This window comes from Schistocerca cancellata, chromosome 2 (genome assembly GCF_023864275.1).
Source record: "Schistocerca cancellata isolate TAMUIC-IGC-003103 chromosome 2, iqSchCanc2.1, whole genome shotgun sequence".
Classification (NCBI taxonomy): Eukaryota; Metazoa; Arthropoda; class Insecta; order Orthoptera; family Acrididae; genus Schistocerca; species Schistocerca cancellata.
In genome coordinates this window covers 1,048,959,836-1,049,087,241 of record NC_064627.1, presented here as the reverse complement: position 1 = coordinate 1,049,087,241, position 127,406 = coordinate 1,048,959,836, and the positions used below count along the sequence as shown (strand labels likewise).

Here is a 127,406-nt window from a genome sequence, read left to right as displayed (position 1 = left end):
GCAGTCTGAGAGAGAGCAGGCAGTTATTTACAGCTCTTGCGGGAGTAAGTTGTCTTTCCTACTGCTCTTGTTTTGTAGTGCTGCAAACGTATTGTGTATTTCTTATTACACATCTGATATTAATATCTACTATGCCGGCTACTATTGCTAAGAAGGAATGCAGGTAATATTCACAAAACCATTTGAAACATGGTTTTGTGGTACCGATTGCTATCTGCTTCTTATATGAAAATACGTACAGCAATGATGCTGTGAAGGCGGCGAAAATGAAAGACCACATAGAAAGGATCCATTAGATAAGGAAAATAAAGAGTTTGAGTACGTCAGGATACTAAAACAGTAACTGAGATTTCGGCCAAATTTGAACACATGTTTGACGTCATGTGTTAGTGTTGATAGATGAAAAAAAATGGTTCAAATGGCCCTGAGCACTATGGGACTCAACATCTGAGGTCATCAGTCCCCTATAACTTAGAACCAGTTAAACCTAACTAACCTAAGGACATCGCACACATCCATGTCCGAGGCAGGATTCGAACCTGCGACCGTAGCAGTCACGCGGTTCCGGACTGCAGTGCCTAGAACAGCACGGCCACCGCGGCCGGCTTGATAGATGAGGAGGACTTAAGATATTCTACACATCTCTCTTACAATAGCAAAGAAAGGCAAACCATGTAGTACCGGTGAAAAGATTGTAAAACCAACTATAATAGATGTAACTGAAAATGTTATGAAGAAAGACTCAGTTAGTTTCAAAATGCATACCACTATGTGCAAATACTGTGCAGCGACTTACTGAGAAATGATCGATGGCATGGAAAAAAACTTTGACCTCTGAGCTCCAGCGTTGTAAACTTGCTATTCAACTTGACGAATCAAGTTTCGATCATTCAAATCTTCTTATGGCTTATGTTAGCTATCATAGCCCATCTCTAAATGGCACTGTTGATGATTTTCTATGTGCTAAATACTCGTATATGGAAACTGTTTCAAAAGATGAGACCATTTTTTTATGTCTGCAAGATTATTTGAACAAGCACGTCGTTAATATTACCGCAGCAGCTACTGACTGTGCACCTGCTCTCGTAGGCCGTTACAGAGGAATTTTCGTGTTTCTGAAGGAAAAGGTTCCTAGAGTAGGTACAGTTCACTCTGTCCGAGATAGGCAGCATCTTGTAGTCAAAAAACTGAGTGGCGAACTTCATGATACTCTAAAAACGTACATCAGGTCAATAAATAAAATTAAAGCTCATCCTTTCAGTTCCCGGCTGTTTGCGAAGTTATCTGAAAAAAACGATAAAACTTTCACGATGAGATAAGCTGATTGTCGAGAGGTAATAGTTTGCAGAGGCTTGTTGACGTGTACGACTCAGCTGAAGGTTTCCTTGGGAATGTATATCCACCACGTGTGGCGAGTTAAAACATTGCAAGAACTATCAACTCTATTTGGCAGGTCTTTATCCCTTTGCAAGCGTTTGCAAGGAAAAAAAGTCATATTATTCACGCCTGAACACTCATAATGGCCATTCAAGTAAAAATGGAGCCACTTAAATCTTCGATGACACTATTCACTTTCAAAAATGTTTCAGACTCGCGAGTAGTAAAAGAAAATGAAAAGCTTTCCGACCATGTTTTGCAGACATACATTTAGCATGTTAATAAACTAAACGAAAAGGCTCATTTCAAAGTCTTGGAGGGAATATGCATGTCTCAGAAAGGTTTACTATTCTACTTGATTTAAAAATAGGTAAGGAAGGTAGTGAGCCTAGCTTAGAAGATGAACTGGCTGAAATGTGTGTATATCTCGAAGCTAAGGAGTTGTTTGAAAATGAAAACATACGTAATACGTATTATGATGCCTACGATTTAAGAACTATAAGCAATTTCCATCCATCCACAGTTCTGTTACGTTTCAGGATTATAACAACAGCGTAAAATATCTCCTTTTTCTATTAATGTTATTGGGTGGATTTTATAAGGTATACAGGGTGAGACACTAACTATTGCCACGTAGAATAACTCCGAAAGTATAATAGCAGCTGAAAAGTTTGTAGGACAAATGTTGTATGTGACAACGGGGGCCATAATATGACGATGGTTTTTGTTGTTAGGTGGGGTTGCGTCAGAGATATGAAGGTCAACTTTGTTTTTTTAAATGGGATGCTGTAGTTTGGTACTTATTTTCTGATAGCGGCTGTAGAGGTGAATCCAATGATGTGTAACCGTAAGGTCTTTAAAGGACAACGAAGGTCACAAAGGTGGCATGAACGTTCATTTACAGACGGTGTTCGAAGTGATGACCATTGGTATCAATGCAGTGCTGCAATCCTCTTATCATGGATTGATTGGTATTCCTTATCACTTTGGCACTAATAGAAGCACATGCTATGACAATTCTCTCTCGTATATCGTGCAAATAGTAAATATTCGCTGAATACAGCGTATCCATCTAACGTGCCATTGACATTTGCCATTTAAACACCATTCGACGATTTCGCAATACAACACTAATAGGAACGGTAAGATTAGTACCGTCGAATCAAGCGAATGTGATTGATGTATTCCTTCGAGGAACAAGTCTATATGCTTCTTATTTACGGTGAATGCCAACAAAATTCAGTGACAGCAAGAGACTTATACGCTGAAAGCTTACTGACACTACAGCCGTACATTTAAATATGTGTACGATAAATTGAGAACAACTGAATCTTTAACGCATCGGAAACATATCCAGAAAAGGAAAGTTACTAACGAGGAAACGGAAATTGGTACCCTTGCCACTGTGGTTCGAGATCCTTGTGTTTCTCGTAGTTCTCGTCAAATCGCAAGGGAATCTGGCACGAGCCAGAGTAGAGTTGTTCGTGTTCTGCATCGCCATAAATATCATCCTTACCATGTCAGTCTCCACCAAGAATTAACTAGTACGGATTGTACGCGTCGCACTGAATTCTGCCGATGGCTTCAACTTCAGATTCAGAGGCATGTCACATTTATTAATTTTGTTTTACTTACTAACTCGGCTACATTCACTAACAATGGAAATGTTAATTTACATAACATGCAATAATGGGCAGCTGAAAATCCATGTTGGCTGCGGCAAGTTGCACACCAAAAATCGTGGCGGTACACGTATGACGTGGGATTCTGGAGGACAGAACCATAGGCCCTTATTTCATCCAAGGAAATCTTAATGGTAAGAAGTACATCACATTCCTGCAAGAAACATTAGGTGTGTTATTGGAAGAAATACCTTTAGGAACAAGGAACAGAATGTGGTATCAAAAGAATGACTCTGAGCACTATGCGACTTAACTTCTGAGGTCATCAGTCGCGTAGAACGTAGCACGAATTAAACCTAACTAATCTAAGGACATCACACACATCCATGCCCAAGGAAGGATTCGAACCTGCGACCGTAGCGGTCGCTCGACTCCAGACTGTAACGCCTAGAACCGCACGGCCACTCCGGCCGGCTGGTATCAATACGATGGGTGTCTGGTACATTTTTCGCTGATGGCTATAAACGAGTTGCAGAGACAATTCTCAAATCGTTGGATTGGACGCGGAGGAGATGTGTCGTGGCCGGCTCGATCGCCAGACTTGACGCCTCCGGATTTTTTCTTGTGGGGATTAGTAAATGACATTCTTTACAAAAATGTTCCAACTACACCTGAAGATATGCGAAGAGAATTGTCATAGCATGTGCTTCGATAAGTGCCGAAGTGATAAGGAATACCACTCAATCCATGATAAGAAGATTGTAGCACTGCATTGATACCAATTGTCATCACTTCGCACACCTTCCGTAAATGGACGTTCTTGCCACCTTTGTGACTTTCGTTGACCTTCAAAGACCTTAAGACCATACTGTTACACATCACTGGATTCGTCTCGACAGCCGCTATCGGATCAGAAAAAAGTACCAAACTATAGCATCCCATCTAAAAAAAATTTTTTGAAAAGTTGAGTTTCATATCTCTGAAGTGACCCCACCTAGCAACAAAAAACCAACGTTATATTATGGCCCCCGTTGTCCCATGTAAGTTTTTGCCCAACAAAATTTTCAGCTCCTATCATACTTTCGGAGTTATTCTTGGTGACTCAGCATGTAGAAACTGTAAATTCCTTTGTTGGGTTGCTATTCAGATCTCAATGCTTAACATCAGAAATGCAAGCAATGATTTAATGTTTTTGTTAAATACTTAATCTTGGGGTCGATAAGAAGGCGAATATCCTATGAAAGGGTCGACGGGATAAACGGTTTGGGAATCGTTGATCTACATTTATAACGGAAGACGGTGAAGAGACAAGTAAGACATCTTAAATTGAACGTCTAGAGGCTACTGTGAATAATGAAAAGTAAGTTAGACCCAATAAGTACGTTCGCGGAGGCACGAACAATATTTCAGTACCAACTGCTAAACTTTGTGGACTACTGCAACGTGAGTACATTCTTCACGAATAATATTGTTAGTAAACAGCGGTGAGAACGCTTTACCTCGACCTGCGCTCTGCTAGCATCGGCAGTTATCACGGTACAAGCGTTCGTCGATAAAGACCAGCGATAAACGCTCTTGTCCTTGTGCCTTTCGTGACGTACGTATCTTACGGTTTCTTTCTTCGATACTTCCACCGCTTCCTTTCAACGAAATGGTGATTAATCCCGCCACCATTCTGGAACAGGAATCACAAATCACTAACTACTTTAATCCTTTCCGTCCAAACAGGACTCGAATCCTTGCGGAAATACTTTTATTAACTTTTCCTTTGCGTTAACTCATACTACGCAGTCATTTCGTGAAATATGCCCGTATTGTAGGCCCCGCTACAGTACTTGTTCAAATATTTGCGCATATTAAAGCTCATATCAAGTGCGATAAACCTGTAAGACTGCCGTGTTCTCCCGCGCATTCTCACGTACGTGTATCGTCAACGTTTTTTTCTAAATTTTCGCGTAATATATGTACATTATGTGCCCCAAGATAACCGTTGGAGATTTAGGTATTGTCTAATAATGCTTTTTTGAATTTATCGTGCAGTTTTGCTTTTTGTACCGGTCTTCCACCATGGAATGATAGCAACAGCAGAAAATGGCAGTCGACAACGGCCAATTGCACTCGCGTACTCAAAACACGTGACGTCACGCCACTGTGCGGAAGTGGAATTTTGCTGTAGTCAGTAGCGAACCAGGACCTGAACCGGACATTCAATAAAACTACGATCCCCCTCGAAAAAATCCTCCGCAGATGGGTGGCAGAGGGGGGGCGGGGGGGGGTGACGTCGGGTTTTAAGGTGAAATCCATTCGACCATGGCATTATAGCCTGGAACATTTTATTAACTATGACATTTCCGGCAGTGAAAGATTACATCGTACCATCCGCAGTTATTTTCACCACATGGTAAATCACAATTAAAGTTTAAACCAAAGTCTTGTTGAACTGAAATTACACATTCACTCTTAGGGAGCTGCGAAACACAAAGCACTCTCTGGAGTTGCCGTTTTGCATATGTGGCTCTGCAAGTGGGAAAACTGCAAAGCAGTACCTGCGCATGTGCTTATCAAAAACTGGTTGAGTTACTCATTACTTGTGAACTTGACTCAACATTTTACAACGTTTACAGCTGATACAACTGAAATTTTAAACGGACATTCTTTTATGGCTATACCGGAAGCGTGCTAGTGCTGTCGCTACCATAGCGTGCATCTTCTTAAAGTGCAAACGCATTCTTATCGCATATTTACTAAACGTACCTGATTTCAAAGTAATAAAGACCAAAACACGAGGCAACCAAGATGGGGGCTGACTAGCGTGCCACTTTTCCGAAGCATCGTAATCAACCGAGCGTGCCTAGAGCTGCTTCAAAGTGGGTCTCCGGACCGCATGGTGATACAGTGTCGTGGTTATTCTGGAAAAAAAAGTTCTGTACTGCTGCCGTCTACAGGGGACAGCGCTGTCCTTCCTGCGGTGATTCAGTTAGAGAGGCGGGAGAGATCCCTGGCGTTCTACAGGGTGTTACAAAAAGGTACGGCCAAACTTTCAGGAAACATTCCTCACACACAAAGAAAGAAAATATGTTATGTGGACATGTGTCCGGAAACGCTTACTTTCCACGTTAGAGCTCATTCTATTACTTCTCTTCAAATCACATTCATCATGGAATGGAAACACACAGCAACAGAACGTACCAGCGTGACTTTAAACACTTTGTTACAGGAAATGTTCAAAATGTCCTCCGTTAGCGAGGATACATGCATCCACCCTCCGTCGCATGGAATCCCTGATGCGCTGATGCAGCCCTGGAGAATGGTGTATTGTATCAGAGCCGTCCACAATACGAGCACGAAGAGTCTCTACATTTGATACCAGGGTTGCGTAGACAAGAGCTTTCAAATGCCCCCATAAATGAAAGACAAGAGGGTTGAGGTCAGGAGAGCGTGGAGGCCATGGAATTGGTCCGCCTCTACCAATCCATCGATCACCGAATCTGTTGTTGAGAAGCGTACGAACACTTCCACTAAAATGTGCAGGAGCTCCATCGTGCATGAACCACATGTTGTGTCGTACATGAGGCACATGTTCTAGCAGCACAAATAGAGTATCCTGTATGAAATCATGATAACGTGCTCCATTGAGCGTAGGTGGAAGAACATGGGGCCCAATCAAGACATCACCACATTGCCTGCCCAAACGTTCACAGAAAATCTGTGTTGATGACGTGATTGCACAATTGCGTGCGGATTCTCGTCAGCCCACACATGTTGATTGTGAAAATTTACAATTTGATCACGTTGGAATGAAGCCTCAGCCGTAAAGACGACATTTGCACTGAAATGACGATTGACACATTGTCGGATGAACCATTCGCAGAAGTGTACCCGTGGAGGCCAATCAGCTGCTGATAGTGCCTACACACGCTGTGCATGGTATGGAAACAACTGGTTCTCCCGTAGCACTCTCCATACAGTGACGTGGTCAACGTTACCTTGTACAGCAGCAACTTCTCTGACGCTGACATTAGGGTTATCGTCAACTGCACGAAGAATTGCCTCGTCCATTGCAGGTGTCCTCGTCGCTCTAGGTCTTCCCCAGTCGCGAGTCATAGGCTGGAATGTTCCGTGCTCCCTAAGACACCGATCAATTGCTTCGAACGTCTTCCTGTCGGAACACCTTCGTTCTGGAAATCTGTCTCGATACAAACGTACCGCGCCACGGCTATTGCCACTTGCTAATCCATACATCAAATGGGCATCTCCAACTCCTCATTTGTAAACATTGCACTGACTGCAAAACCACGTTCGTGATGAACACTAACCTGTTGATGCTACGTACTGATGTGCTTGATGCTAGTACTGTAGAGCAATGAGTCGCATGTCAACACAAACACCGAATTCAACACTATCTTCCTTCAATTGGGCCAACTGGCGGTGAATCGTGGAAGTACAGTACATACTGACGAAACTGAAATGAGTTCTAACATGGAAATTAAGCGTTTCCGGAGACATGTCCACATAACATCTTTTCTTTATTTGTGTGTGAGTAACGTTTCCTGAAAGTTTGGCCGTACATTGTTGTAACACCCTGCATATTGTTCATTCTGAGGAGGAGCCAAACCAGCAGCTTTGCGATACACGTCTCCCTCCGCAGAAGACCATCTGCGCACCAAGTATGAACTTGACTGTTCAACTTCTAATGCCACAGGCCTGCATTGCTTAAATCTCCTTTAAAATAGATATGTTCAAAAGCAGTAAAATAACCAAGCACTTAATAACGGTTAGTCACTTTGAAAACCAATGTTATCATACAATGACCTGCGTATAACCTAGATACCAAGACATCAAACATTGACTGGATTAGGTATTACTTCGTCTCCCACTGATATAGAATTAACTACCCACTTTAATCGTGAACGTCAGTAACTGTAATCAGTGCAAATGAGTAGTACTAGTAATAGTGAATATTTTTACAAAACAGTAAACAGCTGTGCTATTGCCAAAACCACAGATTACTGAAACATTACGAAATCAAATGTTCTCTGAGTTCACACATTGACAAGTTCATCATGTGGAAGTACACAGGGTGAATCATCTAAAACTTGTACTGCAAATGTTATGAAAAAGTAAAGTGCTATTGATGTACGGTTTTCACATAATGTATTGGCAGTCAGGGGCTCGTATTGTTAGCCAATAAGCAGATTTTAATAATACTCAGAAAGTGTTTCTTTCATGCAAACATACACTTTTATAAATGCAACAATGCCTATTGACGTTAACGAACTAAAAGTGAGGTAAATTAGTATGTCAAAAGTGTTTGTTGCAGGAGTCTAGTGCGAGTCGTTTACGAGATATCGTATTGTCCAAAGGCTCCATACCAACACTTGTTTTTGCCACTAAACCTGCATAGTTTCTAGGTACGACGTTGTTAAGTTTACTTAAGCGTGCTTGTGTGTCCCATGGGTGCACTGAGACGTGCTAGTTAGTTAGTGCGTTACAGTCCAAGCAGTAGGGTATCAATGGACGATGGGATTTATCAGTGGAGAAAAAGCCGACATATTCATGTTATATAGAGAGTGTAGGAAGAATGCGGTTCGTTCTTCTATGGTGTATGCGGTAACATATCCTAACAGACGTCAACCATCTCGGCAATTACTTATCAGTCTCTTCAACCAGTTACATGAAAGTTGCAGGGTAGCACCTAGACAATGTCAAACAATGAAACAAGTGACGACAGAAGAGGGGAAAATTAATGTTCGTGGCGGTGTTGCAGTTGATCCGTACGTTGCTTCCCATGCAATCGCACGAGGTACTGGCATGAGTCTGGCAAGTGTCCATAAGCATTCTCCATCACTATCACATCTCTCTCCATCCAGAGCTGCATGGAAACGATTCTGAAAATCGTCTTAACTTCTGTACGTGAGTATTAAGACACGATACTCCAGATGCATCGTGTATCTTGTTTAGTGTTGAAGCCACATTTACCAGTCATGCCAGGTAAACCGCCGAAACATGCATTAACGCTCTGTTGACAACCCCGTTGGCTTTACCAGCGCCCGTGGCGTGTAAATGCATGGCTTGTGATAGTCAACCGTAGGCCCGTTTTTCATACACGGCGGACTTAACCTGCACAACTATCGCAGCCTCCTAACAGACCATCTTCCACGGATGCTAGAAGAGTTCCTCTGCAGACTAGGAGAAATGCACGAAGTACTACAGTATGTCTTCACAAAGTGTTTCCAAGTCGTTGGATTGGATGCAGAAGATCTGTACACTGACCGGTCCGTTCCCCGGATTTGACGCCTGTAGACGTTTTGTGAGGGGAAAGCTGAAAGATGGTTCTACAAGGACTTTTCAACTACACCCGATGATATCCAGCATGTATCCCTGCAGCCTTGTCGGACATCTCCGCTGAAATGCTAGCACGTGTGCAGCAGTCGTTCCATACCAGACTGGAAGCGTGTATTGCCGCTGCCGGTGGTGGTTTCGAGCACAATCTGTGATTGTCAGTTTTCTTGTTACTGGTAAGAATCGAAATAATTAGTTTATGTACTTCTGTTGTTCTTCAGTGAGTGCTACCACAGGTATTTAACACGTGCAGGTGTGGAACTTTTTCAAAACACGATAGCTAGGAAATGACTCGCGCTAGAATCATGCAACAAAGGCCACTGACATTCAAATTTACCCTACTTTCAGTTTTTTAATGTCAGTAGTCTTTGTACCATTTAAAAATTATGTGTTTGCACAAAAAATACCTGTCTAAGTATTATTACAATCTATTGATTGGCTACCAATTCATTCTTTGAAAATCGCACATCAATAGCACTTTCCATTTCTGCAATATTTGTGGCGCAAGTTTTAGGTGATTCACTCTGTATATGAAAGCTAAGTAAAAGTTTCTTGCATCTGAAATAAGTGACACATCAGCAAAAGATAATTTATATCTCAAAAGAAAATTCTGTACATTCAGAAGTGTATCTTCTTTCCAATCATGTTATATGGAGAGTGTAGGAAGAATGCAGTTGTTCTTCTATAGTGTATGCGGCAAGATTACCCAACAGACGTCAACCATCTCGGCAATTACTCATCAGCCTCTTCAACCAGTTACATGAAAGTGACAGTGTAACACCTAGACAATGTCTTGGCTGACGAAATTAACGTCTGAATAATTTGAAAAGCGAGTGTCTGAAGTGTAACTGTATTCCAGCAGCACTCACATGATCGAATACTCCACATTCACATCTGCGATGTCCTGATTAGTTTAACTTTAAACTCTCTGGCACCTTCCAACACTATTCACCGTTATTATACGAAGGTTACAAAGTATCTGTGTTGGGGACACATTTCTCTCTCTCTCTGTCTCTCTCTCTTTCACTCTTTTACTTTCATTATTTCCCACACTTTCCAACTGTACAGATAGTTCGTGCCAATAAAAGAATATAAAGTCTAAATTCAAGGACATATAGCTATTTTTATTTAACTTTATGATACAGTTTTACAGAGCGATCACAGAGAACATACAAAACGTAAAACGATACTGGATCCTTTTTATTAATCAACAGTCTGTTAATAATTGCATCACGCATACCATTAGTTTCGTACTGTTGAGGATACTTTGCTTACCAACTAGTTCATTTCCTTGAACCTGTCGTCTTGATCGTATTTTTATCTTCATATTGTTGATCTCCAATGACAATTCATTGATTCCTGGGCATCAAAATCATTTCAGGTTCATCTTTCGCACCAAGAAAGAACCACTTTCTTCGTGCCATATGTTCATCACGCACACGTCTGCTGCACGGCAAAATTTCCAAATTATCTGTTTCGATATGCGTGCTGCCCATTCTTCACCATTGAAATCGTACTGCATAAGCTTTTGCTTCAGTACGTTTTATAAGGTCAAAACATTTCAGTTCATTCGCTTTCTGCACTCGTAAAACTAACATTGCCACAGCAACAATTATAAAGTATAGAAAGGAAATACTTCAATTTCTGAGTCGTATTTAGATCCTCAGCATCAGAAAATACTGTAGTTCTCGTAGACAGAGGATACCTACGGTCTATGGTAGTTCCATCTATCCATAGGGCATGCAAGTATCGGAATTTCATGATAGCTATAGTAATACTTTTAACTGCAGGAAGGTGGCTCTGCATGCACCCACAGTCGTGTAAGGCATTATTTTAACAAACAGATCCAGCACACAATTACGGTCGCTACAGCTCTCATTAAAATGTCTGAAATCATGTTACTAAACTAAGTCTTCCTTTTCTATGTCCTGTCATCTTGGGACTATTTTATTAGCTGGCTTTCAGAAAGCTGAAATCATGCGGACCTTCTCCTCTGGTGGATATTTATTTTCGAAACATGTTGATTCGTTCTGAACCACTGGAAAATTGTTTTTAGGCTTAAATTTGTCTACCAAATTCATCTGATCATCAATTAGACGCACAGTAAACCCGTGATACTAGCCACTGATACGTTGTCTAACTTACAGTGCAAATCTGTACTTGGATTTCAAATTAATCAAATTTTTTTCATCTCTTTCTTTCTATGACTGAACAAAATGATTGTTGGGACCACTCAACGTAGGTGCATACGTATGCTAGAAAGTCTGCTATTTACGAGTTGTATTTGGAGAGGCGGAAAACGGAGAAACTCATCTGCATAAATCAGGGACACTGCTGAAACGAACTCGTTTGTGGGTGGAAGGAAGGGACTATTTTCGGCAAAGAACTGAAAAATCCTTAGTTTTCTGTTGATGTGACTAATTTACAGGTGTACCTGTGAGGTGGCAAAGGTGTTACCGAGACTCAGAAAAGTTTTAGCAACTAGTTAAGGTAAGAAGTCGGGAACTGTTGGGCATTAATCAAATGGTGCTACTCTGAATTTAAATTTAATAGAATCACTTCACTCTTAATTTGTACTGATGTGTCCTCATTAACAGTTAGACTTTTCTTTCTTTAAAGTATCATCAGGCATTTTTTGTTGTCGGTACACGACAGTGCGGTCTTCAACATTTGTGTGCTGCAGATGGAAGTGAACCGAAGAGTTGTTCACTTGATTCGATTCACTGTTGTGCACTTTCCGGCGTTGATATCCCTATAGTTCGGCAGTCCTCTGAATAGATACTGGGTCTTCGGGAAACGACCACTCGGGAGGACCTGCTGAGTCGCAGCTAGTAAATCACCCTAGTCTCACGCCGTCAGCTTTTTGTATCGAAGCTGGCGACCCAATTACACTCCTGGAAATGGAAAAAAGAACACATTGACACCGGTGTGTCAGACCCACCATACTTGCTCCGGACACTGCGAGAGGGCTGTACAAGCAATGATCACACGCACGGCACAGCGGACACACCAGGAACCGCGGTGTTGGCCGTCGAATGGCGCTAGCTGCGCAGCATTTGTGCACCGCCGCCGTCAGTGTCAGCCAGTTTGCCGTGGCATACGGAGCTCCATCGCAGTCTTTAACACTGGTAGCATGCCGCGACAGCGTGGACGTCAACCGTATGTGCAGTTGACGGACTTTGAGCGAGGGCGTATAGTGGGCATGCGGGAGGCCGGGTGGACGTACCGCCGAATTGCTCAACACGTGGGGCGTGAGGTCTCCACAGTACATCGATGTTGTCGCCAGTGGTCGGCGGAAGGTGCACGTGCCCGTCGACCTGGGACCGGACCGCAGCGACGCACGGATGCACGCCAAGACCGTAGGATCCTACGCAGTGCCGTAGGGGACCGCACCGCCACTTCCCAGCAAATTAGGGACACTGTTGCTCCTGGGGTATCGGCGAGGACCATTCGCAACCGTCTCCATGAAGCTGGGCTACGGTCCCGCACACAGTTAGGCCGTCTTCCGCTCACGCCCCAACATCGTGCAGCCCGCCTCCAGTGGTGTCGCGACAGGCGTGAATGGAGGGACGAATGGAGACGTGTCGTCTTCAGCGATGAGAGTCGCTTCTGCCTCGGTGCCAATGATGGTCGTATGCGTGTTTGGCGCCGTGCAGGTGAGCGCCACAATCAGGACTGCATACGACCGAGGCACACAGGGCCAACACCCGGCATCATGGTGTGGGGAGCGATCTCCTACACTGGCCGTACACCACTGGTGATCGTCGAGGGGACACTGAATAGTGCACGGTACATCCAAACCGTCATCAAACCCATCGTTCTACCATTCCTAGACCGGCAAGGGAACTTGCTGTTCCAACAGGACAATGCACGTCCGCATGTATCCCGTGCCACCCAACGTGCTCTAGAAGGTGTAAGTCAACTACCCTGGCCAGCAGGATCTCCGGATCTGTCCTCCATTGAGCATGTTTGGGAGTGGATGAAGCGTCGTCTCACGCGGTCTGCACGTCCAGCACGAACGCTGGTCCAACTGAGGCGCCAGGTGGAAATGGCATGGCAAGCCGTTCCACAGGACTACATCCAGCATCTCTATGATCGTCTCCATGGGAGAATAGCAGCCTGCATTGCTGCGAAAGGTGGATATACACTGTACTAGTGGCGACATTGTGCATGCTCTGTTGCCTGTGTCTATGTGCCTGTGGTTCTGTCAGTGTGATCATGTGATGTATCTGACCCTAGGAATGTGTCAATAAAGTTTCCCCTTCCTGGGACAATGAATTCACGGTGTTCTTATTTCAATTTCCAGGAGTGTATTTACAGTTATCTGTGTTGGGAAGGTTAGTATTAAAGGCAGCCGAAAGCGATCAACTTTCCTTAGGTAACTAAGTAAAGGGGTAGTAAGTGTGAGTTTTGGTAATAAGAAAAACTTTAAGGCAGAAAGAAAGTCAGCATCGGTCATATCATCTTCTTTTTTTTTCTTTTCAGATCTAGATTTCAACAAACAGTGCAGTTATAATCAGTGCTATGAATATAAAATAATACAGGAATCAGACATTGAAAAAGCACACTAACCAGAATCATTTCATAGTAGTACAAAGCGCCAATTGCATCATTACATTAGGCTATGGGCAGCCATGGAGACGCAGCATAGTTATGACGACACATGTTACAATATCTAACTTTGGCATGTGCAAGCATCAGTCAAACAAAGTGGGTATAAAATTTATACGTACAGATAAAATGAATTCATATAACAACTACAGTATGTTACAAATCTAGCTTATATGCCTTCCGACATATTTGTAATTTACTATAATTATTATATGAATTCATGTCCTTTGTACGTACAAATTTTTACCCACTTTTACACATGGGCAATGGAAATAGATGGCGTTGACATCCAACATGGCGCAAACCAAGGTTAACTGTATAGGTCTGTAAATAGGATCATCAGTTTGACTGAAGTTTGTACATGCCACAGTTATAACATGTTTCGTTCTAACTATTCCCTGTCTGCATGACTTCCTATAAAGATATGCGATGATGCAATTGGCGTTTTGTACAACAGTTACATGGTTCTCTGTTAGAGTGCTGTTTCAATGTCTCATTCCTGTGTTATTTTGTATTTATAGCACCGATTATAGCTGCACTGATGGTTGAAATCTTGATCTGCAATAAAATTCAGAAGATATTACGACCGATTCTGACCTTCTTTCTGTCCTGAATTACGTCACGGTCATTGGACACAGTTGTTCCGAAGGAATGAAACCTGATAAGAAAAATTTATATTGTGTTCTAGCTGATAAAAAGTTTTATGTTTAATGAATAAAAAGTCGGGAGGAATGAATGACAACACAGACGTCCAAATAACGAAGCAAAAGGCTGGGAAAATAAAGGAAACTAATGCTGGAACGAAAGTATATAATTATGCGAAATCGTTGTGTGCACTGCTAGAACTCGTCTGGAAAGCAGAAGACAAGCAGACAACGACGCCATTGGAGGGCTGTGGCCAAACCACAAATCGTAACAAATGTTTAGGATTTATCTGGGAGAAGGAAGCACAGCATAATCAATATCCACAGTATTCCAACTAGGGATAGAAAAAAACCTAACAGTTAAAAAAACCGGTGCCAGTATTTTTGTCCTGTACAACGGGTATTTTTCGGTATTTGTTTGATCTCGGTTATAGCAAGTTCTTTTAATTTTTTACTGATAACCGGGTAAAAATCCGGCATATCAATTTGCCATAGCAGGAGTATTAATATTTTCGGTTTTTAAATAAAACAGTTTTGAAAAACGAGTAAAGTTTATTCGTAAAATTACCATTGCTTCTAAATATGGTGTTATTATAGAAAGTGGTCAGAACTATTTTAATTACAACGCTTACAGTTAGACGTAGGCCATTGTAGACCGGGAGTCCCCCATTCGGGGAAATTCGGCAGCCGAGGGCAAGTACTTATTGCATTCGACGCCACATTGGGCGACTTGCACGCCGGAGATGGTGACGACAACACAACACCCAGACCCTGAGCGGAGAAAATCTCCTGTCCCAGCCGGGAATCGAACCTGGGCCCCTTGTCGTGGCATTCCGCCGCGCTGACCACTCAGCTAACAGGGGCGGACAGAGGTTGGCAATAAAGACGTGACATATGAGTCGGGACAGCATTGCAGAGAGAATAACGGACGTGTTACCGTGTGTATGGCATGACCTAATGATGGTATGCGTGTGCAAGACTTGGTCCCATCTGCCCTATACGGTAGTTGTATCGCAGAATCTTCAGGTTTGTTTCCATCATAAACAGTAGTGCTCCACGACCCTACTGATGAGACCCAAGATCGAAGGAACATGGGTCGTAATTTTTTTTTAATCTGTTAATAGCACATCGATTGAACTGAAGATAGCTCCACAGTAGCTGAAATCTATCTGCAGTAAAGAGATTAAAAATATGCGACCGATTCTACCCTTCCACCGATCTTGAATCGTGTGGCAGAGTGGTGCCATCTCTAGTTTGCGAGTATTTTGCGAAGCACGGTAGCAATGAAGTACAATGTTCCATTTTCTTAAAAGTTAAGAAACGGAAGAAGGCAGAACAGACTCGCAACACCATATGCAGTGTGTGTGTGTGTGTGTGTGTGTGTGTGTTGGGGCTTATGGGCGCTCAACATCGAGGTCACCAGCGCCCTGACACACATTAAAGGGAATGAATGTTGACAGACGCAAAGAAAGCAGGAAAAGAAGGAAAATGCGACATAAGAAAGTAGAACGTAAGGAAAGGGAAAACGTAGCAACAAGAATGCCACAGTAAATTGTCATTGGCTGGCCACTTACATAAAATATGGGCGAGCTTGTCACACAGTGAGCAAATTAAGATCCTCTCCCTAAAATCTTTGTAAAAGCATTTCACATGGCACAGAACTTCAAAACTTTAACCACATTCGTCCGAGTGTTGCCTAAAAGAGAGATGGCAGGTCCGCTGCCATGTCAGCCGCAGCCCGCAGGTCGGAAAATAAAACGCAATCCAATAAAACGTGGCGTACAGTGACCTGGACGCCACTAGCAGAGAAAAGGAGAAAACATCCACAATGTTCATTGGAAGAAAAGGTTTTGGAAAATCTCGTCGTCAGTTTTGTAAAGGCCTAGTCGCTACTGCTGTTGAGGACGAGTTGCCACAGTAATTACGGTAGGCCGAGTTTGTGAGCTCGTGAAACGGCTTCTGGTGCAGCGCACACGCTAAGACAATTTCTCCCTGCCACTATTAAACAGCTATGCCCAGGGTCAGGTAACAGAATCGGAGAACGAAGGTTCTACAACACTCTAACAAATTAATAACAAGGTCACACAATTGAGTTAAAAGTTTTACTTATCTTTGTGTCTGGACGAATGATAAATCTGCAACACTGCTTGTAATATAACACAAAAAGCCCATCAATGGCTAAGTACAAATAATCGTAGGTAAACTTCACAGTACACAGCAAACGCAATTTACAGCAACTGTCTGTTCTCTTCTAAGAGTTCACCAAACGACGTTCCCTGTCTAAGTCAGCCCTGGACGATGATGTATAACCAAGTGGGCGAGAAATGCTCTTCTGTCTTCCGAGTAGGCTTCTTGTCCGTTGTCGACCGGTCGTTGGCGGATTGTAGTCGGCCGACAATTGCCCGAGGCGAGGTCAATATCTTCATCAACAGCGCCGCCCGTGGCATCGGTGGAACTCACGCAAGTGGCGAGTCTCTATGCATTGGCAGCAGCTCGCATCTTTGCGCCTGTGGTGCTTTTGCCCTGGCTGTGTCTTGTTCGAACGACACAGTAGAAGGCAAATTCGGTTGATAGACATATAACTTTATTAATGTGCTACAAACTTGGAATTATAATTGAACCCTCAATTTTGTGGTTGGCCGGCCGGAGTGGCCGAGCGGTTAAAGGTGCTACAGTCTGGAACCGCACGACCGCTACGGTCGCAGGTTCGAATCCTGCCTCGGGCATGGATGTATGTGATGTCCTTAGGTTAGTTAAGTTTAAGTAGTTCTAAGTTCTAGGGGACTTATGACCACAGCAGTTGAGTCCCATAGTGCTCAGAGCCATTTGAACCAATTTTTTTTTTCTTTTTTTTTTTTCTTTTTTTTTTGTGGTTGCTTCAGGGAAAAAACTGATACCATCCAACAGTGACGACCCAGGGAAGGCATCAATTTGCGACCTTCCACTCTCCTGTTGCCGCGCCGGTTTCCTTCGCCATCTCTGCTGGAGACGACAAGAGCGATTACTTCCGCAGCCTCAATGCCATATCGACCGTGTTCCCCTGCTGCTTACGTCAAGAAAGGAAGAATGAATTGACTGTTGGTGTTAATAACGATCATCCTCCTTTACCTCCTCTGCATTAGTGTAGATGACGTGTCACTGAGCACATTTGTTCTGTGCATGCAGTACACGTGAGGCGCCTAGTTGTTTCCACTGCACTGTGTGGAATACGAAGGTTCTGTTGTAGTTCACTATAGTCTTCAAGTTGATGTCCCCAGCGCAGAAAACAGCACGCGTGTCGTAGATTCTGTATCTTGAGGCTGAAACTGACTTTTAGCGAGGTTCTGTTCTGAAATAATGTACCACTTCTTTGCGATGCCACTCGCGTATTTTAATATAGCCACACGAGAAGACTACATGATCTTAATACAACACCTTCTGATACAGCAAAGTACATGATCAAACACAATGTTTACGAAAAAGTATCTTTACACTATTTGTGGCACGTGTCTGTGCCTCATGACTACCGGAGTGAATCTCTTGATGCTGAATACTGGCAAACACATCATGCGACAGACAACATGTCTGTTCTTCTCGACTGCCTAATCCAGAGTGACTAACAGGAACTTAAATAAAAAATTGGAAATACGTCCTACGACAGACAACATGTCTGTTCTTCTCGACTGCCTAATCCAGAGTGACGAACAGCCCGAAACACTTCGCGCGTCATACCAGAAAAGGCGTGACCCGAACGCTTCCGAAGTGCATCGTTTGCAGTTTCGTCAGTCTTTTGTTTTTTATTCAAATTGTTTTTAATAATTCTAAAATGACTGATTGGTAGTCAGCTGTTGAGAGATATTTATATTAAAAAGTGAAGTCATTCCAATGATTAGTTTAACTCATAATAATAACTATACTTTAACGTTTTGACGCCCTTGTTCCGAACACAGCAGCCAATCACAGAGCAGTAGCATTATACAGGCGGTCTTTCTCACGAGAATGGTACTGAATCTAACATCTGCCACAGGTACCTCACACCACATTTCGTCATTTATATGCTTCTTGCGTCTCCACTGCTCTGGGAACAGCTTCTTGGAGCCTAATATGATGGCTGACTAAGCCAGAAATAATACATGCTCCACCTTCATCAGAATTTTTCAATCTTTGTTCGAAGGATACATTCATAATTGGAAGTAATAGCAAGAAAAAGTCGAAAATCAGTTATTTGAGAAAACCGTAATTTTGAGCGGCTTTAACCGTCAGGTTAAATTGGACGCGAGAAGAAACGGTGTAACCGAAAACCGGTTGTTTCAACATAAGCGCCATCCCTAGTTCCAGCTCTGTTGTTTGAGATCAGTTCCAACAACTGCGGCACGTTTACTCTCGTAAGATATTCGATGTTCAGTTATCTGTACAGGGAAAAGATTGCACGTCTCTTCCGGCAGTTACTGGGTCGCTGCACCTCAGTCGTTGTGTTAACAGGCGGCGCGGTTGCCCAACACCGGCGGAGTGACGCGGTCGTTGCCGCGCGGGACATCCCGGCGTTTCGGCTGCGACTGCGCCAGGCGGCGCGGCCGGCGGTCACAGCACATACGCCGAGCCTTCAGTAGCGTGGCAGCCGCGATGGCAGTGCAGCTGTGGTGCTTGCTGTTCGGCGTGCTCGTCGCTCTTCCAGAGCGACTGAATGGTTCGCACCTCGACGACCTCGTGGTCGAAACGGATCTGGGCAGGCTGCGTGGCTCCATCATAAAGTCGCGCAGCGGCCGGGACATTTACTCTTTCAGAGGTGTGCGTTTCGCCAAGCCTCCCGTGGGCGAGTTGCGTTTCAAGGTAAGGTATATGGCCTTGGTTACTTTTTCTTGGAGAGTTCGTCTGTTATAGACAGGATTCATCTCTTTAATTTTGCTGTTGTCTCAATGTAGACTGTGTCAATGTTTTCTGTGGTCAGATGACTTTCGTCATATAAAAAGTGCTATTTGTCGACACATACATTATCTATACAGGGTGGTCCATTGATAGTGACAGGACCAAATACCTCACGAAATAAGCCTCAAACGAAAAAACTACAAAGAACGAAACTCGTCTAACTTGAAGGGGGAAACCAGATGGCGCTATGGTTGGCCCACTAGATGGCACTGCCATAGGTCAAACGGATATCAACTGCGTTTTTTAAAATAGGAACCCCCATTTTTATTACATATTCGTGTAGTACGTAAAGGAATATGAATGTTTTAGTTGGACCACTTTTTTCGCTTTGTGATAGATGGCGCTGGAATAGTCACAAACGTATTACTGCGTGGCATCACGTAACATTCCGCCAGTGCGCACGGTATTTGCTTCGTGATACATTACCCGTGTTGAAATGGACCGTTTACCAACTGCGGAAAAGCTCGATATCGTGTTGATGTATGGCTATTGTGATCAAAATGCCCAACGGGCGTGTGCTGTGTATGCTGCTCGGTATCCTGGACGACATCATCCAAGTGTCCGGACCGTTCGCCGGATAGTTACGTTATTTCAGGAAACAGGAAGTGTTCAGCCACATGTGAAACGTCAACCACGACCTGCAACAAATGATGATGCCCAAGTAGGTGTTTTAGCTGCTGTTGCGGCTAATCCGCACATCAGCTGCAGACAAATTGCGAGAGAATCGGGAATCTCAAAAACGACGGTTTTGAGAATGCTACATCAACATCGAGTGCACCCGTACCATATTTCTATGCACCAGGAATTGCATGGCGACGATTTTGAACATCGTGTACAGTTCTGCCGCTGGGCACAAGAGAAATTACGGAACGATGACAGATTTTTTGCACGCCTTGTATTTAACGACGAAGCGTCATTCACCAACAGCGGTAGCATAAACCGGCATAATATGCTCAATTGGGCAACGGAAAATCCACGATGGCTGCGACAAGTGAAACATCAGCGACCTTGGCGGGTTAATGTATGGTGCGTCATTATGGGAGGAAGGATAATTGGCCCCCATTTTATCGAAGGCTATCTAAATGGTGCAATGTATGCTGATTTCCTACGTAATGTTCTACCGATGTTACTACAAGATGTTTCACTGCATGACAGAATGGCGATGTACTTCCAACATGATGGATATCCGGCACATAGCTCGGGTGCGGTTGAAGCGGTATTGAATAGCACAGGGCTTCCCAATGTGTGGTCCGCGAACCCCTTAGGGGTCCGCCGGCTCTTTCTAGGGGGTCCGCGGCCACCCTTCACCAAATAGTGTAAAATAATGAGTACAATTATTGAATAAAAATGTGAAAATCAAATTCGTCACTTTTTTTCGTGTGAAAAACATGTGTACTTTTACTTCAGGTCGCATTCCCAAGCAGCCTTTGCGGTTCCTAAGTGAGAACACATACACAGTTTCGTGCCGGAGAATGCGGCTTCTCTGATCGTCTGTTTCGCAACAATACGGGCGTCGTTTGTGCGCTGGCTCACGGCGGCAGATGCGCTGATACCTTTTACGCATGTGCGGAGCGAGCTTTGTCGACCAATCACAGCGCTCGCTGGCACGTATGCGGCCTCAGGCATCATTAAATGTTAAACTTGCTTTGTCAGTACACTACCTGTTTCATAAGTCAATCTTTGAAAGTTGTTTTCATTCATCTCTAAACCAAAGACTATTGATACTTTGGGGGGAGGGGGGGTCATTGGGAACATGGAACTTGCATTAAGAAGCTTTCAGTACCCATGGGTTTCGCTCTGAAATTTAAAGTTATTGTGCTCTTGACTGACTAGGGGTCCGCCATTAATTTTCGACTGAAGGAGAGGTCCACCAGCTGAAAAGGTTGGGATGCCCTGGAATAGCATATTTCATGACAGGTGGATTGGTTGTCGAAGCACCATACCATGTTCAAACGCACCTATTTTCTGTATTTTAATTTAAAGAACCTACGTGTTACCAACTGTTCGTCTAACATTGTGAGCCATATGTTAGTGACTATTACAGCGCCATCTATCGCAAAGCGAAAAATCTGGTCCCACTAAAACATTCATATTTCTTTACGTACTACACGAATATGTAATAAAAAATGGGGGTTCCTATTTAAAAAAAACGCAGTTGATATCCGATTGACCTATGGCAGCGCCATCTAGCGGGCCAACCATAGCGCCATCTGGTTTCCCCCTTCAAGCTGGACAAGTTTCGTTCTTTGTAATTTTTTCGTTTGACGTTTATTTCGTGAGATATTTCGCCCGTTCATGATCAATTTAGTAGTTGCAAACCAGCGTGAAGTGCATGGCAGAAGGTATTTTGCAGTGTACAAACAATCTGACGTACTCTAGACAACGTTGAGTGCAATCTCAAAGGCTGAATCTACCACCACCAAAAACACTACAACGCTATGCTCTAAACGTAGAATAACGAGAACAGATTATTCAATGTGAAGTCAACAGTATATATCAATAGAGAAATTCTGATTAAGAAAAATAAAACGAAACTACCGAACTTTCACCTACAGTCTCCTGTATATTTGCATATTAGGTGCAAGAATTCTGCAAACCATTGTGAAGTGCGTGGCCGAGAGAATTTTGCAGTGTACATGTCATGGGTCTTTCTACTCCAATGATGTATGAAGCGCCGGAATAAAGACTACTTAAAGCGTCTGTACGCGCTGTAATTACTCTAACCTTGCCTTCACTGTTCATACGGGCCGGCCGAGGTGGCCGACCGGTTCTAGGCGCTACAGTCTGGAACCGCGCGACCGCTACGGTCGCAGGTTCGAATCCTGCCTCGGGCATGGATGTGTGTGATGTCCTTAGGTTAGTTAGGTTTAAGTAGTTCTAAGCTCCAGGGGACTGATGACCTCAGAAGTTAAGTCCCATAGTGCTCAGAGCCATTTGAACCATTTGTCCATACGGTTGAGGTGCGTAGTGCGCTGAGGTATAGTTGTAGATTCTTCAAAAAAAGTCTGATTCTACAAGCTTTGTAAACAATAGGCCTATTTCGCGAGATAGTTTGGGGTGTATCTACAAGCACCCGCCAGTTGTGTTTTTCACCCGCTTTTCCCCACGAGTCAGACGCACCTGTTCATGATGCTCTTCTTTGAATACCTTCAGTATCCACTGTTAGTACCATTTAGTTCGGGTCCCATACACTTTAGCGATATTGTAATGTAGGACAACAAGTGTTTTGCGAACAGTCTCACTTGTTACCTGAATGCGTTTCTCCCGCATCCTGCCACCGAACACTGTCTGATACCTATTTTACATACAACTATTCGTATGTGATCACTCTATTTCATAGCCACACGAATTGCTACACCAAGGTATGTGTGAGTTGACTGACTTTCATTGTTTTTCATTAAATGCATTTTAATCATTAGCTATTTATTTATCCCATTTGTCATTTGCCGGCGTCAGTTATTAACCATCATCCAGGATGTCTATAAACAGCAACATTTAAAAAGTTACGAAAGTTCAGTGTATACAAAAATAGCAAAACTCTACAAATGTATAGGTACAAAATTCCATTTCTATACTTGTAGGGTACAATAGATTAGTTGAAAATATCCCTTATTCCTTTGGAGCTGAACAATACCGAAGATATCCAGTGAAATTATACAAACACCTGACATAATTTGTTGACATGTGAAACAAACAGACAGACAGACAGTCAGACAAAGTGAAACTTTAGAGTAACATTATTGCTTTTATTACGTAACTTGTTATGCACCCTGAACCAGGTGACCACATTTGTTGTTGTAAACATATCTAGTTTCACCAGTATGCGGTTCCACTTTTATCTTGTGCCTGTTTTTACTGTAACTTTCAGTATTAATGTTTTTCTCTTTTTGCTTACGTTCGGCCAATAATGTTGGTAAAGATGTTCTGTTCCTGCACTATACCACTGTGCTACCTATGCAGTACAAATTTACTGTCTTTGAAATTACGTGAATGCTGAGGGATTCTTCCAGTAATTGTTCGTCTTGTTTTTTCTTGATGTCTATTTGACATGAGATATGACTGTCAGTATTCTAAGACAAATTGTCAGGTGTTTCTACAATTTCATTAGATATTTTCGATATTGTTCAGCTTCAGAGGAATGTGGGATGCTTTTAACAACTCTGTTGTACCCTGTAAGTATACAAATGGAATTTTGCACTCATATATTTGTTGAGTTTTGCTGTTTTTGTATGCACTGTACTTTCATATTTTTTTTAATGTTGACAGACATCCTGGATGATGGTTAATATCTAAAACTGGTAGACGACTAATGGGACAAATAAACAGCTGATGGTTGAAATGCATTTTAGATACTTTACGACTGTTGAACCTCACCTTATGGAAAGGTTTTAACTGTGAATCGTTAATATCTTACTGTGGATAGGCCTAATACTTTTCTGCATTTTGTGAAGTGCATAATTTTACAGTTTCCACATATCATCCTACGCTAAATGCAGAACAAGAGTAAAGCAATGTCAGAATGCAGTAAATGTCCCGGGTTTTCTGCAGACGAAGTTCTGCTGCGGTGTGGACAAGAGGTACATCACAGTGTAAGAATTAAATGGCGCGGGAACTGGAAACGCACTCCAACGTTGAACTACGCGGGGCAGTACGAAATTTGAGGCCAAAACGGCGTAATTGCACACTGAGATTCTGGCGGTATATGGCTCAAACGCAATGTCGCTTCTAGCGGTAGTGAAATGTTGCCAACAACTTGACCAAGGCCACTCAGACGTGGTTGATGCTGGTCGGCAAGTCCACACCTTGAACCACACAACTTTCGTCTTTTCGGCAGGCTGAAAGAACATCTGGGAAGAAAGGAATTTTCCGACGACGAGGATATTCACACAGCGTTTGTCGAACGGATCCGTGACCAACGAGCGAATTTCCATTGGTGCGGAGTTGAATTATTAGCAGGACGTTCCGTGTGTTGTTTACAGAGACTTGGCGACTATGGTGAAAAACTTCATGTACCTGTGTCAGTATGAACTGTAGTGCAGCTTTCAATAAAAGTCACTCGGCCTGCCATATAGTGTGTAACTTACTTTTTGAAGTCGCTTCATATTTCTGTATATTTAAAGCAAGTTGCCTATTGTGCACCGTTTTCAAATCTTAATATGGATATTTGAGCTGTTTCTTTTTCACGTAGTGCTTCAGGACAAACAAATGCGCCATCTGTCAACAGTCTGGGGTTACTGTTAATGTTGTCTACCAGATCACTAATATACACTACTGGCCATTAAAATTGCTACACCAAGAAGAAATGCATATGATAAACGGGTATTCATTGGACAAATATATTATACTAGAGCTGATATGTGATTACATTTTCAAGCAATTTGGGTGCATAGATCCTGAGAAATCAGTACCCAGAACAACCACCTCTGGCCGTAATAACGGCCTTGATACGCCTGGGCATTAAGTCAAACAGAGCTTGGATGGCGTGTACAGGTACAGCTGCCCACGCAGCTTCAACATGATACCACAGTTCATCAAGAGTAGTGACTGGCGTATTGTGACGAGCAAGTTGCTCTGCCACCATTGACCAGACGTTTCCAGTTGGTGAGAGATCTGGAGAATGTGCTAGCCAGGGCAGCAGTCGAACATTTTCTGTATCCAGAAAGGCCCGTACAGGACCTGCAACATGCGGTCGTGTATTATCCTGCTGAAATGTAGGGTTTCGCAGGAATCGAATGAAGGGTAGAACCACGGGTCGTAACACATCTGAAATGTAACATCCACTGTTCAAAGTGCCGTCAATGCGAACAAGAGGTGACCGAGACGTGTAGCCAATGGCACCCCATACCATCACGCCGGGTAATACGCCAGTATGGTGATGACGAATACACGCTTCCAATGTGCGCTCGCCGCGATGTCGCCAAACACGGATGCGACCATCATGATGCTGTAAACAGAACCTGGATTCATCCGAGAAATTGACGTTTTGCCATTCGTGCACCCAGGTTCGTCGTTGAGTACACCATCGCAAGCGCTCCTGTCTGTGATGCAGCGTCAAGGGTAATCGCAGCCATGGTCTCCAAGCTGATAGTCCACGCTGCTGCAAACGTCATCGAACTGTTCGTGTAGATGGTTGTTGTCTTGCAAACGTCCCCATCTGTTGACTCAGGGATCGAGACGTGGCTGCACGATCCGTTACAGCCATGCGGATAAGATGCCTGCCATCTCGACTGCTAGTGATAAGAGGCTGTTGGGATCCAGCACTGCGTTCCGTATTTCCATCCTGAACCCACCGATTCCATATTCTGCTAACAGTCATTGGATCTCGACCAACGCGAGCAGCAATGTCGCGATACGGTAAACCGCAATCGCGATAGGCTACATCCGACCTTTATCAAAGTCGTAAACGTGATGGTACGCATTTCTCCTCCTTACAAGAGGCATCACAACAACGTTTCACCAGGAAACGCCGGTCAACTGCTGTTTGTGTATGTGAAACAGGTTGGAAACTTTCCTCATGTCAGCACGTTTTAGGTGTCGCCACCGGCGCCAACCTTGTATGAATGCTCTGAAAAGCTAATCATTTGCAGATCACAGCATCTTCTTCCTGTCGGTTAAATTTATCATCTGTAGCACGTCATCTTCGTGGTGTAGCAATTTTAATGGCCAGTAGTGTACATTCTCAGCAAAGGTCCCTACAGTTTTCCCTCTGGGACTCCCGAAATCGATGGCTTTCCATCCAGAAAAAACAAGTTGCATCCTCCCTATCAAGAAATACGCAAATTCAGTCACAAATTTTAATGCATGCCCCACATGATCGTTCTTTTGTTAATGCGCGTTGATTTGGTTCCGAGTCGAATGTTTTTAAAAAGTCAAGAAATACTGTATCCATCTGAAGAAAAAGCTACGATGCCGATACTTAACCTTAAAAGCTGATTCTAGTTTTGCTTAAGTTCTTGGCTGATATCGAAAGTCGACAACGTATGCTAACGGGGTGACGATCGACCCTGAGATAGCCAGTTGGTGCCATTATCGCAGAAAAAATTTGTCAGCTATATAGTAGGATTTGACCAAAAGAGAGGACACGAAGGCGGTGGCATATTGTTCCCCGCCATCAAATTGTAAGCCAGTGTCCTGGGTTAAATTCCAAAGTATGTGCGCTGCGTTGAATCCATCCATCAGTGCCGACCTTGCGCTCGTCAACCTCCTTGCTGCTACTCGATACGAGTTGAACGTAGACAGCGTGGTAACACCCCATTGCAGCCTCCTCTTTCATCATTACCATCGCACCCACAATACACTACACTGCTCCTGCTCTCTAATCGCCAGTTCTAAGTAAGCACAATGAGAGGCAAAAAGAGTGCCAGGCCCGAATACTTTAGAGTCCAAGAACAATGCAGTGAGCCTGCCCAAGTCCACAAGTGCCAGTGTTCAGAGCCATTGTCAGGTAGAAGCAACATAATAGCTAGGATACAGTATATGTCGATTGTCGATATTCATTGCTACACTATGTGATCAAAAGTATCCGGACACCCCCAAAAACATAAGTTTCTCATATTAGGTGAATTGTGCTGCCACCAACTGACAGGTAATCCATATCAGCGACCTTTGTAATCATTAGACATCGCGAGAGAGCAGAATGGGGCGCTCTGCGCAACTCATGGACTTCGCACGTGGGCAGGTGATTGGGTGTCAGTTACGTCATACATCTGTACGTGAGGTTTCCACACTTTTAAGCATCCCTGGGTCCACTGTTTCTGATATGAAAGTGAAGTGGAAACGTGAAGGGACACGTACAGCACAAAAGCGTACAAGCCGACGTCGTCTGCTGACCGACTGAGACCGCCGACAGTTGAAGAGGGTCGTAATGTGTAAGGCACACATCTATGCAGACCATCACACAGGAATTCCAAACTGCATCAGGATCCACTGCAAGTACTATGACAGGCGGGAGATGAGAAAACTTGGCTTTCATGGTCGAGCGGCTGCTCATAAGCCACACATCACTCCGGTAAATGCCAAAAGACGCCTCGCTTGGTGTAAGGAGCGTAAAATTTGGACGACTGAACGGTGGAAAAACGTTGTGTGGAGTGACGAATCACGGTACGCAATGTGGCGCTCCGATGGCAGTGTGTGGGTATGCCGAATGCCCGGTGAACGTCATCCGCCAGCGTGTGTAGTGCCAACAGTAAAATTCGGAGGCGGTGGTGCTTTGGTGTTGTCGTGTTTTTCATGGAGAGGGCTTGCACCCTTTTTTGTTTTGCGTGGCACTATCACAGCACAGGCCTACAGTGATGTTTTAACCACCTTCTTGCTTCCCAGTATTGACGAGCAATTCGGGGTTGGTGTTTGAATCTTTCAACACGATCGAGTACCTGTTCATAACGCACGGCCTGTGGCAGAGCTGTTACACGACAGTAGCATCCCTGTAATGGACTGCCCTGCACAGCGTCCTTACCGGAATCTTATACAGCACCTTTGGGATGTTTTGGAACGCCAAATTCGTGCTAGGCCTCACCGACCGACAACATTACCACTCCTCAGTGCAGCACCGTGAAGAATGGGCTGCCGTCCCCCAAGAAACCTTCCAGCACCTGATTGAACGGAAGCCTGCGAGAGTGGAAGCTGTCATCTAGCCTAAGGGTGGGCCAACACCATACTGAATCCCAGAATTACCGATGGAGGGCGCCCCGAACTTGCAAGTCATTTTCAGCTAGGTCTCTGGATACTTTTGATCACATGGTGTGTTTAACTCATCGTATCATTTCTTTCGAAAATCATTATTCGAGCCCGTAAACACAGTTGAAATATAAGAACTCAACGTCGGTAGAATTACTACAACGAAGAGCGTTTTACATCTGCTTCGATGGCTGATTGGATAGGCTGACGGTTTACGAACGTAAAGGACGAGCGTTCGAATCTAGCTACAGTCAACTGTCATTTTCTGTTGATTTAGACCTATGCAGCTAATTCGCTACAAATTGTGCAACTGTAGGTAGCTTCATGCAACACTATGAGCAGTGGCCTTTTACGAATTGTCCGTCTCCAACTGCCCACTACATGCAGTTCCCTTCGCTGTGTTCAGCCGGAAGCCGGTTAAGATGAACCAGGATTCCATTTTTAATGGTATTGAAACCGATTGTCGTATCAGAAATACACTGTCACTTACAAGATATCAAAAACATAACAATACTCCAAATTGATGCTTCAGCCTTCACACCTTTTGGGTCAAACTGAATCAGGTGCTGTGGTAGGTCCACAACCGATTATATTGAGATAGGGAACCAATGCTCAGAAATGCAAATTTTTTGTGTTGTGGACATACACAGCGTACACTGCATAACAACAACGTACCTCACAGGCCTTGTTAAAAGTGACGACCATCAGTCTCAACACGTGCATGGCAATGGTACATCAAGTTCTGCCACACTCTCTCGAAGACCATAGTGTCTGTTGTACCAGGAGACAGGCAGATTTGATCCTAACAAGCAGCTCTTCATCCATTTCTATGGGTATTTCATACGCCAACGTCCTACATAAACCTAGAGGAAAAATTCCGGAGGTATGAGATTCGGCGATCGCGCTGGCCATGGACAGGACCTCCTGTTCCAATCCAATGATGAGAGTACGGGTTGTTCAGCCGCTCATGGACAATTAACATCCAAGTGGACTAGTGCGCTGTCGTAGTGGAACGACGTCCTCTCACGGACTAAAAAGTGGTGCAGTCTCAAAGAACTGTGGCAGCACAACTCACAGAAACATCAGGTAAAGAGGAATAGTCAAACGAAGTGGTAGCAAATAAGGTCCTATTAGGTGATCATATACACTCCTGGAAGTTGAAATAAGAACACCGTGAATTCATTGTCCCAGGAAGGGGAAACTTTATTGACACATTCCTGGGGTCAGATACATCACATGATCACACTGACAGAACCACAGGCACATAGACACAGGCAACAGAGCATGCACAATGTCGCCACTAGTACAGTGTATATCCACCTTTCGCAGCAATGCAGGCTGCTATTCTCCCATGGAGACGATCGTAGAGATGCTGGATGTAGTCCTGTGGAACGGCTTGCCATGCCATTTCCACCTGGCGCCTCAGTTGGACCAGCGTTCGTGCTGGACGTGCAGACCGCGTGAGACGACGCTTCATCCAGTCCCAAACATGCTCAATGGGGGACAGATCCGGAGATCTTGCTGGCCAGGGTAGTTGACTTACACCTTCTAGAGCACGTTGGGTGGCACGGGATACATGCGGACGTGCATTGTCCTGTTGGAACAGCAAGTTCCCTTGCCGGTCTAGGAATGGTAGAACGATGGGTTCGATGACGGTTTGGATGTACCGTGCACTATTCAGTGTTCCCTCGACGATCACCAGTGGTGTACGGCCAGTGTAGGAGATCGCTCCCTACACCATGATGCCGGGTGTTGGCCCTGTGTGCCTCGGTCGTATGCAGTCCTGATTGTGGCGCTCACCTGCACGGCGCCAAACACGCATACGACCATCATTGGCACCAAGGCAGAAGCGACTCTTATCGCTGAAGACGACACGTCTCCATTCGTCCCTCCATTCACGCCTGTCGCGACACCACTGGAGGCGGGCTGCACGATGTTGGGGCGTGAGCGGAAGACGGCCTAACGGTGTGCGGGACTGTAGCCCAGCTTCATGGAGACGGTTGCGAATGGTCCTGGCCGATACCCCAGGAGCAACAGTGTCCCTAATTTGCTGGGAAGTGGCGGTGCGGTCCCCTACGGCACTGCGTAGGATCCTACGGTCTTGGCGTGCGTCGCTGCGGTCCGGTCCCAGGTCGACGGGCACGTGCACCTTCCGCCGACCACTGGCGACAACATCGATGTACTGTGGAGACCTCACGCCCCACGTGTTGAGCAATTCGGCAGTACGTCCACCCGGCCTCCCGCATGCCCACTATACGCCCTCGCTCAAAGTCCGTCAACTGCACATACGGTTCACGTCCACGCTGTCGCGGCATGCTACCAGTGTTAAAGACTGCGATGGAGCTACGTATGCCACGGCAAACTGGCTGACACTGACGGCGGCGGTGCACAAATGCTGCGCAGCTAGCGCCATTCGACGGCCAACTCCGTGGTTCCTGGTGTGTCCGCTGTGCCGTGCGTGTGATCATTGCTTGTACAGCCCTCTCGCAGTGTCCGGAGCAAGTATGGTGGGTCTGACACACCGGTGTCAATGTGTTCTTTTTTCCATTTCCAGGAGTGTACAATGCCCGCCCATATGCTGACAGACAGTCGTTGCTGGCGGCCACCGAAATGGGTGTGCTAGGAATTCTCAAAAAAATGGTTCAAATGGCTGTGACTTAACATCTGTAGTCATCAGTCCCCTAGAACTTAGAATTACTTAAACCTAACTAACCTAAGGACATCACACACATCCATGCCCGAGGCAGGATTCGAACCTGCGACCGTAGCAGTCGCGCGGTTCCGGACTGAGCGCCTGAGGAATTCTCCTCACCCCATACATGCGCCGTTGCAATACAGGCATTGAGACTGCCGCTCGTCGCTTCCAACAATGACTATGAGCTACGTTGTTGTTACGTGGTCTACGCTGTATGTCCATAACACACTAACTAAGCATTTTCGACCATTGGTTCCTTATCTGAATATAGACGGCTGCGGACCTACTGTCACCTGTTTAATTTGACCCAAAAGGTTTGACACGCCCTGTATAAGCTCTATAGTTTCTAACGAAGTAGGAAGGATATAAAATGTAAACTGGCAATGCCAAGAAAAGCATTTCTGAAGAGGAGAAACTTATGAACATCAAATACAGATTCAAGTGTTAACGGACCTTTTATAAAGGTATTTGTCTGTAGTGTAACCTTGTATGGAAGCGAAAGATGGGCGATAAATAGTCCAGACCAGAAGAGAACAGGAACTTTTGAAATGTGGGGCTACAGAACAATGATGAAGATTAGATGGATGGATCATGTAATTAATGAGGAGGTACTGAATACAACTGGAGAAAAATAAATTTGTGGCACAACTTGACTAAAATAATTGATCAGTTGATCGGACACATTCTGAGACATTAGGTATCACCAATTTAGTATTGGGAGGGGAGTCTGGGGGATAAAGATTGCAGGAGGAGACCAAGAGACGAGTACAGTAAGCAGGTTCGAATAGAGTCTGTTGAAGGAGTTATTCGTAGATGGAAAAACTTGCACGCAGCAGCATGGAGAGCTGCATCAAACCAGTCTTCGGACTGAAGAGCACAATACAACAAGAATGGCATCGGCTAATAGCGTGCTCCACAAATACGTACTGAATATGGTGTGGCCACTATGCAGCTAACGCCCCCTCTGTGGCATCAATCAAGTCTTGGTGAGAGCATGTAGTTAGGTACAACCTTCAGAAAAGCAGATGGTTCATCGTCTCTTCTTCACCACATTCGCATAATGCAGAATCACTGGCAAATCCCCACTTTCTGACGTCGACTTTCGTTCTCCCACTCCAAGACGCCGTCTGTCCTGGAAGGCGGCTGGGTCTGGAATGTCATCTCATGACTGAGGGCAGTACACGATCCCTTGTATACAGTTTGGACAGTGCACGTGGGTACAGCAACAAATCGGGAAACTTCATTCACGGTGCGGTCATAGGCATGTCGAAAGACTATAGTTCATTTCTGGCAATCCGTCGCGTCATATCGTCCACCCATCTTACTGCTTTGGTTCCACACAAGTCGCATGGCACACATGTGGCACTTCATGCCACGACATACGTCAGTAGTAGAGGGTCACGTGACCGCCTGGTACTTAGTTCTGCAGCATCTTCAGTGCTCCAAGGTGACCTCTGCGCCCTTCAATAGTGGTAATTGATAAAAGAGGCCGTCAAATAAAAAGGAAACAGCGTGGTAGAGGCTTTAAACTCAACTAAATTCTTAGGGGTTACAATTACCAATAACATAGTTGGAACGATCGCATAAATAATGTTGTAGGGAAATCAAGCCAAGGACTGCGATTTTTTAGCAGAACATTTAGACAAGAAGAGAATGGGGGCTTTCGAAATGTGGTGCTACATAAGAATGCTGAAGATTAGATGGATGGATCACGTAACTAATGAGGGGGTACTGAACAGAATTGGGGAGAAGAGGAATTTGTGGCACAACTTGACTAAAAGAAGGGATCGGTTGGTAGGACACATACTGCGGCATCGAGGGATCACCAATTTAGAATTGGAGGGTGAAAATCGCAGAGGGAGACCAAGAGATGAATGCACTAAGCAGATTCAGATTCAGAAGGTTGTAGGTTGCAGCAGGTACTTCGAGATGAAGAAGTTTGCACAGGATAGGGTAGCATGGAGAGCTGCATCACACCAGTCTCAGGACTGAAGACCGCAACAGCAACATTTAGAAAATGTAGCAGGTCTACTAAAGAGATTGCTTACACTCCGCTTGTCCGCCGTCTTCTGGAGTATTGCTGTGTGGTGTGCGATCCGCATCAGGTAGGATTGACGGAGGACATCGAAAAAGTTCAGATAAGGGCAGCTCGTTTTGTATTATCGCGAAACAGGAGACAGAGTGTGACGGATATCATTAAAGAATTTGGGTTACAGTCATTAAAACAAAGGCGTTTTTCGTTGCAGCAGGTCCTTATCATGAAATTTCAATCACCAACTTTATCCTCAGAGTGTGAAAATATTTTGATGGCGCCCACCTACATAGGTAGAAACGATCATCACAATGAAATAAGAGAAATCAGAGCACCTTCATAAAGATATAAGCGTTCGTTTTTCCCTCGCACCTTTTGAGAGTGGAACGGTAGAGAAGTAGCTTAAAGGTGGTCCGACGACCCATGTGCCAGGCACCTAACTGTGAACTACAGAGTAATCATTTGGGCGTAGATATAGATGTTTATTGTTTCGACAGCACTGGCCACAGCTGTTAAAACATTTGTCCCACTGTGCGACAATACGCTCAATGGCTTCATGGAAAAATATTCATGGTTGCCAGGCGTGCACGTTTTCGTCCGAAGCGAATCGACAGCCACAAATATGATTCTTCGTGGCACCTAAAATATGGAAAGCGTATGGGGAGAGATCGCGACTGCATGGAGACAGTGTAAGGATTTTCCAGAGAAATTTCTGCAGCGTAATAGAAACAACATGTGGGCTCGCCAATTTTGCTTCGGACTAAGAGGTGTACCTCTGGGTACAATCATGGTTACGTAGGCAACCGGGCACATTTTTCCGTGGAGGCATTGACCGTCTTGTCTCACAGTGGGATAAATTTAGTAACATATATGGTCATTACTTTCTAAATAATGAAAAGTTTACTTATTTTTTTTCACCTCTCTCTTTTTCATTTCACTGACATACTTTTCTGTCCAATGAGCTTACTTGCTCCAATTGGAATAGACGAGAATAACATACGTATAGCAGAGCTGCTCTATGTAAAATGCTGTGTACGATGAAACTTTCTGGCAGATTCAAACTGCGAGGCGGGCCGAGACTCGAACTCGGAACCTTTGCCTTTCGCGGGCAAGTGTTCTACCAACTGAGCTACCCAAGCACGAGTCACGCCCCGTCCTCACAGCTTTACTTCTGCCAGTATCTCGCCTCCTACCTTCCATACTTTTCAGAAGCTCTCCTGTGAACCTTGCAAAACAAGCACTCCTGAAATAAAGGGTATTGCGGAGACATGGGTTAGCCACAGCCTGGGGGATGTTTCCAGAATGAGATTTTTCACTCTGCAGCGGAGTGTGCGCTGATATGAAACTTCCTGGCAGATTACAACAGTGTGTTTGGTTAGCTCAGTTGGTCGCCGGCACGGTTGCTCAGCGTCTTCGGTCAGAGGGCTAGCTGCCATCTGTAATAAAAAAAAAACTGAATCAATGCAACACTGAACTTGAACGGGTGTCCTGGGACATTCGCACCGAACAAATGCAACGAACAAAACCGAACAAAATGAGAACAATTTTTTTAAAAAAAAGTTGGTAGAGCACTTGCCCGCGAAAGACAAAGGTCCCGAGTTCGAGTCTCTCAATTTTAATCTGCCAGGAAGTTTCATATCAGCGCACACTCCGCTGCATAGTGAAAATCTCATTCTGCTGTGTATGATGTTTGGCCGCTTCAGACATGTTTCTTGTGTCTTATATCAGTTTCGTACCCTACATACACTGCCTAGCAAAAAGAGTGAAGCACTCCGTAGACATGGTCGGATATCAGTGTAACTAACCATCGGCGGGTATGTAAATGACTAGAGCTGCAGTTTTCTGCGACAGGCAGTGCCGCCAAGGCCAGCCATCAGTGGCAGGGTCAGTGGCAGGCCACTGCCTCCACAGCGCACCAAACAAAAACACACGACTTCGCGCCGCGTTGGACAAGTTCCCAGTGCTTAACGGAGATCTTATTAGTCTACCGCAGTATCATTGCACCTGGGAATGAGCGCGTTTCGGTCGGGTTATCGTCAGGTTTTATCGTGAGTTTTCACGAAAACACACTGAACCACTTGATAGTACATGCACAACTGTCTTGAAATCATTCACAGTGCGATACGTTTTCCTCAACCACCATTGTACCTGTTTTGCTGTAGCGTGACCGCGGGTTTCTGATAACGGCCACGGGAGGCCAAGTGCAATTTATCGTAGTCGGATAATAGTTTACAGTACGCTGCAGATGCTCTTTTTTCGTCGTAATATCTGTATCCTAGCACACCTGTTGGCGTACATAGTCCCTAAATCGTTACTGCACTCCACTGGACAAAATGTGAGGTGAATGTCCTCATAAAAGATGGCAACCAGCGGAAGATAATCAGTCATCATCACTGCCCATCTGGACCACGCCATCCAATTAAATACCCGAGAACATTTCAAAATCGGCATACTCTGGGAAAGCCAACAATCATGCACACATTTTCATAGTTCTCGTTCGAAATGGCTTCATAATATAAGTTAAGTTGTTTGTAAAACTTGTATATGTACTTATCACACTACTTGCCTACAAACAGGCACTAATGACGACTCGCATAGAACAAGAAGTACAGGTTGGATACACTTGAACTTTCGCTACTTCAGCCAGTGTAGACGGAAAACTACACACATCAAAAAAAGTTTTGCATCACCTCGGTTCCGAGAGTTCCGGACCTGTACAGAAAATTGGAACAGAGATCAACATAAACATCATTTCTGCCCTTTCTATTGCTCATGAAAACCACACATTGCATGTTGTATCACGATACAGCAAGACCTTCAGAGGTGGTGGTCCAGATTGCTGCACACACCGGCACCTCTAATACCCAGTAGCGCGTCCTCTTGCATTGATGCATGCCTGTATTCGTCGTGGCATACTATCCACAAGTTCATCAAAGCACTGTTGGTCCAGTTTGTCACACCCCTCAACGGCAATTCGGCGTAGATCCCTCAGAGTGGTTGGTGGGTCACGTCGTCCTTAAACAGCCCTTTTCAATCTATCCCAGACATGTTTGATAGGGTTCATGTCTGGAGAACATGCTGGCCACTCTAGTCGAGCGATGTCGTTCTCCTGAAGGAAGTCATTCACAAGACGTGCACGATGGGGGCGAAGACGAATGCCTCGCCAATATGCTGCCGATATGGTTGCACTATCGGTCGGAGGATGGCATTCACGTATCGTACTGCGGTTACGGAGCCTTCCATGACCACCAGCGGCGTACGTCGGCCCCACATAATGCCACCCCAAAACAGCAGGAAACCTCCACCTTGCTGCACTCGCTGGACAGTGTGTCTAAGGCGCTCAGCCAAACCGGGTTCCCTCCAAACACGTCTCCGACGATTGTCTGGTTGCAGGTGTATGCGACACTCATCGGTGAAGAGAACGTGTGGGCAATCCTGAGCGGTCCATTCGGCGTGTTGTTGGGCCCATCTGTACCTCGCTGCATGGTGTCATGGTTGCAAAGATGGACCTCGCCATGCACGTCGCTAGTAGGTTGCGCATAATGCAGCCTGCTGCGCACAGTTCGAGTGATAACACGACGTCCCGCGGCTGCATGAAAAGCACTATTCAACGTGGTGTCGTTGCTGTCAGGGTTCCTCCGAATCATAATCCGTAGGTAGCGGCCATCCACTGCAGTAGTAGTCCTTGGGCGGCCTGAGCAAGGCATGTCATCGACAGTTCCTGTCTCTCTGTATCTCCTCCATGTCCGAACAACATCCCTTTGTTTCACTCCGAGACGCCTGGACACTTCTCTTGTTGAGAGCTCTTCCTGGCACAAATTAACAATGCGGACGCGATCGAACCGCGGTATTGACCGTCCAGGCATGCATTAACTATAGACAGTATGAGCCGTGTACCTCCTTCCTGGTGGAATGACTGGAACTGATAGGCTATCGGAAGCTCTCCGTCAAATAGGCGCTGCTCATGCATGGTCGTTTACATCTTTGGGCGCGGTTAGTGACACCTCTGAACAGTCAAAGGGACTGTGTCTGAGATACAATATCCACAGTCAGCGTCTGTCTTCAGGAGTTCTGTGAACTGAGGTGATGCAAAACTTTTTTTGATGTGTGTATTTACCGTTTGAGTACCCAACTGCGGATTATGCGTTGCAGGATTTATTAACACTGACACGGCGATGTAAGGTTAAAAACACAAGCATCACTGTGCATTTCTGCTGTAAACAGTGAACATTGGTCTGGACAAGGTGTGCAAGCCTTTATTTGCAAAGATATTTTATGTAAACAATTGCAACAATGCTGCTGCTGCCTGCATCTCGTGGTCGTGCGGTAGCGTTCTCGCTTCCCACGCCCGGGTTCCCGGGTTCGATTCCCGGCGGGTTCAGGGATTTTCTCTGCCTCGTGATGGCTGGGTGTTGTGTTCTGTCCTTAGGTTAGTTAGGTTTAAGTAGTTCTAAGATCTAGGGGACTGATGACCGTAGATGTTAAGTCCCGTAGTGCTCAGAGCCATTTGAACCATTTGAATGCTGCTGCTCTTCGCAAGTGTCGACGCATTAAGGAAATTCGGAGAGGTCCTCATTCCGCACCGAATTTGAGGAATATGATTCGGATGTTCGAATTAACAGGTGATATAGGAACTGTTCCTAGGAGAGGCCGACGGCCAAATGCGCCTCAAATTGTTGAAGAAGTAACTGCCATTGCTGAGAATTCCGGACGCAATGTGCGATCTTGTGGCAGCTCACGAGCTGTCTCACGACAGCTGAACATTCTGGCTCACCGTTGTTTCGGGTAGTAGTAGAGCAGTCTTTTGTGTCCTTCCAGGTGTCGTGGATACAGAAGGTTGTCAGTGTGGTGTCACCGCCAGACACCACACTTGCTAGGTGGCAGCCTTTAAATCGGCCGCGGTCCGTTAGTATACGTCGGACCCGCTTGTCGCCACTATCAGTGATTGCAGACCGAGCGCTGCCACACGGCAGGTCTAGAGAGACTTCCTAGCACTCGCCCCAGTTGTACAGCCGACTTTGCTAGCGATGGTTCACTGACAAAATACGCTCTCATTTGCCGAGACGATAGTTAGCATAGCCTTCAGCTACGTCATTTGCTACGACCTAGCCATTACCAGTTACTATTGATACTGAATCATGTACCGTCAAGAGCGACGTTCACCATTAATGGATTAAAGTTAAGTATTCCACCAGCTACGTCCGTTTTTTCTAAATTCTAATTTCCTTGTCCTGTTCCACACCTCACGCCAGCCTGCGTGAGCTAAAACGCGTGCCTTTCGGCTTCCTCTAGTAACACGGTGTTGGCTCTCCTGCCAACCACAACAGTCAGATCGAGGAATGTTTGCAACCTAAAGCGTAAACGTGGTAGGCAGTTAACAAATGTTACCCTCTGATGTGGGAATTAAAATGTTTCTTTCAATGGTTTATTCGCTATTTCTCTCCTGCCTGACCTTACAAATGTTTCCGCCAAGTTTCATTGTTCTAGGTTCACTCGTTTTTCACGGGGGCTTTCCAAAGTCAAGAAAGTTTAATTATAACCACTCTGTACACCACACTCTCCCTATTGGTCCTCGAGTAATGTAACCGACTACAGTTCATGAAGTAGCATGTTTTTTAAGTCCTAATAAATATTCACGTCTTCCGCGACTGCAACATCACGCTGACTCTATAGCCTTACATAATTGCTAAAATGTTGTTGGTGCAGTGTTTTGTGCACGAACTGACCTCTCGATTGTGTCCAGTAATTGTGCGATGGGACTCATGGCGGCCGATCTGGGTGGCCGAATCATTCGCTCGAACTGTCCAGAATGTTCTTCACACAAATCGCGAACAGTGGCCCAGTGAGGTGGCGTATTGTCGTCCATAAAAATTTCGTCGTTGTTTGCGAGCATGAGGTCATGAATGGCTGCAAATAGTCTCCAAATAGCCGAAAATAACCATTTGCGGACAATGGCCGGTTCTGTTGGATCAGAGGACCCAGTCAATTCCATGTACACAGAGCTCGGCACTATGGAGCCACCACAGGCTTGCACAGTGGCCGGTTGACAGCTTGGCTCCACGGCTTCGTGGGGTCTGTGCCACACTCGAACGCTGTCGTCAGTGCTTACGAACTGAAACGGGATCTCATCTCTCCAGGCCACATTTCCCGGTCGTCTAGGGTGCAATCGACGTGGTCACGAGCCCAGGAGAGTCGTTGCAGGGCATGTCGTGCTGTTAAAAAAGGCATTTGCGCCGGTCGTTTTCTGCGACAGCCAATTAACGCTAAATTTCGCCGCACTGTCCTAAAGCATACGTTCGCCGTACGTCTCACGTTGCGATTACATCACGCAGTGTTGCTTGCTCTTAACACTGACAACTCTACGCAAATGCCGCTGCTCTCGGTCGTTAAGTGATGATCGTCGGCCACTGCATTGTCTGTAGTGAGAGGTAATGCCTGAAGTTTGGTATTCTCGACACACTCTTGACACTGTGTATCTCTGAATACTGAATTCCCTAATGATTCTGAAATGGAATTTCCCATGCGTCTAGCTCCAACTACCATCCCGCGTTCAAAAACTGTCAGTTCCCGCCGTGCAGACATAATCTCTTCGGAAACCTTTTCACAAGAATTTCCTGAGTACAAATGACAGCTCCGCCAAAGCACTGCCCTTTTGTTCTTTGTGTACGCGATACTACCGCCAATCTGTATATGCGCATATCGCTATACCGTGCCTTTTGTCAACTCTGTATAGTTTCGTGTAAAAACTTTGTATCTCTATGTTATTCTGACTTGTAGTTTGTTACTCCAATTTTGGCGTAGATTAGAGCACCACTACATACATTGGTGACTCAAAACATCACCACCACACGCAGGCGCGGCTCGTGGTTTCTATACTGGGGAAGGCTGCGGCATTTATCAATCGGAGCGAATATAGACCTCTGGTTACGTTACAGATTAGTCTGACATAAACAACTAAGAATTCAGGGGGAGGGGGTGGGCAGATCGCTCTCTACCCAAACTGCGTTTGTATCCTTGCCTAGATTTGCACTGTTTCTGTTCTTGATTGATCGTTAGATCGGGTCTGGGTGCACCAAGTTCTTTCACTTGCATCCTATGGCCGTGTTCCAAGTTTTTACCTATTAAATTGCACACTGAATTCATATTGCGCTGGTTTCACACTCGCGGTATGTCGCAGATATTCACAAGCAAGTAAAACTCACTAAAATCTTGCAAAATACACTCCGAAAAAGAAACTTGCTAATATCACACGATATCAACAAAAGCAGTCAGCATCAGCAAGCAAGGAAAGTAAAGTCACGGGACAAATTTCGCGCGCTTTGTCTTCTAATCACTTATGAAACTCTCGCTAGATGGCAGTACTGTTGTTACGGTTAGAGAGCCTGTAGTTACGGTAGTCTAGTGCACTCTGGCGGGATATTTGCAAACTTATTCTAAATGTGGATTAACTAGCCAATGGTAGAAACAAAACAACTATGTAAAACATTATCAAAACAATAATATTAAACGTCGATTAATGACGCATCGAAGCGTAGTAGAGATGTGCAGAGACAGAGATTGGATAGCGAAGTTTCGGCCACTCTGCATTCCTTCATTACGTAGATAGTGGAACGTGAAAAACGTGTGGTGGTTGGTATGACACCCTTAGGCTGCAAGCTCTGAGCCTTCGGGTCGCCCATAAAGAGCGGTACTATGCAGAAGCCACGCCCCCAAACCGCTACTACATGCAGCTTACGGACGTTCCAAGGCGCAGCCTAAACACTACTATGCGTTCGGAAAACATCTATCGATACAAACGGTTCCAAAAACATTGACCGTCGTTATTTTAATCGGAATGGGAAATGTGCGAAATTCGTCCTGATAATTTAAATTTTGTAATATGTTCTTGCGAAATTTACTTTAATATATATTTTGGGGCGGCTCCGCCTCAGAGCCTTTAATTACGAGCCGCGCCTGACCACACGCTTAATAGTGTGCTGGTCCAACTTTGGAAGGCAAAACAGCAGCGATTCTGTTGGTACGGATTCGACAAGCCCTTGCTAGATTTCCTGAGTTAGGTCTCTGCTGTATCCTTAGTGGATAAGCAGAGCAAAAGTGTGGGTTCAATTCGAGGAAGTTTGCCAGGATGTGAGGATATGCAACACAAAGCAAACAATTAGTAATAACTTGTATTAAGAGAAATAAACAGATGACATAACTTCTGATATGTTGAGCGAAGCAAAGTACAGGATACAATGTTCATAAATAATTGGTTCTTCTCCGCTGGCTAGCTGATGTACGTCTGCTGTATGGCTCGTCGCCTTCTCAGCAGTAAGACTCGGTGCTCTTCTTCTATTGGCTGCCGCGTGGCGGGGCTCCCTCGTGGCGGGCCGCAGCAACTTTGCTGACAACCTGCGTTTCGTCTCGTGGCAGGCGCAGTGTCGCAGCTATCGATACTGCAGTCTCACTGCATCTATGTTTTCAGCTACATGAATACTCTGCAAATCACTCTTAAGCACCTGGCAGACGATTCACCGAACCACCTTTGCAATAATTCTGTGCTATTCCTATATCGAACAGCGCGTGGATAAAACGGAAACCTATATCTTTCTATGCGAGCTCTGATTTCCCTTATTTTATTACGATGATCGTTTCCCCCTGTGTAGATCGGGGTCAACAAAATACACTACTTGCCATTAAACTTGCTACACCACGAATATAGCGTGCAACAGACGTGAAATTTGACCGACAGGAAAAACATGCTGTGATATGCAAACGATTAGCTCTTCAGAGCATTCACACAAGGCTGGCGCCAGTGGCGACGCCTACAACGTGCTGAGATGAGGAAAGTTTCCAACCGATTTCTCATACACAAACAGCAGTTGACCGGCTTTGCCTTGTGAAACGTTGTTATGATGCCTCGTGTAAGGAGGAGAAATGCGTACCATCACGTTTCCGACTTTGATACAGGTCGGATTCTAGCCTATCGTTATTGCCGTTTATCGTATCGCCACATTGCTGCTCGCGTTGGTCGAGATCCAATGACTGTTAGCAGAATATGAAATCGGTGGGTTCAGGAGGGTAATACGGACCGCCGTGTTGGATCCCAACGGCCTCGTGTCACTAGCAGTCGAGATGACAGGCATCTTATCCGCATGGCTGTAACGGATCGTGCAGCCACGTCTCGATCCCTGAGTCAACAGACAACAGACAACAACCATCTCGCGAACAGTTCGACGATGTTTGCAGCAGCATGGACCATCAGCTCGGAGACCATGGCTACTGTTACCCTTGACGCTGCATCACAGACAGGAGCGCCTGCGATGGTGTACTCAACGACGAACCTGGGTGCACGAATGGCAAAACGTCAATTTTTCGGATGAATCCAGGTTCTGTTTACAGCATCATGATGGTCGCATCCGTGTTTGGCGACATCGCGGTGAACGCACATTGGAAGCGTGTATTCGTCATCACCATACTGGCGTATCACCCGGCGTCATGGTATGGGGTGCCATTGGCTACACGTGTCGGTCACCTCTTGTTCGCATTGATGGCATTTTGAACAGTGGACGTTACATTTCAGATGTGTTACGACCCGTGGCTCTACCCTTCATTCGATCCCTGCGAAACCATACATTTCAGCAGGATAATGCACGACCGCATGTTGCAGGTCTTGCACGGGCCTTTCTGGGCACAGAAAATGTCCTACTGCTGCCCTGGCCAGCACATTCTCCAGATCTCTCACCAACTGAAAACGTCTGGTCAATGGTGGCCGAGCAACTGACTCGTCACGATACGCCAGCCACTACTCTTGATGAACTGTGGTATCGTGTTGAAGCTGCATGGGCAGCTGTACCTGTACACGCCATCCAAACTCTGTTTGACTAAATGCCCAGGCGTATCAAGGCCGTTATTACGGCCAGAGGTGGTTGTTCTGGGTACTGATTTCTCAGGATCTATGCACCCAAATTGCGTGAAAACGTAATCACATGTCAGCTCTAGTATAATATATTTGTCCAATGAATACTCGTTTATCATCTGCATTTCTTCTTGGTGTAGCAATTTTAATGGCCAGTAGTGTATTTTCCCATTCGGAGGAGAAACTTGGCGATTGAAATTTGCTGAGAAGATTCCGCCGCAACGAAAAAAGCCTTTTATTTTCATGATGTCAACCCCAAATCCTGTATCATGTCAGTGACACTCTCTCCCCTATTTCTCGATAATACAAAACTTGCTGCGCTTCTTTGAACCTTCTCGATGTCTATGCAATTCTGCTGGAAGATACCACCACCACTGGGGATGACAGGAAGCAAGCAGAGATGCAGGTGGTCCGAAATAACGTTCGCGATTATTATTGCCTTCGATTACTATCACAGGCCCCGTCGAAGGCCGGCTGAACGTCAAGAACAGGGCAGTGCTGGTCCCACCGGCTTGCGTCTGTGGGGTGGTGTATGTTGCTAGAAGCCGCTCGTCTGGGTGACGGGGTGTGCAGACACGACAATCGACGCAGTTGAACAGGAAAAGCTATTCATCCAACCAGGCGACACATTTAAATTGATCCTCAGTCCAGATTCGATATCCCCGTGCACACAGAAACCGTAATTGGTTGGTTGGTTGATGTGTGGGAGGGTTTTAAAAAGGTTCAAATGACTCTGAGCGCTATGGGACCTAACTTCTGAGGTCATCAGTCCCCTAGACCTTAGAACTACTTAAACCTAACTAACCTAAGGACATCACACACATCCATGACCGAGGCAGGATTCGAACCTGCGACCGTAGCGGTCGCGCGGTTCCAGACTGTAGGGCCTAGGACCGCTCGGCCACACTGACCGGCTGTGTGGGAGGGTCCATCGAATTAGGGGAAGGAAGTCGGCCGTGTCCTTTCAAAGGAACCATCCCGGCATTTGCCTGAAGCGATTTAGAGAAATCACAGAAAACCTAAACCAGGATGGCCGGACGCCGCTTTGAACCGTCGTCCTCCCGAATGCGAGTCCAGTGTGCTAACCATTGTGGCATCTCGCTCGGTGCAATCTTAATTCACGATATCGTTGAGTTCGACATGGGAACACGTTGGGGACGTCTGTTGCGTGGCGCCACGTTCAACAGCGTGCGCTGAACGGCGCGCTGTGGAACACTCGTGCCTATACCAGCAGTGTGCTCTGTCGCCATATCTTACACAGATCACCCCCAATCCTAGTTTACAGAGCGGGCAAGTGCCGGACCTCCGTGTTCTGTGATTAGTAGAGCTTGAGTTTTTATGTAATTACATGTCATTCTTCTTGGCTCTTATGCACGTGAAAATTGTACACTCCTTTTGCTCCGGACACTGCGAGAGGGCTGTACAAGCAATGATCACACGCACGGCACAGCGGACACACCAGGAACCGCGGTGTTGGCCGTCGAATGGCGCTAGCTGCGCAGCATTTGTGCACCGCCGCCGTCAGTGTCAGCCAGTTTGCCGTGGCATACGGAGCTCCATCGCAGTCTTTAACACTTGTAGCATGCCGCGACAGCGTGGACGTGAACCGTATGTGCAGTTGACGGACTTTGAGCGAGGGCGTATAGTGGGCATGCGGGAGGCCGGGTGGACGTACCGCCGAATTGCTCAACACGTGGGGCGTGAGGTCTCCACAGTACATCGATGTTGTCGCCAGTGGTCGGCGGAAGGTTCATGTGCCCGTCGACCTGGGACCGGACCGCAGCGACGCACGGATGCACGCCAAGACCGTAGGATCCTACACAGTGCCGTATGGGACCGCACCGCCACTTCCCAGCAAATTAGGGACACTGTTGCTCCTGGGGTATCGGCGAGGACCATTCGCAACCGTCTCCATGAAGCTGGGCTACGGTCCCGCACACCGTTAGGCCGTCTTCCGCTCACGCCCCAACATCGTGCAGCCCGCCTCCAGTGGTGTCGCGACAGGCGTGAATGGAGGGACGAATGGAGACGTGTCGTCTTCAGCGATGAGAGTCGCTTCTGCCTTGGTGCCAATGATGGTCGTATGCGTGTTTGGCGCCGTGCAGGTGAGCGCCACAATCAGGACTGCATACGACCGAGGCACACAGGGCCAACACCCGGCATCATGGTGTGGGGAGCGATCTCCTACACTGGCCGTACACCACTGGTGATCGTCGAGGGGACACTGAATAGTGCACGGTACATCCAAACCGTCATCGAACCCATCGTTCTACCATTCCTAGACCGGCAAGGGAACTTGCTGTTCCAACAGGACAATGCACGTCCGCATGTATCCCGTGCCACCCAACGTGCTCTAGAAGGTGTAAGTCAACTACCCAGGCCAGCAAGATCTCCGGATCTGTCCCCCATTGAGCATGTTTGGGACTGGATGAAGCGTCGTCTCACGCGGTCTGCACGTCCAGCACGAACGCTGGTCCAACTGAGGCGCCAGGTGGAAATGGCATGGCAAGCCGTTCCACAGGACTACATCCAGCATCTCTACGATCGTCTCCATGGGAGAATAGCAGCCTGCATTGCTGCGAAAGGTGGATATACACTGTACTAGTGCCGACTTTGTGCATGCTCTGTTGCCTGTGTCTATGTGCCTGTGGTTCTGTCAGTGTGATCATGTGATGTATCTGACCCCAGGAATGTGTCAATAAAGTTTCCCCTTCCTGGGACAATGAATTCACGGTGTTCTTATTTCAATTTCCAGGAGTGTATATGTTCATGAATTATGTTGCCAGCGTTGTATACGAGGTCTGTTCAAAAAATTCCGGAACATTCGTAATGGCCGCGCGGGGTACTTAGCGTAAATTAGTTTAAGTTAGTTAAATAGTGTGTAAGCTTAGCGACCGATGACCTCAGCAGTTTGGTCCCATAAGACCTTACCACAAATATCCAAAAAACATTCGTAATTTCACGCCGACGGTGTGTTGGAGCGAAATGAAGTTGGCAGCCCAGCATACGCCGGTGTTTAATGTGTAACTTCCTAAAGTTTCATTGTTGTATGTGATGATAGACCTTCTATATTCATCGATATGATGGTCAACTGTGGTTCTGAAAAGGACCAAGATGATGTTTCTGGTGCGAAAGGATCAGCCGCCAGAGAAACCTGACGCCCAGGGTACGCCCGATTGCAAGTCTTATCTTGGTCGGAAATCATTGCAATCTTCGTGGAAGCTCCTTTCATGCTGAATGTGCTTCTCCAGTCTGGTACAGGTCATCTCACGCCAGGCAAGCAGACATTGCTCTCAACGAAACCTGCAGGTTGATCACAGGTTGCTCAAGACCTACCCCAACTGATAAGCTCTACTGCCTGGCTGGAATAGCGCCACCATGGGTACGCAGAACAGTGGCTGGCAACAAGGAGAGACTGAAAGTGGAACAGGACAGTGCTCATCCACTGCACGGACATAATCCACCACAGCAACGGCTGAGATCGCGAAAGAGCTTCCTGAGAACATCCGAGAAGCTCACCATTTCACCAGAGAAGGCAAGGCTGGAGTTATGGAAGAAATCGACGCGTCACCTGCAGACGCCAGAAGCTGAAGAACTACCACCTGGACACAACGAGAGCTGGCCGGTGTGGAAATCTTTAAACAGATTACTATCAGGAGTTGGACGATCCAGAGACAACCTGAAGAGATGGGGCTTTATAACAGAAGATACGTCCTGTGATTGTGGACAAGAACAAACCACAAGCCACATGCTCCAGTGCCTTTTGTGCCCTACATCCTGCACGAAGATTGATCTCCTGCAAGCCACTCCAAGCGCCTTGGGGGTTGCAAAGTACTGGGCACATGTAATATAAATACAATTTGTGTATATATATATATATATATATATATATATATATATATATATATATATATATATATATATATGTGTGTGTGTGTGTGTGTGTGTGTGTGTGTGTGTGTGTGTGTGGCTACTGTAAATTTGTATGTTTCTGACTCGAGAATAATAATTGTTGTATGTCTGTTATTGTTCAGTGCTGTATTGAGTAGAACGTTGTGTTTCACAGTTTGCGGATTTCGAGATGGCTGAGTTAGAGTAGCAACACGTCTGGATTAATTTTTTTTTTTTGTGAAATTCAAGAAAACCTTTGCAGAGACATACCAAATGTTTCAAGGAGTCTACGGTGATGAGTGCTTAAACTGTACTTGGTGTTACGAACGGTTCACACGGTTTAAAAATGGCAGGACGCCCTTCGACGTCTACCGACGACGCTCATGTCAGGAAAGTGAATTAAATTGTTCGTGCTAATCGAAGACTGACTGTCAGAGAGGTTGCAGAAGAATGCAACGTTTCAGTTGATCATGACGCAACATTTTGGAATGCATCCTGTTGCCACCAAGTTCGCCCCGCGGCTCATGAGTCAAGATCAGAAAGATCTTCGCCTCGCAACCTATGAAGAGCTTTCGGATCGCGCAAATGAGAACCAGATGTTTCTTCAGACAATCACAGCTGATGATGAGACCGAGGTCCAATCTTCGCATTGGGTCGGGAGAGGTCAGTCAAATGTCAAAGCCACGCTGAAAGTGCTCTTAGACTTTGAAGAAATCATGCCACAGGGACAAACTGTTAACCGCTGGTACTATCGGGACGTGTTGCGACGCCTGCGAGGAAATGTGAGAAAGAAACGACCTGAAACGATAACGCACGCGCACATTCATCCTTGTTGGTACGTGACTATTGTACAAAAAACGAAATCATCTTCCGTACTCTCCAGACCTGGCACTTGCGAACTTTTTTTAAAGTTGAAAACCCTCTTTGAAGGACGAAGATTTGCAAAGATAGGCGAGATAAAAGAAAATTCACAGACGGCCCTTCGCGCGATCCAGCAAGAGGCGTACCAAGACGGCTTCCGGAAGTGGCGTTGTGAGCTATGTATCAATAGTGGAGGAGAGTATTTCGAAGAAGACCACGCACAATAAGAGAAACAAAAATTTTGTGGACGAAGTTCCGGTATGTTTCGAACAGGCCTCGTATTTCATTTTATCGTTACATATTCACTATATGTTTTTACATATTTGAAGTTTATGCTGCATAAAATTACGTGTTATTGTTATATTACATTTCTTCGTATTTTCCTACAGCCTACACCCTCAGTAAGCCACTCTCTCGGAAAAATTTCCGAGGACAGGAAGTGAATAATCTCCAATAATTACGTTTTGTTGCAATAAAACGTGGTTAGTGCATCTCGAGTTGGAGTAAGAAGGCTGTGCTCCTACCTAATTTTTTAAGATTCAGAATTTCAGCTCTCGAAAGCAAAGCAGGTACAACAAAGTAGCATTTGCAGCACTACGTGTAGTAAATAGGTTCGTGTACTTCGATGTTGGGAGTGGAGCAAACAGAAGGTCAATGACCCGAAATTTTCCGCCTACTAGAGAACTATAGGGAGATTATGCGCCAAAAAAAGTGTGTAAAGGGTTCAGGATTATTGGTCTTGATCATGCCCCCTGCTGCATCAGAATTATCATCTAAGTTAAGATCTTGGGTTACGATGGACAACGCTTTCACTACTGATGAACAGGTTGTTAAAGTTTGAACGTGCAAAAAGCAAATCGGGTACTCTATGAAGTCCCAACTAGCACCGCGTATCTGTTTCACCCGCACACAAAGAACAAAGCAGTGCTTCGTATAAGCAGCAAATTTGACTGACGCAAATATGCAAAAGACTCCAAACTCCGCAAATGAATTTTTCTATGACATGAGCTTCACTTGTAATTGTGGATGTGCCCTGACTTAACAACAATGCCCTCTCACATCAAAAGTTTCGACCCACAAATCAAATTTAGTAATGCGATCTGGCAGCAAAGAAATCCTAGAAAGTTGCTTAGGCAGTGAACGCTTACTTCATTAGCAGAACGATTCACAGAAGCGCATAGAAGAGCAAAATTAAATTTAAGTGAACGTGAGCAATCAAATATCTCACCACGCATAAAAGTGTTTAAGCGACGTGGCTTACAACCACTTGCAGTTCAAGTGAACCCGTGGGCCCAATTTGTTACAATAACACTCAAATATAAACCATCGAAAAAAACACTTTCTGCAGAACAAAGCATTGTGTCAGTACCAAAATATACCATTTTGGGAGAACAGAATGCAAAGAAATGTGAAGTATTGAAGTATGCTATTCACAGTGATTGCTGTTAGTTTTGATGTTACTTGCAGCGACAAGCTATCAGATGTTACCAATAGCCGGCCGGTGTGGCCTTGCGGTTCTAGCGCTTCAGTTTGGAACCGCGTGACCGCTACGGTCGCAGGTTCGAATCCTGCCTCGGGCATGGATGTGTGTGATGTCCTTAGGTTAGTTAGGTTTAATTAGTTCTAAGTTCTAGGCGACTGATGACCTCAGCAGTTAAGTCGCATAGTGCTCAGAGCCATTTGAACCATTTTTTTTGTTACCAATAACTGCTGAAGGCAAATTGTACGTTTCACACTGTTTGATTGTATAGTGACTACGGAGTAAAAGTTAGCCTAATTTGTTTAAAGAGGAAGATGAGTGCCAAGGAAAATTGAATGTAATGAATATTTGAATGTAAAGTCATATAAATGACCTTAGAAAACTACTGCTAAATGCAGGGCCGTTTTAAGGACAAAGTGACACAAAGCCACCGCTTGGGGCGCCATGCTGAGGGGGATCCCAGAGGTGCCACGATGGTAAGATTAGTGCATAGAACGTATCGCAATTAGTAGCGGTCGCTTGATGAGACACACTGAGAATGGCGCCCAAGTGCAAGATTTTTATACTGTGCGAATCACAATTAGTTGCGAAAACTGACGCGGGTGACTATGTCTAAGGGAAAAGGGAGAGGGATATGGCGCTAAATTATTAGTCGATTGTGTGGAAAAAGGTTCTCGAACCGGTCCTGGGTAACACATGTACTACAGGTGTCCGAGCATCACGTGACACACAGAGTTCCAATACGCAACAAAATCAAACAAACCAAGCTCAATACAAGGCGCAAGGCTTCTACAAATGGAAATGAAATGAGCGTGTGGCATTGTTGGCCGGGAGGCCACATCCGGGGACGTTCGGCCGCCAAGTGCAAGTCTTGTTTCATTCGACGCCACACTGGGCGACCTGCACGCCGGTGATGAGGATGAAATGATGATGAAGACAACACAACACCCGGACACAAGCGTAGAAAATCTCCAACGTGGCCGGGAATCGAACCCGGGCCCCCTTGAATGGGAGGCGAGCACGTTACCACCCAGCTAAGCAGGCGGACGCTTCTAGAAAGATTCATTGACAGGGTGGGGACGAAATTTCCGAGATAATCTCTAGTTTTAATAGGGGAGGAACAAAACGCTTTCACTGAACCTAAAAGCGAAAACACTGTTCTGTACATTCATAGCAACTTCGGCTTCCTTCCTGGAAGAATTTACGATTAAAATCTATGGGGTTGCCTTTGCAGAAATCATTATAAATGCTTCAGTACCGTATGCCAAATGCAAGCCGACTGATGTTAAAGATGATATGGAGCAGAGGTAAATGACTAGAGATAGGTTGTTCGCGAACTAACGGATCCAAAGGAACGGTTCACCAAGGTCAACGGAAGGAGCGAGGAACGAATCATAGTTCACTTCGGTGGCGGCTTTCTACTTGTAGTTCCTGGGAACGGGAAACGATCGGTCTCGTTCACGCAACGGCACATCGGCAGGTCTCGTTCCAGCCTCGGTCCCGTTCCCGTCTGTTTCGGTCTTGGTCTCCCTCGGCCGGACTCGGCCTTCTTCACGTGGCCACTCGTCGCAGTTCCACTGCCGACTGCTCCTAGTTCAGTATCGAGTTGTTTGTTTCGTTCGCTGCGCAAGCCCATTTCAGATCTGTTTCAAACCTATTTTGAACTCTGGACGTCTGGTTCTTTTCCTATTCTATTCAGCGTCCACGAACGATAATTAAAATGTATTTTATAATTACGTAAATTACATAAAATGTACGTGCTATGTAATAATACATCTTTTCAGGTAACAAAAGGGCATATCAGCTTACTTCACTATATTAATAAACAGCAGAAGACATAAAAAGGCAAGTTGTTTTGTTATCACAAATGCAAAGGAAGTCGGTCTGGCACTCACGAGTGGCTATTTTCCGCCTTTTTTTTTATCCAAGGTAAAACAGCATGTTCATTGTTACGGAAGGCAGACCAACTTACAACCGAATGAAGCCCGCGCTCCATAATCAAATGTATGGTGTCACATTTTGTTTAAAAAAAATACGGTAACTTCTATAATATTATTTCATTGGTACAGGGTGGCGCACGAAAAATCGGTCCCGAGTACTAGACTGCTCATTATCGCCCACCGATCGTCATTTATTGTTTCGAAGTTGTTGCTTGCATTAGCTTATTTGTTATTTCTTTACTGCCTAATATTACATGTTTATCTATTCTACTCGTAGCGGTCAACAAATCGTGCGTAATTGGCAAGCAGTCTGTTACTCGGGGCCGGTTTTTCGTGCGCCACCTTATATTATTCCACTGCAATCAGCCACATAACACAACAGTGGCTAAACGAGAGGTTTTGCAGAATCACGAATATTAGTTTACAAGTGTGTGAGAATTCTGTAATGAATAAAAACTCTGTACTCCAGAGGAGAGACAAGTGCCCCCTCTTGGCGCCTTCCATCTTCAGTCACCTATGCTACAAATTTTCAGTTTTTCATAAGAATCATATAGCCTACCATGCACATATGAACGGTGAACAACGAGTAAACATGAACGGTTTCCAAAAAAGTTTTTGGAAAATCCACCGGCAAAAGTCAGAAATTAAAATCAATTGTTTAAAAAAAGAGAGCACAAGAAAAGAACGTGCTTTGTCCACTTTGTGAAATCGAATTTCGTAGGTACTAATGGATAAAATCAATGAACACTAAAGTCATTTGTAAGGACATATTATATACGTTAAATTTAATATAAATTCATACCTTAAATGTTCAAATTGTAGTTTTATTGGAAAGTAATGACATGCGTTACAAGGAAAAAACGTGTTACTTGTATATAGCGGAAGAGCATATTTGCAAGTAAAAATGAATTTTCTGTTAAACGTTAGGTGTCAAGTATTTCGCAATGAATAACAATGTTTGAAACAATAAAGATACTTCTTGTTAAACAATTTTTCTTTGCCCTTTTAACAACATGTGTTAAATTGGTAATAAGAATAAAATATATCACTTAATGCCAGCACACACTTTTCAGCCAAGGCCTTAGTGTAAAAGGTTTGTGTAAAATACTCTAGCTTCTTGTTCACAATACTCTTTCAAAACCTGGAGGTCTTGATACTTTCGATATTGCCTGAGGACCTGCAAAGGCATTATTATTTTTATTATTAGCATTATACAAAATTATTTTAAAGTCATATTATATTTTTATATTTTACCACTGTACGCACAAGATGGGTATTCTCCAGACAGTTATTCTAGAAGTCGCTGTGAAGCTCTCACCACCAACAAAATCCAAGCTCTGTTTTAAGTTTCTCGATGTTGAATGAAACGGGTATGTTTTTTTGTGTTGACTATCTCTCTGACGGGCCTTGTTAGCTATGGGCATTTCCTGAAATATTTCTTCCCCATAAATGACACCTAGTTTTGTGTCCTATCTTGACTGACCACCACAACATCAAAAAGCCTAGGTTTAACATCAAGCCTTAACCATAAATTGCACCCAGTCCACTGGAATTTCTGCTACTGCTATTGCGTTAATCAGTCCCATATTCATATCACACTCCATAGAAGTGTGCCCTCTAAAAAGGAAAATTACTTTCAATGTCTCCAAAAGTTTCAATTCACTCAGAAAGTAATTAAGATACTTTATAACAGTGTAATTCTTGTTCTGGGCTCAGCACGAATCACAAAAAGCTTCAAATCATTTAACTTTCTTATCCAATAATTCTGTCTCAAAGTGATTTAAAAAGGAAGCAACTTCATTGGCCCCTTTTGCTTCCAATATCTTCATTTTATGTGTAAAACGATGAAGTTGCATTTGAAAGCTGGTGAATATTGAAAGAGTAAACAGACAACTTCCTTTTATAATAGACATCATAACATACTGAACTTATGTGTTCTGCCATTGCTGAAGCTTCTGGTGTAAGATCAATGTAAGTAAGACCTTGCTACTGTATCAATTTTCTCTAGTGTGAATGAAAGCTCTGACGCGCCCAGAAACATCCAAAATCTTGACTTCTTTCCTAATCAATGGGCTAAATGACGTTCTTGTATAAAATCTCACTGGACAGTCTATTTCATTGCTCATCATATGTATTAAACCTACTTACAAAACTACAAAATATTCTAAACCAGCATAGAAAAAACTGCAGAAAGCTAGATGCAAACTGGGGAAGGGTTGGGAGGGGGAGGACGCACAATTTTTTAGTTCCAAAAGGTTGCAGGATCACTTTTTTAAGTTTCCAAACATTAAAAATTGCTTCATTACTATATTTTCTTTGCTGAGACCAAACTGATTTGGTTCATTGCCTCTTCAACATTTATTCCTGTTGCTGGTATTCTGTAGATTGATATTGTTATAAAATTACAACTAAGAGATATCACATTCATTATAATAGTTCTCATATCCATCCACTGATACATTTATTACTAGTTGCTGATAATGCATTTTTCTGTATGTGATTGTACATGTCAGATTAATAAATTCTGGACATGAAATAAATTCCAGACATGATACCAAACAACCTAGGTTGGTTGGTTGGTTGGTTGGTTTGGGGAAGGAGACCAGACAGCGTGGTCATCGGTCTCATCGGATTAGGGAAGGAAGTCGGCCGTGCCCTTTCAGAGGAACCATTCCGGCATTTGCCTGGAGTGATTTAGGGAAATCACGGAAAACCTAAATCAGGATGGCCGGACGCGGGATTGAACCGTCGTCCTCCCGAATGCGAGTCCAGTGTCTAACCACTGCGCCACCTCGCTCGGTCCAAACAACCTAGCTCTGCTGGAACACTGTCTTACTTGTTTGAGTGGAAACCATTGAGTTGTATGCTAATCTCAGACCAGTTATTGGACCTAGTGTTTTTCCACATCACTCTCCTCATCTTCTATCATAATGCTGCAGTACAGATATTCTGGCCTGTAAAAATTTTCACTGTGTCTCGAAGATATATCAGCCTTTTCTTCTGCATTTAATAGAACTTCTCACCTGCACTAAATAAACTGTCATACTTCTATTTTTATTTCTTCAAAATTACACTTAATATCCCTACAAGCAATACAAATTTTACTCTGTATGGTTCAATTTCCATGCATGTTTTTTATGTTCATTCTGTTTTTTTCTACTTAATGAGGATATTACATCCCTGTTTTCTCTGTCATCAACAACATGCAATATTTCATGCTTCACCAATGGCAATCTGTGCCCCCTCTGCTGCAGGCTTCCTAAATTATTCCTGTCTGTATTATATTCTACTAGTCTACACCATTTTTATTGGGGCCTTTCTCTCAAAAAATCTGATGTACCTGACGATCAATGCTTCACCGAGTTTTGACTTCTCCGTATCCTACTTTTTTAATAAGTATTTCCCTTTAATTTATTATTCTGAGTTTCCTACTTCTGTTCATCACTAATATCGATTACAGTTCAAAGACTGGATGGCTTTGAATTTCAGTTCCTGAATCTTGTCTGATCATGACATAGCCCAGTTGTTATTTTATTCTCCTCGTCTGTTCGAAATGTACTTCTTCTCTTACTGCATAGCATAATGTGCACAACATGTAGTCTGAACAGATTGTAGATCCACAGAATTAATTTTTTCCAATTTTCTTTTCATTATCTGTATGCTTAGAAATTATAAATTTCTTTTGCATATAATGTGGCACTTCAGTCCCCTGGAATTATTATATTTTCACCTGCTTGAGTATATTGGATGTTCTGCATTCACCTTGTAATGTATAGTTTTATAGTTTCAGAATCTGATCCAGTCCCGGAAAGTATCCTGTCACAAGTGGGACACTTTTGTGGTTCTTCTGTGGGATTCTGAATGTGGCTGTCCAGCAGGGATACGACTTCCTCAAATCCTGCCCTGAAATGAGATCCATCCTTCATGAAATCCTCCCCACTCCACCAAGAGTGTCTTTCCGCCGTCCACCTAACCTTCGTAACCTCTTAGTTCATCCCTATGAAATCCCCAAACCACCTTCCCTACCCTCTGGCTCCTACCCTTGTAACCACCCCCGGTGTAAAACCTGTCCCATGCACCCTCCCACCACCACCTACTCCAGTCCTGTAACCCGGAAGGTGTACACAATCAAAGGCAGAGCCACGTGTGAAAGCACCCACGTGATCTACCAACTGACCTGCCTACACTGTGATGCATTCTATGTGGGAATGACCAGCAACAAACTGTCCATTCGCATGAATCGACACAGGCAGACAGTGTTTGTTGGTAATGAGGATCACCCTGCGGCTAAACATGCCTTGGTGCACGACCAGCACATCTTGGCGCAGTGTTACACCATCCGGGTTATCTGGATACTTCCTACTAACACCAACCTATCCGAACTCCGGAGATGGGAACTTGCTCTTCAATATATCCTCTCTTCCCGTTATCCACCAGGCCTCAATCTCCGCTAATTTCAAGTTGCCGCCACTCATACCTCACCTGTCATTCAACAACATCTTTGCCTCTGCACTTCTGCCTCAACTGACATCTCTGGCCAAACTCTTTGTCTTTAAATATGTCTGCTTGTGTCTGTATATGTGTGGATGGATATATGTGTGTGTGTGTGTGAGTGTATACCCGTCCTTTTTTCCCCTTAAGGTAAGTCTTTCCGTTCCCGGGACTGGAATGAATCCTTACCCTCTCCCTTAAAACCCACATCCTTTCGTCTTTCCCTCTCCTTCCCTCTTTCCTGATGAGGCAACAGTTTGTTGCGAAAGCTTGAATTTTGTGTGTATGTTTGTGTTCGTTTGTGTGTCTGTCGACCTGCCAGCACTTTCATTTGGTAAGTCACATCGTCTTTGTTTTTAGGTATATTTTTCCTTCGTGGAATGTTTCCTTCTATTATATATATATATATATATATATATATATATATATATATATATATATATATATATATATAGTTATGATAGAAGGAAACATTCCACGTAGGAAAAATATACCTAAAAACAAAGATGATGTGACCCACCAAACCAGCCTGCCAGCGCTTTCGTTTGGTGGGTCACATCATCTTTGTTTTTAGGTATATTTTTCCTACGTGGAATTCTATCATAACCATATATATATATATATATATATATATATATATATATATATATATCAAAAAAGAAAGATGATGAGACTTGCCCAATGGGGGCGCTGGCGGGTCGATAGACGCACGGACGGGCGCAGGCATGCACACGGGGTTCAGGCTTTCGCGGCCAACGGTTGCCTCGTCGGGGGGGGGATTTGGGTTTTGGGTTTTGGGGGAGAGGGTGAGCTTGTGTCTGTGTATATGCGGATGGGTATGTGTGTATGTGCGAGTGTATACCTGTCCTTTTTTCCTCCTAAGGTAAGTCTTTCCGCTCCCGGGATTGGAATGACTCCTTACCCTCTCCCTTAAAACCCAAATCCTTTCGTCTTTCCCTCTCCTTCCCTCTTTCCTGATGAGGCAACCGTTGGTTGCGAAAGCTTGAATTTTGTGTGTATGTTTGTGTTCGTTTGTGTGTCTGTCGACCTGCCAGCACTTTCATTTGGTAAGTCACATCATCTTTGTTTTTAGGTATATATATATATATATATAGAGAAAGATGATGAGACTTACCAAACAAAAGCGCTGGCAGGTCAATAGACACACAAACAAACACAAACATACACACAAAATTCAAGCTTTCGCAACCAACGGTTGTGTCATCAGGGAAGAGGGATGGAGAGGGAAAGATGAGAGGATTTGGGTTTTAAGGGAGAGGGTAAGGAGTCATTCCAATCCCGGGAGCGGAAAGACTTACCTTAGGGGGAAAAAAGACAGGTATACACTAGCACACACACACACATATCCATCCGCATGTACACAGACACAAGCAGACATTTGTAAAGGCAAAGAATTTGGGCAGAGATGTCAGTCGAGGCGGAAGTACAGAGGTAAAGATGTTGTTGAAAGACAGGTGAACTATGAGCGGCGGCAAATTGAAATTAGAAATTAGCGGAGATTGAGGCCTGGCGGATAGCGAGAAGAGAGGATATGCTGAAGGGCAAGTTCCCATCTCCGGAGATCTGACAGGTTGGTGTTAGTGGGAAGTATCCAAATAATCCGGACGGTGTAACACTGTGCCAAGATGTGCTGGCCATGCACCAAGGCATGTTTAGCCACAGGGTGATCCTCATTACCAACAAACACTGTCTGCCTGTGTCGATTCATGCGAATGGACAGTTTGTTGCTGGTCATTCAAACACAGAAGGCTTCACAGTGTAGGCAGGTCAGTTGGTAAATCACGTGGGTGCTTTCACACGTCGCTCTGCCTTTGATCGTGTACACCTTCCGGGTTAAAGGACTGGAGTAGGTGGTGGTGGGAGGGTGCATGGGACAGGTTTTACACCGGGGGCGGTTACAAGGGTAGGAGCCAGAGGGTAGGGAAGGTGGTTTGGGGATTTCATGGGGATGAACTAAGAGGTTACGAAGGTTAGGTGGACGGCAGAAAGACACTCTTGGTGGAGTGGGGAGGATTTCATGAAGGATGGATCTCATTTCAGGGCAGGATTTGAGGAAGTTGTATCCCTGCTGGAGAGCCACATTCAGAATCTGATCCAGTCCCGGAAAGTATCCTGTCACAAGTGGGGCACTTTTGTGGTTCTTCTGTGGGAGGTTCTGGGTTTGAGAGGATGAGGAAGTGGCTCTGGTTGTTTGCTTCTGTACCAGGTCAGGAGGGTAGTTGCGGGATGCAAAAGCTGTTTTCAGGTTGTTGGTGTAATGGTTCAAGGATTCCGGACTGGAGCAGATTCGTTTGCCACAAAGACCTAGGCTGTAGGGAAGGGACCGTTTGATGTGGAATGGGTGGCAGCTGTCGTAATGGAGTTACTGTTGCTTGTTGGTGGGTTTGATGTGGACGGACGTGTGAAGCTGGCCATTGGACAGGTGAAGGTCAACATCAAGGAAAGTGGCATGGGATTTGGAGTAGGACCAGGTGAATCTGATGGAACCAAAGGAGTTGAGGTTGGAGAGGAAATTCTGGAGTTCTTCTTCACTGTGAGTCCAGATCATGAAGATGTCATCAATAAATCTGTACCAAACTTTGGGTTGGCAGGCCTTGGTAACCAAGAAGGCTTCCTCTAAGCGACCCATGAATAGGTTGGCATATGAAGGGGCCATCCTGGTACCCATGGCTGTTCCCTTTAATTGTTGGTATGTCTGGTCTTCAAAAGTGAAGAAGTTGTGGGTCAGGATGAAGCTGGCTAAGGTAATGAGGAAAGAGGTTTTAGGTAGGGTGGCAGGTGATCGGCGTGAAAGGAAGTGCTCCATCGCAGCGAGGCCCTGGACGTGCAGGATATTTGTGTATAAGGAAGTGGCATCAATGGTTACAAGGATGGTTTCTGGGGGTAACGGATTGGGTAAGGATTCCAGGCGTTCGAGAAAGTGGTTGGTGTCTTTGATGAAGGATGGGAGACTGCATGTAATGGGTTGAAGGTGTTGATCTACGTAGGCAGAGATACGTTCTGTGGGGGCTTGGTAACCAGCTACAATGGGGCGGCCGGGATGATTGGGTTTGTGAATTTTAGGAAGAAGGTAGAATGTAGGGGTGCGGGGTGTCGGTGGGGTCAGGAGGTTGATGGAGTCAGGTGAAAGGTTTTGTAGGGGGCCTAAGGTTCTGAGGATTCCTTGAAGCTCTGCCTGGACATCAGGAATGGGATTACCTTGGCAAACTTTGTATGTGGTGTTGTCTGAAACACTTTGTATGTGGTGTTGTTTATATATATATATATATATAAATTTCCAGTGCCTCCAGTGTGACGTATACTTAAATATATATAAATTTTCAGTGCCTACAGTGTCACGTCTTTCAGTGCCACACAAATTTTTATTTTTAAAGGGGATCACGTAAGATTACTTCCATGGGTTCACCCCTCATATTGATTGTAGATTGATTGTAGATTGTATTTTATTGGTCCTGTTGTCTACATAGCAGTTTATGCATAAGACATTGGACAAGTCAAGTTATAAATATACAGGCTGAAAGTAATTTCAAGGCATACATATTTAAGCTTACAATAATACACTTTACACACAAGTATTTATATAACACATTTCATAAATTTAAATATTCTTCAATGGAATAAAAGCAGTGATGCTGTAAATATGACTTTAGAGATTTTCCAAATGTATTGACCTTAGTGATAGCTTTTATGTTTTCAGGAAGTTTGTTATAAAGCTTAACTCCCATGTGAAAAGTACCTTTTTGGCACAGTGCTGTGCTGATTTGAGTCATATGTAAGTTCCTGTTTTGTCTGGTAAAGTGCTCATGTATATCACAGTTTTTTTGTAGCCTCTGGTCCTTGCCTATTACATTTAATTTAAAGAACAAAAGGGTTTCCATAATGTATACACACGGTAATGGGGGAATACCAGATTTCTTAAACAGGGGTTTACAAGAGTCTCTAGGCTTGCACCCAAACAAGATTCTAATGGCCCTTTTTTGTAGTTTAAAAGTGCTATTAGCTATTTTAGAGTTTCCCCAGAAGGTGACCCCATATCTAAGACGAGAATGAAAGTACGCATGATATGCATTCAATACTGTTTTCTCACTACAGCATGATTTTAATGAACAAAGAAGATAACATGTTTTGCTCAGTTCCGCATTGAGACATTCAATATGCTTATTCCATCTGATGTTACTCTGCAGCCAAAGTCCTAAGAATTTGGTTTCAGTACTGTTACCAACTGGTTCGTCATTGATACAGACTGATGGGATAAACATGTCCTTGTTAGGAACATTGTGGAATTTTAGAGCAATGGTTTTCTTACTGTTTATTACAAGCTGATTACTCTGTGCCCAGCTGCTAAGTTGTTTCGTTACCGTGTTTACTGTCTGCTGTAACTGTTCATCGTCGTCTCCTTTTAGTAGAATCGTGGTGTCATCTGCAAATATGATTGATTTGTGTGCATCAATATTTAAGCTTAGATCATTTATGTACAGAAGAAACAGAAGGGGTCCCAATACGGATCCTTGGGGTACACCACATTTTATTTGTTTATAGTCAGATAAGTGATTAGATACAGTTTTTAGTTCAATATTTGTGTGCTTGACGCACACTGCCTGCATACGATTTGTCAGGAAGGAACTGATCCACTTGTTGGACAGACCTCGAATACCATATCTTTCTAGCTTTGATAGCAGAATTTTATGGTCCACCATGTCAAAAGCTTTTGACAAGTCAATAAAGACTCCTATTGTTTCCTGTTTTTTGTCCATCAGGTTTAGGATGGAATTGATGCACTCATAGACAGCAGTTGTCGTTGACCTCTTATTTCTGAATCCATGTTGTTCATTACATAGGATGCTGTTTTTATTTATAAATTTCATAAGTTTCTCATACATAACTTTTTCCAGTACTTTAGAGATGCAGGAGGAAATTGTGATGGGTCTGTAGTTATTTACATTGTCTTTATCCCCTTTTTTATATACAGGAATAACTTTTGATGTTTTTAACACAATCAGGGAAAGTGCCTGCCTGAAGTGAGCAGTCGCATAAATGTGTGAGTACTTCAATTAGGTTTGATGCGCTCTTCTTTAACATTGTTGCAGGTATACCATCAATACCTGCCGATTTGGAATTTTTTAGTCCTTTTATTGCTTTAGCTACTTCATCTTGTGAAACAGAACTGATGTACATTGATCCTCTACATGTACTTATTTTATATTCATTTGCCTGGATGCTCTTAAAGTTTGATTGTAACGTATTTTCAGCAACACCTGTGAAAAAGTTGTTAAATGTGTTAGCTACTTCTAAGGGGTTTGTTACTTTTTTATTTTTATGTGATAGTGTTATATTTTTCCAAGGTTGTCTGTATTCTCCACATTCTTTTTTTATAACACTCCACATAGCCTTTGATTTATTAGCTGAATTATAAATGATTTCATCATTATGCATTATTTTTGCTGCTTTTATTACTTTTCTTAATATTTTGGAGTATTTTTTATAGTATGCGCGTACTACAGGTGAGGAATTTTTTGAGTTACATATTTCATGAAGTAGTCTTTTCTTCTGGCATGAAACCCTTATTCCCTTTGTGATCCAGCTGTTTGTTCTAGAGTTTCCCTGTATGGTTAATGTTTTCAGTGGGAATGCAAGTTCAAAGAAATGGGTTAATGTATCAATGAAAGTGTCGAATTTTTCATTTATATTGTTCATTTTGTACACTCCTAGCCATTTTTCTTTCTGTAATAAGTTGTTGAAGTAGTTCACATTATGCTGATTATAGCTTCGATATGCTGTTCTAAAAGACATGTTGTTAATAATACTGCCTTGTACTTTTATGCTTAATATTTGAGCAAGATGATCACTAAAACCTGCATTGAAAATTTTTAGTGAGGTGTTGTGTAAACTCTTCTTTACTAGAAACTGATCAAGAGCTGTTTGACAAGTTTCTGATACTCAGGTAGCTGCTTTTACTTCAGCCTTTAAATTGTAGGACGTTGCAAGGTTCAAAATGGTCTCCCTATTTCCACTATTCGTGAGGAAGTCAATATTGAAGTCACCACAGATTATCAATTCACAATCCATTTTATTTACTTTATTTAGGAATGACTCCATTTTGTTTAAGAAAAGTTCAAAATTCCCGGACGGTGATCGGTAAACTGTAGCAATAACCAGGTTGAACTGAGTAATTTTTATAGCTGCAATTTCATAATCCTTTTCGACATTTGCCCTAGTTTGATGGTTGGAGGACATGTTCTGTCTTCTGTTTCTAAAACAAACCTTAGAATTAGTAATTATGAATGGTTACTTCATCTTAATTTTTGCTCTGTCATAGGCTCCTCAACCATTAGAACCATGGGAGGGCATAGTTAATGCAACAGAAGATGGATATGCTTGTCTGCAGCCAGTACCTAACTCAATCATCAGGCCCTCATCTGAAGATTGTTTATTCTTGAATGTCTACACAACTCAGGTATGATGTATTACATGATTATTCAACATGTTAGAAGTAAACATATTTTGAAAAAGTAGTGCATGGTACACCACAAATTAACATCATAAACCAAGATATTTTATTACTGTCGTAATGGAGAGTTCTGGATGTAATTAAATAATAAGACATTTTTTTAGAACATTCTCATGGAGAACAGTCATGTGGCATAAAGTACTTTAGAAATAGTCATAAACAGTCTTGACTGTGAAAACATTTATTTTGATGGTAATTGCATTGGATCAATTTTTCACCATCTTCAGACCCTCATACCATGATGGTAGACAGTGGTGATGAATGGAGCAGATGCTGTAACTCTGTGATCACTCATGGAGTTACAACACCCACTCCATTCACTGCCACACCTACTATCGTATTATGAGGATCTGAGGATGGTCAAAAACTGACACAAACTGGTTACCATCAAAATAAATGTTTTTGTGGTCAAGACTATTTATGTCCATTTTTAAAGTAGCTAAGTAATGATCAGGAAGACTGTACCCAGTAACCAAAAATTACTATTGACATGTAAAACTTTCTTTATTGGAGCAAGGAGAAGTTCAGTTAAACATAAACACCCTTACACTATGTGTTACTAGTGTATGGCATGATCAAGGCTGAGAATTATGGGAAGGCAAGATGTATGGAGGAAAGGTAGAATTCATAATGGATTTGATAAAGATTTGGGGACAGGGAGAGGAATGAGGCACTGTATAGAATACAGAATAAGGCCAAAAGCAAGTGAAGTCAGCAACTGTGTTTTCATAAGAAGTAAACATTGGCATAGAACAGATATGGACAGCAAGATGAAGAAAATAGAATAATCAAGATTAAATAAAATTAAGAATAGACTCGTAAGTACAGAAATAAATGTTGATCTGGGCCAGGAGAGTAGACATGGACATAGGGTGTATGAGAGGGACTAATAGACTGGTAATACAGAATGATGTGCTGGAGGGAAAATTCTCACTTGTATAGTTCTGTGAGGATGGTCTCCATCATCATCATCTTCTTTCTTTTTTTTTTCTCTTTCTTCCTCCTGTATTACCCCAGTATTTACTACACTGTCTGGCATGTTGAGACTTCTACTTCTTATTGATGGATTTCATGTTTTCATATTCTCCTTCGTTATCACAAAGCTTTTTGTCCAAGGTGAAAGTAAACCAATGTCTGTAAAGAATTTATCTGTTTTGTTGTATAGAGCAGTGTGTGATTTCAACCAGTTAACATCGAATTTTCTAGATTAACTGTTAGAGAGATCAGAGAAATGATTAAACCATTGAAAAGCAGAAATTCCTCTTGCTTTAGTGACGTATCAGCCAAAGTATTGAAATCAGATGCTAACTTTGAAGCACTAAACTTGACTGTACTTCGTAATCGATTGATGACTCAATATGCCTTTCATGAAAGACTGAAACATCCAGTTGTAATGAACAGTTATAAGAGTTGAGATCAGCAAGTGATCTCTAGCTATAGATTCATCTCCTTCTTCCCGCAACTTGAAGCTTTTTGAGAAAGTATATTAGAATAGAATATTGCCCCAGTTCTCTGACAAAACCTTTTAACAACTGCTCAGTTTGGTTTCTGTAACAGATTCTTTTCAGAGAAAGCAAAATATGATCTCACAATCTCAGTTCTGGTAAAACTGAATATGAACATTTACCCAGAATGAAATTTTCTCTCTGCAGCGGAGTGTGCACTGCCATGAAACTCATTGCCAGATTAAAACTCTGTGCCAGACCAAGACTCAGACTTGGGACCTTTGCGTCTGATGGGCAAGTGCTCCACCAACTGTGCTATGCAAATACAACTCATGACCCATCCTCACAGCTTTACTTCCCCTGGTACCTCGTCTCCTGACTCCTTGGAGACAAGGCACTGGTGGAAGTAAAGCAGTGAGGATGGACCATGAGTCGTGCTTGGGTAGCTCAGTTGGTAGAGCACTTGCCTGCAAAAGGTAAAGGTTTTGAGTTTGAATCTCAGTCTGGCACACAATTTTAAACTGCCAGGAAGATTCTACATTTACCCAGTTCGCATTTTATGTGACATTACCTTTGAAAATGTAGGTAACAAAATCTTTCAGGGAAAGCTGTCAAAGTGGAGGTATTGATGGTAATTGACAGGTTTGGACATACTGATGACAATTGATAGGTTTGATGTGAAGAGAGGCACTGATGTACCCATACTTTGGTGCAGGGGAAGGTCAACATGAAAGAAGGTGGCTTGTTGGATTAGGAGGATTAGGTAAAATGTATGGTAGAGAAGATGCTGACGTTCTGGGTGAATGTGGATAGTGTCCTCGCCCTTGGTTCATAACATGAAGATATCATCAGTGACTATGAACCAAGTGAGAGATAACGGATGTGACTGGTTTGGAAGGATTCCACTCGATGAATCATGAATAGATTGACATAGGATGTCCAGTGCTGCACCATGGATTTGTTTGTATGTGATACTTTTGCAGGCGAAGTAATTGTGGGTGAGGATATAGCTGATCATGGTGACCAGGAAGGAGACTTTAGGTTGAAAGGCAATCAGCTGTTGGGAAAGGTTTTGTTCAATAGCAGAAAAGCCATGGGCATTGGTGATGTTACCCTTTGGCCAGTGTTAGTTGACCCTTTGGATGGTGGCTGTTGAGAATTGCAGGATATCCACCTGCCTCCACATTAGGACTGACAAAAGGAGACGAAAGCTAAGTTTAATGTATTACTGCCCCCTTATCATATGCCTGGTACCATTACTTGGTTTTGTGCTTATATGAAGGCAATGGTGACACAGGCAGAAACATATGCAGCACTCACAGACATATGAATATCTTCCAACTAGTGCCTGCTTTCTTTGCTTCACACCACTAAAATGAGTCAACTTCTTGTCACCAAACTGTAGTGTAGAGGAAAGCAACATCAACAGTGATGAGCAGGGTACAGGGGGTAAAGAAACTGGTACTGTTGAGTGTTGTCAGAGGAAAAACCCATAATGTGCAGTTACAAACAAATAAAATGACTTACTGGTATGATAAATAAAGACTGATAATTTTTTTAGTTATCTAGACAGATAACAAATTGAGGTGCCACCAGCATATGGATAAGATGAAAGTAAGATAAAGTTCAGTATTCGGCCCTAGACGGACTATTCAGACCTGACCAACTGCCATGTCATCCTTCGCCAATGGCGTCACTGGATGCGGTATGGAGAGGCACGTAATCAGCACAGGACTCTCCCAGTCACTGTCAGGTTTCTTGACCTTTTAGCCATTACTAATCAGTCAAGTAGCTCCTCAGTTGACCTCACGAGGTTAAGTGCCTCCTCTACCAGTCCTCCCGCCTAGGAAAAATCCCTGGAAGTACTGGAAATTGAAACCCAGGTCCTCGACATGACAGTCACCCACACTGGCTGCTCAGCCATTGAGGCAGACAGCATATGATGGCTAAATTAATAAAAAAATCCAAGGTAGGTATGCTTTGCATTTAGAAATCTCTCTTATTATGTTGACCTGTGTGCATGATTGTTGCCATAAATTTCATTCAGTACTGTCCTAAGTCATAATCTTCTGTACTAAGGTAGCTAAGCACAAAAAAAGTATTTTGTACAGTAAGAAATTAACTACATCTACATATGCATCTATACTCTGCAAACCACTGTCAGGTGCATGGCAGAGGGTACATCCCATTGTACCAGTTATTATGGTTTCTTCCTGTTCCATTCAGTACAGAGTGTGGGAAGAATGATTGTTTGAATGCCTCTGAGTATGCAGTAATTATTCTAATCTTATCCTCACAATTCCTGTGTGAGCAATACATAGGGGGTTGTAGTATTCCCTAGAGTAATCATTTAAAGCTGGTACTTGAAACTTTGTCAATAGACTTTTTCGGGATAGTTTACGTCTGTCTTCAAGAGTTTGCCGTTTCAATTCCTTCAGTATCTCTGTGACTCTCTCCCATGGATTAAACAAACCTGTGACCTTTCATGCTGCTCTTCTCTGTATATGTTCAATATCCCCTGTTAGACCTATCTGGTACCTATCCCACTACAAAGTATTACACCCAGTGAGTCATTGATATTATAGTCATAGGATACAACTTTTTTGTTTTGTTTTGTGAAGTGCACAATTATACATTTCTGAACATTCAGAGCAAGTTGCCAGTCTCTCCACCCTACTGAAATCTTATCAAGATCTGATTGAATATTTATGCAGTTTCCCTCAGAAAGTATTTCATTATACATAACTACATCATCTGCAAAATGCCTGAGTTTACTATTAATATTATCTGCAAGGTCATTAATATACAACATGTACAGCAAGGGTTCCAACACACTTCCCTGGGGCACAAGCAAAGTTACTTCTACATCTGACAATGACTCTACATCCAAACTGTGTCCTCCCTACCGAAAAGTCCACAGTCCAGTCACAAATTTCACTTGATACCCCATATGATCATACTTTCAACAATAAGCATAGGTGCGGTACTGAGTCATTTCCTTTTCGGAAATCAAGAAACACTGTGTCTACCTAGTTGCCTTGATACAAAGCTTTCAGTATGTCATTTGAGAATAGTGCAAGTCAGGTTTCACATGATTGCTGTTTTCAAAATCCCTGCTGGTTGGCACTGAGGAGGTCATTCTGTTCAAGGTACCTCATTATGTTTGAGCCCAGAATATGTTCTAAGATTCGACAATAAATTGATGTCAAGGATCATGTAAAGTTAATTAGGAAAAATTTTGCAGAAGCTTCTTCAGGAACCTCAGGACGTTAATAATATATTATCCGGTAAGATAGTATCACATGGGAATGGTCAGATATGGCAGTAGAATGGCTGTGAGGAAGGAGAGGTAGTGCAGAACCATAAATTACTTGTTTCATAGATCAAATTCATGACTGTTGTTAATGAGGAAGCTATAGCTACCAGTGAGCTCATAATGTAAACTTACTAAACTGCTTTTGTGGTCCCCAGTAATTTTCTTTACATCAGTGTTCATTCTCAGCTTCCAAAAGAATTTGAGCAGGTTTTAAATGAATTTCACATGACACTATTGGATTTGATTTTCATATTTATATATGTTTACCAATATTATTACAAACAATGGTGATCAGCTGTTGAATAGTTCTCATATGTTTCACTTAATAGATTAGCAGACTTAAGCCACATTTCCGCAGGCATGACTTACTAACATGTGCATGCTCCCACCACCTGTCACATAACTCAGCTGACATGTGGAAACACCTTACTTGCACACTGTCGTGCCAATCTGCATAAGTTTCAAAAGTTAAAAGGCATTTGACTTTCTTCCTTGAAGTCGCATCTCTTACCATTGTCTATGAGCTTCAACAACTGATGCTACATGGATCTGTTCTCACTCTGTTTTTGTCCATTAGACAAGACATGTTTTGAATCATTTGTGTACACAAATAGTTAAAGAATGTTAAAATAGTGGATGTAGTCTTCAATTAAGTAAATAAATACTTTGTAAAGTAGTAAAATGTTCTTAAATCATGCAATAGGAATGTCATTCTAGCATTCAACAGTTCCTTGTAATCACTTACTTGTAATGAGGTAACACAGCATTGTTTAAAGTGAGGAAACAAATTTGAAAAGTATTGTAATTGCCTAGGTGACAGTTCATATTACTGTAGAACAGGCAATGTTGTAAAAGTCACATTTTGCTTTAGTCATTGAGTGTAAATATTATTTTGAAGTGGATACAGAAAATGTATTTGTGCCTTTATAGATTTAAATCTCTCTTGACCCTAATTAAAATCATATGTAAATACAAAAGTCTTCATACTAGCACAGTAACTGAGTAATCACTGTTCTGAACTGTAGTACAAAGCTTGGTTGCAAAACTGAATACTGTAATAGGGAGAGGAAACACCATATTGACAGCACCCGTGTCCTATCAGAACCAAGACTTAAATCTAAAAATAAAAAGCATCTCACATAGGTGTATTAGACTTTCATATAGAGTGAGACACGTGGCTCTCAAAGGGAATTCAGAATAATCATCTTGAAGTTGAAGCTCTTTTGTCTGTATTTGCTTTAACAATAACATATGTTTTTGGGTGGGATCTGCCTTTAGCAAAACACAATTTTGTTAGTTGTCCCAGACATGTGTTTTGCTATAGGCGGACCCCACCCAAAAACATATGGAATTCAGAATATAAGTTACCCATTTAAAAATAATTTTTGAATTAATCTTCATTCTCGGCAGATATATCCATTCTTAGTGTATTGAAAGTCCCCAAAGAATTCTTTCAAGAGACCTATTATTTCCGTACACAACATTGATGAGTGTGGTTTTTTCCCCCAGTCAACATCACTACCAGCTGTTCAGCTACATCACTACCAGCTGTTCAGCTAAAAGTTGTGCAAACATATTAACTGCTGTACAGATAACTTCACCAGTCATCATTTTTAAGTCGCATAAGTAATGTTACCAGTTTCCATGTGTGGAAATTTTGACTTGCATGTAACATTACTGACGAGGGTTGCATATGCAAGTAATTCATGCCTGTGACAAACCCAGCTTTACATCAGGTGCCAATAATCAATAATTATACCTGGAGATCACTTGAAAATACTGTGTGCTGATTGATACAGAACTTCACATGCTTAGTACTGTGCGCTGACTGACATAGTATGTCCATTGTTTGAAGGCTCATCTCCGACTGATGTGAAGATAATAGTGACTAACATGAAATATCACATAGTGTTTCTACTTCTTGAATGCCAGCTTCAGACTGAGTATGACACTGTACACTATGATGCCTGTTTAAAGATGCCTGGAGGACAGATATTACAAAATGTTGAAATATAAAGTTATAACATTTCTGTTACTGGGAAAAGTACAGAATACATAAACTCATTAGCTCAGTACAGTGTTTCTACATGAAATAATTGCACCACTGTTACGAGCAAACTGTAAATTATACACTAAATAATAAAGTTTTGAAAAATACAGCTGTAAGAATAGTGAGATTTTGTATATTCACTGTGGGCCTACATGTAGAAAACAAAAAAGGCAAAAATATGTTTATTTATGGAGTGTGATTATAGTGAGCGGAGCTGTTCTGGTGTGCTGCATTTCAGTACCTACCACATGCAGTATTGAGAGTGATGTGTTGATTTGCTAAAGGCAATAATACCTGAATTAGAAAGCAGTACAAAGCACAAATCATCATCAGAAAAAGAGAATAATCAAAAAGCATCTCCAAAGCCAAAAGTAAAGCAGCTATGTCAGTTAGAAGGTACTAAATGATGTATGATGTGTAGCCTCATCCAACACTGGAGACTGAGCAGGAGGGAAACTGTCAGGCTCTCGCACTTTGGTACTTAACAGCATTACTCAGAAACAAAATATGACTACCTGAGCTAATATATGCACTGCTCAAGCAGATCATGTGATATTGACTCTGATCTCAACATCTGCTTCATATAATACTAAGAATGAGTGAATTTAAAATGAACTGTAACATTCGCAAACAAAATATTAGAATATTTCCTTGGTATGCATTTTATGCAGTATACATTTTATATAATTCTATTTTTATGCAGTAGAAGAAGGAAAAATAATTTCCATCTAGAGTATGCATCCTTGTCTAGACTTCATAATGCAGTTTTATATTGTGGTTCAAAACTATTTGATTGCTTCAAAACTAAATTAACAAATCACACTTCCTGTAAATAAGACAGTATTTTACTTCTGAGGTGTAAGTTCCATGTAATATCTGTGTTCATATTTAACAGGTTTTGACTTAACCAGAATGTAGACATCTAATAGTGTACTGTATAAAGCCATGTAAAAGCTTAGTGTGAAGTATTAAATAAAAAACATCGTAAGAGTGTAAGAGGAACAGCAGTGGCTTTTTTCAAAGCAATTGATTTTCAGGTAATATTTATAGACTAATAAAATAGTTTAGAATTAATTCTCATAATCATACATAAGAATAGCATTTGTGTATGCTGCAACAGTGATGTGCAATCAGTTCTTCATTCAATTCATGTGTAGTTTTACTCATTCCATAGCCTTGAAGGCTCTCCTTTGTGGTGGGATTTATGAAAAATGCTGTGTGAGTGAGTGACTGTATACTTAAACAATGGAGAATCCAGGGTGGAACGTAACAATATTATGAAAAGGAAAGTTGCTACTCACCATATAGCAGAGACAAGGAAAGTTGCTACTCACCATATAGCAGAGACGCTGAGTCCCAGACACACACAAAGGCACGCACACATGCACCCCCACACACACACACACACACTCTCTCTCTCTTTCTCTCTCTCTCTCTCTCTCTCTCTCTCTCTCTCATGTGAATGGCACTCACACACGACTGCAGTGTGCAGTGTGGTTTCAGTTGCCTGAGACTGAAGTCGTGTGTGTGTGTGTGTGTGTGTGTGTGTGTGTGTGTGTGTGTGTGTGTCTATTGTTGATGTAGGCCAATGGCCGAAAGCCTTAACTGTGAGAGTCTTTTTGTTCTGCCTATCTGCGACTCAGCATCTCTGCTATATGGTGAGTAGCAACTTACCTTCTCATAATATTGTGAGTGTATACTTTACACTTTATACTTTATACTTTAAATCTGTAATTTTGTTATTCTTTTTACATTCCTCTTCATGTCATTCTTGTGTACCAATTCTTAAAATTTCAATTCTGTTGTCTGTAAATTTCTTTTTTCTTTCCTTCTTTCTTCTTTATTGGAATCCATACCACATTTTCATACTGTCTTGGTTTTGAAAATTTTGTCATGATCTTTCTTCTTATTTCTTGTTTTAAATTTCTGCAACGTGTGCCATCAACAAAATTGAATCATCCTATTTCAATTACAGAACCTACTCCTTCTAAGAACATACTGTGCACCTATCGAAGTTATGAGGGTGGAATGAAAAGTAATTTCCCCATCTTTGTAACATGAGATTTTTGGTGGATATATTTCAACAAATGAATTGCAGATATAATTATTGTTAGATTGTGCTAATTAATTGGCAATGTTCACTTTTTCCCGTAATCACCAGACAACTGAATATGCTCCTGCCAACAGTGAACCAGTTTTCTGAAATGGTCATAGAAGATGGCCACATACATCTTATCCTCGCCGATTCTACAGAGAAACTCCTCATTCCTTATCTTATCAGCTCCTAGTTTTCAACATACTTCTGTAGCTCAACATCTCTAACAACTCGATTGTCTTTTGTTACGGTTTTCCCACAGTGAATGATTCACTTCCATACAATGCTGTGCTCCAAAGGTACACTCTCAGAAATTTCTTCCTCGAATTAAGGCCTATGTTTGATACTGGTAGCTGGTCGGTGTGGCCGAGCGGTTCTAGGCGCTTCAGTCCAGAACCGTGCTGCTGCTACGTTCGCAGGTTTGAATCCTGCCTCGGGCATGGATGTGTGTGATGTCCTTAGGTTAGTTAGGTTTAAGTAGTTCTAAGTCTATGGGACTGATGACCTCAGATGTTAAGTCCCATAGTGCTCAGAGCCATTTGAACCATTTGAGGATCTTGCTCCTACTCACAAAGTAGTGTTATCAGGATTTGTAGTGCACATTTTTATAACATGTACCCCATTCATTGCTTTATGATACCCTGTAACTTTCATCTATTGCTATGAATAAAGAAATTTGAATTGCTTGAAGAGGCACAAATTTTTACAGACTACATTGGTCTAAAAGGAGAGGTGTTGAAAAACAAGTAACTTTTGATCTAGATAACACTGTTGTACACTGCCAAACCGAGAATATTGTGGATGTACTGAACCCTTGCAATACATTTAAAAAATGGTTCAAATGGCTCTGAGCACTATGGGACTTAACTGCTGTGGTCATCAGTCCTATAGAACTTAGAACTACTTAAACCTAACTAACCTAAGGACATCACACACATCCATGCCCAAGGCAGGATTCGAACCTGCGACCATAGCGGTCGCGCGGTTCCAGACTGTAGCGCCTAGAACTGCTCGGCCACAACAGCCGGCTCAATACATTTAAATCATTTTCATTATTAACATATTTCATTCCAAAAATGACTGTTTATAAATGTCTGCACAAGCTATTTTTCATTTGTATGAGCTCTAGTATGACCCACAACTGATCACTATTGACTTTTTAAAATGCTTTCATATAATGTATACATTAATTCAAATACTAGTTACCTGGAATCTGAGTAGTATGAAAAATAATATGCAGAATTCAATGTCTGGTACAAGACATGCAAATAGTCATGGAGAAGATAGTACTTTCAAATATTATGTGAATGGCATAGATCACTAATGAAGGTCACTGTGGTGTGCTAGGCATTATACACCATACTTCACAAGCCAGACAGTTAATTTACTGCCATTTGGTTTTCTTCTCATAATGATAAGATTAATGTTGTTATTTACTAGTTCTGAACTCTGCATTACAGCAATTTTATCTAGTACACAGTTACAAAGTAAAGCAGGTAAATTGTTTCACTGTCTTGCACTAGTTTCTATTTCAATGGTTGATATGTTTCTCCCATAGATTTTACTGTAGCTGTAGTGTTTCACAGAAACTGATCCACATCTTTACAATACTACTTCTCCCGTTTTCCTTACTGTCTCTCCGTTTCTTACTCTGATTTTGCTCATTGTTTCAGATCTCAGTACATGTTTTCAGCTAGAACAGTCAAAGAAAGGCTTGTTCTTGTCTTTCTGTTTGTATTCATTTACATTTTTAAAATAGACATTGAGTTTGGTTTAGTTAGTGGTCACAGATCAAATTTTTATATATTCTCTTTGGATATGAGAAGTACCTGTGTTGAGAATTGGCATTAATAAAAACTGAATATTTAAATGTCGCTGTTTTAGTTCATTTTATTTATCTTATGAGTAAGATTCTACTTGAAACTTCCTGTAAGCTTAAAACTGTGTGCTTGGCTGTGAGTTAACCATGGCACTGTATCTCTTGTGGACATAGCATGCAAAAGACAAGATTCTGAGTTCAAGTCCCAGTTCCAGCACATATATAATCTGTCAGCAATTTTCCAAAACAGCATACTCCCCTACAGAATAAAAGACACATTCTCAAAACTTTTACTCATTAACACTTTGTTTATATTAGTTTTGAATACTTCTTTGAATAACTGCCTGACAAGGTGGATTAAATTTTTGCTAGCAGCATGGCAATTAAAAAGCTCATTGTAAACGGGCATTTACAGTACTCATACAGCATGACTGGTATCCTTTACAGTTACCCTGTACTCCCTTATTTATTTATTTTTATTAGGGCTAGTAAATCATTGTTGATAACTTGATTGTACATATGATATAGAACCAGTCAGGGGTAACATAATTATGTATAATTACAGTCGTTGTTTGGTGAGACTACATGATTAGCACAATCAAAGTATATAATAATATAAAGTGATGTACTACACTGTTTGCACATATGATATATGGCACTCCTTTAACTGCCATACCAGCAGTAGCAGATAACTGCAGCTACAAAGCAGTAAGCAGATTTCTCTTTACACTGTATTACCTTTCAGTTTAATGACTTCTTCCAGATACCAGAAGGTTATGCTTCATTTGTGATATGCAGAACAGGATGAATGAATAAATGAATATAAAATGAATAGACAAATCATTCTTAATTTGAAACAAAATATAAAAGTGTGATTATACTCCAAAGCTGGAACAACAATGACAATGCACATGAAATTGACATATTCAATTTTCAGATAATTGAAATACTTAGAAATATATGCGAAATGACTTCTTTTTCAGCTGCCTCAAAAAGGGCACAAACATCCAAACAGGCCTGTGCTGTTCTTTATTCATCCTGGTGGATGGTATCAGTTTACTGCCATTAGCAGTTTCCTCGGACCACAATACTTCATGGATCAGGATATTGTGCTAGTTACAGCAAATTATAGACTTGGTGCTTTAGGTAAGTTTCTTTTATAACTGAAACATACTGTAGCACAATAAGTTCATGAACAAACTCTGGTAAGAAACAAAGAGTAATAATATGGTAGAGAATAAGATCTATATCATGACATTTTATGAGGGTCACTTCAAAAGAAATGCACACTATTTTTTTTTTTTTAAATCCATCTTTTATTCTACATGTTTGAAAGTTTTACAGTGTGTAGATACATCCTTTAGGAACAATATTTTCATTTCTCCACATAATTTCCATCCCTCTCAACTGCCATCTTGGAACCAGCGCACGGTAAAATTCTGGACCAACCTGTTGGAGCCAGCGTTTGGTAGCATGCACAAGGGAGTCATCATCTTCAAACCTTGTTCCACGAAGAGAGTCTTTCAGTTTCCCAAAGAGATGATAGTCACATGGAGCCAGGTCAGGCCTGTAAGGCGGGCGTTTCAGTGTTGCCCATCTGGGTTTTGTGATCGCTTCCATGGTTTTTTGACTGACATGTGGCCATGCAGTGTCGTGCAACAGCAAAACATCCTGCTTTTGCTGATGTGGTTAAACAAAACTCATTCGAGCTTGAAGTTTCTTCAGTGTCATCACATATGCATCAGAATTTATGGTGGTTCCACTTGGCATGATGTCCATAAGCAAGAGTCCTTCGGAATCAAAAACCACCGTAGCCATAACTTTTCCAGCAGAAGGTGTGATTTTGAATTTTTTTCTCTTGGGTGAATTTTCATGCCACTCCATTGATTGCATCTTCATCTCTGGTGAAATGTCACAATTCTTCCAAGAAATTCATCGCCACCATTCTCGTACTGTTCCAAAAGTTCCCTGCATACCGTTTTTCTTGTTTCTTTGTGAGCCACTGTCAACATACTGGGAACCCACCTGGCATAAACCTTTTTTAACGCCAACACTTTTAGTATTCTGCAAACACTTCCTTCCCCTATCCCAACGTAGCAAGACAATTTGTTTACTGTAATGTGTCTGTCAGCACTCACCAATTTGTTAACTCTCTGCACATTGTCTGGAGTGTGTGCAGTACAAGGCCTGCTGCTGTGAGAACAATCCTCAATATTGCTGTGCCCACTTTCATCACGTAATATGCTTGCCCACCGACTAACTGTACTGTGATCGACAGCAGCATCTCCCAATGCCTTTTTCAACCTCTTGTGGATGTTTCCCACTGTCTCGTTTTCACAGCACAGGAATTCTATGACAGCACATTGCTTCTGATGAACATCAAATGTAGCAGCTGAAATATTACTGTCTCTCATTGCTACCTATCAGAACCCCTCAGAGAGCATTAAAGATGAACACCAGTCCAAATTGTCCAATGTGAATAACTAAATAACTGTTTCAAATGCAGTCATTTCGACATAAAGAACAAAATGTAAAGTGACCTGTTTCCAAATTACATACAAAAATAACCACTATTTCAGTATACATATAATTCAAAAATGATGCTTTGCTGATACCATATGGGTAAAAGCCTCTGTGTGCATTTTGAATGTGCCAAAAGCAATTAACATTGTTCTTATGTGAGAAACACAATATAAATGTGAAATTAATACTGTAACTAATTGAAAGAAATTGAGCACATGGTCAGGATGTACCAGTAAACCTATCATTATAAAATTACTACAGCAAATTTCATAGAACATATAAATAAAGCACATTAATTGAATATCCGATATATGTTCTCACTAAAATTCAGGCACTAGTTGATTTGTTATAAACAAATTTAGAAATTTTATTGTTACTTGTAACATAATTGGTCAGAAAATGTTATATTAACTCATAACTAAGTTGAAAATAGGTTCACCTTGTTCAGCACTGAGATTGTAAATTTTTAGCAATGTGTATCTCATATTTGGTTTAACTTTTAATTGTGATTTTACATAAAATTGTAATTTTCATTGTATGAAATTGTTAACAAAAGTATAAATAGAGGTCACACAGGTGCCTCTGGGTGGACTCATTTTTTGGCTATGGTTGCAAGCAAATGTATTGTAGGCTCACTCGTTTGTTGATTTTTGTGGCGTGAACTCTGTGTCGTTTGATGTCAACTTTGTGTACATGCGATGTAACCAGTACAGTTCATCAGGCTCGGACACCAGAGTCCTGGAAATATATTGGTATTAAAACTGCACTGTGCTTTGGAATTTATTTGGGAGTCTTCTGCAATCCTTTCCATAGGCTGCACAGCGACGAGACATGAATCCAGGAATTTTACAAGATGCTGAGAACTAAATAACTCTCAGTGTTGGTAGAATTGATGTGAAAAGAGCTGCGCATTGACTGGGCATCTCACTCAAAACATTTGCAATGCGGAGGTGGATCAGATGGACTGTGAAATCTACAATGACGCAGCACTGGTGGAAAATATAAACAACTCACAGCCATCTTGAAGACATGCTGTGACGGCGCCACTCACGGGAACAGGTTGAACTAAATTTGAAAATAAGCAGGAAGGTTGTACCTACACACTGTAAAACTTTCACACATGATGAATGAAAACTGTATTTTTACAAAAATAGTGTGCATTTCTTTTGGAGTGACCCTCATAGTATGCATAGCAACTCTAGAATAGTTTCTCAATTCCATTTGTTCTCATTTGATCAAATTACTCCATTATGACCTTTACTTGAAACATAGTAATGTTGAATTACTGTGCAGTACTCATCTTCAGGAGACAACAAGTTTAGTTGTGCCAACAGATACATATGCATGTAAAAGTGATGAGACTATCATATCTTCTGTTACTATTAGTTCCTCCTCGGGAGGAGAGAGGGATAGGTTGGGGAATGTTAATGAGGGAGGGCAGATCAGTCAAATGCCATGTTGAGAAGGACCCATGAGCAGTTAAGATAAGGGGAAACAAAGACACATTTGTGTCAATAAAACTATTCACATATCTGTGGATCCCATTTCCAACTGCTTGACTAGTCAGTATTCTGCTGGAAACCAACAGGGCAAGTCAGAATTTAGAGATAAGAGGAAGCTGAAATAGCAGCTCACCAGGGACACAATGCAGAAAAATATGCAGTGTCCTATGAGTTGTTTCTTTGCTGTTTTGTCAGAGGGTTGTAACACATTGAGATGAAGAGTGGCTTTAAGTGGTGTAAACTAAGCTACAGTCACAGAGACAGGGTGGAGTGACATTGAACCACCTCTGTGTAGATCATTGTCATCTTACCAGGGATTTCTACTCCAGGTGAGAGAATACACCCTTAGTTTTCAATACACCACATTTTAACTGAGTATATATTATATTCCCGTGAGAGGGCTGCAGTAATTTTAATTCATGATGGATTGAGTGTAGTACATATTTTAAAACTTTGTGAGTTGTCTACACTCCAACATAACTCTTAGGTTGGAGGTTTTAGTGTGTTGTGGAGCATTCATTTTTATTGAGTTGTATTATTTGATGAGGTTCAAACATGTATACAGTGAATCTAATTACATACTCCATTTAAAGATGTTTGCACTTCCTTGGTTGAATTTTCACAAAACTTTGGCATATGATTACTGACATAAATTCATGCACTCATGACAACTACAACTGCAGTGGTTTGGTGGTTGCAGCCACCAGAGTATATTCTTAACAATAAAAACCTTTACGAGTGTTATTGCCAGTCATATTTTAACTGAATTTTAATTGCAGAGACTGATTCAGAGTTATTGAAATGCACCAATCCAAACTTAATAAAATATAAACACACATTTTTCTTGTTGTAATTAAGTATATACAAAATATCAGCTTCAATTTCACAATGCACATGTTTCTAACAATCATAAATTAACAGATTTTAATGGAACATGTAATTATTTTTACCAGATTATTACTAATATTTGTATCATAACTTTACACCATATGGAGTCATGTCACATTTTTATGTCTATTTGGACCTAGGAAAATACTAGGAATGTAACAGTATTTATGGAAAAAATCGTATGTTTTACATAATTAAGTAAACGTTAGGTTGATTATGCATGCAAATAACATTGTGATTAGTGAACAGCTTTAGTGAAAAATAAAAGTTGTAGTGGTACTCATTTGTGTACACAGTAAACAGTTTATAAGATTACTAAAGTTGTGTATTGCATTCTTTAGTAGTACATCTTGATCTATTACATTACAGGTTTTAGCATATATCCTCGTATAAAGTCTGACAATTTTATCAACAATCAATAATACAATAAAGATGAAACAGTTGTAATTCAGGACATCTGTCAAATAACATAGGCTGATACAAAATTTTTAAGTTAAAACCCACCATTTATTCTGCACATAAAATTAGTTGGTGACTGATAGATCAGCCTAAGTGCTCAATACTCACGCAACAGTTGTACAATAATAAACTGCATGTAGAAGTTCAAGGAACACCTTCCTCTGACGATGCTGAAAGTTTTGTGAACATATGTGGTCAATTCACAACTCATCCAGCACATGCACCTCTCTCAGCAACTCTCACACACACATTGTCACATCCTGCATACAGGTATCTGAGCAGCCCCTTCATTTCTCCCTCGAAAACCCACCCTTTCCAATCACAAAGTTTATAGCTTGTAATGTCATAACACTGAACAGCTAAACAATAAAATGTAGTTCTGATCTTTGGTTTTCAGGATTTTGAGCTATTTTTCCCTCCTTCCAGAATATAAGAGTTTTATCTTTTCCTATTTCCAATCAGCTCCTTTTTCATAGTGAAAGAACACTCAAAAAAACCAAACATAAAAAATTCAGCCTTTGTTATTTTAAATCTGTGTGTCTAATAGAAACAGCTCTTCTTTTTCAGGTACAGATAACATTAATTTTAAAATTCATATTAATTTTATATTTTGATATTAATGTTATGTGTTTTCATTAATTTTTCTTGCATTTCATTCATATTTTTGCAGGTCTTATAAGCACTGGTGATGGTGTTTTGGAGGGGAACTATGCAATGAAGGATCAAGTAGCAGTATTGCGCTGGATAAATAAAAATATTCATACATTCGGTGGAAATCCTTCAAGTGTAACAATTGGAGGCTACAGTGTTGGAGGAGCTAGTGTATTTCTGCATATGTTATCACCCATGACAAAAGGTTTGTATGTTATATACTAGAATGAAAATTATCATCCATTTAAGTTGTACCTTATAGATCCCAAACACAAGAGCATTCTCCTGTAATATTACAGACTGTAAGGAGTGTAGTAATGTTTGCTACTCCATGCTCTCTGTTCGTTATATTACTAATACTAATCATTTACTTTACTAATCTCTTGTCTTCTCCGGTATCCTCCATTTTCATTAGCATACAAACTGCATTCCTTTTCCAGCTGCACGTTTTTCTTCCTACAATAGTACCTTTTTGATAATTGATTAGTTATTTCTTTAAACATAGTAGAAGCAGATATGTTATCTGCATACCAATGTAAATAGTAGCAGCTCTGTAAGAAAGATGAAAATAATTACAGCTGAAAGTAGCTAATAATCTCAACACAGAAGATAAACAGCCACAGAGGACAAAAGAAAAGCTTACACTAAGCTAGGAAGTTGTTGAGCCAGATAACAGCATAGTGATTGCTAAGGTGATACCAAAAAGAGAATCAATAAAAATGTCAATTATGAGAACAATATTGATACCAAACAAATTCTTTAAGTAACCATAATGATTTACAACTTCAGCTACTTATTTTTAGTGATGTTGGAGCTTTTCATGCATATGACAGCAAAGGTATGTAATATTCATTTATATATTAATAAAAATGTAGGCCTACGACATGTAAATTAAGCAATAAAATATTAGAAATTAATGATAAAATAAATTACAGTGTTAACAAGAGGAGATACAAAGTACAAAATTTTTCAAAGATTAAAAATATTTTACACACATTTGTATAGAACCATGTCACGAAACGGACCAAATATTCCTATCTTTGTATACAGCAATTGAAGTGCACAAATATCTGTAACTAGTTGCATTGTTCATACTCCTACTTATTTAGAAAAAGACTAAAAATATGACACTATAAGGAATACAGTTCTGAAAAGCAGCCTGTGACCACCAAACTGTACACACAAAACTCAGCATGTGTGTTGTGTTAATTTTAAGTAAATCTATATGATAGAAGTATAGTTCTCCAAAATGTATAATGTACAAACAAATAAAGTGTGTGGTCACAGGTGTGCATTTCAGTTGATATTCACAGCAGCTGTGGACAGCTTTCTCATCATTTAACTAGACATTTATATTCTCTGTTAGATTATGGTGTGCTGATTTCAGTAAACTACATACATCACTTTTTTTGGGAATTCATATGACAAAAGATGGTGCCCCATTCAAGAGTAGTTGTAAAAATACTTACTTCTGCATGAGTAACTCAGAAAAAGTTAATACTACAGGGTCATTGGCTTCACCAAACACAGTTTGTAATACATGACATGTAACCACTAATCATCCTACTAATACATGACCCTTAAGTATTTTTAGTATTCTTTTTCCTTTTTAGTATTCTTTTTGTTTGTGCATGTCTGTGACTCAATGCTTTATCTAAGTGGTTAATAGCATTCTATCCTTTCCATAATGTTGTTATTTCATTCTGGACTTCCCATTGTGTAATTAATGCATGATCAATATTATGAAAAGGAATGTTGCTACTCACCATATGGCAGAGGTGCTGAGTCGCAGATAGGCACAACAAAAAGCCTGTCACAAGTAAGTGTCCAGTTAACAAGGCCTCACACACACACACACACACACACACACACACACACACACACACACACACACACACATGCACACACGCAAATGCAGACACAAAAGGAACTCGCACATACATGGCTGCAGTCTCTGGCAGCTGAAGTCACACTCATGCATGATCGTTTGCTTTAGCAGTGCAGTGAATACTCAGGGGATATCACATTGTCCCTGAGTACATCCTTTTCAGGCCCTTTGTCCACTGCATCCACTCAGTCATTTCTTTAAACTTCCAATGCTCTGGCTTTTGTGGACAGAGAAACAGATATCACATGATTACAAAGAGATTCAACAATCTCAAGCAAATGCATTTTGTGTGTGCTCCATCACTTGCAACTAAGAAACTTCAAGATACTCACTATTTTCAGGAAACTTGACAATTATTGTGTGTATCAGCTTAGAATCAGAAACTTGGGCTATCAAGGTATGTAATATAACGAGGTGACAAAAGTCATGGGGTAGCAACATGCCCATAAACAGATAGCAGCAGTATCAGTATTATGAAAAGGGAAGTTGCTACTCACCATATAGTGGAGATACAGAGTCACAGATAGGCACAACAAAAAGACTATCACAATTAAAGCTTTCGGCCATTAAGCCCTTTGTCAACAATAGAAGATATACACTCATGCAAATGCAACTCGCACTCATGACTGCAGTCTCAGGCAACTGAAACCACACTGTGAGCAATTGCTCCAGTGCATGATGGGAGTAGTGACTGGGTGGGGGTACGGAGGAGGTGGGGCAGGGAGGGGGAGGGATATTATGGTGGAGGTGGCGGACAGTGTAGTGCGTGTAGTGATGCAGATTGGACGGAGGACAGGAGAGAGATGGGGGGGGGGGGGGAGTAGCAGAAAAAGAAATAAATAAAATAAAAAGACTGGGTGTGAAGCTGGAATGATGGCTGTGTAGTGCTGGAATGTGAACAGAGAAGGAGCTGGATGGGTGAAGACAGTGACTAACAAAGGCTGAGTACAGGAGGGTTATGGGAACGTAGGATGTATTGCAGAGAAATTTCCACCTGCACAGTTCAGAAAAGCTGGTGTTGGTGGGAGAGATCCATATGGCACAGGCTGTGAAGCAGTCACTGGAAAGAAAGATATCATATTTGGCAGCATGTTCAGCAACAGGGTGGTCCATTTGTTTCTTGGCCGCAGTGTGTTAATGGCCATTCATGCGGACAGACAGCTTGTTGGTTGCCATGCCTACATATAGTGCAGCACAGTAGTTGCAGCTTAGCTTGCAGATCACATGACTGGTTTCACAGGTAGCTCTGAATTTGATGAGATAGGTGATGTTAGCGACTGAACTGGAGTAGATGGTGGTGGGAGGATGTGTGGTACAGGTCTTGGATCTAGGTCTATTATGTGGGTATAAGCCTTGAGGTAAAGGTTTGGGAGCAGGGGTTGTGTAAGGATGGAGGAGTATATTGTGTAGGTTAGGTGGATGACGGAATACCCTGTGGGAGGGGTGGGAAGGATAGTGGGGAGGCCATCTCTCATTTCAGGGCATGATGAGAGGTAATCAAAACCCTGGTGAGAATGTAATACATTTGCTCCAGTCCTGGGTGGTACTGAGTTACGAGGGAATGCTCCTCTTTGGCTGGACAGTGGGACTTTGAGAGGTGGTGGGAAACTGGAAGAATAAGGCACAAGAGATTTGTTTTTGTACAAGGATGGGGGGATAATTACAGTCAGTGAAGGCTTCAGTAAGACCCTCAGTATATTTCGAGAGAGGCTGCTCGTCACTGCAGATGCAATGACCTTGGATGGCTGGTGGTTAGTCGGTTTGATATGGATGGAGGTACTGATGTAGCCATCTTTGAGGTGGAGGCTAACATCTAGGAAGGTGGCTTGTTGGGTTGAATAGGACTAGGTGAAGGAAATGGGGGAGGGGGCGGGGGGGGGGGGAGTTTTTGAGGTCCTGGAGGAATTGAGACAGGGTGTTCTCCCCTTCCATCCACATAGCAAAGATGTCATCAATGAATCTGAACCAGGTGAGGGGTGTATGATTCTGGGTTTTTAGGAAGGATTCCTTTAGATGTCCCATGAATAGGTTGGGCTCACACCTGTAACCCAGATTTGTTTGTAGGTAATGCCTTTGGAGGAGATGTAATTTTGGGCAAGGATATAGTTGAACATGGTGACTAGGGAGGAGTTGTTGGTTTGGAATCTGTCAGTCATTGAGAAAGGTAGCGTTCAGTAGCTGTAAGGCCATGGGGATTAGGGATGTTAGTGTACAGGGATGTGGCATCAATAGTGACGAGCAGGGCAACATGTGTTGAAAGGACAGTAACTGTGGAGAATCGTTGGAGGAAATGGTTGGTATCTTTTTTATAGGAGGGTAAGTTCCAGTAATAGGTTGAAGGTGTTGGTCTATGAACGCAGAGATTTTCACAGTGGGAGCACAGTAACTGGTCACAATGGAGCATCCTGGGTGGTTAGGTTTAAGGACTTTAGGAAGCATGTACAAGGTAGGAATGTGGGCAGTAGTAGGGATGAGTAGAGAGATGGACTCTGGTGAGAGGTTCTGGGATGGGTCTAAAGACTTGAGTAATGACTAGAGATCCTGCTGGATTTCTGGAATGGGGTTATGTGGCAAGGTTTGTAGGTGGAAGTATCTGACAGCTGCCAGAGTCCTTCCACCAGGTAATCCTTGTGGTTCAAAACAACAGTGGTGGGGCCTTTGCCCGCAGATAGGATTATAAGGTCAGGATCAGTTTTTAGATGGTGGACCTTGAGTTCTTTCTGCGTATGTAAGGTTAGTTTGTATGTTGAGGGATTTGGGAAACGATGATGAGACAAGGTTCAAGGTTAAGAAATTCTGGAAAGATAACAGGGGTTGATTTGGGGGACCATTGGGGTGAATCATTGTTGGATGAACCAGTGAACCGAGTTAGGCAAGGTTCAATATTGGTCTTTGGTTGAGTCTGATTGGTAGGGTTGGTGGCAGAAAAGTGTTTCCACAATAATGACCGTGAGAAGGAGAGAAGGTCTTTAACAAATCCAGCATGACTGTATTTGGGAGTGGGGCAAAAGGTGGGGCCTTTGGAAAAGGCTGATATTTCTGTGGGATAGGTTCATGACTGTTTTGCTGGTATGTTTAGGTTCTGGGTCCTGTGTGGTGGTGGGAGGGAGTTTTGGTGGGTGGGGTAAGTATAGTAGGTATGTATGACAGGGTTTGTCAGCTATGAGGAAACATGGGGTAAGTTTGGGGGTTGTTGAAGAGGTGGTGTTGTGAGAGTCTTTCTGTTGTGCCTATCTGCAACTCAGCATCTCCACTATATGGTGAGTAGCAACTTTCCTTTTTGTAATTTTATTACATTCCATTGTGAATTTTTCACTTTTGATTTTTGCCCGATGGCTTTTCTTCGATCCTAACCCAGTACTGTTTTCCTCTGTTACTATTTTATTTTGCATCACCCATTGTGAAGGGACAGATCAAGATAAGATGGATAGTTTTTATGATGCACTCAGAGATGTAGTTGTTAGAGTAAAGGACATGGACAGTGTGCTGCTCATGGGTGATTTTAATGCCAGGATTAAAAATCGAACAGAAGGGTATGAAAAGGTTATGGGTAAATTTGGAGAGGATATGGAGGCCAACAGGAACAGGAAACAACTCTTGGATTTCTGTGCCAGTATGGGCTTAGTAATCACAAACTCCTTTTTTAAACATAAGAACATTCACCGGTATACTTGGGAAGGCAGGGGAACCAGATCTGTCATTGACTATATAATAACAGATCAGGAATTCAGGAAGGCTGTGAGGGACACACATGTATTCAGGGGATTCTTTGATGACACTGATCATTATTTAATCTGCAGCGAAATTGGTATTGTGAGGCCGAAAGTGCAGGAGGTCAGGTCCATATGTAGGAGGATAAGAGTGGAGAAACTTCAGGATAAGGAAATCAGGCACAAGTACATAACAGCAATCTCAGAAAGGTACCAGTTAGTTGAATGTAGTCAAATACAGTCATTGGACAAGGAATGGACAAGGTACAGGGACACAGTACTAGAAGTGGCTAAAGAATGTCTTGGAACAGTAGTGTGTAAAGGTAGGATGAAGCAAACAGCTTGGTGAAATGACACAGTCAAGGCAGCCTGTAAAAGGAAAAAGAAGGTGTATCAAAAATGGCTACATACCAGAACTCAGGTAGACAGAGAAAGTTATGTTGAAGAAAGAAACAAAGCCAAACAGATAATTGCAACATCCAAGAAGAAATCTTGGGAAGGCTTTGGAAACAGGTTGGAGACTTTGGGTCAAGCTGCTGGAAAACCATTCTGGAGTGTAATTAGCAGTCTTTGAAAGGGAGGTAAGAAGGAAATGACACATATTTTGGACAGGTCAGGAAAACTGCTTGTGAATCCTGTGGATTCCTTGGGCAAATGGAGGGAATATTTTGAAGAATTGCTCAATGTAGGTGAAAATACGATCAGTAATGTTTCAGATTTCGATGTACAATGGGATAGGAATGAGGATGGAAATAGGATCACATTTGAGGAAGTGGTGAAAATGGTCAATAGACTGCAGTGCAATAAAGCGGCTGGGGTGGATGAAATTAAGTCGGAACTCATCAAATACAGTGGAATGTCAGGTCTTAAATGGCTACATAGGATAATTGAAATGGCCTGGGAGTTGGGACAGGTTCCATCAGACTGGACAAAAGCAGTAATCACACCAATCTTTAAACATGGAAACAGAAAAGATTGTAACAACTACAGAGGTATCTCTTTAATCAGCGTTGTGGGTAAAATCTTCTCAGGTATTGTTGAAAGGAAAGTGCGAGTACTAGTTGAGGACCAATTGGATGAAAATCAGTGTGGGTTTAGGCTTCTTACAGGTTGTCAGGACCAGATCTTTAGCTTACGGCAAATAATGGAGAAGTGTTATGAATGGAACAGGGAATTGTATTTATGCTTTATAGATCTAGAAAAGGCATATGACCGGGTTCCTAGGAGGAAGTTATTGTCTGTTCTACGAGATTATGGAATAGGAGACAAACTTTAGCAAGCAATTAAAGGTCTTTACATGGATAGTCAGGCAGCAGTTAGAGTTGACGGTAAATTGAGTTCATGGTTCAGAGTAGTTTCAGGGGTAAGACAAGGCTGCAACCTGTCTTCACTGTTGTTCATATTATATATGGATCATATGTTGAAAACAATAGACTGGCTGGGTAAGATTAAGATGTGTGAACACAAAATAAACAGTCTTGCATATGTGGATGACTTAGTTGTGATGGTAGATTCAATTGAAAGTTTGCAAAGTAATATTTCAGAGCTAGACCAGAAATGTAAGGACTATGGTATGAAGATTAGCATCTACAAAACGAAAGTAATGTCAGTGGGAAAGAGATATAAACGGATTGAGTGCCAAATAGGAGGAACAAAGTTAGAACAGGTGGACAGTTTCAAGTACTTAGAATGCATATTCTCACAGAATGGCAACATAGTGAAAGAACTGGAAGTGAGATGTAGCAAAGCTAATGCAGTGAGTGCTCAGCTACGATCTACTCTCTTCTGCAAGAAGGAAGTCAGTACCAAGACTAAGTTATCTGTGTACCGTTCAATCTTTCGACCAACTTTATTCTATGGGAGTGAAAGCTGGGTGGATTCAGGGTACCTTATCAATAAGGTTGAGGTAACGGATATGAAAGTAGCTAGGATGATTGCAGGTACTAGTAGATGGGAACAATGGCATGAGGGTGTCCACAATGAGGAAATCAAAGAAAAACTGGGAGTGAACTCTATAGATGTAGCAGTCAGGGCGAACAGGCTTAGATGGTGGGGTCATGTTACACGCATGGGAGAAGCAAGGTTACCCAAGAGACTCATGGGTTCAGCAGTAGAGGGTAGGAGGAGTCGTGGCAGACCAAGGAGAAGGTACCTGGATTCGGTTAAGAATGATTTTGAAGTAATAGGCTTAACATCAGAAGAGGCACCAATGTTAGAACAGAATTGGGGATCATGGAGGAATTTTATAAAGGGGACTATGCTCCAGACTGAATGCTGAAAGGCATAATCAGTCTTAAATGATGATGATGATGATGATGATGATGATGATCACTATATTCAATGTCCATCCTTCTTTCTCCTCTTTTCTGTGCTTCTCTTATCGCTTTACAAACTGCACTGCACACTCAACTTATGAGCCACACTGTATCAACCGTCTTGGCTGCGTACAACAGATGGCTACAAGACCACGCTGATTGTTGCTGCAGCATGTTATGTCCCACATTACTCCAGCTGATATAATTAATCCTATACTTTCAAACTGATCACTCTCCCTGTGTCATTTTCCGCATTTTTGCATGTTAATTCCTCCACCCTTCCGGTGCCGGACGATCTTGTTTCTCATCCTATGAACTCCTCCCCACCTCCCACACTTTCCACTCTATTCCAGTTCGCACCCACTAATTCCACTATCCAGTCACATCTGCCGTCCTCCTTCTTCACACTTATCCACCCCCAGACCTGCTAGCCACAGTAAAACATACATTCATATTATTTATTCTTTACTTTGATCCTTGTGATCTATCACCAATTTTAGTGAGTTTTCACCTTTTGCTATCGTTGACTATCTCAGATTTCATCTTGTTCCCCCTTTTGCATCCATTTCAGCCTTTTCGTGAATTTTCACTTGAGGGTATTTTTGCGAAATTTTTCGCACATAATTCTACATTATTTACGTAATTTTTCACATTTTTTCCATCACCATGAATGCTTTCTCCTTCCATCTGCGTCAATACAGAAAAGTTTCCTTATCCCTCGCCAGATCCCAGTCCTGCATACTGTTCATGCACTGTCGCTTGGCTCATGAAATCCTCCCTAATGGCCTTACCATCAAATTACCCATCTCTGACTGCCATCCCCCTTCCAGAATGACCTCCACCTGTTCAGATTCCACCAGTTCTTAGCACTCACCAACATAATCCTGCAAAACCATATCAACCAAGCCCAAACCTCCTTGCAGTACCTTCTCTCTATCCACAGAATTCTCCTGCTTTGCAGTCCCAAATTCCTGGAACTCACAGCACACATTGAAACACTTGTCCCACAGGAACTTGAGCAACATACACAACACCACCTCAAAAAGCTCTCCATCCTGCTCATTTCCTACTCCTGCCTTGGAGTACCACTGTCCACCGCCTCTACAACAACCTCCAAATCTCCCCTCACATCCCCTCATAGCTGACAAAACCCTGTCTAGCAGACCTACTACACCTTACCCCACCCATCCAAGACTCTTTCTCACCACACCATGAGAACCCAGAACCTAAACAGACCCACAAAACAGTCATGAACCTATCCTCCAAAGCCTTAGTCCCACAAATGCCTCACCTTTTGCCCCACTCCAAATTCAACCATGCAGAACTTGTTAACAGAATTATCTCCTTCTCCTGGTCCCTGCAGTGGAAACACTTTTCTGCCAACAACCCTACCAATCAGACTCAACCAAAGACCAATTTTGAACCTTGCCTAACTCAGTTCACTCCTTCATCCAACTGTGATCCACCCCCACTGCCCCCAAATCACCCCGTTATCATTCCAGAATTTCTTAACCTCGAACCTTGCCTCACCATCATTCCCAAATTCCCAAACGTGCAAACTAACCTTACATCCACAGAAAGAGCCGCAGTCAGCCATCAAAAACTGATCCTGATCTTATAATCCCACCTGCAGACAAAGGCTCCACTACTGTTGTTTTGAACTGCAAGGATTACCTGGCAGAAGGTCTCTACCAGCTGTCAGTTACTTCCACCTACAAACCTCGCCACAGTAATCCTATTCCAGAAATCCAGCAGGATCCCACAGTCGTTACTCAATCTTTAGGCCCATCCCAGAAACTCTCGCCAGAGTCCAACTCTCTACTCACCCCAACCGCTGTCTGCACTCCTACCTTCTACATTCTTCCTTAAGTCCATAAACCTATCCACCCAAGACCCCCCATTGTGGCCAGTTACTGTGCCCCCACTGAGAGGATCTCTGCTTTTGTAGACCAACACCTTCAACCTATTACCCGGAACCTACCCTCCCATATAAAAGATACCAACCATCTCCTCCACCAACTCTCCACAGTTCTTGTCGTTTTAGCACATGGTGCCCTGGTCATTATTGATGCCACCTCCCCATACACTAAAATTCCTAGTGCCCATGGTCTTACAGCTATTGAACACTACCTTTGTCAATGCCTGACAGATTCCAAACCAACAACCCCCTCCCTAGTCACCATGACCAACTATATCCTCACCCACGACTACTTCTCCTTCGAAGGCATTACCTACAAACAGATCAAGAGTACGGCTATGAGCACCCACATGCCATCATCCTATGCCAGCCTATTCATGGCTCATCTCAAGGAATCCTTCCTAAAAACCCAGAATCCTAAACCCCTTACCTGGTTCAGATTCATTGATGACATCTTTGCTTTTTGGATGGAAGTGTGAGGACACCCTATCCACATTCCTCCAGGACCTCAACATCTTCTCCCCCATTTGCTTCAGCTGGTCCTACTCAACCCAATAAACTACCATCCTAGATGTTGGCCTCCACCTCAAAGATGGCTACATCAGTACCTCTGTCCAAATCAAACCTGCTAACCACCAACAATACCTCCACTTTGACAGCTGCCACTCGTTCCATACCAAGAAGTCCCTCTGTACAGGCTAGCTAACCATGGTCATCACATCTGCAATGATGAGCAGTCCCTCTCGAAATATACTGAGGGTCTCACTGCAACCCTCATTGACTGTAATTATCCTCTCATTCTTGTACAATAACATATCTCCTATGCCTTATTCTTCCAGTTTCCCACCACCTCCCAAAGTCCCACTGTCCGGCCACAGAGGAGCATTCCCTCGTAACTCAGTACCACCCAGGATTGATTACCTCTCATCACGCCCTGAAATGAGAGATGTCCTGCCCACTATCCTTCCCACCCTTCCCACAATGGTATTCCACCGTCCACCAAACCTACACGATATACTCTTCCATCTTTACACAACCCCTGCTCCCAAACCTTTACCTCAAGGCTCATACCCATGTAATAGACCTAGATCCAAGACCTGTCCCACACATCCTCCCACCTCCACCTACTTCAGTTACTAACATCATCTATCCCATCAAATGCAGAGCCACCTGTGAAACCAGTTATGTGATCTGCAAGCTAAGCTGCAACCACTGTGCTGCATTATATGTAGGCATGGCAACCAACAAGCTGTCTGTCCGCATGAATGGCCATCAACACACTGTGGCCAAGAAATAAATGGACCACCCTGTTGCTGAACATGCTGCCAAATATGATATCTTTCATTTCAGTCTCTGCTTCACTGCCTGTGCTGTATGGATCCTTCCCATCAACACCAGCTTTTCTGAACTGCGCAGGTGGGAAATTTCCCTGCAATACATCCTACATTCCCATAACCCTCCTGGCCTCGACCTTTGTTAGTCACTGTCTTCACCCATAAAACTTGTTTCCTGTTTGCATGCCAGCACTAAACAGCCATCATTCCAGCATCGCACACAGTCATTTTATTTTATTTCTCTCCATTTCCACTATCTCTCCCCCCACCCCCCCACCCCCCAATCACCATCTCTCACCTGCCCTCCGTCTAACCGGCAGCACTTCACTGTCTGCCACCTACACCATACTGTACCTCTACCACCCTACCCCAGCCTCCTCCATACCCCCACCCAGTCGCCACTCCCATCGAGCACTGGTGCTGCTGCTCACAGTGTGGTTTCAGTTGCCTGAGACTGCAGTCGTGTGTGCGAGTTGTGTGTGTGTGTGTGTGTGTGTGTGTGTGTGTGTGTGTGTGTGTGTGTGTGTGTGTGTTGACGAAGGCCTTAATTGCTGAAAGCTTTAATTGTGAGAGTCTTTTTGTTGTGCCTATCTGTGACTCAGTATCTCCACTATGTGATGAGTATCAACTTTCCTTTTTATAATATTGGTACATTCCATCCTGGATTTTCCTTTGTTTGATAGCAGTAGTATCAAGTACATGAGGTATAAGAGGGCAGTGCATTGGTGGAGCTGTCATTTGAAGTCAGATGATTCATGTGAAAATGTTTCTGGCGTGATTATGGCCACATGACAGGAATTGACAGACATAAAGGGAACTGACAGACTTTGAACCCAGAATAGTAGTTGGAGGTATATGAGACATTCCAGTTTAGAAATCATTAGGGAATTCAATATTATATTCTGACAACGACAGTGTCAAGACTGTGCTGAGAATACCAAATTTGAGGTACTTCCTGTCATCATGGACAACACAGTGGCCAACGGCCTTCACTTAATATCCATGAGCAGCAGTGTTTGCATAGAGTTGTCAGTGCTTACAGCCAAACAAACACTACATGAAATAATGCAAAAATCAATCTGGGATGTTCAACAACTGTCTTTGTTAGGACAGTGCAGTGAAATTTGTCATTAATGGCTCTTGGCTCGTGACCACATCAGTTGGACCCTAGACAATTGTAAAACTGGCCTAGTCAGATGAGTCCCAATTTCAGTTGGTAAGAGCTAATGTTAGGGATTGTGTGTGGTGCAGATCCCACAAAATCATGGACCCAGGTTGTCAACAAGGCACTGTACAATTTGGTGGTGTTTCCATAATGGTATGGGCTATGTTTATGTAGAATGGACTGGATCCTCTGGTCCAGCTGAATTGATCGTTGAGTGGAAATGGTTATGTTTGGCTACTTGGTGACCATTTGTAGCCATTCATAGACTTCATGTTCCCAAATGACAACAGAATTGTTATGGATAACAGTGTGCTTTATCACCAGCCCACAATTGGTCATGATTGATTTGAAAAACATTGTTGACAGTTTGATCAAATTATTTTGCTACCCGTCAGACATTTATGTGACATAATCAAGAGGTCAGTTCATGCACAAATTCTGCTACAGCAGTACTTTCACAATTATAGACGGCTATAGAGGCAGCATGGCTCAATATTCCTGCAGGGGACTTCCAACGACTTGTTGAGTCCATGCCACATCGAGCTGTTGTTCTGTGCCAGGCAAAAGGAGGTCCAACACAATATTAGGAGGTGTCCTATGACTGTCACTACAGTGTACAGATGAATTAAAAATATGATGGGATTAGTTAACATCCTTGCAGAGCACCACAACATACATTAACGATTTCTGGCATGATTGCATTGTGAAATGTGCCATAGACAGTGCTGAATCCAGTTTTCACATGGAGAAGGTGGATTTGAAAATTACGTGACTGGTGGAACTGAAGACTCAATTTGCAATCAAACAGATATTTGTGCTGTTCTGAAAGGCTCCATTCTAGGTTTCAGTGGTGGTAATTCAAGCAAAATGTTATATTATTGTCTGGACAATATCTCCACAGTTTGTCAGCTTGTGAAGAACTTTGATTAGCTGTATTAACCCATCACAACATGATACTGAGGTGGGTAAGAATCTGTTCTCTAGGAGGTTTACCATGCTACACCATGAAATGCCTATGTGAAGAATGAATCAAAAGCATTCACTCTGAGTAATTTCATTTACATCAGTCAGGTGCACATTCTTATTAAGCTGAGAAGAAAGATCATTTGCTGCCCTGAGGTGGGTCACATTATGCAAGATACACATATCCTCGTGTATCTTGTTAGAGATGTATCAATGCAGTCATTGTAATGAGTGATTAAATTCACATAATTGCTATTTTTCTTTCACATATGTAACATAAAGTAATCCCAAAAACAAACTTTGTATTTCGATAAATAAAACAGAAATAGTATTTGTTTTTTTTATATATATGTTAATGACACTCTGGGGTGTAATATGAAGGGAAAGAAGGAAAAGAGCAATAAAGAAGGCTAAAAGCAGAGAGTAAGAGAAAGAGAGGGGTAGGAGTGAATGCAGTTGCTTCTGTTACTTTTAGATCAATAATGTGGATCCTAGAATAACTGATACTCAGTTTAATTACATATCATATGACAATACCCCATTATATAAGCAACCCTGAAAGATTTTCGTGTTTCAAAATTAACAAGAAAGAAAAAACTCATAAAAGATACAATTTCTGCAATAGGAAGCACTGCAAAAAGAAATTAGAATTATTTATGAATAGTTATAAAAATGTTTTTGGTAAATCTAATTAAATCATTGTTTCCAGGTTTGTTCCATAGAGCGATTTCAATGAGTGCATCTATTGATACCAGGTGGGATATCGACCATGATCCAATAGCAATAGCAAGGAAACATGCCAGTTTACTTGGATGTCCTACTGCAACATCCCAACTGATTGCAGAATGTCTCCGTGCAAAACCAGCTAGAGACATTGCTGAATCAATTGGACTATTAAGGGTTTGTGTTATTTCAGTGTCAAGTGTTTAGCAATACAAAAAAAAGTTGCAATGAAGTCCTATTCCATTACCCATTTTATCAAGAGCGGTTATATTGACAAAAAAATTTTCAACTAGGAATGGGCTCGTGATCCAATTCTCAAATATTACCCAGTTATTGAGTCTGATCTACATGATGGGAGAGAGAGATATCTTACTGAAGAGCCTTATTTACAGCTGTTGCACAGAAATTTTACTCAGGTACCATGGCTAACAGGTTTCACTAAAGATGAATTTTCTTGGAGAGCATTGTGTAAGTATAAAAGAAAAAACATATGTTGTATGAGCTAAAGTAAAACTGATTAATAATAGTACTTGTGTAAAGGAATATTATTTATCCTTAACTTATTTTTAAACTTACACTATTTGTAGCTGTAACAAGTAATGCAACACTAGCCAATGACATGTATGAGAATTTTGAATTTGTTGCTCCAATTGCCTTCATGTATGAACGAGGAACAAATCAGTCACATCACACTAGTCAAGAGCTCAAGAAATTTTATCTTAAAAATCAACCAATTACCAACACTTCATTAGATGGGCTTGGAAAGGTAATACTGACTTCAATTTGCACAAATATACAATCAAATCATGTCACATTTATTTTCATTTTTATTATTTCTTGCAGCTTTATGCAGATGCCATTATTTGCTTTGGTGAAGATCGAGCTGCTAAAATAATAGCAAAAATTAGTAGGTGCCCAGTCTACTTCTATAAATTTTCATATCAGGGCAGGTACAGCTTCTTTTATATTCCAGGAACAACCACACCATATGGTAAGTTTTACATATTACAGTCTAGTGTCTTACATCATACACTTATTTTGCTTTCTATTTCAGCAATCAAATTTTATTTATTCATCAAAAGCCAAAATGTTAAAAAATGCCTTAAAAATAAGACTCTTTATTTAGAAATAGCTTATAAAAATTTGTTGTCCTAAAAAACTGAAAAAAAAACGAACATTGGCTAGTAAATGTAATGAAGTTATCCTGTTTCTAGACCTGGTTGTACTATACAGCCTAGCAGTTGTAAAAGTGAATTTTACATAATTTATTGCAGGTGTGGCACATCATGATGATCTCATGTACCTGTTTTATATATCTTCTCTTGGATTTCCATTTTTCCAAGATGGTGAACCAGAAACACATATCTCAGAAACACTTATTGCTATGTGGGCAAATTTTGTGCAAACTGGGTGAGTACTATTTTACTGCTGTTTGAAAATCTTACTACCAACACTTTGTTTTTCATCTAAAATCTCTTAAGGGTATAATTTTGAACATGATTTACATGTCTTGTCAAATATATTAATCATCATATGATGTATGAAGATGCGTTACAGAGGTGATAATCTTTTGGAAATACAGTGTAGACTTTACATAATTATTGAAGCAAATCATTAGAGTTTGGGAGCAAAGATTCTTCTGCAACATTTATCACAGATTGACATGCTTTTGAATGCAGGAGGATGTACTCAAAGGTTGTCACACGCTTCAGTGGTAATGAGCCACTTAGTTAGTGACAGATTGGATTTCAAAAGTGCTCTATAGTGAGGAAGCTGTTTACATCTTCACTGACTACATAATAAAATTTTAGATGACTGTGTATCATTGGTTGGACCAACTGTGATTCATCAGAGATATTTGACTCTTTATTCATAATATTGCATTACACATTTTTTGTGGTGTACATGGGTCAATACATATGTGGTTGAGTTACCATTCAAGAAGCAGGATGCAGAAACTTCCAATAGGAATATTGATACAAACAGTGATGCTATATCAACTTCATGGTAAGAAATTACAGTGGGCATTCCACAGGGCTTGATCTTGATTCCAAGTCTGTTCCTTGCTCTGTGTTAGTGATCTATCAGTTTATTTTAATGAAAGTGAAAAAAATAGTCCTTTTTGCAAATGATATGTCATTATTGTTAATCCAATCAAAGCTGCATCCACAGGGAAAATAGTAAGTTATTTGTTTGTGTATGCTATTAACTGGTTTTGCAGAAATGGATAAGATTTAAGTTTTGAAAAAACATAACTCATCAGTTTTGTATTGTCATAAATACTCCACCTACTATGAATGTAGCTTACAATCAAAAAATAATAAACAATGTGAAAGTTCAAAATTCACTGGTGTGTGTATTAATGAAAACCTAAATTAAGAACACCATTTCATATATGTGCTAAAACATTTAGGTTGTGCTATATCTGCCATGAAGCTAACTGGGAATTTTGAGGACATACAGTCAGTAAGTGAACATAATTTGCATATTCCCATTCACTGACATTCAACAGTATAATATTCTGGGATCAGAAAAATATTCTGGGATTACTCCTCACTTATGCAAAATGTATTCATTCTGTGAAATATAGTAATTAAAATTGTGTGTGAAGATTGTAAGATTTATAGTTGGTTATTACTTCTGAGCATATATGCCCCAGGACAACAAAGAAAAATTTGGGACTTTTTTCATCCAGAAAAATCAAGGAAAACCCAGGAATTTTTTAGAACTTTTCATTTAAATTTTTGTAATTTTGACTGGTAAGAACTGATGCTCTAACAAAGAATTTTACTTTAGCACACTACTGCAGAATAATATTGTAGCAATAAAACATAAGCAAGAGAATAACACCAAAATAAAACCTTAGTTGTAAATAAAATGTGCCATTTACAGTTTACAGCCATGAATTACAGTGCACACACAAGCATCTGCCAACAGCAAAATGTGTTGTAGGCTTTAGGACAAAGATTATGCAATATTTCAAAACAACAAACAGCTTTTGATGAGTGGACCATCACAACTGTTTACAGATCTAACAGGTAGCAGGAAAATATTTTGAATGGTGGTTTGAGAAGCATTACTTTTAAAGTAAATTGCCTTTTATGCAAGATGAATTGTGTTACATGTGACAATGTGTGATGAATCTCTTAAATTATGGAGCATTTGACTCTCACTCAAAATTTAACTTCTTGAGTACCTGCCACTTAGAAACATTTTGGCCCCAAAGGCCAGCCATTTATGCCATTATTTAAAATTTTACTGGAACATTTGTGTTTGATATATCTTAAGGGGTAACATATGCTAAAACAGATCAAGCTTCAAGGTTAGTTTTCATATTTATTTTAGTTGTGTCATAATAATGATGGTAACAAGTGCAATTATCGAAGGTGAGCTGTTGAGCAGTTTCACACATAATTGGTTTTTCTGTGGAAAAGTCAGTGCTCAACAGATCATGCATTCAGCAATGTTCAGTGTGCAGCAGTGAGATTTATAATTGTGATTCTCAAAAATATTCAGCTGCTGCTATTTAAACTGTGTTCTTAGGATCCTGCCTAACCAACATCCTCAGAAAAAACAGCAAAAAATTTTTGACAAGCAGTTTTATATTTAGAAGCTTAGCTTTTCTTGCAGCTGTACTATATGTATATTAATGTAAACCAAGTGTATGTGCTTCTTAACAGTAATGTTGCTGTTGGCTGACTGCATCTTGTATCTTTTGCTGTGAATGTCTGCTGACATTGCCTGCTGAGATCATATGACATGAGCTGTGACTGTATGAAAATTAAAAAGCACATAGTGCAGCAAATGCTTCAGAAGGTAACGCTGTATTTGGTGGATTTCATACTTATACTTCCGTAATATGAAAATATGCAGTGCACATGTTGCTGCGCATCAAAGATTTTTCCAAAATGAGTTGTTTTCTGCTGGGGTTCATTTCCTTAAGTTCTCAGAAGTTCTACCCCTGCGAATATAACCTTTACCATTAAAAAGATTGATAAGTTTTACAGTTCTGAGGGAAAGTATATTGTTACCTAAAATGGAAAAAATCTACTTTCGACCGGGAAAAAGTGTATTTTTACCCGGGAAAATTTCGGGAATTTGCCGTTCCCCCATGTACACTCTGTACTTGCTATAGTCAGTGTTTTTGGAAAATTAGATATCGGACATTCATAAGTAACCAGTTTTGGAGGACAAAATTACTCCCAAGGTACATGCACTGAAAACTATAGTTCAGACCGTGATCCTACCCTGTCTATTCTCCCACACTGTTCTGTATTCATTCTCTTCCAAAATATTCTAATAATAATGAAGAGGCGGTAATATGTGAACACTTTTCTATGAAGTAGTTAATTTCTTCCACTATAAATTCAACTATTATGTCCCTACTTGTTCTGAGAGCACTCACACTACAATTGCAGCACTCATCTATCACGACCTTACACCAGGATACCTTTGATGATTCTTTACTTTACAATCAACACTTCACTGTATAACAATGCCCCAGATATGAATTAATCCTGAGCATCCAAATTCTCACTTTCCCACACACACATACACGCTGTACTCGTGTGATAGCTTGGGTGCATCTTTGTAAATATCTCCACAAAATATTGGGTTGATGTGTAAGTTCACTGCATTTTCCTATAAGTTTAATAAAACAACAGATACACATAACAGGACTTTATTCATCATTAATATGTTCTCCTTCACTATTTACAACAGTCTGCCAATGTTGGGTAACTTTTTGATTTTGTCACTGTAGAAGTCACGTGGTTTGGGCCGAAGAATTTGTTGAGCCATGATCAGAGCACTTTTTCATCCAAAAAGTAAGTTTGTTGAAGGCTGTTTGACAAAGAGCAGAAAACACCTGAGGGCATAAAATCAGGTGATTAAGGTGGGTGCAGAATAATTTCCCAACCCAGTTGCTGTATAGTGTTTTTTATCAGTGTAACAGAACACAGACAGGCATTATTATGGACTAGCAGTCTTCTTGGTTATTTTTCTTGGATTGCATCTGCAAGATGTCTCAGTTGTTGACAATAAATGTCAGCAGTGTTGATTACACCTCGGGGAAGCATTTCATAGTACACCACACTGTTGCTGTTCGACCAGATGCATAGTGTTATCTTTTTTGGATGCATGTAGGTCTTTGTATGGGGACCTGCTGCTTTCTTTGGGTTGAACCATTCTTTTCTTTTCCTTATCAAACAGTGGGAAATCCAGGATGGAATGTAACAATATTATGAGAAGGAAAGTTGCTACTCACCGTATAGCAGAGATGATGAGTCACAGATAGGCACAACAAAAAGACACTCATAGTTAAAGCTTTCAGCCACTGGCTTTTGTCAACAATAGACACACATTCTCACACACACACACACACACACACACACACACACACACACACACATGCAAATGCAGCTCACACACGACTGCAGACTCAGGCAGCTGAACTGGTTTCAGTTGCCTGTGACTACAGTCGTGTGTGTGTGTGTGTGTGTGTGTGTGTGTGTGTGTGTGTGTGTGTGTGTGTACTGTTGACGAAGGCCAGTGGCTGAAAGCTTTGTGAGAGTCTTTTTGTTGTGCCTAAATGCGACTCAGCATCTCCACTATATGGTGAGTAGCAACTTTCCTTTCTTTTCCTCGTGTTAGCATAAAGACACCATTTCCCGTCACCAATAATTATACAGGATAGGAATGGCCAGTGTTGTTGACAAGCCAATTGATGATGAGCAAGCAGAGATGCACATATGGCCATCTGCAATTTTCGTGAGTTTGGCTTAGAGCATGTTGTAACAATACACCCAACTTTTGAATCATCCCCACTGCATGCAAATGTTGCACAATGGTGAAATAATTACAGTTCATCACATTTTCCATCTCTCAAGTACACTGATGTGGATTAATGCGTTTAAATGATCTTCATCTAACCCCGATGGTCTTCCTGATGTGGAGTCACTGATGTCAAACCAATCTTCCTTTCAACAAGAAAACCATATCATGCCATGCTCTGTCAGTGGCATTATCCCCATGCACAGTGTAAATATTTCTGGCTCCCTCCACTACTGTCATTCCTCTACTGAACTCAAACAGAATATTATGTCAGAAATGTTCCGATTTCCCCACCTGGCACTCTATTTTCTGACATCCACAGTTCCAAACACTATTTCCAAATGACGTAATGACAAAATGTAAACTCAAACAGCAATAGTAAATTACAAATAAAAATGACAATTGATAAATAAACGAACAGCAACCAGAATACCAAAAAGGTAGACAAAAAAGCTATGAACTTATGCACAAACCTAATCTTCAGTTTTATGCATGATTACCGGAAGCACAGGCACACAGAGTCTGTCCTGCAGGCATGTTTGGCTTGACTGACTCACTCCTTCACCCCAGACAATTTCCAGATACCAAACTCTCCCTTCTAGAACTGTGGGACATCACCATTAGCAAAGAAGCATAAGGGTAGATTCATTCCTTTAAGTATAGGATCAATATCTGCACCCTTACAAGTTTGCACAAGTATATCTTGCAGGCATCTGTTATAACAATTGGGAATAGTAACCATAGCCTCACACTATATTTACTCAGTCGTGAAACTTTTTATTGATTATTCATTGCACTTTGAGAATAATAGAGATATCAGCAGCACTTCCCTCTAGTTAATTTAGATTTGGCACAGAAAAGAATGTAATATTTAGCCATAAAACTTTTGGATAATCTTTTCATTGAAATAAAATATCTGAGAGACAGTAAAAGTATTTTAAAATGTAGATTGAAGTAGTTTCTCTTTATCAACTCTCTGTAGAGCAATATTTAGCCATAAAACTTTTGGATAACCTTTTTGTTGAAATAAAATACCTGAGAGATAGTAAAAGTATTTTAAAATGTAGATTAAAAGTAGTTTCTCTGTAACAAATTCTCTCTAGGCATAGAACAATTTCTGAAAAGAAATAAGTAGTCAGTCACAAATATTTCAATGTTGTATATCACAAAATTTAGTGCCTACCATAAATATGAGCTACATGACTTGGAATTAACTAACTCGAGGTGTCAGAAGCACTAGCCAACAAGTAGGGGGAATGTGAATATATTGACACAGATATATAAATGGAATCAATGTAAAATTGGGTACACTGAAATGAAAGTAACATGGAGGTCTGCTATTAAATGAGGAAAAGACCCAGAATATGTGGTTCAGTCCATCAAAGACTACAAAAATAGAAAAACAAAAGGCAAAGTTTTTAGGTATCATACTTGACAACAGTCTAACATGGAACTCTCATGTTGATCACATAGTGGTTAGGTTGTCAAGAGTTATATATTTGTTGAAGAGACTGATGTGTTGTGTGACATTTGAGTATGTAAGGACAGCGTACTTTGCCTTTTTTCAATCTGTTTTAAGGTATGGGTTAATACTCTGGGGAAACAGCAGAAAAATAAATGAAATTATGGTGATCCAAAAGAAAGCAATCAGAGTAATGGCTAAGGTAGATAATAGAACACATTGTAAACCATTGTTCATTAAATATAGAATTTTAACAGTAATTAATTTATATATTCTTGACAGTGTTAACTACATACTTGCTGAACTACCTAATTTAAGTGTAACAAATGAAAGGCATGGCTACTATACAAGAATGTGTACTTCTCTGCTGCTGCCACAAAATAGATTAGCTAAAACTAACAATAGTCATAAGTATATGGCAATTAAAATATATAACAAATTGTCTAAAAATGGGTCAATCAAGCCTGACAAATTATTTAAAGACAAAGTTCATAACTTCTTGTTAACTAATCCATTCTATTCATTAGAAGAATTTTTAGAAATGCCCAATATCAACTTAAATATGTAAAAATTTATTTTATAAAATTAATAGGTTAAGTGAACTGACGAAGTCTATTGCATGTAATAATGCTGAATGACTAATAAAGAATCTGAATCTGAATCTGGAGAAGGACATTATGAAGAAATTTCTCAAAACATTCTGAAGGCCAGATAATTTAAACAGTTAGATAACTATTCTAGAAAATATGGGTTACAGTCTAGCACCTGCATTGTCTAAAAACTACAAATATGTATTTTTTATCTTTTGTCATAATTCAGTGAAAGTATGTTTCTCGACAGATTTTAAATAAAACAAACAGGAAGTAACTAGAAAAATAGTTCAAATGATTGCTCTCATAAATAAGAAAAATATGGAATGTCATTTTATCTGATGTTAAAAAAAAATCTTTGACTGAATCAACAGAGGTATATGCTGCTTGTTGTTGTTTGTGCGGTCTTCAGTTCGAAGACTAATTTGCTCCAGCTCTCCATGCTACTCGGTCTTGTGCAAGCCTCTTCATCTGCATCTTCATTGTGCATAGTAAGAATGAGTTGTGATGAGAGTAAGCAAACAGAATTATCACCTCTAGATGGTGACCAGATGATCCTCTGAAATATTGTATCAAGATGCTTGTATGATTCAGATGCAAAGACAACAAGAATATTATCAAGAATGACTAATGATCCTTTCTGTCATTGAAGTACATAAACTAATTGTGTGATGCAAAAATTGGAAAATAAAGGAAACATTCAGTCATATAAATGTGTTAATCTGTTAAAGGAGGAAAACCAAGGAAATCATTACAGTATTGTTCAACTGCAGTAAGATTTGTACATGTTCAGTCTATGGCTTACTTGAGATTTTTCTTATGAGCTACATATTTGGAATGAATCATTCTACAATTCCTGAAACCAGGAGAAATTTGCACTCAGATGATTAAACATGGTAACCAGTGCATAACATTAGTATGAGGAAAGTTAACTACCCACCACATATGAGAGAATATTGAGCTGTATAAACAGACACATAAATAATGAAAAACATTCTAACAGAGTAAAACTATGCTGTAAAGTGGCTCATCTCACATCTATCTTCTTAGTAACTGAAGCATCCAAGTATGACCCTAGACACATTCACAGCTTCTAATTATCAGAAAGTTTCACAACACTGTCATATTCTGTAGTAACCCTTTTCTCAGGACTATAGGTGCAGAATGGTATATGGGCAAGCTTCTATGGAAATTGAAAAGGATGAGAGAGGTACTGATGGAATTAAAACTGTGAGAGCTGTTTGTGAACAATACCCGGACAAGTCAGTTGTTTAGACTGTTTTTCATGAGAGCAAAAGTTTGATGTCAAGTACCATATTGGCAGACAGTATCAATTGGTCAAGAAATCATAACACAGTCTGTTGCAGACTAAAATATTCCTTTGTGACATAAATAAGGTGTTAAATATTATAGTAAAGATTTTGACAAAGAGACATTTAGATTTACATGTACACATCTGCATCCACACACACACACGCATTTGTGCACACTCATGTGTGCGTGTGTGTGCTGCGCTCTCTCTCTCTCTCTCTCTCTCTCTCTCTCTCTCTCTCACACACACACACACACACACACACACACACACACAGTACTTTAGAGTTTAGAGTTCTTACAGACAGAATAATTCAGGTGAGATACTGATGTGATAAAGCGCAGGAGAGGGAAAGTCAGTATAGAGTTGCTTTCTTATCAATTCATTTTTATGTTTAATAAATAGTTTTAATTGAGTGTATGGCTCTCTTCTATTTACACTTTGAAATTACACCATTGACTAAATTACGATTTTCTGCTATTGCAGTATATATCAATCAAAATATTAAGCAGACATATTATGAATCAATGCAGTTGGCATACTATTGATTATACCTTTTGCCTCCCATAATGATGTCACAAACAGTAGGATATTAAACATTAAATGCTCACATTAAGGAATATTTTAAGTTGTCATCAGCTAGACTATGCATTTGTTAGTTGAAAACTTACTATTGCACTCAGATGCAATTGGGAAAATGCCTTATGTTATCCTGTAAATCACTGATCAAAAACAATATTCTTTACTACCAGTGGAATATGTGGCATCATAGTGCTGAAAATCAAACATCCAGGATCGGCAGGTTTGCCCATAGGCAGAAGTTAACAAATCACACTGAAAGTTGGGTGAAAAGTGCAGCATCTCATAATTACAGTAACAACACTGTTTTAAAAATAAAACTTAATCTATCAAAACTAATAATATATCTTAGAAGTTCAGTCAAATGTTGTTACTTAGAATTGTAGAGCACATGGTGGAGAACTTGGTGACAAACTTTTTTAGTCATTATGAGTCTTTATCAATACTGTCCTAAATACACTGCTGGAAAAGAAAAAAAAGATTTTGCTCCTGGAAAGACAATGTTGTGTTAATCTGATGATGGCATATGGCACCTGGGGGAGAGAGTCTATAATGATAATGATTTCATAATTGTCAACCAACAGATAGAGAAGTTGCATAGCTATCAAAGCACCATCTTTGTCTTCCCTTTAATAGGGAATTCTCACAGCCATAAAGCTCAGTGTAGTGCAAACATGTAAACCAAGCAGACCATGGAGACATACTTGTGCTTCCTACAGGCAACTAAGCAAGTTTGAAAGGGGTCAAATTGTGGGCTTCTGAGTTACGAGTTGGTCCTTGCAGAGAACTGCCACACAAGTTGGATGTGCCATGTCAGTTGTACAAAAATGTTGGTATCAGTGGTCACGTGAACACTTTCACACCTGTAGATAAGATTATGGATGTTGTAATGGTCGCCTGGTCGTAGATATAGCTAATTGCTATAATCGCACTATTTCACTCCCATTTACGGAGCTTGTTAGCACTTGATGTTAGGTTGGCGCCATTAAAATGCATTGTGTTTTGGTAATCACTGCTACTTGCTGGATTGCTGCTGTGTCTCGATGCTGATGCTGGCTCTAAATCTGGTTGTCTAGGGTTAAAAACATGAGGTCCCGTGTTTTTTATGTGCTTTTGATGATAAAGAACAAGCGAAACCAACAAATATGTAAACTTCAAATATTTATTACTCTGGTGGCCATCTTAATTCCACTGTCCACCAAAGACCATGACTCTACACAAAGTAGTACTTCCGTTACATGTTCTTTGCATTGTTTATCCACCTCAAACAATAACACACAAACACACTTTACCAAAGTGACATTCTGACTGCCTTTTTCGACCCTTCTTGTTGCTTGTATTTATAACATTGTCAAAGAACTACTAAAAAGAGATATAGTTTATAAGTCACATGTACATCTGTTATCATAATTTGTGCAGAAAAGTTATTAATTTGCATCGAGTGACATAATTTAACATGTTATTAAAATGACAGACAGATTTGACTTGACAGAATAATTCTTTGTTACAAAAAGGCCGTTTTTTAGAAGTTTGTCAATTGACTTCTCTAATTTGCATAAATAAGTAAGTAACATGAATTATTAAGAATTATATTGGTTTTCGTCCAAAATAGGATTGATTTCGTGAATACTGAGTGAAAACGCTCCTAGTGAACAAATAGGTTTCACTGGGTGATTTTTATTTAAGGAGATCCAAAATACCTAAGTTGGCTACTATTTTTCGTACTTCATATTAATTATTTAAGATGAACTTAGTGTTTTTACATGATGACATTTGCTGTATCAGTGATCAAGTGATATAAACTTTTGTGTGGGTCAGTTACTCAGTATAATTTAATGGGTTGACTGTTTATGCAGACATGTTGTGCAATCATTGTTAACATACACAATAACTTTTCTATAATCATAAATACTCGTTAAACTGGTTGAAATTGGAGGGTATCGCATACTTCGGTACAGTAAAGCCTTTAATATGTTCCGTTACAATGTCCACATAGCACAGACACTTGCCAGGATCATTATATTGTAAGTGCAGCAGTGGCACATCATACAGCTACCACAGCGCAGCAAAGAGCCCAGACGTGTCAACATAAACCGTTGCAAACCAGTTGTTAGCAGTGGGACTATGAGCATGCACACCTCTAGCCTGTCTTCCACTCTCATCACAGCATCGACTTGCACAGCTTGACTGGTGCCATCAGACGATCACATGGAAGATGGAATGGTGCACCATGGTCTTCATTAATGAAAACAGATTCTGCCCAGACACAAGTGATGGTTGTTTGTGCATATGATGTACACCTAGAGAGCACGGTCTCATAGATTGCATTCTTCCAAGACACACTGCCTCAAAACCGGTGCTTATGGTCTGGGCTGCAATAAGTTACAACTCTCATTCCCTGTTGGTGTTTCTGGATGGGATGCTAGACAGTGCCTGGTAGTGCAGAATGTTGTTAGACCTATTCTTTTGCTGTTCTTTCAACAAGAAGGTGATGTGTTATCCCAACAGAATAATACTGGGCCACACACCATCCACGAAACTCAATATGCTGTGTAATATGTGCAGCAACATCCCTGACAGCATAATGTCCGTAATTGTCTCCAATCAAGCACACATGGGATATGATGGGACAGGAAGTGACTCATGTGACTTATCAGCTACAAATTCCTACAGAGTGATGAGGACAAGTTGAGCAGGCATAGCATAACATATTCCAGGACATTTGTGATTTGTACAATTGATTGGATGCTATAGTCAGTGCTGCATTGCTGCCCATGGAGACTACATGACTCAATACCTGGTACCTCAGAACCATTTGTGCTGTTGATCTACAAATGTAATCATTTCATGTACTCCATGTGAACTGTTCCAATAATAAATCTTGAGTGAAATGGATACCTCTGAAAGGGTGCAATTTTTTTCCCGAAAGTGTATTTCATCAAAATTTCTTATCATTTCTGCAGTAATTGTATCAAAATTTGAAAGTTATCACTTACATCCCTCAAACAAAATAAAAATATCTATACCAGCTTCAAAGGTCAATGTTGTATTTAGCAAAGCCCAGCATCCAACTACAAACATCCTACTACAGACAAATAGTTGCTGTACAAGATAGCTAGTTTGCATGCTAGAAACTGACATGCTCACACAGCATAGAATGAAAATGTCAGCCTTGAGTGATGAATGGCACATGGTTCTGTAGTTCAAGTCCTATGTGCTAAACTAAGCTAATACATTGAAAGAGAACTATGTAATGTATAGAAGTTCAGTCTGGACTGATGCGTCTAACTGTTTATAAGTTTGACTCTGACTTAAATATCACTCAAACACTTGGCATTTAAAGTTTGGCAATCACTTGTTAACAGGCATCTGCTGGAACTGTAGAGTGATGCAGGCAATGGACTGTGACAGGAAATGCAACTGTGTAAACTGCACAAAACACAACTGGGCGAACTGGAACTGTGGTTAAGGGACTGCCAAGAGTGGCTTCTTGAGTGGTGAAATAATCTTGCACCTGCAACCTTATTGGAGAAACTGAATTCCAACTCAGATGATCCAGTTGCTGAGCAGTTCAAAGAAAACTTGAGTCTCATCTCAAATAGGTACCCCACTCATACAATTATATTTGTTGGTGACTTCAATCTACCCTTGATATGTTGATGAAAATACTTGTTCAAAGCAGGTGGTAGATATAAAACCTTGTCAGAAACTGCATTAAATGCTTGCTTTAAAATCATTATAATCAGTTAGTTCAGGAAATCACTTCTAATGTGAATGGTTGTGTCAACATCCTTAACCTCGTAGCAACAAATGAGCAGGAGTGTGTTGTGATGGTCAGTGGAGCAGGAAACAATATAGATAGGCATCAATGACTACAATACTGAGAGTGACTTGGTGGAAATAGATGCTGCATTGAACTTTATAAATGTTGGGTTGATGCCTGTATTCATGTGGTATGATTGGCCCCAACTGAACTGTACGGTGGGTTAATGTGGAGTTAGATCAGCTGCTTTGGGTGGCTATTGGGTCACAACATGGGTTTGGTTCCTGTTGATGCTACTGGTAGGTGGGATTTCACTAGGCATGACATACATCTCAGTAGGAAAGAGAAGGGTAAATTGGTTAGATTGATAGCAAAATCTTTAGGGGGGAGGGGGAGGGGGGGGAGGGGGGGCAGCACTGAAACTCATGGGGGTACCTCACTTTTAGGCTAAGATCAGTGTCCAGTAATATAACATTGAAAAGAATCTAGCTTAATGAGCTCAGACAGGCAGATATTAAAGATGTTAAAATATCACAAGATTCTCACAAAAGTACAGTGAAAAATAATGTTAGTATGTTGCATCAGAATATCAGGGGGTTAAAAAACAAAGTAAATGAGCTTTTCGTTAGTTAGGAAGATTTATAAATGGAGGATATTACCGATGTACTATGCCTGTCAGAAAATCATATATTAATGGAAAAGGTGAATGTAAGTGGGTAAAGCTTCCAGCACATGTAAGTAGAAACAGTATGTACAAAGGAGGAGTGGCCATATATGTTAAAAGTAATCCTGGTATGAAAACTTTAGAAATTAAAAAAATTTGTGTAGACCAATATATAGTTGTATGCGACTGTGAGCTTAAACTGAATAATGGTACTTTTATTACTGTAACTGTATGTAGATCCACACTGGGAAATCGTCAGCTATTTCTGAGAAACTTGGATTCTTTTTCATGTTACCTGTCAGACAGAGAGAAGCAAATTATTATTTGTGGGGATTTCAGTGTAGATTTTGCGAAAGGGTCTGATAGGAAGAACGAATTTGAAGTATCACTTAGTTCTTTCAATTTGACATCAGTTACTGATTTTTCTACTCAGGTAGTACAGGAAAGCAGCAGACTGATAGATAATATTTTCATACACCAAGACAAATTTATTCAAATAAACATTTATTCTGTTAAGAATAATCTTTCTGATCGTGATGCACTGCTAGTTACAGTATATTACATAGATCCACACATTAATGCAAAACAGTCCCCTGAACTGGTGTATTCAATTAACAATTTAACAACTGAATTACAATTTAACAATTGTAAATTTTAGAATAAGCTTGCAGCAGTTATATTGGGATAGAGTATACTGGGAAACTGATGTTAATGTAAAATATACCTTTTTTCATGAAATGTTTGTGAGTATATTTGAAAACAGTGAAATATAATAGCAAGAAACCATATTAAAAACTATGGATTATTGAAGGGATAAAAATATCTTGTAATGGGAAAAGGGAAATGTATCTAACAGTAAGAAAGAGTAATGATCCAGAAACAGTAAGATATTATAAAACCTACTGTACAGTATGAAGGAAAATTATAAGTCCAGAGGTATGTGTCTGGGATTAGCATCCCTGACAGTAAAATGAAAACAATTTGGAATATTGTTGAAAGGAAAACAGGACAACCAAAACCACAAGAAGACTGTATTACCATTGAACTGGATGAAAAGTCAGAAGTAGAAAATATTTTTAATAATCAATTTTTAAGTGCCACAGAGAAAATAGGATCCAATTGCTCATTAGAAAAGGCCAAGATTTACATAGGGAAGTGACAATACCTATGCAATTTGATAAAGTTGAAATTCTACCCAATCTTCCTTCTGTAATTGGGAAAACAGTAAACTCACTCAAAAGTAAAAGTATGCATGAAATTGGTGGTATTTCCAGCACAGTACTAAAACCTTGTTCCCAACAGATAAGTAAGAATCTCAGCCACAGATCTATTAGCTCACTGAAACAGGGCATTTTTTTCTGATTGACTGAAATATACTGTTGTTAAGCCACTGCATAAAAAGTGGGATATGTCTGAGGCCAACAACTACTGCCCAATCTCATTTCTGACAGCTCTATCCAAAATTCTTGAAAAGTAGTGTATTAAGTAATGTATTCCAGAGTAGCTCCACCTAGTTGAAAACAAGTACTAACTAAATGTCAGTTTGGTTTTCAGAAAGGTTTTTCAGCAGAAAATGCAATATATACTTCAATGATCAAATATTAAAGCCTCTGAATAACAGAACATCACCAACTGGGATTTTTGGTGATCTCTCAAAGACTTTTGACTGTGTGAATCATTAAATTTTTCTAGATAAGCTTAAGTATTGTGGTATGAATGGGGACAGTGCAATATGGTTTGATATTTTTCTGGAAGAGTGCGGAAGGTGGAAACAAACAGTTCACATAATGTGCAAACCAGCAGCGGATTCCTTGAACTTGAGAAGAATTTGATACCACAGGATTCAGTCTTGGGTCCCTAACTGTTCTTAATACACTTGTGTATTAATGAAATGCCACTCTTGCATGTGATAAAATTGTAGTAATCACACCAAACAAAAAGAATTGGTGGAAAGGATTGTGTATCACGTCTTTCAGAAAATTATTAAGTGGTTTTATGCAAATCACCTCTCATTAAATTTGGATAAAACACAGTATATATAATTCTGTATAGTAAGTGGCATAACACCATACTTAGAACAGAAATCTCTAGCAAAGGCAGTATATTCAAAATTGTTATATATGTGCATTAATGAAAGATTGTTTTGTAAGAAACACAGTGATGTGGTGAAACGTTTGACTTCAGCTGCTTATGCTGTTAGAGATATTGCAAATTTCAGCAAGGTTTACTGCCTTTGTGTGGCATCATATTGTGGGATAATTCATCTAAGGAAAAAAGTACTCCCACAAAAGCATGTAATTCGAATAATAGCTGGAGCCCACCTAAGATCATCTTGCAGACATTTATTTAAGGAACCATGGATATTCACAGTAGCTTCACATCATGTGTATTTCCTTATGAAATTTGTTACCAATAACCCTATCAAATTCAAAAGCAAGAGCAATGTGCATAGTTACAGCACTAGATGCTCTTCATTATTATGGGTTAAATCTATCTTTGGCACAGGAAAGGGTGAATTATGATGCCACAAAAATCTTTGTCAGTCTGACTGCTAGCCAACCAGCATTTAAAAACAAATTAAAAGAATTTCTGAATGACAGCTCCTCCTACTCAGTAGATGAATTTTTAGATATAAATTAGTAATTTTACAATCATTAAAATAAAATTTAAAAAATAGAGTTATCTCATGTAAAGAAAAAACTGACACATGCCACATCATCACAAAGTATTTTATTCATGATCTGTGGAACAAATATTAACCTAGTCTAATTCTGAGCAAATAGAGAGCATCTTGACAGATACAGAGATTAGTGACCACACGGTCGCTGTAGCAAGACTGAACACTACACCATCCAAATCCACCAAAAGTAAACGCAGAATATGTCCACCTAAAAATGCAGATAAAAATTCACTTGACTGTTTCCACTCCTTCCCAGCTGACTATGTAAGTGTAGATCAGATGTGGCTTAAATTCAAGGAAATACACTGACAGAAAAAAAATGCAGCACCAAGAAGGAGCTGTGCAAGACAGACAAAAATTGGTAGGCGTGTTTGGACATCTGAAAGATTATGTATATTCAGTTTTAGTACCAGTTGCATAAGAATGGCGCTAGTAGCACCACTCTGAGCGTGCAAATAGGATTTGCTTTAAATAAATGCTGTAACAATCATGAGCGTTTGTTACCTATGAGATTGGATGTGGTGAATTGATGTTAGTAAAGAATGCCTTTAAAGTGACAAAGGCACACCTAACTGTGTTTGAATGGGGTAATGTAACAGGCCTGCAATATTGAAATGAATATTGGCATGATTGTAGCCACTGTATATGATTCCTGACAGTAGTGGTCACAAGAATGTATGGCGTAAGGAGACCAGTCTCCACACAGTCATGTGGCACTTCCGATAGGGAAGACCATAGTTTTTGTTGTTTTGCTCTGTCACATCATACCGCATCTGGATCAGCAATTTGAGCAGCAGTTGACACTACAGTGACACAACTGTCACAAATCAGTTGCTTCAAGGAAAGCTTCAAGCCAGTTTCCCTGTAGCTTACATTCCACTGATCCAAACCACCATCATTTGCGACTTCAGCGGTGTCAAGAAAGAGCTCATTGGAGGGCAGGGTGAAGATCCATTGTGTTTTTTGATAAAATCTGATTCTGCCTTGGTGCCAGTGACAATTTTGTGTTGATTAGAAGAAGCCTGTGGAGGGCCTGCAACCAACCCATCTACATGCTAGAGGCACTGGACCTACACCTGGAGTTATGGTCTAGGGTGCAATTTTATATGATAGCAGGAGCAATCCATGGTTATTCCATGCATGCTGATTACAAATTTGTGTGTCAGTATGGTGATTCGACCTGTTGTGGTGATGTTCATGTGCAGAATTCCAGGGGGTATTTTTCAACAGAATAATTTTCAGCCACATACTTCTGTTGTAACCCAACATATTTTACAGAGTGCCAGTATGTAGTCTTGGTCTGTTGAATCACCACATCTGTCTCCAATTGAGCACATATGAGATGTCATCAGACAACAACTCCAGCTTCCTCCACCAACAGTATTAACTGTCCCTGTATTGACTGACCGAGTGCAACAGACATGGAACTCCATACCACAAACTGACATCTGTCACCTGTACACCACAACACATGTACATTTCCATACTTGTATTCAACATTATGGCAGCCCCATTGGTTATTAATGAACCACCATTTCAGGTTTACAATAGCTTATATTGTACTGATATTAACTGCTGATCTTGATACGTTAATCACTTAATTATATTACCTAGACAAATGTATTCCCAAAATTTCATTATTTTCCGTAAATTATGTGTGGTGCTACAGATTTTTTTCCCTATTTGTATAGTATCTGTGGCGATTGAGAAGTTAATATTAAATAAATTAATAAAAGACGATACTGATCCCCTATAGTACATAAAACTAAGTCAGAGCACTGTTGCCTAAACAACTAAAAAGCATGCCAAATTTAAAAGCACACAAAATCTACCAAGACTGGCAATATTTTACTGAAGCTCAAAACTTACAATTAGCACAGACTTCAATAAAAGATGCTTTTAACAGCTTCCAAAACGAAATCTTACAGAAAATCAAAAGGGATTTTGGTTATATGTAAAGTACACCAGTGCCAAGATATGAATACCTTCATTGTGCAATGCCAGTGGTAATATTACCAATCACAGCATCACTAAAGCAAAGTTGTTAAACTTAGTTTTCCAAAATTTCTTTGCGAAAGAAGATGAATCAAATATTCCAGAATTTGAATCAAGAACAGCTGCCAACTTGAGTAAGTTAGAAGTAGATATCCTCAGAGTAGTGAACCAGGTTAAATTACTTAATAAGGCAAGTCTTATAGTCCAGATAGTATACCAATTAGACTCCTTTTAGAATATGCAGTTACAGTAGCCACATACTTAACATACATATACAACCGATCGCTCCTCTAGATATCCATTCCTAAAGACTGGACAGTTGCACCGGTCGCACCATTACTCAAGAAGGGAAATAAGAATAATCCACTGAATTACACATGCAGATCACTGGCAACAATCTGTGATTTGCAGTTGTAGTTTGGAACATGTGCTGTGTTCAGACATTATTAGTTACCTGGAAGAAAAGGATTTATTCACAAATAGCCAACATGAATTCAGAAAATATCATTGTAGTGAAACACGACTAGTTCTTTATTCTCATGAAGTTATGAGTGCTATTGAAAAGGTGTAACCTAACCATTTCCTATAAAAGTATGCTTCGGCAGCTGTGTCCTGTCGAATCTGGCTGAAAAGAGGTTGTCAAAAGTAGGCTATTGTCAATGATGTAGTGTACACCAAGATTACAGTTCACACACTGTAATTGCCCTTTGATTGCTGAATGAACTAATGTTTATGTCCAGTTCATGTCTCATCTACCTAAATTATGACAATATTATGAGAAGGAAAGTTGCCACTCACCATGTAGAGGAGATGCTGAGTTGCAGATAATCACAACAAAAAGACTCTCACAATTAAAGCTTTCGGCCATTAAGACCTTCATCAACAATAGACACACTATGCACACTCACTCACACAAACTGCAGTTGTGTGTGTGTGTGTGTGTGTGTGTGTGTGTGTGTGCGCGCGCGCATGTGCATGTGCATGTGTCTATTGCTGATGAAGCCTTTAAAGGCCAAAAGCTTTAATTGTGAGAGTCTTTTTGTTGTGCCTATCTGCGACTCAGCATCTCCACTATATGGTGAGTGGCAACTTTCCTTCTCAAAATAGTGTTACATTCCATCCTGGATTTTCCACTGTTTGATTTCTACTTAAATTATGAACAGGTAAACAGTTAGCCACATACTATACTTGGTTGGTATCCTAAAATCTGATTGTTTGAGTGCAGTAACCTAACATTGAAGTAACTATTCACAAACATTCATGTGTGGTAAAAAGTTACTTAACAGACACTGTATGAAATTTTTAATACATGATCTTCCAGATCTAGCAGTCAAATCTGTATAAACTCTACATGCACATTAATTATCATTGGGAAATAATACAGTTCACAGTGAGATACTATTGTCATAGACTGAATTACTTTACTTATCATTGAATGTTTAAACACAGCTCATGATATTAATTAGAACTTCACAGACAATCATTAAAAGCAGTCAATGAACATGGAGTGAACTCTTGGAGACAAAACTTAGAAAATCACAATACATTTTCTGATATACTATTACTACATTGCCTGCAGTACATTTCTCAGTATTGGTTGGCAGAAGTCATGCTCTTTCAAACGTACCACAGATTGACTTAAAATGGCTTCCAAGTTTACAATAATTAAAACTGAATTTACCTAGTGTTGTTTATTGGATTTTCATAAATTACAATTAGAGATTTACGTTTCCAAATAACTGAATAGTGGAAGGAGATTTGTTTTGAAAAGAACTATTAAATACAACAATAATTTCTAATGAATTACACTGGCTAGTTTGTCTAAATGTGCGATTCTTTATCAGTAACAGTGTTTTAACTAATGATCTTAATTATTTTGGAATTAAGTGAGTGCAAGTGTTGCAGCATGTTTTCATCATTGGTTGTAAGAATACATTCCTTATTTAAACGTCTGATCTACTTTTATTAGGAAGTCAGTAATCAGGTATATGTCTGCAAATGAACAATGACAGCAGAATTTGATTACTGATGATATGTAATTAGCATGGTTTTTAGGTAAATTAGCTAGCTCATTATCTCCTGACAACTGAAAGAATGTAATCTCTATATGGCAATGTTACAACTGACTGACTCACATTCAGTGACTCGACATTGACCAGCACCAACCACTAGGGAGAGAAACTTGAAATCTTGAGAGGTCTTATATTGTAGGTGTTGTTTAAGAAGGCATTTTTTAAAATTCCGTCCCTAAGGGAGTGAAATATGAGATGAAATAATGTTTGAAAACATGCTATTAAGGCAATTTTGAAGCTATACCCATTAAAAATGGTATCTGGTTTCTCAATCAGAGAAAGATATTTTTTAAAGTTACATCTATGATAATATAATTGGTATTTGACTTCTCAGTTACAAATTTTAAAAAATATATATGTTTCAGTGGTTTCGGAAATTCAATGTGTAAGGGGGTGAAATAGGACAAAAATTTTTAAGAACATATTTTGTTATATTAAAAAAATTTTAAAGCTAAATCTGTGAAAACCATTATTTCACTTTTCAGTTAGATATAAAGAAATATGTGCCAGAGCACAAAAGTTTATATGGAAATATCTCCACAAGAGTGAGAAAGGCATGATTAACTAAACCTTGAACTCTGGCTACCAGAATTGCTTATTGATCAGAAGTACATTCGGAAAACACTCTGCTACCATGGCATCAGTTAGCATGAAAAGCTTAGAAGGTATTGCAATTTGTGAACAACATAAAGATTAGATTTTTTTAAAAATATCTGTGCATCCTTTACAGTCTACTTGAACAAAGCAACGGGCTCTAAGCTAGCAGATAATAAAGTTAAGTTGGTTAAACCCTGGGTCAATATTTGGAACTTTAGGTGCTGTGCAAATGTCATAAGAATAACAAGGTTGGAGACATCATGAAAATTGAGGGAAAAAACAATAAATATGGTGGGAAGATAACATAACAGCTAGAAGAATCCACCTGCTTCATTACAAGAGCTCAGATTGTTTCCATATTCTTGATTTCTCAAAAGAGATTTCTAATCAAATTGCATGCCCATGCGAGAATCGCTTCAGTTGTGCACTGGATTCAAGACTTGTTGTCAGAACTGTCACAGTACTGTTTGCCCAGGATAAAATTATTGCATGTGCTGCCAGAAGCAGAGAAAAGTGGCACTAATCGAAAGATATTAATTTATCTCCATGTGCTGCCTACATTAAGCTACCCCTAGAGGCAAAATATTATTGTGCACATTTTTAACTATAGCAGTGCCTGAAGTGCAGCAGGTGACAGATGGTGTCTTCCCATAATCGCCCTGTACCTCTTGGCAGTTGTAATGCGACAACAAGGAATGTCTCCTGCCATTCCTGACAGTCACTCCCCTTATCATCTTACATGCACATACAGAACATAGTAATTGACAGAAAATCGAAAAAAAAAACAAAAAGAAAGAAAAAAAGAAACACAGAAGTGACACATGGCATTCTCCAACTCCAAGGAAGTGTTATAAGGACCTCTACTGTTCCTAATCTATACAAACAATTGAGGACACAATATGAGCATCCTTCTTAGATTATTTGCTGATGATATTGTTGTTTGCCATCTCATAAAGTCGTCTGAAGATGAAAACCAATTGCAAAATGATTTAGACAAAGTATCTGTATGGTTCAAAAAAATTACTTTTGTCACTGAATAAGGAAAAGCGCGAGGTTATCCACGGGAGTACAAAAAGAAATTACTTAGTAATTACATTTTCAAACATCTTAAATTGGAACGATCACACAGATATGTGGTGGGGAATTAAGCCAGAGACTGCATTTTATTGGCAGATCACTTCAAAGATGCAACAGGTCTACTAAAGACACTGCCTAAGGTACGCCTGTCTGTCCTCTGCTAGAGCATTGTTGTGCATTGTGGGATCCTTACCAAATAGGGTTGATGGAAGACATCAAAAAAGTTCAAAGAAGGGCAGTCCGTTTTGTATTGTCTTGAAACAGGGGAAATAGTGTCACAGATATGGTAAGTGAGCTAGAGTGGCAATCATTAAAACAAAAGAAGTTTTTCACTGTGATGAGATCTTTTCACAAAATGTCAATCACCAACGTTCTCCTCTGAATATGAAAACATTTTATTGTCGCCAGCCTACTTAGGGAGAAATGATCACCATAATAAAATAAGAGAAATGACAGCTTGAACAGAAAGATTTAAGTGTTCATTTTTTCCAAATGTTGTTAGAGGTGAAGGTGATACATAAAACCCTCTGCCAGGCATATTGAAGATTAATCTTGTAGATGTAGGTTCAGTTGGCATAAGCATAATTAGGTGGCAACAGATCAGAACAAAGCGACCCTTGGCATGGAGTGTGCTTGGGAGGTGGTGCCCTGTGGTGATACATTGCTGTGAACAATGTGACTACATACACAGCAGTTAGGCTTAGTTGTTGGTAATGGCAGATGAATGGCCTGCTCAAAGCAGTCCCTTTGGTCCTCTGCTCCTTAATTGTTTTATTTTGCAGTTTCATCTTCTGCATTACCTCTAACTAAGGAGTATTCTGAGGAGCTGTTTGCTAACAGATGCTTAAATTTTTAAAAACTTTCTCTTTTAGACAGGTGAATGTGGTTAAATGCCTTTTGCAGTTCTGTTAGAAGAGGTTGTTACGTAAATACATGTAATATGTTCTTCTGAACTTCTATGCATGATGACTAATGCAGTCCATCATTATTGTGTCTCAGAAATCCTACACCATCAAGTTCTTCAGTCACAAGTAACATTACCTGGGAACCTATGAAACCAGAAAAACTAACATATCTGGATATTGACTCCCAATTGGTATTGAAGGAAAATCTATATCAAGAGCGAATGGAAGTCTGGAGCAGATTGTTTCCATATCAGTTGTAATGATAAGCAGCAGCAGCAAGAAATCTGATTCAGCAGCTGGTAAAAAGCAAATCATATTCTTGTTCAATAATTTTCATTTAATTTTGAATGATCATAAATTTTATTTTAAATAAACAAACATTTTCATTGACAACTGTGTGCTTTTTCTTTTTCCCTATTTTTTTTTATTTGTGTTGAAACTGAAGAGATGCATGTAATAACTTGAAAACCTTATTTTGATTTCATCAAAGGTAAACAAAAAGCATGATCCCAAAGAATTGTAAAGGCCTAAAGGTACAAACAAAATTTAGAACCAACAGTGCAATGCCTTTCTGCATGTCCCATTAATGCCAGTGCTATTGTGACAACAACACAGAGAAACAGTATTTAAGGACAGGCCGGCCACTGTGGCCGAGTGGTTCTAGGTGCTTCAGTCGGGACCCACACTGCTAGTACGGTCGCAGGTTCAAATCCTGCCTTGGGCATGGATGTGTGTGATGTCCTTAGGTTAGTTAGGTTAAAGTAGTTCTAAGTCTAGAGGACTGATGACCTCAGATGTTATAGTGCCTAGAGCCATTTGAACCATTTAAGGACACATGAACTAGCTTGTCATCGAATAGCAAGGCATCCTGTGGTAATCTGCACCACACCAAGTATGCAGACACTCCTGCCTCACCCAGGACATGAACTACTGCCTAAGCATTTGGGTACCAGGGGCAGCCGTACACTTGGCCACCATTCCAAGAGTAGGGCATCTCAGCCCACACCGGGGTGTCAACAGAAGACCACTACACTCTGAGTCCAGCAGTGGGATGCAACCTGACCTCCTTGCAAGAACAGCTAATGACCACTCTGTCACCAGGAGCATAACAATACAGTGGTGGAGGTATGCTGTCAGCAGCAAATATTTGCAAATTATTCATTGCACCACCCACTAATCATTGTAAACCAGCCTCAACGGAGAAGTCATTGTAACCACCTTCTCCAACTACACCATTGTTATAATTGGTGTCAGAATGACTGCTGAGAATGAACATAAAGAAGAATATGGACAGCCAGAAGATAGCAGGCAGAACCATGAATCTTCTGGATTTCTGAAGGGTGGTCACAAAGTTACAATCGTCACCTTGAAAACATAGTTATATAGCTAATTTTTTGTTTGTTTGTGTGTATTACAATCTCATGATTACCCTTTGTATTGTCTTAAAATGTTAATTTAAAAAAAGCGTGTGAGTGGACTAAAAAAATACATGCAACAACTATTGAAATGCAAGCAGTACTGGAAAAGCATGTTTAATTATGTAGATACATTCATAAACAGCTCAAAATAATCTCACTCTAAAAGTTTCAAACATCTGTAAATTAAAGTAATGTATATTCATTTTTAATAAACCCATATGGCTTTTCATGGATGGTATAACTACATGTATACAAGCAAGGGTATGAGTCAATACTAACATAAGCATCTTACTGCTGGAAGAAAGACAATTTGCTGCTGGTAAGGGAAAACCGCCCCACTGCACCCTGCACCCCCTCCCCCCTCCTCAAATTTAATTGTAAAATGGCCAGGTGGACACGTCATCAAAAACTGAACACAGATCACACATGAAATCAGGAAGAAGGTGTACTGAACTGTGAAAAAAAGAAGCAAACTAGGAACAGTGAATGGTCAAATCTGAAGATGTGTATCATCGAGCATAGTGGGAAAACCAATGCATCATGGTGTTGAACTGTAAAGCAGGAGATTCTTGTTCATATCTCTCTCATTCCCCTTTCTTTATCACAAAATTATGAACTATCCGTCTGGTCACTGACATGTCTGCTGTCTTTCTGTAGTCTTGGCAATTATCATACTATACATTGGTTTAGAATATGTCATGTGGTAAGACTATACACTCCTGGAAATGGAAAAAAGAACACATTGACACCGGTGTGTCAGACCCACCATACTTGCTCCGGACACTGCGAGAGGGCTGTACAAGCAATGATCACACGCACAGCACAGCGGACACATCAGGAACCGCGGTGTTGGCCGTCGAATGGCGCTAGCTGCACAGCATTTGTGCACCGCCGCTGTCAGTGTCAGCCAGTTTGCTGTGGCATACGGAGCTCCATCGCAGTCTTTAACACTGGTAGCATGCCGCAACAGCGTGGACGTGAACCGTATGTGCAGTTGACGGACTTTGAGCAAGGGCGTATAGTGGGCATGCGGGAGGCCGGGTGGATGTACCGCCGAATTGCTCAACACGTGGGGCGTGAGGTCTCCACAGTACATCGATGTTGTCGCCAGTGGTCGGCGGATCTCCGGATCTGTCCCCCATTGAGCATGTTTGGGACTGGATGAAGCGTCGTCTCACGCGGTCTGCACGTCTAGCACGAACGCTGGTCCAACTGAGGCGCCAGGTGGAAATGGCATGGCAAGCCGTTCCACAGGACTACATCCAGCATCTCTACGATCGTCTCCATGGGAGAATAGCAGCCTGCATTGCTGCGAAAGGTGGATATACACTGTACTAGTGCCGACATTGTGCATGCTCTGTTGCCTGTGTCTATGTGCCTGTGGTTCTGTCAGTGTGATCATGTGATGTATCTGACCCCAGGAATGTGTCAATAAAGTTTCCCCTTCCTGGGACAATGAATTCACGGTGTTCTTATTTCAATTTCCAGGAGTGTATTACCATCACAAGTAAATGTGATGAATAGTGAGAACAAACGAGATGCCACATAGACCTCTCATGGAAATGAAAAGAACAGATAGACGGATACAAAATATGTTATAACATGAGTCAAAACTTCCAAAATGGAATGCAAGAGTAAGAAGAACATGGTGGTACTTACGTAGAACAAATAGAAGGTACATACATCTGGAAGTCCCTCCATTACACCTGGATCTCCCCTTTTGCAGACCAACACCATGACCACAGAACCGTGATGCCATGCCTACTCAGATTGCTCAATGCTGCACATGTTGAGCTTGGAGCGTTCACTGTTTCTATTTTGCTTCTCTTTTCACAGTTAAGTGCATCTTCTTCCTGTTTTCATGCTTGATCTCTGTTTAGCTTCTGACGGGCTATCCTCTGGGCTATCTTTCCATTAAATCTGAGAGGGGTGAAATGTGGAGGTACCCTTGAGAGCAGAACAGTTCATTTTACAGCCATCTATGGCACATACAAGGTATTCCTGTATCTGCCAATTTGTGAGTGAATAAATTTAATCTCTCAAGAGAGTTTTCTGTAAACATTGTTGATCTTCAGCTTGCTTTGGTTCTTTAGCTTGTCATGCAAAAAAAAAAAAAAGAAAAAAAATCTTCAAATAATGTATAAGCATACAACTTGAGAGTGTGCCATTATTGGTCTGTATAATGTTACTTTTTGATAACTTTCTATAATTTCTGGCAGATGGTGGCAAAGATTGGTTGACTTATCAGCCACTTACTCAGTGTTTTTGCTACTACACACGCTGGCCCTCCATTCAGAAAGGTATCTACACTTAAGACATTTGGTTTGGTACCCAGTTTCTAAAGATGACTTTTTTCTGTATATTAGTCTATAACACTATGATTCGACATGTGTCCAAATGTGGTATACTGAAGTTTATACACACCTTTGAAGCTACTTACAGGGAAGAGGACCCTGTCTGTGTCACAATCATTTTAGTGTAAGATTTTATGCTTGGTGGTGTTCTTTTCTAACTCCAATCAGTAAATAAACCAAGCCTATCAGGAACTCAAATTCTTAAAGCATCTGAATGGCGAGATACTTATATACCATATACAAATAATTAGCGTGAGTTCTGCTGGTTGACATTGTTGACAACATTTGATATTTTGACAGGTGCACACCCTGTCATTTTCAAGGTAAAATTGCAGCAAGTAAGCACTTTGCAAGGGAATTTAAAACCTTGGTTGGCTATGCAAACCAAGAGTTTCAGTCTCCTTGTACGTCAATTATTTGCTGCAGTTTTGCCTCAAAAATGACAGGGTGTGCATCTGTTGAATTGTCAACAGTCGTCAAAAATGCCATCCAGAAGGTCTCACACTGAAGTACCATTTGGTTTGTTGCATGTGGCACTCAATTTCTGTGCATCACTACAGTCTTATCTCTTCCTCCTGTCTTATGCACCCTCTGGGAGCTGGTGACTTTTTGTCTTCCTTGTCTTAAACATTTAACCATCATTGTGTATTATCCACTACTCTCAATTGCTGAAAAATGAAACATTCTACGCCACTCAGAACAATATAAGTAGTCATTGGAGAAAAGAGGAAACTAGTCGTCATCATGGGAATTGTAACTGTGTAATGTACACTTAAATAAATATTCTGTCAAATGCAGTAAGAGATCTTTCATCTATGCAGATGACACAGCACTAGCTTCTAAAACTAAAACTTTTTTGGAGCAGCACTTAAACTCATAAATGATGATGTGAACCAACCCTGTCAAAACTCAAATATTTGTAGACCTCAGAGAAACATAAAATCAGTAGCAAGTGGAATATTACCTGGAAAGCTGAGTTGATGTATTACTGCATTGCATCCAATAAGTAAAAGTTGACAGTAACCTCATTTTCAAAGCTCACTGCATTGCCATGAAGATTAAAGTAAGTGCCAGGAATAAAATCTACAAGCGTACTAGATGCATGCAGCATTTGTACCTGTGTCATATTTATGATGACCCTTGCCCTACATTTCTCCATATCAGAATATATATTTTCCTTGTGGACATGGCACTTTTTGATAACAGTGAAGAGTTAAAGAAAACAACAGAAGAAAATGACATCAGGCAACCCATTCTTCATGACTATGAAACCCATCTATCAAGCATCAGTTCAAGAAAATCTCTCCTGTGGATGACAAGGGCCTATTCTACCTTATCCTTACTCTTGCCAAATATGGCTCTGTAGAAGTACTCCATCTGTAAGTCAGTCTGGGGATGTCACTGAAGAACTTACTGCTGGCCTTGACATCTCACTATGGCACGGAACATGATAAACAGATGAAGGACTGAAGTATTGCAGAGCAAGGACAACATGAGGCAACGAGGATGCACTCTGGGAATTTATGGAATTGCAAGATGCACAACACCTCTTTGTCTACAGGAACCTATGGGCAATCTGCTCTAAGATATTGGAAGAGATATTCAAATAGCTGAATTTAAGGCCATACAATCAAATTGATCTCTCTGTCTCAGCATGATCTATATACTGCATATACCGTATTTGGTAACATTATTTGTATGTTTGATCTCACTTGTTTGTATGCTGGGTCTTATTTATTCACATTGCATATTGCACCTACTACATTTGTATAACTGTATATTCTTCACCCCATTGCATACTTTTGTAAACTGATATCATGGAAACTACAACAATACTAACAATACTTTATTCACTCCTGTCACAAGGATATATTGTGATGTTTACCCTACACAACATACATTTCCTACATGCAGCTGCCTGCTGCCCACTTGGGTATACACTGCTGAAACAGGTACCTAGTGGGAGTATCTACCAATAGTAAAAATAAGTGGTTTAGTTTTGGCAGTTGCCAAATAATAAAAAGGTTGTAGAGTATTTTCTGTGCTCGGCTACTGTAGACCTGATGTGTGAGATTGTGTGATGTTAGACATTGAGAACTGATTGATAAAGAGTGTATTTGGTTATGAAACATGTACCTCCTCCCCTAGATAACACAAGCTTGTGACAGTGCCTACCTGAATTGCCCAAGCCCTCAGAACCTAGGTAATCAAAGTTTTGTAGAACAGTTGGAAATTGATTTCCAGGAATTGTAACAATGACATACACTAGACAAATTCCCAAATAATGTGGCTTTCTCCATATTTATTATCAGTATATAGATTAAAATGGGCAGGTCCAGTTTCATATCGTGTTTATGCAAGTAGGTACATCCACCTGTCCACTTGTCAGTAAGCCAATGATAGAACAATTACGTTATAAAGTTACATACTTATTGAAAACAAGAGCTGTGTGGAATAGAAACAGAGAGTAATTGTTATGAAACTGGTTCAAAATACTCTTAATCCACAAATAAAGTCATTGAAAGAAGTTCATGTAAATCGAACACTTAATCAAAGTTCACATATTGAGTTAAATGTATATATTGAGTGAACATTACTGGTGGCAGACTTCTGTACACTGATATGAGCACAGACTCTTTTGACTATGTTAGACTGTTGCTGCTCATTTAATAGCTAACTGCAGACTTATTATGCTCAGGCATTGCTCATTTACTAGTTCAACTGAGGCTGTCTGTTTTGTTGTGGGGCTTAGTCTTATAAAGACTGGGTTAAGAATATATTATGATTTCAGAAACTTCATCATGTTTTGAGAAACACCTAGATTAGATTTTAATAATTTGGATGTACCATATGTTATAATAATTTGGTTTATGAAATATCTGCAGAAGGTCCTGGAACCATTTTACACATCTTTGTTGGAAATAACTCATTCACAAGTACAGCCATCATACTAAATTTATAATCAATGATGCAAATCTGTGCACATTATTGATAGCTGGCTTAATTATTGAAAGGTGTCGTGATTTGGAAAGCAAGAAAAGTATAACGATAAAAAAAAAATGGAATCTAGCAGACATAATGGTACAAAAGGCCAAATTAGTTTTGTGTGTATTTGAACATTCATTACAATTCTTGTCTAAGTTAATTGGTTACAAAGAAATCAAAGTAAATTACTGAAAAGCTGGGGTGCCAGTCTTTTCAATTAGTGGTGAAACTATGTCTATAAATACATATTAGCTCACCTGAAATTTGAAAGTCATACTGTAGTAATAATTTCACTTCTCAATCTTTCTTAATTAACACAGTTTTCAGTGAAACTAATGTCAGCATAGGTCTCAATATATTGATCATAATTGTTTGTGTAATAAATCAGAATGATGCAAAGTCTGCTCATTCATATTTGAAAAATGACCTTTTGGGAAGAAATTGTCTTACAGCCTCCATAAATGTGGATTTGTTATCAGAAGAAATTGCCTTACAGCATCATAAACATGGACTTGTTATCAAACTTCCATTTAAAATATCTGTAGGGAGAGCATTATAAACTCTCGTGCATACCCTTCTGCATCATTGTCAGAGCTTTACATTCCTGAAGTAAATCATGCTTTCTCCCTGAATTGTATTCATGTGAGTCACTATTTCTTTTACACAACTCAGTAGTTTTACTATTGGGGCAAATAGGTGAATATATGAATTGAGAAGTAGTATTAAGAATTTTTAGTTTCCAGGAGAGGGTTCTACAACTAGATTTACAAACTACACCATCCATCATTCTTACAACTCATTTTTGGGCCAAGAATATTTTCTTTACCAGTGACTGGTTCCGCCAAAATATAATTCCATATGTCATTAGAGAATGGAAATATCCATAGCATGCTAATTTCATAGCAATTAAGTTCCAACCCTCAGAGATAGCATGTAGGGCAACACTCCATGAGCCAAGTTTCTTGTGAAGATTTATTATATGATGAGACTAGTTTACTCTGCAGTCAATCATAACACCCAGGAACATTGTTGTTTCAACTCTCTGTTGTCTGTGCAGCACACTTAACAGTTATGTCTTCCTTAGTTTTGGCAGTTGCAGTGTTGAATATAGTTGGTTTTATTAAAGTTTCTTGAGAGTCCATTAACACTAAATCATTTTGCTAAATCAATAAGAATATTGTAAGTAGTTCTTTGAAGATTTCCAGATGTATTACCATCAGTCATGTCTGCCCAAATGGTAAAATTGCACCGTAATTTTGTACATTGTGATAGGGCATTTATAAATCAGGAACAGTAAGGGACTAAAATTGGATCCTTGTGGCACTTCACATTTGATGCTTCTCCATTTTGATGAAGCCAGACCACTATAAAAATCATCTATACTATCTAATACTACTTTGTGCTTCCTATCTTTGAGGTATGACTGACTGTAACAAATTATTTGATACACCACTTATTCTTAAAACGTTAGCTTTCAATAATAATATCTTATGCTTTACAGTGTCAAAGGCTTTTGATAAATCATAAGATAATCCTGTTGTCTCATTTTATCACTTAGTGACTCTAGAATGTTATTTATAAAAGCATAAATTGCTTGTTCAGTTAACAGAACATTTTGGAAAACAAACTATTTCGCTGAGAATATTAAATATATCTAGATGTTCCAAAATTTTTGTACATGTGAGCTTGTCTAGTATCTTAAAAAAACAGTTGGGAGAGTAATTGGTCTCTGACTTGTAACTTCCTCTTTTTTTTCACTTTCCTTGATGGGTTTTACAAAAGCATATTTGGATCTGTCGGGCATAATTCCTTTTTTTAAGGATGCATTGCAAATGTGGCTAAGTACATCACTTACTGAAACTCTGTAATGTTTCAGCAAATTGTTGGAGATTAAACATGGTAGATGTTCATAATAAGTAAAGGTATATGGTTTACATTCACAGAGGTGACAGAACAAAAAAAACTGCTGCCTGATCACCTCCCCCCTCCCAACATTAATCCTAGTTCTCATACAAAATGGTGTCACTGTCCTCCAACCCTTCCAAAGTCTTCAGAATAAATCTGCACATAGTGTCAACTGCCAAAGCTTCATCTGTAACTGTAATATGATCCTGTTATTACTCTATTACACAGTGTAAAAAATGTTAACCTCAGTAGCAATAGTTTAATCTGTGAATGTAAGATGATCCTGTATTTTTTGAATGACAAATTTGGCAAAACCCTCATGTTTTTGGATAAATTTGGTGACTGTATATTGCAGGACTAGCACTTGACATTAATTACAGAGAAATGGCTAACTGTAGCCTGAGGTTCTGTTTCCAGGATGACTCTTTCATTGTACAGCAGAATATGTACTGTTTTGAAACTTCCTGGAAGATTACAAGCTGTTTGTTGGACATGAGCTTTAACAAAGGAGTTTTGACTTTTTTGGGAGAATGCTCTTAGCAGTAGCTCTTTGGATACAACTCACAACACATCCCCACAGCTTCTGTTCTGCCTTTACCTCTTTCTTAGTTTCTAAAGTTTACAGAAGCTCTCCTGCACACCTTGAAAAATTTTATCGTAGGCAAATGGCTCTCACTTTACAAGAGAATGTGTTTTGGAAGTTCAACATGCTTTTTACTGACAGATGTTCTTCACTTGGTTGACGTGGTAATAATGTTTGTAACAAATACCTTGTATCTGTCAAAAACAGAAATCAATTGAACTAAGAGATACCCAAATGAAAAAAAAAACAAGTTGCATCAATCCTAAAAGAACAAATATGTTAAAAGTCACTAAATAAGATAACACAGATAAAAACAAAATACCATTCATACAGGCAAAATTAGGTTCAAAAATTTCCTACACACGTCTGCAGTCTCAGAGAGCTGAAACTACACTACACAGCTGAAACTACACTGTGTAGTGTAGTTTCAGCTCTCTGAGACTGCAGACGTGTGTGCAAGTTGCGTTTGCATGAGTCTGTGTGTGTGTGTGTGTGTGTGTGTGTGTGTGTGTCTACTGCTGACAAAGGTATTAATGGCCAAAATCTATGAGTGTGTGAATCTTTTTATTGTGCCTATCATGACTCAGCATCTCTGCTATATGGTGAGTAGCAACTTTCCTTCTCTGGTATTGTTACATTCCATCCTGGATTTTCCATTGTTTGGTTTATTATGTCTAAATTCTTGGGAGAGGCTAGAACTTCATGGGTTATTGCTACTGAACAGTACAATACTCTAGATAAATTTAAAGAGGCGTTTTTTAAAGAATATTGGGGCAAGCAAAACCAAATGAAGTTGCTAAGTAGCTTCTTGACTGAGGAAAAGTTTAATCCCAGAAAGGCAAGCGTAAGAAAGTTTGCATTAAAGTGGTTGACAAATTTGTCATATTTAAACAATAAAGTCGAGCTAGAACAAATTGTTATGGGCCTGGAAGGTAAACTACCCTTGAACTGGTGAAACAAAATTATTGCAGCTCTGAGGGATGACATTCATAAGGGTTGCTGCATGAGGAGGAGCATGCAAATCATAATGTCAGACCACCAAATAATTCAGAAGCATGGCAGAATGTAAATGTTAACAGCATTGGCATGGACTGTGGAAATAACGTGAGCAGAGATGCCGATAGGCGAAATAATGAGGAGCAGGTGCACAGTTATTGATTGTATTCTCCAGTGCAAGGGGATGATGTTGCGCAAAAGTGACAGCAAATGGGGGTAAACATAAGAAATAGTACAGAATCCTTCAAACTAGATGCCATCTGTGAATGGGCTAGCATTTACAAGATGGGAAGCAGTAATTTGAACCAGCTAGCAAAACCCTTTGTACATGTTAGCACTAAACAGCAAGGATTATAAGTGAGGTAGTAACAATAGACGAAATGAGCCACATAAAAATCTATACTTTTAACAGAGGTTTAGGGAATTTTTTGGACAGACATAAACAAATTAAGCACTGTATTTGCGGACGAAATGGGTGGGTATTAGCAGAAAATGTGACAGAACCTGATTGCCAGAAAATCTTTTGCAACCAAGTTGAGTCAAGTCATGTTCTGGGGAAGGAGAAAGTACAGAAGCTGCAGAATTACAGGAGATTAGTAATGTCATTTTAGAAGAAATACTAGTGCCTGTAAATGACAACGTTTGTGAGGCTATAAGGGAGAGGCAGGAAAATAGTGACCAAAATGGAGGTCAGTCAATTAATTGTGGGAAAAAGGAAGAGAGAGATGAAAGGGAGAATGGCCAAATGCCGGAAAAAAATTTTGAGCTGTCATTAGTGGACAGAACAGTTAGTATGAGGGACAAAAGTGATTAGGGTAATTATGCAAAAATCTGTGTAATTTCTGGAAACAGGGAAGGTTTTGATAGAAGGGAGGTTGT

At 41.0% G+C, this 127,406-nt stretch overlaps 1 protein-coding gene across 1 annotated transcript; it reads left to right on the top strand.

Moving 5' to 3' along the window:
- The first annotated feature begins 19,139 nt into the window (after positions 1 to 19,139).
- On the top strand, positions 19,140 to 116,655 carry LOC126149349 (esterase E4-like). Its single transcript, XM_049915809.1, has 10 exons — positions 19,140 to 19,405; positions 61,803 to 61,940; positions 73,703 to 73,865; positions 78,762 to 78,947; positions 92,745 to 92,935; positions 93,052 to 93,226; positions 93,346 to 93,524; positions 93,602 to 93,749; positions 94,033 to 94,168; positions 116,381 to 116,655. The coding sequence occupies exons 1-10, from the start codon at positions 19,199 to 19,201 to the stop codon at positions 116,544 to 116,546; spliced, it is 1,689 nt and encodes a 562-aa protein (XP_049771766.1). The 5' UTR covers positions 19,140 to 19,198; the 3' UTR covers positions 116,547 to 116,655.
- Positions 116,656 to 127,406: the final 10,751 nt, after the last annotated feature.

Coding starts and splice junctions, on each gene's coding strand:
- LOC126149349 (XM_049915809.1), top strand. CDS start 19,199: ATGGCAGTGCAGCTGTGGTGCTTGCTGTTCGGCGTGCTCGTCGCTCTT. Junction 61,941..73,702: donor TGAATGTCTACACAACTCAG/GTATGATGTATT, acceptor CTTCTTTTTCAG/CTGCCTCAAAAAGGGCACAA. Junction 93,750..94,032: donor AGGAACAACCACACCATATG/GTAAGTTTTACA, acceptor AATTTATTGCAG/GTGTGGCACATCATGATGAT.